The sequence below is a fragment of the Tasmannia lanceolata genome, unplaced genomic scaffold (assembly GCF_043159265.1).
Source record: "Tasmannia lanceolata isolate RefF3 unplaced genomic scaffold, GAP_Taslan_0.1 ptg000019l, whole genome shotgun sequence".
In the NCBI taxonomy this organism is placed as follows: Eukaryota; Viridiplantae; Streptophyta; class Magnoliopsida; order Canellales; family Winteraceae; genus Tasmannia; species Tasmannia lanceolata.
Window position 1 is genome coordinate 15,416,127 of NW_027518696.1, and position 137,518 is coordinate 15,553,644.

At 39.5% G+C, this 137,518-nt stretch overlaps 5 protein-coding genes and 1 long non-coding RNA gene across 10 annotated transcripts; 4 read left to right on the forward strand and 2 right to left on the reverse strand.

Annotated features, from left to right (window-relative positions):
* Window positions 1–8,562: 8,562 nt before the first annotated feature.
* Window positions 8,563–17,644, forward strand: BZIP49 (basic region/leucine zipper motif protein 49). 2 transcript variants are annotated; one of them, XR_013236795.1, is made up of 3 exons: window positions 8,563–10,788; window positions 16,638–17,164; window positions 17,288–17,644. XR_013236795.1 is itself a non-coding variant. In XM_077361991.1 (2 exons), exons 1-2 carry the CDS (start codon window positions 8,730–8,732, stop codon window positions 17,072–17,074), a joined length of 2,496 nt encoding a protein of 831 aa, XP_077218106.1. In that variant the 5' UTR covers window positions 8,563–8,729; the 3' UTR covers window positions 17,075–17,259. The 2 variants fall into 2 exon arrangements, 1 of the variants encoding a protein (XP_077218106.1); XM_077361991.1 differs by lacking the exon at window positions 17,288–17,644 and having other exon boundaries at window positions 16,638–17,259.
* An 805-nt stretch (window positions 17,645–18,449) lies between these two features.
* Window positions 18,450–54,147, reverse strand: LOC143852563 (protection of telomeres protein 1a-like). 3 transcript variants are annotated; one of them, XM_077361992.1, is made up of 10 exons: window positions 53,792–54,145; window positions 50,212–50,348; window positions 35,269–35,458; window positions 28,550–28,617; window positions 28,325–28,413; window positions 26,833–27,102; window positions 26,655–26,731; window positions 22,435–22,490; window positions 21,884–22,039; window positions 18,450–18,771 (listed from the first exon to the last, which is right to left on the reverse strand). In XM_077361992.1, the coding sequence occupies exons 1-10, from the start codon at window positions 53,913–53,915 to the stop codon at window positions 18,571–18,573; spliced, it is 1,368 nt and encodes a 455-aa protein (XP_077218107.1). In that variant the 5' UTR covers window positions 53,916–54,145; the 3' UTR covers window positions 18,450–18,570. The 3 variants fall into 3 exon arrangements, with proteins under 3 accessions (XP_077218107.1, XP_077218108.1, XP_077218110.1); XM_077361993.1 differs by having other exon boundaries at window positions 18,633–18,771; window positions 21,884–22,028; window positions 53,792–54,147; XM_077361995.1 differs by having other exon boundaries at window positions 18,633–18,771; window positions 26,655–26,702; window positions 53,792–54,146.
* Window positions 54,148–54,446: 299 nt separating this feature from the next.
* Window positions 54,447–65,591, forward strand: PPD6 (thylakoid lumenal protein (Mog1/PsbP/DUF1795-like photosystem II reaction center PsbP family protein)). The gene is made up of 3 exons (XM_077361996.1): window positions 54,447–54,817; window positions 62,023–62,339; window positions 62,619–65,591. Exons 1-3 carry the CDS (start codon window positions 54,481–54,483, stop codon window positions 62,787–62,789), a joined length of 825 nt encoding a protein of 274 aa, XP_077218111.1. The 5' UTR covers window positions 54,447–54,480; the 3' UTR covers window positions 62,790–65,591.
* Window positions 65,592–72,530: 6,939 nt separating this feature from the next.
* On the forward strand, window positions 72,531–74,896 carry LOC143852865 (Galactose oxidase/kelch repeat superfamily protein). Its single transcript, XM_077362496.1, has one exon. The coding sequence runs from the start codon at window positions 72,552–72,554 to the stop codon at window positions 73,788–73,790; it is 1,239 nt and encodes a 412-aa protein (XP_077218611.1). The 5' UTR covers window positions 72,531–72,551; the 3' UTR covers window positions 73,791–74,896.
* Window positions 74,897–92,421: 17,525 nt separating this feature from the next.
* SEC15A (exocyst complex component sec15A) lies at window positions 92,422–96,449 on the forward strand. The gene is made up of 2 exons (XM_077362902.1): window positions 92,422–92,685; window positions 93,815–96,449. The coding sequence occupies exon 2, from the start codon at window positions 93,828–93,830 to the stop codon at window positions 96,198–96,200; it is 2,373 nt and encodes a 790-aa protein (XP_077219017.1). The 5' UTR covers window positions 92,422–92,685; window positions 93,815–93,827; the 3' UTR covers window positions 96,201–96,449.
* Window positions 96,450–106,587: 10,138 nt separating this feature from the next.
* LOC143853515 (uncharacterized) lies at window positions 106,588–114,219 on the reverse strand. Of its 2 annotated transcripts, XR_013237153.1 has the most exons (5): window positions 114,088–114,219; window positions 113,206–113,259; window positions 109,394–109,554; window positions 107,766–107,809; window positions 106,588–107,533 (listed from the first exon to the last, which is right to left on the reverse strand). It is a non-coding gene; the product is annotated as an uncharacterized LOC143853515 (long non-coding RNA). The 2 variants fall into 2 exon arrangements; XR_013237154.1 differs by lacking the exons at window positions 113,206–113,259; window positions 114,088–114,219 and adding an exon at window positions 113,480–113,627.
* Window positions 114,220–137,518: the final 23,299 nt, after the last annotated feature.

Genomic DNA, 137,518 nt, shown 5'->3' on the forward strand with positions numbered 1-137,518 from the left:
CACGAGTGGCGATATAAAAAGAAAGAGATATGTCTCGATCCGGAGCCAAGGCTCGAAACCGAGACATACCTAAAATAAACTTAGAGTCGCCATCCATGGATATGCCATGGAACCCTAAAATCAAATCCTCTGTGCAATGGATAACCATAAATATATATGGGTTCGTGCCTGGTTACGAATGGAGAAGGTCTGAGAGCACCCCTAATTCATCCGAGTGCAAGCACTTGGTCTCTTATGCCATTTATTATTAACTCCAAAGAAGTTTGGGTAAAAATCATGTGAAATGGGAATAATCCTCAGGAATCGTCTACCTAAGCATACATTTCCCGAGGATAAAGATAATAAACACATATAAAATAAAATGAAAGATGTGTCACCTAAGCATAGCTAGGTTATGAGTGACAAGCCTAATGGGTGTCTAAGTTCTGATGTGCAAACACATGCAAGCTATAGCTAAAGGTATAGGATCAGTACAAAAAAATAAGAAAACATATCAAATCATACAATAACTACACAACAAATCCTAAGACTCTAAATGATTAGCCCGAGTCTTCGGATGGTCTGGTATTCATCCAAAGAAACCTACGTATCCCCGCCTCCGCAAGAATTAGAGCCACGTAGTTCTTCGCGCCTATTCTAAGCTAGAATGCCTAGGACACCTAGACCTCTATCCTAGACTCGATCTAAAAGACCGGACTAGTTATTAAAGTTTCGTGTACAATTATTTAAATTTCAGTGAATGGTGGATTTTAGGACACCCTATATGTCCTAACTAAATGCAGATTAGCCCTAAGCTAATGCAGGTGGTTCCTACAACCTATGTGTAACTAGGCTGTGCTTCCTAATCCTAAGGAAAACAAAGGGTGGACTAACGTATCCTACTCTAGTCATCACTCGGCGATGTGGATCGCCGACTGACCGAACGGAGGCGTTCCTATAACTCTAGGACAGACCCCTAACTCTAAAACAAGCACACAACAAACAAACAATCAAACAACCTATCAAAAGAAAAACCCTAACTCTAAAACTCTCTATCTAGGAGAAACTCTTAACTCTAGAGGAAGATCTTTTGAAAACAAGATTTTAAGGGTTTTTGAAGAAGGTTTAAAACATTATTTATAAAAAGTTTGGCTGGACTTGGGATATAAATCTCAAGCTGCACTACGTACCTCGTGGAAGAGGATCAAGCCAACGTAATTCGAAACAAACTCTTCTAATTACTACTTCTAAAACACTCAACACTTTAGATTTCTTTTGGGGTTTTCAAATGTTTTTTATGTTTTAAAATTATAATGTTTTTGAGTTTTAAATGTATTCAATATTTTTGGGTTTTAAAGCTTTTCAAATGTTTTTGGATTTCGAATTTCTGATATTTTTTAGATTTTTAATTTCTGATTTCACCCTTTTGGTCAAAGACCTAAGGGAAAAAAAGCAAAGTAACACCCCAGGGTCAAACCCTAGGGCTAAAAGGGGAAACCCCTAAACCAAATAAGCTAACTATCAAGAATGACGAAAATGATCTAAGACCCAAAAGGCAAAGCTCTAATGAGACTGGACAAGTCTCAAACAAATAAAAGCGACGACAACACTAAGGAGAAACTCCTAAAAACAATTAAAGGGATGAGGAAATGAGTCAAAAACTCCCTAATAAGAACAAACGAATCAAAGACTCTTTAATAAAACAACTAAAGAAAACAATGGAGTCAAAGACTCCATAATAACGACAAATGAGTCAAAGACTCCCTAATAAAACAACTAAAGAAAACAATGGAGTCAAAGACTCCCTAAAACGACAAATGAGTCAAAGACTCCCTAATAATACCAACTAAAAGATGAGTGAGTCAAAAACTCTCTAATAAAATCATCTGAAAGGAGAGTGCTAACGAGACTAAGTCTCCTAAGAAAGGCTCCTAGTACTTCCATCATTGTCCTGGCAATGATTAAAGACAAAGGCAACTAACAGACTAAATTGGTCTCCAACTAGCAAGGGTACAAGTTGGGATACAACTTGGAAAAGAACCCTATAAATGAGGCAAGGCATGCCTCCTATGGGTACACTATCTATCAAGATCAAGGTGATGTCCCCGAGGGTAGGCTCTAAATGGGGCTTATCTCCAAAGGAGCAAGGCCTAATGAGACATAGCATGTCTCCTAGTAGGGGTCTAATTTCTACCGGCGCCCAAAAGACTAGTAAAGTCTACTATACAAAGGAGGGGAGCTCTACTCAGACTGAGCAAGTCCCCTAAGGATGTGGTTTTTCTGTAGAGACATAAATTGTCTCTCTAAAGGGGAGGCTCCGACTATCGCCATCATTGCCTTTAAAGAGGAAGGGAACATAAAATCAGAGTGATATTTTCAAATCATAACACAAATCACGTGCTAAGCCAAGTATGAATCACAAACACATAGTATACAACTTATAAGAACAGCAGTTATACCATAATAGACAGCAAATATATGCTCTTTAGCTCAATTCAAATCGCAATTATAAAGCCTATAAAATATAGGGCAGTAGCTATACAGCAGTCACATATTTTTTAAATCAAACAAAAATCACAATTATACAACATAGGACTATTGGCCAGCAGTTATGCACTTGCAGATAGCAGATATATATCTTTTAACATCAACCAAGTCATTATTATAAAGCATAGAAACCATATTACAACAGTTATGCATTTCTGACTTTGCCAAAAATCACAACTACCAAGTTTATGACCAATAAGACATCAGCTGTGCCATCATGGACAGTAGGTATGGGTCTTATATATATATATTTTTATTTTATCCAACCAAAATCACAAATATCCAACTGCTAAGTATATAACCATATAAGACAGCAGTTATACAATTCTAAAAAATACAATTAATGATTTTAGAGCTCAAACCTGCCAAAATTATAATCATAGAGTATCACTATCTATATAGCAGTTGCTATAATTTGAACAAAAATTAGAACAATGAGGTGTATGAACAAATAGAACAGCAACTGTGTTACAACTTGTGGAGGATCGTAACTGTGAGATATATTAGCATATGGAATAACAACTGTGTAAAGATGGACAACATTTATGTCAAAACAGGTGTCAAAATCATGGGCTGGATTTATGCCAAAACAATGCCAAATTATAGACTGATTCATGGGTTGAATCTGCACAAAACAGGGGTTGAACTGTGCTTAAACATGGGCTGAAATGTGCTTAAACATGGGCTGAAATGTTCTTATGAATGTGCATAAAACAGGGGTTGAACTGTGCTTAAACATGGGCTGAAATGTGCTTAGGAATGTGCATAAAACAGAGGTTGAACTATGCTTAAACATGGGCTGAAATGTGCTTAAACTGGGGCGGAAAGGTGTTTAAACCTGGGCTGAAGTGTGCTTAAACTTGGGCTGAAATGTGTTTATACCTGGGCTGAAGTGTACCATACAACAATCTGAATTATATGTGCATGATCCTATAACAGCAATATCTGTAGCTATAACAAGAGAGTACTCAAGCCAATCGTAAAAAAAAATGAGCGGGATCAGCCAAGATAAGGAACATACAGAAATAAAATGTAATCCATCAATAATTCCTAAAAGGAAATCTTAAATCTAAGCTTGCATCATTCTTCCATCACAGTAACATGGACACAAATTAATAAACCAAGAGCTATATCTGAAATTTGAAATCAAAATCATAAGGTACCTTGGATCCGATCCAATCTCCTGTTACCTCTTCTAAATCACGCTTAGATCTGTGCCTTCTCCCTCAGCACTGAGATTTATAGACACGGATTTGATGAAATCTGCCGGATCTGAAATAATTCCACCAGATCTGCAACAACTCCACGGAGCTTGGCTGATATGGATCAAATTCCTTAATCTACCGCCTCTTAACCCCAAATAATCAGATTAGAAATTTCAATTTAACGAAACAAAGAGATCTAAGCCTACGAGACTCGGATTTCTGAGAAAAGATGGCATAGATTTAGGGTTTAGGATTTGGAAGTTGCAAATAACGGAATGCTAGGGTTTAAAAATCTGAAATGAAAAGGAATTGATTGAAAAACAATTTTGAGCTTAAATCTAAGGCATATGCTCAGATATGAAATTTTAAAAATCTAAGGCTAAGAATAACGGTAGATCTAGGGTTTCTAATAAGGAAAGATGAAGAGATGAAGAGATTAGAGATTGAAACTTTGAGATCTTAGGTTTTAAAAACCTTAGATCTGATGCTTAAGCACTAAGAGAAGAAGAAGACAAGGTCTGAATAGAGATCGAGCCTACCGGAGATGGTGAACCGGCCGGAATTTAGATGGAAGATGACCGGAGCTTGGCGGAGAAATCGATTGGAAAAGAAGGATCAAGGATTAGGGTTTCAAACCTGGTTATTTCTCCCTCAGATCTCTTTCTCCCTCTCAAATTTCCACAAGAAAATGAACAGTCTCCCCTTTCCTCTTGATTTTTTATATATATCAAAGTAACAGTGTTGATATCCGCACTCCCACTTGATGAGGCGGGCCCGCCAGATTTGTCTTATTCGGCTCGGGCGCGCCCATCGCAGGATAATTCACTCCCCTTTTTGGTCTGCATTGCGCTCACTCTCTTGGCTCGTTAACTGAGCAAACGCGCTCGGATCTAGACGAAATTTTACGGAGACCTACGGGAGACCTTAAGCTACCCTAGGGTTCAATTTGGGACCCCATCTCACCGATTTGACAAGGTTTCACACCAACGCTACGAATTTGGGTCCGGTCAAAATGGGGTGTCTACAGTAGGTGGCTGAGAAAGTGGAGGAGAAAAGAATAAGGGTTTGAGGTGGCTCGGATTCCGGTGGGGTTTTGGGGTGAAGAATTAGTCGGTGGTGGTGGTGGAGAGGGGAATGCTCGGAGGAGATAAACGGCTACGGTTGGGTCTCCGGTGGGTCAGCCGAGGAAGATGACCGGGTCCTCTCTCTCTCTCTCTCTCTCTCTTCTCTGCACGTTTCTTTCTCCGAAAAATGAAGAAAAACTCCCCTCCTCTGTGACGAGCTCCCTCTTAGGTTAAGTAGCTAGGTTTTTTTTTCTTTTAATAGTTGTTCTTAACCATTCATTTGGTATCTTTCCCCTCTTGAATGCTCCTAGCCCTTGATCATTGTGTCTGCCCTAATGCCATCTTAGAAATCCTAAGGATCTAGAGTGTTCTAATTCAATCCAGCCTTACACCTCACCCTTTTGATCTAATGGCCCATGTTTATTGCTTGGGAAGGAAGCAATATCAACTGTACCAAAATACCCCCAAGGCTGAGGTGTATTACCCTCTTGGCATTAAGCTCTACTTGCTTTTTCTTTTAATCAATGGGTATCCTTGCTTTGCTAATTCACCCCCCACTTCTAGGAAAGAAAATACATCTACCTCCTCTTTCTTCCTCGGACAGCCCACCTTATAGAAAAAGGTAACATATTTGTGACCCCATTCTTATCTGGACAACCCCCCCCTTTTAGCGGGATTATGACTACTCTTTTTGGCAAAAGGGGTGGGCTGTCCAAGGTAATAAGAGGGACAAATATATCATTTTCTATAGAGGTCGATGATATTAGCACGCCTCCTTGGTGTTTGGATTCACTCCTTGATCCCTTTTATCTGAAGAGATGATATTAGCACTACCTCATTTTGATACCTTTGCAAATCGTCGTGTCATCTGGTGTTTAAATGGCTGTCAATAGATTATTGCTTTTCGAAAATAAACTCCGACAAGCCGATCAAAGGATAAATGACAGTCGGGTGCAAATATCAAAATAGGGTTGTGCCGATATACGTTGGGGCCCGAGGGATCCAAACAAAGGGGTGCCAATATCAAAATTCTTGGATATTTTGTAAATTTCATAAGTTTCAGAGAATTGGGGCGATTAACGGTTGTTTTCAGGAGTTCTGGGGATCATCCAGGCTTCTAAAGGTTTCAACACTGATCTGCAAATGCATATTTTTCGGGTTCTTTTGCATTGAAGGCTCGGTTCTTTGAAAATTTCGGGGATATGTTTCAGGCACTTGAAACTTGACATTTGGGACTCGAAATTTGGTTTCGGGACTCATATTTTGGGATTTATTCAATTTTTGGGAAATTCGGGTCAGGTCAAAATGGGGTGTCTACACCCTGCAGTTTTGATCCGCTCCCCCTTGTAATGTGATTTGACGTCAAAAAGCGTTATAAGGGGTGGGAATATCATCGCCTTGATTTTTTTTTTCAAATTTCTCCTTGCCCCCACCTGGCTCAGCCACTGATTGGTCATTGGGAGGGGGGCTGTGGGCACTAAACGAGGTAGGCATGCATGTGGACACATTCACCATTAAAAGGATTTTGTATGTCTTTTTTTTTGGGGGGGGGGGGGGGGGGGCTTCACCCCTGGTTATCTTTCTATGTTTATCTTCCGAGTGTTCAATATAAAGACTAACTATGCTCACTGCGATTTCACAAAGATTACTAAAATTGTTGGGGTTCCACACGCTAAAGCAAAATAGTCCCATATCAGATAAGTGAAATGGATGGGGATGGGTTATAAGGGAATGTGTTATAAGGGTTATAAGGGAACTTAGGGGTGAGTTCTACTTGGTTAAATTCTTAAGAAATGGTATAGCTCAGGGTGAGGTAAACCCAGTTTGCCTCCGAGGGCAGAAATGTTCCTCGGGGAAGATATCGGTAACCTCGGTGTAGTTATCTCGTGGTTCCCACATTGCCGACATGTGAAGGGGCGAGATTGAGGAACTTGTTCCTGAGCTATAGCTAAAAAACGCATGTGGCCCCACATTTTTGGGGGATCCAAAGCATAATTTGGAAGGCCCTTCCACTGATAGGGTGTGTACTAAAAATTAGCCATTGCCGACGTGTGAGTGGGCGAGATTGTCCACGTTGCTTCCGCGTGGAAGGGGGAGATTGTTGGGGTTACACACAAAAGCAAATAGTCCCATATGAGTGAAATGAATGGGGATGTGTAATAAGGGAATGGACACCCCCTCTCTAACTGGTAGCTTCTAGGTAGGGCTGGCAACGGGGCGGGTCGGGGCCGGATGTTGGGGTCCCCTACTCCTTCCCCTCTGGGGGAATTTCCCCCCTCCCCTTCCCCTCCCCACTGCGGGGATGGTGGGGAATCCCCCTCCCCTCCCCACGGGGAGTATCTAATCCCCATCCCCTCCCCTTCCCAGCTCCGCATCCTTCGGGGACAATCACTTTACTTTCTCACTTTACTTTGTTAAATGTTAGGTTTAAAACTAAAGATTTGCTAGGGACAATCACTTCAGGCATGTTGCGGCTTGGCTGTTGCATGTGAGAGTAGCCACACAACCCACATAGGCTAAGATTTTGTCTTATTCATTTTATTAACATGGGGACAAAGGTGGTTGCTCTCAGATTCATTTAATTGATCAATAGTCCCTAGCAGATCCCTAATTCCCAATCCCACTTGCCAAAAAGTACTGTACGTGCCACACCATAGGAAGATCCAAACTGTCCATTTGATGGGCACACCATACTACCATAGGCATAGGATGATCCAAACCTTCCACTTGATGGGCACATTGTAGGATAATCCAAACTGTCCATTTGATGGGCCACAACGTAAATAGGTTGTGGCCCAAAAATCATTTCCATAGGATAATCCCAACCCTCTGATTTATAGAGGAATTGCATATTATGGTACCTTCTATAGATCGGAGGGTTGCAATCATCCTATGGAAATGATTTTTGGGCCGCAATCTATTTACGTTGTGGCCCTCAAATGGACGGTTTGGATGATCTATGGTGTGGCCTGTAAAGTACTTTTAAATTGTAGCATATCAAATGGACGGTTTGGATCATCCTATGGTGTAGCCCATACATTACTTTTTGAAAAATAATGGACTATACGAGCGCACAGCATATAAAATCTCATCACTCATCAGAGAGATGTTGCCTTTATTTGGGGGAGGGAAATTTTCAAATAATTTAATGTTGCCTTACAGTGATGGTTCGATGGAGAGATTTTAGGGATTTCTAAGGGTAATATACTAATATAATGAGGACAATGCCCAATGGATTATGAGTAAAAGAAAACATAAAAAGCTATTTCAGGGACAAAACTGTACTAATGGAAATTATGAAAATTTTGGGGGAATCTTGTAGATATGTTTTGATCCAAGGGGTTTCTAGTAGTTTTCCCAAAAAAATAAACACTTCAAAAATACAAGAAAAAATGGCATTAATGCGGGGCGGGGCGGGGCGGGGCGAACTCCATCCCCTTCTCCTCTCCTTCCCCGCACCGGGGAATTTTTTAAATCCCCTTCTCCTTCCTCTTCCCCACTCAAATCGGGGAATCCCCTCCCCAACCAGGGTGGGGCAGGGCGGATCCCTGCTTTTCCGGGCGAAATTGCCAGGCCTACTTCTAGGGGTGAGTTATACCCGTTTAAATTCCTAACAGAAATTTTATTATAAATTTATCATAAGTGGGCCGCACTGGCTTCTTTGCTGATGGGTTTGGTATAAAATATTAAAATCTTAACTCACACACAAGGGTGTTTTTGTCATTTAAATCATTTTTTTGATCCTTGGGTCCGTTTTTACAAAGTCTTCCCCAAAGAAAAGGAGAAAAAAAAACAGACTCGTAACCAACGAGAAGGTTCCCGATGCGCGTCAAAACCACAAAACGTGTCCACGGACACGAAAATTCTCCATTTGCTTGACTCCTTTTCTTCCTTATTAACAACTCTCTCTGCTTTTAGGCAGAGGAAGAACGCCATGGCGTTTCAAGACCCCATTTCTAACAACCCTAATCCTCTCGAAACCGATCTTTCAAACCCTAATTTTGCCGCAGCTTTCGAATCTCTCCCTCTCCCCTCTCTCGATTGCAATTTCCCTGATGATCTCTCCATTGATCTCACCTTCCCTGAAGGTTTTATGTCCGATCTAAACTTTGAGGATGACTTTGATTTCTCCTTAGAAGATCTTCTTTTACCCTATGAGAACGATCGTTTTCCCGATTCTTCTTCGCCGGATTCTGTATCCAAGGACGGATCTGGTGTCTCTTCTTTGTCTCATGTTTCATTCGATCGGAGCTCGGATCATGTCGTTGTTAATTCTCCGGTACTGGATTCTGGTAATTTTGATGTTGCTAGGGTTTTGAATTTGCCGAAATCTGGTAATTTTGACGGCCCTAGGGTTTCGAATTCACCTGAATCTGGTAATTTTGAAGTCGCTAGGATTTTGAATTTGCATGAATCTGGTAATTCTGACGTTGCTAGGGTTTTGAATTTGCCAGAATCTGGTAATTCTGACGTCGCTAGGGTTTTGAATTCGCCGGAATCTGGAAATTTTGATGTTACTAGGGCTTCGAATTCGTCAGTATCTGGTAATTTTGACGGCGCTAGGATTTTGAATTCACCCTCTCCAGAATCTGGTAATTCTGAGCATTGTTTTTCTGGATCGGTATCGTCTTCGTTGGATTCTAGCAACTCTGCTGATCAGAAGATAAAGTCGGAGGAAGAAACTAATAGATCGTTTTTGAAGAGGAAGAAAGAAAAGGAAGACGCGAACCCTAACCCTAACCCTAACCCTAGGAGTAGTAAGTTTTGTAGGTCAATTTCTCCGGATGATGTGAACTCGAACTCGCAGTATGTTTTCCAACCTGGAAATGAAGAAGACGAGAAGAAGAATTCGAGGCTAATGAGGAATAGGGAAAGCGCACAGCTTTCTAGACAGAGGAAGAAGCATTATGTGGAGGAGCTCGAAGACAAGATGAGATTAATGCATTCTACTATAACTGAATTGAATAGTAAGATTTCATTTATCATGGCTGAGAATGCGAGCTTACGCCAACAATTAGGCGGTGGAGGAGTAGGTGTTTGTCTGCCTACTGGAATGTATCCACCACCTCCCCCGATTCCTCCCATGCATTATCCGTGGATTCCTTGTTCTTCTTATGCGTTGAAACCCCAAGGATCTCAAGTTCCTTTACTTCCAATCCCTAGATTGAAACCAAAGCAACCCGTGTCATCGTCCAAGGCCAAGAAGACTGAGAGCAAGAAGGCTCGGGGGGAGACTAAGAAGGTTGCGAGTGTGAGTTTCATGGGATTGTTGTTTTTCTTGCTGATTTTTGGAGGATTAGTTCCACTTGTGAACATTATGTTTGGAGGAAGTAGAGACTCAGTTTCTGGTAGAGAGTCGCACGGTAGGGTTTTGACGGTTACTGGGCATTTGAATGGATCGGGTCAAAGTGATGAATTTGGCTTATATTCTGGGAAGATGGAGTTTGGTAAAGGTAAGTTTGAACATGCTGATTGTACAAGAGGTAGGGCTGAAGTAACTGAATCAGAAGTGAAACAAAAGGAACGGGGATCATGGCCTTTACATTGTTCCGATGAATATGGTTTTCGGAGGAATGATAGTGAGCCTCTCCTTGCTTCATTGTATGTACCAAGAAATGACAAGCTTGTGAAGATTGATGGCAACTTAATAATTCATTCTGTCCTTGCTAGCGAAAAAGCTGTTGCATTTTCAAGAGCGATGCCTACAGTGAAGAGTGACAAGGCTACTATGCCTACAGTGAAGAGTGACAAGGCTACTATGCTTCCGGATACAGTACCTGGAAAGACTGGTCTGGCAATTGCTGGTAATGTGGCCTCTGCATTGGCTGTTTCTAAAGCTGGAATAGATGTAGAGAGGCATTCTCACTTGTACAGAAACCCGGCTGAAAGCCTGAAAGCACTTGCTTCAAGTTCCGAAGATACATACAAGGATAGTCTGAAATCAGCTGCAACTGATGGACCACTACAACAGTGGTTCCGTGAAGGGCTTGCAGGTAAGGATGATAGCTTGTCACTGTTGTCCTCAACATTGCCTAAGTTATTCATACCATTATTAATTCTGGCATGCAATTGCTCAAAGGAGCTTCTATTTGCATGCAATTTCTCAAAAAATCTTTCATACGCATACACTGTTCCATTCTTTTTGTTGCATTGATCTCATTATGCTTATGATACTAGGAAACCCTCCTTCCACCATGATCAGAGGGACAATTGGTAGAATTTAAGGTTCGAAATTTTTGGCTCACTCAGTTTAGTCATTCTGAGTGTAATGGACAGAAAAACGATAATGTTGTTAAATAATAAGGAAAACAAATAAATAAATAATAGGGCTTGAGCCTGTATCTTAGTTCGAAGGTGCTTTGTGTCGTAACTACGAGGTTGTAGGATCAATCCCAGCTTAGGTTCCAAAAAACAAAAAAAGGGAAAAAGTAGATGCATCTAAGGACTAAGGCTAATCCCATAGAATAAGATGCATCTAAGGCTACTAGGCGAGGCCTTTGTCTTTTGTTTTTGTCATAAACTGATTTGTGATATATGAAAAAATGTAAATATAGCTGTATGAGGCTTTGTTTCTTCATGTCCTCATTTTTTTCCATTTTCTTTGTTTAGCAGTTACTTGTTTTCTTGATTCTTTATTGAATTGTCTTCATTTGTTTATACCTGTCATTACCATTCCAAATGCCCACCAATCCTAACTTTAGCTTAATTGTGCTGTCCTACTATTGTTTGCTTTTAGGCTTTTTAATTTAAAGGAAACCCGTGTCAAAACATTTTATGGCCACTTTCAAGGCTTTAAATTTTGGTTTCCATTTCTCTTTCGATCACCATAGAAACAGAAATGTTTGATTTTGATTGGAAATCTTGGAAAATCATGGAAACATATGCGATTAATAAAATTTTAAGATAAAACTTCAAGAAAGGCTACAATTAGCACAAATACGTACTTAGAAACCATTACATAAGCAAGACAACCATCAATAATGGCTTAACAATATCAAGCACTTAGTGACATGCGCAGTCAAACATGTCTGATAATTCAGTACATACCACACTTCACCCGTACTGATATAGTATACAACTATTGCACTTACAATTTTGGTTTCAATATGCGTTTCTGTTTCGATATCATTTCGTTGGGGATAGAAACAAAAACATTTTGGTCGTTTTGTGTTGGTTTTGGTGGAAGTTTAAAACCATGTCCATTTTGAACTTCGATAAGATGTTTTTGGCGTATGAGAAGAGGTTGCATGTTTTTTCTGGGATCGCGTCTGGAACAATTACTCAAAGCCTTGTATTACTGATGAGATATTTTGCTATGTGAACCCTGTTGGAGTACCTTGGTCACTTGTGTCATTTGGGGGAGAGTTTTGGGCATAATCCTAGTTTGAAGGTCAGCAATTATTTCTTGGGGCTGGTTAGGCAATGTTCTCTACACATTGCAAACAGATGGTGATTGGTGAGTATCCATGGGTTTTTCAACTCGAACCAAACAGAAGAGGTAGGTTGGTTTGGGCACTTGTTGACTCACCCCCACCAATGGTGAAATTCTTATGGGGCTTATCTACTTCCTCTGTAAAAAGAATGATTCATGGGGCCTTTTTTCCTCATGAACACTAATGGTGATCCCTTTTCCTCCTTATTCACAGGGCCAATGCTCATGGCTGAAAAGCACTATGTACCATGACAAAAATTATCAAATACATCTATATCCCCAACACATTTGTAGCCAGTGCTGACCTTGGTCTTTTGGAATAGCCAATTTAATTTGAGGGCCACATGCAGTTGATTTTTTTGTTGTAACTTGAAGTTGTAAAAGATGCTGCCATGTTATAAAGGATGAAACTCTTTGCAAACATTGGTTCTTTTTCACCATTTTCTGTTAAAGTGACCAGAAGAATTAGGAAGCTAGCATTAGTGATGTCGTGCAACCTCTTATTGAGATTAAGGAGGAAGTAGAACATGTGCAGCAATTAGAGCATCCTAAGATCATCAAAACCTATGGGATTTAAAACAGGAGCCACATTATTGGCAAAGAAAGGTGTAACATTTCCTGCGCACGACTTAAAAGACGGACTTGAGTTCAGTTGTAGATGACTAGATGGGGCCAATTCCAATATATTTTATTTTTAGTTGTTTTATTTTAGTGGGGGCTGTTATGTTTAAGTTGTGGGGACTATCATTCTTTATGTTTTACGTGTTAAGTTGTGGGGACCGTCAATGCTGCTATGTTTTAGGTTTAATATTTTATTTTAGTGGGGTCCACCAATTACTGTTTATGTGAGCAATAACGTGAATAGTAGGAGATAGTTAACACCTATTAGCACCACTAGGGGATTGATAGGAGGTAATATATATGTAATCCATTGGTTTTCTGAGAGTTAAAATTTATTGAACAAGAGAGAATGAAAGTTTTGCACAGGTTTTGCTGCATTTTTTTTCGTGTGACTTTTCGTAGGAGGAGATTACTCATCTGTGCAGTAGTTTTCTATAGGGTATTGATAGGTCAGTCCGATTGTTGTAATCAACTAGGTTTCAATCTATTTTCTGCAACACAATTATACTCTTTTGATTTGTTATCAATTAGAGGTGAGTTGTAATTTTTCATGCAGTAATTGATTTCTTTAGTGGTTTCAGAACTGTGTATATTGTTTAAAATTGAAACCAAGAGCTACGCATCGACTCTTGGGCCTTGTTTTCTTTCATTTGGTATCAGAGCTTAAGATGGCTCCCAGACGGCCCTCCAGTCCTGAATTTAGTGAAAGAGTTAAGAATCTTGACGATCTTCGAGAGATGATTCGACAAGAAGCAGAGATGCATGATCAAGATATAAAGGAGATGTGGGAGCAATTCGCTCAATTTAATGTTGCTCATTCTCAAACCTTACGTAATCAAGAGATGCATCATATTTTAGGTGCATCGGAAGTTGTCGAGATCAATACGTGTGGACTTGAAGAAGAGGTAAACCCTAGATATCAACACCCGCCCAACTAGTAGCCCCCTCAACAACAAATTCAGTCCATGAATCGTATTCCACAAGAGAACAATCAATGAGAGCAAGGGATCAAGATCAAAATTCTAGATTTTTGTGGCAGATTGGAGGCCGAAGAACCATTAAAAAAAAAAAGAAAAAAAATGGAAGCCGAAGAGTATCTTGATTGTGTAACCACGGTGGAGAAAGTTCTTGATTACAAGGAGCTTTAGGCACATAAAAGGGTGTTGTTAGTGGCTCTGAAGCTCAGAGGCCATGTCCGTATTTTCAAAATTCATGATTGAGCCACACTGTTCTTTGTGAATCAGGTGATTCATTAATATATCTAAATGAATACGGGGTGTAAAAGAGAGAGTATGAGAGAGAGATCAACAAATGATAAGGAGAGAATAGAAAATGAGAGGGAAAGATCGAAACAGAGAAAAGATGCGATGAGAGAGACACTTGTGAGAGTGAGAACAAAAGAGAGGGAAAGGGTATGAGGGCAGTAGTAGGGATAGAGAGAGGGAGAAATATGGGAGCAATAATAGGGAGAAGGAAGAAAGAGAGAAATATGGGGGCAGTAGTAGGGAGAAGTGAGGGATGGAGGAGGGAAGACTCACCTTCAGTCGTGAGTTTGGTAGAGGAGAAGAAGCGTCATGGAGGCGTGGATGGAGGTAGAGGGGAGACGTGTGGCTCCTTTCTCTGTTCTTTTTCTTCAATTCATCAAAACTAGGCCTTCTCCCCATTAATCCTCATATTTATATACTTGATGTAGGTCCTCTTTGCTAGCTTATCTCCAAGTGAAAGTACTCCTATGCCCCTAAACATCATAACAAAAAGGTAAGATAAGGGCATAAACGGAAAAGGCGTCTAAACAAACTAAATAAAAACATGTGTGGTGTGTGCAAGTGGGTCCTAGATGATGTGGACACATCTACATTCTAGGCAAATCAAAATAAATATAAATGAGTCCAATAATCCAAATAAAAGTAAAAGAAAATAAGATGACTAATTTGTTTCGGCCTTTGATCTGTGGGAGGGATGGGGAATAGTATGTAATAATAGTAAGGAGAATATTAATGTAACTTCACAGGTCTGGTGCTCTCCCCTTGTGGGGCTAGTAAAATTAAATTTCGATGGCTCCAGCTTGGGTAATCCTGGCCCTGCTGGGATCGGTGGCGTCCTGAGAGACTGTACAGGTGAGGTCATTAAGGCTTTCTCTGGTCCAATCGGAACAGCAGATTCGAGTGAAGCAGAGGTAAGAGCAGTTCACCAAGGCATTCTGAGTATGGAAAGGGATAGATTAGGCAGTTGCATTGTAGAGGGTGACTCGCTTAATGTTATAAGATGGCTTAGAGGCCCTTTGAGTCCTCCGTGGAGATTTCTTCATTTCTTTGATGAGATAAAAGATCTATCAGAAGGGCTTTCGGTATTATGCCAGCATGTGAGAAGATCGGCTAACGCTATGGCAGATAAGTTGGCAAAAGACGGAGTTTCGAAGCAGGTTTTAGAGCTTTTTGATTTTCTTCCGCCCTAATTGAATATTGCGGGGTTGTAACTGTCTTTTGTGGCTTGTATGTGTGTCTTTGTACTGTAAGGGGGACCTTCTCAGTCTTCTTTTAATGAATTCCGTTACCATTCAAAAAAAATAAAAATAAGATGACTAATGCAACTGATCCAGGTGCCGGATCACATCACATTACTTGAAGGAATACAAATTTTCTTAGAAAATCTGGATATAACTATATGAATAGCGAGATTCGATGAATGTCTTGTCTTGGGGAAATGGTAAAAGCAATGGCTGTGGATATTTGCCAATTTGATTTTATAGATTAGAGAGATTCTCACGAATTTCGATCACAGAATTAATCTCATTCCTCGATCAGCTAAACTGTATACCAGTGAGTAGTATCTAGAGACAGTTTAATTATTTCAAATATGTATCATATTCCTTAGGTGCTCTCTTATTTGTTTGTTTTCAGCTTCTGTGAATGTAGAGACTCCTAGTTGCTGATTTGTATTAGTGGTTTGGAGTTATAAAGTTTTATGATTTTTCAAAAGATAATCATCATATACATGTTTGACTGTGTTGCATCAGTACAGGTATGAGTGTTGGGATCCGACACGTATATTGAGTGTTAGATGCGGATAACTTCACGTATATTGAGTGTTAGATGCGGATAACTTCAGAAAGAAAGATTTGTGGATTCGCCAAAATAATTTAATTAATTCTCAAATCTTGTTTCTTTACATAATAATATGGTTAAATAAACATAATGTTTTATTTTGCATAAAAAACTTACTGTCAGGATAATTTTCAAAAAAAAAAAACTTAATGTCAGGATGGATACAACTCAAAACATGCTGTAATTGTATAGTTATGGTATTAGTATTAAGAGAAGCATATAAAAGGATCTAGAAAGTGTCGCAAAGAATCCCAGAGTATTGGAATCTGACATGTGTCCGACGTTGGTACTTTGCCCATTCAGAAGAATCCGTGTAACATGGTGTTTGGACTATTTTTGTGGTAGCTCTTTCCATCAACCTTATTTCTCCATGTCTACAGCCGTTGAGGTTGGTGAGCTTCGCTGGGGGTCGTTATTCTACTCTTGAATGGTTTCCTTTTCGAGTGCATTTTTGGCGTTAATGGTTTCCTTTTGAATGCATCTTTGGCACTGCAAAAACTAGTTCTTTCTCTTGGTCGAATGCAATGTCTTAGAAATGCCATTTAACTGCTCCAGAGATATGGTGATAAGAAAGGAGATAAAATATGAAAACTCAAAAATTCTCTGTTTTTCATCAGCAGTTGGATTGGGTATCTTGGAATCATAGCTATACCTTATAACACTGATTCATTTTTTGTCTGGGCAGGACCCATACTCAGCTCTGGCATGTGTACTGAAGTGTTCCAGTTTGAAGTTGCCAATCCGGGTTCCATTATTCCGGCAACCTCAGTGGCCAACAGTTCCGCAGAGCGCCCTCCCAATTCTACTCATGGCAACATGAAGAACAGAAGGATTCTCAACCATCCACCTATTCAACTTGCTGGACCTGTCCTCAATAGGTCACAAGAACATGCCGGAAAACCTTCAGGAGAGGGTAATTTCCAGGGGAATAAAACTGCATCGTCGATGGTTGTTTCTGTGCTAGTTGATCCTAGAGAGGCTGGTGTCGAAGTTGATGGGATGATTTCTTCTAAATCGCTCTCTCAGATTTTTGTTGTTGTGCTCCTAGACAGTGTCAAGTACGTTACGTATTCCTGCGTTCTTCCTTTCAAAGGTGCTGGTCCTCATCTTGTAACTGCTTAGAAGAGGAGAAGAGACTGGTTAGAGTGGAAGAATCTTTAACTACTTAGAAGATAAGGGAATAATTTGGCTAGACTAGAAAAATTGAAGAGGGTATGAATCTCTCTCTCTCTCTGTGTGTGTGTGTGTGTATATGTGTTTTTCTCTGTACTCACTCATTCTTAAATGGGTTTATTTTTCTCATTTAATACCTGAGCCCTGAGGTTTGGTCTACAGAAATCAAATCGAAGATGGGAGAGAAAAAAGTTAGTATAGGTGGCCACATGTACGTGGAGCCAGCCCGTTGAGTAGGGGTAGACCCAGACTGTTCGATGGCAGGTTAATGGACAGCATTTGGGCACAACAAGAAGATCTGAACTTGTCCATTGATCCATATTCTAAGGTCTGAAATTATTCCGGACCATGATCCAGATGTAGCCACAAAATCCGATGGAGATCCGAATAGTTCATTTATATCTATTCATGAGGGGTGAATTTGTAGCATTTAAAAACTTTCTCAAAAGAACAAAGTAGGACCTATGACACTCTGATCGACGGTCCAATTTTAAATGGATTGCGGCTGACTTAGTAGGATCTGAAAAGCACTTCGAAAAGGATCCAATCTACTGATGAGGGTTCGAATGGATGGTGACTAAAACATAGTTGGATCAATTGCTAATGACACTTCTTATTTTGCATTAGCTAATAAGCTATTAAAGACTCATTGCAGAGAGTGCAGACTGCAGACATCATCTCTCAATGTTGTTGATGCCATGTTTGGCTCAGTTGCAAGTTGAAGGCCTATTCAATATTTGGAATGTTTGCCCATTTTCCCCCACTCTTTAAGAAGAGAAAGAGGTGTTAGGCATCTAATCAATAGGCCAAAAGTCCCAGACTGGTTGAACATGTTAGCAGGCGCAAAAAATTACGAAATATCGCACGCATGTAAAATTAAATAAGTAGTACACGCACTAGGAGCACCCTTGTAGCTGGTTTTTTTTGCAAGAGAGGCCTTCAGCTTATCATTCCTCTAGATCAAATTACAAAATTTACAAAAGCTACTAATTAAAAACGCCTCACTGGGCCTTCAAGTCTTTCAATTGGAATGCATGAAGGCGGACTCTTCTTATTGCTTTAGATGGTCTCTTTGATTTGAAGGGGCTTGAATAAGTGAAGTAGGGAGCAAGAGATGGGGTGCCAATATCAATTTCTAAAGAGGTTTTGAATGGGATAGGCACTCTTTATTTAGAGCCTTCCAAAGGTCCCTAAATAAGAGAGCTGGAACTCGCATTTTGTCTTCTCTAGTCCCTTTTGCTTCTCGCTTCCACTTCCTGCACTTTCTTCCCACTTTGGAAACTATGATCAAAATTGAAAACCTCAATTGGACATTAAACCTAGATTTGAACAACTCAAGAGCCTAGAAAGCTTTGATTTTATGCGATCAAGAAGCCAAAGTACTCTAGGGGAAAGACCATAAGTCTATAACCTGAGGATAATTGCATTAAACTGTACAAGCATTTTCAACCAACTAGCTTGGTACCAAAGATCCGATAATGCCTGGTAGCCCAAACATCTTTTTTATCAAGATAATAAGATTTTATACAAAGTTGCACCCATGGTGGATTTCTGAAATCCTTGCCACCTCCCTCAGCAATTCCAAGCAGTTTGTTCATCTTGCTTGTCAGCACATCAGCAGGTGGGTAGCCTTCGAAAAACTCCACCTGCCATGGATTAAGACGAAGTAAGAAATAAATGGGATAATTAAAGGCACCAAATCCTAGGTTAATGACTAGGATGATCTTTCTTACATTTTCAAAAGGAAGTCAATAAGAAAGCACTCAGAGACTGATCTAGTCAAATTACAAGGGCAAGAAAGCTTTTAAGAGCCTTCCATAGACTGGAGGAAAGGAAACAGACCTCGCAGGTTGATGGTTCTTTGGTCCTATGAGGAGCCAGAACATTTTTTTTTGAATGATGGGAATTTTATTAAAAAATGGGCCAAGTCCTAAGTGGTCACAAAATATACAATCAAACTAGACTATACTGACATGGATACAAGGAATGAAAAGGCCGAACAAACACGTCCCACAGAACCTCCTCAGGAAGGCAAGTGATGTGTGCCATCAAAGAAACTCTGAAATAATTTCTTCAGCATAGTTCATACATTTACAGGTCCTAAAGCCCTATTATTCTATCCAGGAATGGAGATATGTGTAGGCAAATATTCTCTATTCAATAAGTGGCACAGTGATGAGTAAGTGCAATGCATAAAGGTGGCATAGCTACATAAGTTTATTAAAATGAACAAATGGCTGAAAAAGTTGGCTGATTGTTTTTTATTTTGCTGGTGCTTCAGAATGTAGGCCAAAGAAATTGATCTTAAACAGTATTCCATCTTGTTATCTGAGAATTAAAAAACATTGAAAAAGAATATTGGCCATTGAAAAAAAAATGCAAAGAAAAATTCGAGGGGAGGAGGATTGGCAGTGTTTTTTTTGCCGCTATCAAAACTTTGGATAGCGTATTAGATGTAGAAGATGTCCGCAATCTAGATTGAATCTCTCTCCTCCCCCCCCCCCCCCCCCCCCCCCTCTCTCTCTCTCTCTCTCCTCACTCATCTTGGGGTGGAGAAGGGAAACCCTTAGGGAGACCTAAGCAAGACGGAGATAGTAGACTTGGAGCATGGTTTTGCTCTCCTTGTCAATATCTAAACTTTAGATGGCGAGACAAATGTCGCTGGTGTCATACGATCATATCACACTTAAAATGGGTTCCTCGTGCTAGTTCATCTATACTAGAGCCTAAGGGTGGTGAAGATGATCTTTGGCCCGATTCGGGCAAAATTTATCGCCACAAAAATTCAGAGGTTCCACTTTTATCAATCTCGGGCAAGGAAGTGGATGTGTGAATAGGCTCCCTAAGATCCTGCTTGATAGGGAAAAAGAAAAACCTTAATGAGACTCTGCAGGAGCTTCGGAATTGGGCACAAGTGTAATGGGAAATCCCTTCGTTACATTGTCCTTCTTTGTTGGCAAAGAATGAAGTTCCTTTTATGTTTGAATCCGAATCACAAGCATCAAAGATCCTTGCTAAGGGATCTGCGGCTTTGGATAACCATATGCTTTCCCTCTCACCATGGAAAAAGGAATATATTCAAGGAGAGGAAGCTCTTTGGGTTCACTTTTTAGGCATTCCTCTGCATGCCTGGACAGTTTCAACGGTGGAGGCTTTAGGGAGCCTTTTTGGTAAGGTTGTAGAAACCAAGATGGAAGGCAACCACCAAAATTGTATGAGTTTCGTTTCAGCTAAGATTCTAGCCTCCCGGTGGTTTTTTCTAATACCTACGTTAAACTCAAAATTTTGGACCAGTCCTACACTATTGGGGTTGAGCTCTCGAAGGAAAATTCTGTTATCTCTGATTCGGCTCCTCCGCAGGCGGATCGGCTTCCGACAAGTTCAAGGCCTTTGTCTTGTGAGCCATTGGCCCCCCTTGGGAATTCAAATTCAAATTCAAATCTTCTCGTTAGGGGGCCTTTGATTGCGTCGTTAGTCAGCTTCGAAATAGGGGTGATGGGACCTGATGTGAGGAAATCTGATCATTTTGGACTTTTGGTGAGTCCCAAGAAATCTAACCCTACTCGTAGGCGAAAACCTGCTTCGTTGGCTCCTAGTGCTAGGAAGAGTCTCGACTGTCGTGCCCCTGGCGGTTCTTACAATGGTTTAAATTACCTACCCATGGGGTCAAGATATCATGAAAATTTCCTTATGCTTAACTTGGGGAATATTTTGGGGTCTAAACTGGGATTAAGAAAAAGAACAGCAGATTGTTGAGGCTCTTCAAATTTTATTCCAAGTCTACTAGGATAGGTCCTACCTATAGCTAAACTGTAGCTAGGGGATCCTGGGCCTGAAAAAGACAAAAGATTATAGCAATTAAAGCATTAGTGGATGCATTGATTAAATTTTCATTCTTGGTAGTTAGGAAGTTGTCTTGTCAGGTTCCTTGCGCTCTCTTCTAGGAGCGGAGGCTTCAAGGCCCTTAAGGTCTTGGGTTGATATTAAAAGGTCCCCATCCTCTTATTTTGAAGAGAATTCCCACGACAAAGGAGGAATGGCTCCCCCTGATGATCCAAGAGAACAATCTTGCCTGGGGCGTCAGCTTTTCTTTCCTCATGCGTTCTGGAAGTTTCCCAGGACTTTGGGGTCTGGATTAAGGGTTGGATGGAGACAAGAATAAGTTGAGAATAAGGCGGTGGGTATCCGATCGGTGGAAGAAAAGCCTAAGACCAACGAACCACTGGGAATCCTTAACATGATTCCTCGGGCTTTCTTTGCCAAAATCCCAGATCCAGCACAACATGGAAGAGACTCCTTCGGTTTTGACGACTTGCCTAGAGGCTCAAACAAAATGACTATCTAAATGGTGATGACAAGTCTGTTTTGATGAAAGGCTTGTTTGATGGGGCCCACTAATATGGCACTTTTTGTTGGATTTGATTCAATTGAGTCCATTGTGCAGTGTAAACGAAACGAAGGCGAGCGGTGAAGGCATCACTGGCTGTGGTACTAGATGAAGGATTCAACAGGGCATGGTGGCAGCGTATGGAAGTGTGGATCTCACTGTAGCGGAAGGCCCAAAAGATCATTTCTTTTGGTTTTTACTGGCCTAGGAGTATGCTCCTGGCCACCCTTAATTGATTCTATGTAATGCAAGTTGGGACCCCTGGTCCCCAATGTAATCTTCATAGTATCAATGAAATTGTCATTTTTCAAAAAAAAAAAAAAAAAAACATTGAAAAATAAAAAGAAGAAGCTGAGAGAAGTGTATCTTGCCCCATCTTCATCACACACGAAAGCATGGATTCTAGCAGTGGGGTCCTCCAGTGTCAATCTGATCCGATACATATGTGTCACGATAGATCGGAACATCTCTGCCCGGCAAGGATATACAGCTACCACGCGAACTACACACTTGAATCTGTGTGTTACCTGTGACATACACGTTTAGTTTGAAAGAGAGATGGGTGTAATTTATGCATTCATGAAACAAAGGTCAAAGATCATATGTCTGAAAATCTTGATTGGTTCAACACAAAGACAAGGTAGGAAGTTTTTGAAAATGGTTGCAAGACCTTCCTAGATGTTAATCCAGGTTTTCTAGCGGCAGGCTGAATTAGATGTTGATGTTTCTTTTATATATTGAGAGGTGCTAACAATACAGCTACATGCCGTTACCTTCTAATAAAATTTTCACTATCCATCAAAAAATGAGGCATTCGACCAAAGTCAAAACGTAACTAGTAAAAAAAGGAGCCACCTATTACGATTGGTGCTCTTAGTGAAATCAAAATCGAATATTGCTGTGCCTTACATAAACTAAGTACCTTCGAGTGGGTGAGGACATCCATTAATGTTGAGAACCGCAGTTCGCAACCTGTATCTGGAAAGGAAACCTAATATTTTAGAAATCAACTTCCCAATATTTTGAAATTTTATTGGAGAGTCACATAAAACACTTAGCTAAAAAAGTATCACAAAAAGGAAACATGAACAAGCCTACGAGCAGTCACAAATATCTCCAACTTTTTCAAAATGTCACAATTGTTTCATTAAATGAAAATAACTTCACTTGCATCAATATTTTAAAAAATATCATGAATTCATGATATTTTAGCTTTTTACCACAAAAATACAACATAATTTCATGAATTTTTCTTCTCTAATTTTTTATTATATTTATATATTTCAAGTTTTTCATTTCCACCCTGTCCCCCTATATAAACCTGAAAATAACAAAAAAACCTTCAGAGATATGCCCTTCCCAATCATGTGGTCCGTTGCTTCATAATCAATAATCCAAGGACTAAATGAGGTTAGACACACATAATTAATGGAAGGAAACCATCCAAAAAAAATAAATAAATTAGTGGAAGGCATACATGACTGAGCAAAGGCAGAAGATGATGTAGATCCTTCTAACTATTTCAATAGGTGGTGGAGTTAATCCAACTGTGATACAAACATGGTTTAAATTTCGGCCCAAATATTTCGATTTCGGCAGCTACTGAAACAAAATCTACTTGGAGTCATAACAATACCATATTTCGCCTGAAATTTTGAGATTTCATTAATGTTTCGGTCGAGATATACGAATCATGCTACTTTTCAGATTAAAAAACAAAATTTCTATTGAAAAGTCAACATTTCAACGGAAACTCCGACAAAAATCAACTCCACTAGCAGAAAAGAGCAGGCAAAAGTTCCTTATATTTTCATTCATTCACTAAACAAAACTAATATGCAGGAAAGGCTCAGAAAATGGAATTTCCACATGGCAAATAGATGTTATCTGCCTATCAAATGAAGAAACCATTACTCATATTTTCATTCATTGCAAAGTGGTATTTTTTTTTTTGTCTCAAGTGTTTGACTTGTTTGGTTTATATTGTGACACGCCTTGGCACCACAGTGCATAGATTGTCAGGTTTTGGGCCGCAACCCGCCCCTGTTTTAAAACGCGTCTACACATTGAGAGAAGGGTTCACATATATAGCCCAGGAACTTTCTCTCCCTTTCCTATGTGGGTTATTACAATCCACCCCCCCTAGGGCCCAACGTCCTCGCTGGCACACCCCCCTTTAGGGGCTAGTGTACTCGCTGGCACACTGTACCGGAGGAGGTACGGCTCTGATACCATTTTGTCATGCCTCGGCTCCACTGTGCAGATATTGTTCGGTTTTGGGTTGCAACCCGCCCCAGTTTTAAAATGCGTCTACACAAGGAGAGAAGGGTTCACATATAGCCCAGGAACTTTCTCTCCCTTTTCGATGTGGGATCTTACATATTGGGTGATCCGTGATTCAATTAAGGAGTTCTTCTTGAGTTGGCATGTCTCTGGGTTTGGTTCTTTGGGCCTATTTCTTTGGAACTTTTACCCTTTGCTGTTCAGTGGGGCATATGGAATGAATGAAATTCACGATTTTTGAAGGCAAAAGTTCAATTCCTTCTTGGTTGGCATGGAATATTAGATTCACCAAGGCAGCTTGGACATTGCAACATAAATCCTTCTTGGGATATTCAGCAGACATCATTATCAGAAATTGGAAAATGATCGCGAATAGTTCGATAGCCAAGGCAAAAGTGGTAGACAAATGGAAACCTCCCCTAAGGAAGGTCATCAAACTCAATGTTGATGGTTGCTCCCTTGGCAACCCTGGCATTGCTGGCATTGGTGGTGTTTTTAGGGACTCCATGGGTATTATCTCCTCTTTTAGGTTCGATTGGTTATACTGACTCCTCTGAAGCCGAGATCCGCGCTAATCTATCTACAAGGTAATATTCCTCTTTTTCTATGAGTGAGGTTGCCTACTTTGAAACTCCATGTCCTTATCATGTTGACTACGCAATTTACCTGGTTCTCTCTTCTTCGATGATTGAATTGACTATATGCCTATCTTCCAGCGAAAGCACTACTACCTAGAATCAGATCTTCACTATCTAAATGAACCCGGAACATACCATTGGGAAGTGATTCAGCAATTAAACCTTCATGAATCCATTTTGGTTCTTTCATTCCAGGTAGTACCAACTAATGGAGGGGCAGTGATATTAGACAACCTGCCTTTCGTCTCTTTTTCATAAATAGGAAATTACAGATCAAATTCGGATACCAGGAGGATCACCATATATAACACAAAGATTCTCCTCCAATTCCTTCTAGTCGAGCTTCTCAATCTGCCATTATACCTCAAGAAGTAGAAAGAATAACGATCCCCATTCCATCTAAAATCCTTCTTACAAATACTGAAATTCAAGTGACAATTGTATACAAATACATGGGGGCGTGCATATCCTCCAGAATCCCATTATGAGAGATGCCAAAGGAGGGGCTTCCAATGCAAGCTCGGCTCTCATTGGTCAAGGCAGGCTGACATCACAGGAGCACAGTGTAACAGGTGGATACCACTTCCACATTTTAAAGAAAGAGGATTGCTAACATGTGCATGAAATCCCTGTTAGAGCAGTGGCTGAGATCACAAGATGCTGATATTCTCCGATTTTTTAATGTTAATGAATATATTTATTTAAGTAAAAGAGAGGAGAATACAAAAAAATCATGAGAGATGATCATGGGGTCGCCTCAATGACATTACAACTGATCTTACAGCCAGAGCAGTGACTGAGATCACAAGACGCTGATATTCTCTGATTTTTGAATGTTAATAAATATATTTATTTAAGGAAAAGAGAGGAAAATACAAAAAAAAACAATGAGAGAGATGAGCATGGGGTGGCCTCATGACATTACAACTGATCTTACAGCCAGCTTTCCAGATTCTGTACGCTGAACCCGGTTTTCACATCATTTTAAATGCAAGAAGACTATTTTTCTGTCAAGATCAGGGGGTTTACTCTATTTTCTTGTCCCAAGATCTGGTTTTCTGTTTCGACCGCAGAAAATCGATGTATTGAAAGATCTACCAGTCGCTACATTTTAAGGAAAGATGATTGCCACATTAGACCCTTCCTAGTTTAGTGGTGTAGAAAAGGGACTTATTTTTTTATAAAACAAATACAGAAGGATCTGATCAAGTAATCTTCTAAAGCAAATGCTTCTTCTCCTTCATCAGTATCCTGTTGATGGTGTACAGGAGAGCACATAGTAAATCTAAAAATTTGGTAACCGGTTGCCACTGGTTATACTGCGCCCATGCAAGGAATACTTGTTGGCGACCAATAGAAATCGAGCATATAGGTATGCACCTTAGACAGAGCTTAGTCTTAGAATTTATTCCTAACCTAATTTTCCAGGCTGTCAGATATAGAAAAACTTTGGCCTAATACTCTGCGGCATGAAGACATTGATGTATCTCAAGCTGCTTGTAATTTTTCTATAAAGATGGGCATTTCTACATAGATAAAAGTTAAATTGTTCTCAATAGAATAGAAGCATATTAAAGAAGCCTCCATACTGCTCACAACCAAACTCCAGAAAAATTATCCCTCAAAGATCTGTACAATCATTGGGTGAGTTCGATATGTGTATCGAGTATAAGCCAGGACGCACGAAGAAAAACTTTGGCCTAATACTCTGAGGAATGAAGACATTGATGTATCTCTAGCTGTTTGTAATTTTTCTATTAATATGGGCATTTCTACATAGATAAAAGTTAAATTGTTCTCAATAGAATAGAAGCATATTAAAGAAGCCTCCATACTACTCACAACCAAGCTCCAGAGAAACTATCCCCCAAAGATCTGTATAATCATTGGGTGAGTTCGATATGTGTATCAAGTATAAGCCAGGACGCACGAATCTAGTGGTTGATGCGTTAAGTTGGAAAGCAGAGCTTGTGACTTCATTATACAAAGAAGACAATATGTATGCAGCTCAAATCATAAAAGCACTTGTACCGAAATCTAGAAAAGAAAAATATGTTTCATATTTAAAGTGCCAATTGCTCACAACCAAATTTCATTACATTAAGAACATAATATGCATGCATCTCAAATCATAAAAGAAATTGTACCGAAATCTAGAAAAGAAAAATACGTTTTATATTTGAAGGGCGAACAACTCTCCAACTTAGCTAGAACATAATACCTGTTATGCGAGAAGGCCAAGGAAAACTCCACAAAGGCATGCGATCCACTTGAGATGATAGACGTTCCATGTAAAATCTAGTGGTTAAATTACAATATAGGATCACTTTGCATTGAGAGAGAGAGAGAGATGTTAAAAGAAACTACCATCTTCCTATGCAAAAAAGTAGAATAATTACCTTTCAAGACTTATCACAGCTTTGTCCTCGTTAGACAGAAAGCGAAGTTGACTTGAAGGCGAAAATATACCTCGCCACAGTCCAGATCGGACCTCACAAGTAATGTTACGGAGTTTGACCCATTGACCACTACCTTGTACTTTTGGGCCAAGCTCTTTGTCAATGATTACTCTCAAGACAGTTCCCACACGAGGAAATGTACATAAAACATCTCTTGGCAGAGGTAATGGTTCTAATAGCAAAGGAATTGGATTCTCCACTTCATCTGGCCTGCGTCAGAAATAGTGCCAACAATTTCATTACTTTGTCACACTAACATCAAGTTTATAATGCCAAATAAATAGGTAAAAACTAAAAAGCCAAACAGCCCAAACTTATACAATCAAACCTAAGCTTACAAAACCGTGAAACTATGGAATCATTATCATAAAAAACTGAGAAACATTAATATCATTATCCTTCTCCAAGGACCATTGTACATCATGGGACGTGGGTGTGGTGATCAAGACCATCCATCTTGTTAATAGCCAACATACTGACGCACCCTTACATTCCTGAATCCAATGAACATGAAAAAAATACTTGGGCAATTGACGACTCTACCTAAAGATCAACCCTTACAAGTTCAATATCAAAGGAATGTCAATAATTAATGTTTTCAAATGATAGTAACATTTGTCACTTCCAGATTGTAACACAAGTATGACCAGCCATGAAGTTTCATCATCAATCCTGTCGAAGTAATGCCGGTACACAATTAAGATGTATATTAATGCACTGAATTAAATGACAATAAAATGATGCTATTCATGCAACACACCTTGAGAAATTACATTGTACCCTCAAAGGTGGTCAACCCAAGATAATGCAACAACTCTCAAACAGGAAATCAAATATCATTAGCCAACATTAAGGGCATATTGAGGAAAATAGGATAAACAAGGAGTTCTGTATGTTGTATATTAATTAAGTTATGATTCATACTATGCCCACTTCTAGAAGGCTTTTTATGTAGCACACTAATACTTAATAAACCTTAAGGAATAACAGCATTTTTATCACCCAAATAATAATTCTACTTCTTATTTCACTCATGGAGAAAATAATGAGAAAGGGGGGAGCTGGGAATGGGTTGGGAGGTTTTGTGTGTTTTCTTAGCTGAGAGGAAAATAGAGCTTTGTAACCCTAAATCAAAATACTGAATCTCTTTTCTCATGGACGTAGGCACACTGCCGAAACACATAAATCTTGTGTTCTTGCTTTAAGTGATTGTGCTTCATGCATCTCTTCTTGACATTTGCAGCACATTGTGGTTTAATCCTATTTTGAGAGAATTGAGAACTCTCAATTTTCTACAATAAGTACACATCATTTTTTTAATTTACACAATATCACAAAAACACTTTGAGTATAACTTAAACTATATTCTATTTCATTTCTATAAAAGCTATACAAGAGTCACGTATAACAAAGTAGAACATCAAATACTTACTTCATTGGTAAACTTATAGGAGGAGTATCAGTTCCATCCCAAACAAAAAGCATCCACCTATCTTCAGGAAATTCCCATACACAAATAATCTAGTTACCAAAACCAAAATTATCAAATTAGTTCCTTTGTTCCTTTGAATAGAAAAGCATTTAAATTCCTTCTCAAGAGATCCTACATAGGGATATCAATTCTCAAGTGCAGAAGTCAGCAGCATATGTGAATTACCTTGCATATTAAATCAAGAGGCTGGCCAACTTTGATTTCCCTCAACAAGACAAAGAGTTGATTTGCACCTAAACAAGTATACCAACAATTTGATATGCATTACAAAGCATCCGCATAGGATAAAAAGTAGCCCGTGTGAAATCCATTATCTCAAACATGTGTTGCAGAAATGACTGCCAACAAGCTTATGCACAGATGTAGGCCAAGTTATCCTAGAAAATGATGCATGCTGTTTGTGTGACATAGTTGGATAGAATCCAATGTGTAAAAACTAAAAAGCAAAAAACTGAAGTTATGCATATTACAAAACCCATGTTAATGTCTTTTGAAGTGATTTCCTATGCTTGTTGGGTCATACATGAACATTGTTTACCGAATCATCTTAGCACATGAAACAGTTAATTTGATTGCAAATGACAGGGACAGAAGTACCTAACAAAGTTTTTTTAAGAGGATCTGGCAATATCATGGAGAAAATGAATACCAATCCCAAACGGTGGGACCTCTACTCACTCCCACTACATAATAGTATATTACCACTCCATGAAGTCCACCTTCAAGTGCACCAATGATATACCATTCGTAACTTTGTAGGTTGGCAGCAGTACTACTTAAACAAAGGTCGCTTCAGCCTAATGTGATTGTCACTTGTCAAAAAATGTGAGCATAAATCTGTGAAAACAATAGGACTCGTACCAATTCACGAGGCATTCCGTATCATTCAAGGTCCTATCATGCATTCACCAGAATCACCACTACCAATATTTATATGAGAGCCCCATAGGTATCACGTCATCTAGAGCAAGCAGGGGCAACCTCCTTCCTCGGTCACAAATCTTGATTTTTTATAATATAAAAAGAAAAAAAAAGGATGACCCCGAAATCCACTCCCATGTCCTATTTCTTCACCCAAGTGCTGGAAAACTTGGACAGGGTGAGCCTCCAAGTGAAGCCACCAAATATCCTAGTAATCCCATCAACCAAAAAAAATAGAAAGACGAGCACAATAGAGAAACAAGGGATCTAGACAATCATATTCACTCTATACGCTTTATATTTTACAAGATCATCTGCAATACAAAAAGCTGTTAAGGAATAGGGATAATACTTGAATCCAGTTTGGGAATAACATTTCGGATTTGCAAATTTGATCAGCAAATTTCCAAGGGCTCTTCTTCCATGAACAAAAGATATAACATTAGCAAATTCTCCTTCAAGGCAGATATGACTATCCAGAAAGTACGAGTTGAGTTTTACACCCTCCAATAGTGCTTTCATCAGCTCTTCAGTTGAGTCGGCATTGCCGAAAGGGTCTGGATATGAGATGATCGCATCTCCAATCCATTTCTTACAACCCTCCACTTCCAACAATAACTAGATTACCTCTCGAACTTCTGCCAAAATTCAGCTTCAGCGCATTGGTTGGAGTGGGGGTGCGCAGGTGGGGGAGGGAGGAAGAGAGGGGTGATCCATTTCACTGATTTTTTTTTTTTCCGAATAACCAGCTCTGTTCCACACCACATTATAACAATTTCTGAGGGTTTCAGATACAGTAAAGGACCCAGCTAGAGTCATATACTTTAGCCCAAAGGATTATGGTACCTTAATATTAGAAATCAGGGAACCCACACACGTAATTTTCACATAAAAATCCTAGAGTTTTGCTCTTTCAATAAACCCCACATTATAGCATACACAGCCAAATCACATAGAATTTTTCCATGTCTTCCGAGCTTCATCAATCTCCAGCAGTTTAAAAGATTACCCATATTCTCATCGACTATCCTAACATTGTCCCACTTCAATCAAAAGTATCAGTGAAAGAGTGTTGTACAGCTTCGATTTGTGAAGGGGAGGTCAATGCAGTAGCAGCAAGGGCCTTGACGAGATGGGTTGAAGGGGGTGTCATAAAGAAGCTGCTTGAAGTGCTCAAGGGTGGTGGTGATCCTGTGGAAATACCGTTGATGAAGGGGTAGTGGTTGACAACATTGTGAATGATGCCAACATTGGTGACGACTGACGAAGAGATGGAGGGAGAGGAAGTTGGCATAGCGAGAAGGGTGGAAAGAACGGAGTTACAGGTAAGAGAGTGGGCTATAACCTGGAGAGAGAAGAAGATGAGGCATATACATGAGGGCGTGGTTTTAAATTTCCACTGGAACCGACACGAAACGATCGAAATGTTTCTGTTTCCATCCCCTCTGAAACGCATAGCAAAACCGAAATACACATCGAAACCAACACTATAAGTGTATGAGTAGTATACTATACTAGAAGTTAAATCATTATGGCTAGTTTTTTTTTTGTTGTTGCTTGTGTAATGGTTTTTAAGGGTGTATTCAGGCATATTGCAGCACTTCCTGAAGTTTCGTATTAAATGGCCATAATTTGCATATGTTTTCACACGCTTTCGCGGTTTCACAAGATTTCTAACGAAATTTCCATAAGAAACCAATATGTTTCTATTTCTGTCACAACCAAAACAAATACATAAACAGAAAGTTGCATGTTTCCGCAAACGAAAACATTTCAGTTTCAGTTTCGGTTTTATTGTCAATTTCAGTTTTGGTTTTAGTGTCGCTCGTCATCGAAACGAAAACATTTCGGTTTCGGGATGAAATTTCGATCGATATCTTGTAAATTTACGTAAACATTTTGTACGAAATCACGACCAAAATGCAGATAAGATTCTTCACCACAGTTTTTTCTTTTTTCTTTTTGTTTTTTTTCAGAAATATCTAACTAAAATCATGTTGTTCTTCTCTTGTCTGTGAGCGGTGTTGATTTTTATCAGGTTTCTAAAAAAATGAAACTTTGATTTTTTTTTCTTTTTATCTAAAAGTTGCATGTTTCCGCATATTTTGGCCGATAGATTAACGAAATCTTGAAATTTTGGGTGAATCTGGTATTTTTCTGAATCCAAGTGGATTTTGTTTCGGTAGCAGCTGAAATCGAAATATTTTGTCTGCAACAAAATGTTTTCGCTAAAATTTAAAACCATGGGATGGGATGATGGGGGTTTTGAGGGCACTTGAGATGGTAACCAGTGCCATGGGAAAGGGAGAGGCGAAGAAATTGGACAGGGATGAAATTCAAGATTTTTTTTTGAAGTACAAAAACAAAACAGAAAATCAAAACAAACAACTACTGAATCAAGTTGTACCTGTTTTAAGATCTACAGGGTGCCCTTGGCATCAAGGATTTATAAGGACACCGTTGATGGCTGAGAGAACCTGTGAATTAACAAGGTTAAAGGCTCCCATGGAAGAACTGAGATTCAAGATTCCTCAACCTATGAAGATGTACTGCGAGACGCTACTTATATTGGCAGGAATATCGTAGTTTCATGAAATTACTAAACACATTGAAGTTGATTGCCATTTTGTTTATGAAAAGGTTGTCCGTTAATTGATATTTACACCATACGTAAAGTCCACAAATCAATTCGCAAATATCTTTATGAAAGCACTTACAAACAGTTTGGAAGGATTTGTTCCAAGATGGGCATGATAGTTATGCACCAACTTAAGGGGGAGCGCAGAAGACAAGTTAAACAGAGTCCACTACGCCAATGAAATGTATTTTGATGGTATTTCATATTAATGAGTGTTAGTTTTATGATAATTTGATAGTCATTAGGAATTTAGGATGACCCTAGGGGCACACTTTGTACCCTTTTTTGTTTTTAAATGAAAACATTCTAGTGAAAACTTTACTTTTTTTTGGTTGGTAAGCTGGGATCGAACCTGCAACCTCGAGGGGCTAGGGAATAACCCTCACGAATATCTTCTCTTCCTCTTCCCCCCCATTTCGTCTCTCCTTCTTCGCTCTAAAAGTGGAACAAGAAGTAGAAGGAAGGGTAAAGAAGAAGGTTATTTCTCGTGCCCACAAAATGGTGTTTATATAATAATCTCTTAACAATAACACTCATTAACATGAAAAACTAGCACAACATTCCGTAGGTGTAGTCAGATCTATTTAACTTCAATAAATATGCTGTCAAAATGTGTGTGTGTATAAATACTCTATTTAACTTTTTCAACAAATATGTTGTCAAAAAACTATACACACACATATACATACATATGTGTGTATATAAATATATATGTTGCCAAAAGTGTAAGATTATATGAATTTTCTTTTTTGGAAGGTAAGATTACATTAATTGGTCAATAAATAAGTTAAATTTTGTGTTTCACACAAACAAGATGCGGGAGAAGAATGCATGGGAAAGAAAATAAAGAAAATTTTGAAGGCAGCTAAGCATTTCAATTGTGAGACAATGCAACGTTAATCACCAGTAACACAATTGGTGAGAGGTGAACATCTTGCTGAAGTACAAACAAGTGAGAAGATACAAATTTTTTCCAATAAGATGCAAGAGAATTGCATGTGAATGAGTCCAACACAAGCAATTAAAGTGCATTAAAAAAGAACACTTGGGGTTGCCTGTGGACAGGGATTCTATTGAATGGTATCATGGGTTCAAACAAAATACTCCAAAGTACGGAAAACAAAAACAAAATTGTAGTAAAAGATTTTGTTCACAACATGGTAGCAGCATTGAAAGCTACTCAACTCAAATCAAATCAACAAAGCCTTTGTCCCAAACTAGTTGGGGTTGGCAAATGAATCCTTTAGAAAATTTTCATGAAGAAGGTGAAAGGATCTACCCCGCTCAAATGATTAAGTCTAATCCTGACACTAGTTGGGCTCGTCTACATGGATCATTTTCTTCCATTCTCTGCTATCCAAGGTCATGTTCTCTGTTATGTTCCTCGCCCTCAAGTCTTTCCTCACTGTTTCTACCCAAGTTGTTTTCGCTCTGCCCCTACCTCTTTTTACGCCATCAACTTAGCACGGGTCACTTCTTCTCACTGGAGCATCCAAAGGCCTACGTTGGATATGCCCAAACCATCTTAAGCAGTACTCTCTCATCTTCTCCTCAATTGGTGCCACCCCCACCTTTTACGGATGTCTTCATTTTAATTCGATCTAAACTTGTGTGGCCGCACATCCATCTAAGCATTCGCATCTCCGCTACACTCATCTTATGCACATGCTGCTTCTTGGTGGCCCAACATTCTGAGCTGTACAACATGGCTAGCCTCACAACTGTCTTATAAAACTTTCCCTTCAACTTGGTAGGTATTTTACGGTCGCACAGAACTCCTGAAGCATGCTTCCCCTTCAACCAACCTGCTCTTATTCTGTGGTTAACATCCTCTTCAATCTCTCCTTCCTTATGTAGGATTAAACAAGATAGCGAAAGATATCCCTCTTAGGTACCTCATGTCCAGTCATATTTACTACCTAAAAATGAAAGATAGCGAACCACAATCATACAAAGATTTCCTTAAAACATATGAATCTATCCAAACAATGCTAGGTATGTCAAAATACATGTAAAGACCCGGCCCCACATGGGCGTAGAAAGTTAATAACCTTAATTAAATCTGGACCGTAGATCTCTAGACCAAAAATCACAACAGTGTATTTTAGTTTTTTTTAGTATAACCAATTTTTGGGGCATCAAATCTTGTCCGTTCGACATGATTTTGGTTCCGGTAGATGGGTATTTCGAATACCTATCCAACGGACCCAAGATTTAGCGATTCGGACGTGATTTGAGCAAGTTATGACCTTTTTTCTATTAGGGTTAGGCATAGTTACGAGTTTTGTCTTATTAGGCAACTTTTGAGTTTTTATTTTTATTTAAAACTTTAGTTTAGTTGTTAAATTTGATAAGTACACCCTCAGGGAGTTTTAATAAAGATGAACTCTTGCTAATTGTGGAAGACTTAGATTAGGAAACTAACTTTTAACATTAAATGTAATTGGGAAACCTACTTTAAGCACAAAACTCGTTAGCTATTAAAAATCCAAAACATAGGCTTTTGCAACCTTACTTGTGCACACCAAGAGAGAGAGAGAGAGAGGAAAAAAGAAGAAGAGAAGAAAATGAAAACAAAAGAAGACTTAGTGTTTTTCATTGTTTTGGGTTTTCGTCTTCGAGTTCCTTTCCGATTGGTGCATAGAGTTTCACGTCTCATTCTACACTCAAACGACAAGTGATGACTGACTTTTATAAAATTAGTTATGATTATGATTTCTATGATTATATTTCTGTTTCCTATGATTGTTCGCATTCTTTTTACACCAATGTCATTGAATTAACTGATTATCCCTGTAGAATTTCCTGTGGTAGGACTTTATATTTTTAGGCCATAATCTATATACACGGTGTTCTTTATCCTTAGCAATAAATCTTATAATTCTTATTGCTTTTACTTATCACATGTGAATGCCATGAGAAACATTTTTACAATGCAGATTTTCATTCTTGTCACTTTTGTTATCCAAGCCAGTCACATGAGCTTGCTGTTTGACTTAGATTATTTTCCAGACTTTATAGGTGAGGAAAGTAAATGAGCATTTGTCGATGAACAGGTTTAGGTGGCACTTAGGATGGGAGAGAGCACTCATAGGATTTCTTTTGGAGTTGAGATAAACCATGTAATAGACATTCTGTTAATGTAATAGAATTTTTTTGTTGTTGTTTCCCTTTTGGTGTAGCGATTCGGATTTTGGGATTTAAAAAAAAAAAAATCATGTCTAAAAAATTTGCCCCAAATCCGGGTCGTTACAGTACATCCACAAATTTGTGGTAAAATTAAATAGAATAGCAACTATAGTCCAATACTTGCGGGATAATAAACCTGTATCAAATTGATGATCAACCAAGCATGTTCTTAGTTGCGTTATCAACTTCTTGTCATGGACTGTAGAATGAAAATTTGAGGAAATCTGATATGGTTCGCCCATTCCACTAGATTCCAGTTCAAATAGAGCAAAAGAAGAGAACCGCTTCTCGAAAGCAGCATAAACATTCCCTTCGATGGATTTCATCTGCACAAGTCATACCTAAAGTTTATAGTGTACTAAAAAATGGAATTTTAAGTAAAATATTAAGAAATTCCAAATGGCTAGATTTTAGTAAAAACTACAATGGGATTTCAATAATACAAAGAATACAAGTGGTCCCACCCTATTTCTGGCCGTCGGAGTAGAACATTTATCTACTCCGACGGAGTAGAAACATTTCTCTCTCTCTCTCTCTCTCTATATATATATATATATATATATATATATATAGAGAGAGAGAGAGAGAGAGAGAGAGAATTAAAATTATTGTTGTGCCTTACTGGTAGACATATCTCTAAGCTGTTATTATAAAGTTTAAAAACACTAAGTGAGGAACCAAATTTACTAATACAACTAAACATGATAACAAGTAATAAAAGGAAAAGTATTACACTAATGCTACAAGAAACAATACTGAGTTCAACTTATGAAGGAACTCATCAAGAGGTAGTCAAATGATGAAGGCAACATATATGCCAATGATGAAATTGTGAGAAGAAACTTTAGGAAAATATATCTATTAGTAAGATTTACAAAAGAACATTAGAATCCTTTAGCAACATATACAAAAGTTACTTAAAACAGGTAAAATACACTTCCCAATGTAATGAACAGATCCTAGCATTGAAAAAGGTTTTAAATTTCTGTTTCACTTTTGGTTGGCACAGAAATTGAAACATTTTGGTTTTGGTTGGAAATTTCGGTGAAAATATTGTAAAATCACGGAAACATATGCAAATGATGAAATTGTGAGAAGAAACTTTAGGAAACGCTAGAAAAATACAAATACATACTTAAAAACCAATCACATAAACATTTTAGTTTTGGTTGGAAATTTCGGTGAAAATATTGTAAAATCACGGAAACATATGCAAATGATGAAATTGTAAGATGAAACTTCAGGAAGCGCTAGAAAATACAAATACATACTTAAAAACCAATCACATAAGCAAGAAATTCATCCACAATGGCATAATCACATCGAACACCTAGTGACATGCATTGTCGCACATGTTTGGAGCAGTAAAGTCAATAAAGAAGTATAGTGTAATGAAGTATAAGAAAGTACAATGACTAGTCATCCCTCCAAGGATCCCAACTCAATGTCAATACCACACAAAATTACGAGGTGGTATTGATCACATGCCGATGTGACATCTCATGCATAATATACAATTACTTTGTTGTCCAGTCCAATGATACTGCCTACTAAATATCATTCTCTGCATTAATGAAATGAAATGAAATGAAATGCAAAGGAACATGGCTTACAAAAAAAATATTTTCCCATTTTGTGCTTAGTCAGAGACTCATCATTTGACATTTGTATTATGATTAAGTTTTGAAATTTGAAATTCCTGTGACTCTTCACATTGAAATGAAGGTGGGCCCACCTTCGATTCAACTAGGATGAGCCCACATAGCATGTTGAGAAAGATAAAAAAATCTTAAATGTTTTTCTACCTTTACAATTGATATTGGCACCATTATTTGCATCTTTTACATCTGAACGTCAACTTATCTATAAATGCAACCATTGTTGTTAAAATCATACGATTCAAATCGAATCGAGGATTGAACAATTCAAATCAGAAGGAAGAACCGGGTTTTGTAAAAAATCGTATGATTCGACTTTGAATTGTATGATTTTTACGATTCTTTTTTGTTCGCTTATTTTTCTGTGGTGAGCCCTTTACGATTAGAAATAAATCGTATATAAACCACTCGCCCCAACTTATGACCTAAAAACAAGTAAAGAAAACCCTAACTCAATTCTTCGCATCCTTCCTTCTTCTTTCTTTCTTTCTTCTCCTCCTCATCCTTCCTACTTCTACCAATACCAGCTGCAAGTTTTTTTCCATGTTTCAACGAGTTAGGTCTTGTTGTTATGTATTTTGATAACTGAATGGACTCACCATCGGTTCCCAAAATCCGGAACAAACAGGGACATTTGCTGGTTGTTTTAACATATCATTTCTTGATTCTTATGAATTTTGAGAGCTGATTGTGATTTCATTATGGAAATCATTTCAATGATTTAGGCCCTATTTCTTTTGGATTTTGAGAACTATAATCACCATACAATTCAAATACTTAATATGGGGCATATGGGCTTTAATGCAAAACTAACAAGGCCTTAATATGGAATCCATTAAATGATTTAGCCCCTGTTTGTTTTTCCCCTGATTCAATTATTTAGGTTCTATCTATTTTGGATTTTGAGGACTGTTTGTGATTTCAAGACGGAAATCATTTCAATATGCTTTGTTTACTGCTGACACTTCTTTATATGATGATTATTATACAATTGAGTATGTTAAAGTATAAAGGATAAATAACGCCTTTCTCCAACAGCTCAAGCTTTTGGAGAAGTTGGTAGTTAACATGGTATCAGAGCCAATGGGTTGATCCTTCAAGAAGGAAAGAAGAAGAGTATCTCCCTCCATGCCATCATCCCTTTCTCTCGTATCTCTCTCGTTTTCCTCTCTTTATCTCTGTATAGTTTCTCCCTCAATTCTTCTCCTCGCTCGTGTCCTTGCCTCCTCCTCCTCCTCCCACTGCCCCTCTTCCCTTTTCCCCTAACCCCTCCATTCCCTGCTAAAGTAACCCACTACAGTAACGCTACAGTAAATCGCTACAGTACCTGCTACAATACCCAAATAGAAAAAAAAAAAACCCATTTCTATACCCTAGAAATCTCACTCTTTCTCTTTCATTTCGTCAAACCCATTTCCTTTTTAACCCATTTTCCCTCTATCGTATATCTCAAAACAAAACAAAAATCATTTTGGGTTCTCCTCCACTCCAAAGCTCTCTTTATTTTCTCTTCTCTATAGCTTTCTTGGCTTATGGCATTTGTCTTTCCCATCTCATCTTCAAGGTACACCCCAAGTGTTTGATGAAATGTCTCAAAGGGATTTTGTGCCTTGGAAGTGTTCTTTTTGTTTCAAGTTGAAGGCCTTTGGCCTCAACTTGAGGGGGAGTGTTGTCTTGTTGTCGTCTTCTTATCATCTCTTTCTTTCTATTACCTTCTATGTCTTTTATGTAGATCTTCAAGGCGCGCACCAAGTATTTGATAAAATGTCTAAGAGAGGTGTGGTGCCTTGTTTGTCATCTTTCCTTTGTCTTCTTCTCTACGGCGCACACCAAGTGTTTGATCAAATGTCCGAAAGCGGTGTAGTGCCTTATTTGTCTTTTTTTCGTTGCAAGTTGAAAGTATTTGACCTTCAACTTGAGGGGGAGTGTTTTCATTTAGTTCTTTGTGTCTTTTCTTAGGAGTGTTGTCCACTTTGTTGTCTTTTCTTGAGGGGGAGTGTTGTTAGTGTTGTCTTTATCTTCTTGAGGGAGTGTTGTTTTGTTTTCATGTCTTGTTTTTCATGTCTCTTCGTGTTGTTCGGTTTTTTGCCTTATCCCTTCATGTTATCTTCTTCCTCATTTTCCGGGCGATGGCTTCCTTATCCATCGTTGGTCGGCTCTCTTACAGGCGACTGTCTTTTTCTGTCGACCTCTCCTTTCCGGGCGATGGTTTCCCCATCGTTGGTATGCTCTTTTCAGGCGACGATGTTCATGCCGTCGACCTTGTCTCCAGGCGATGATGTCCCCATCGTTGGTTGGTTATCTTCCTCTTCTTATCTTCAGGCGACGATGTTCATGCCGTCGACGTTGTCACCAGACGATGGTTTCTCCATCGCTGGTTGGTTATCCTCTTCCTATCTTCTTATCTTTTCAGGTGACGATGTTCATGCCGTCGACCTAGTCTCCAGATGATGGTTTCCCCATCGTTGGTTGGTTATCCTCTTTCTCTCTATCCCTTCTCTCCAGGCAACAGTTTCTCCGTCGACCTTGTCTTTGATGGTTTCCCCATCAGTTGCTATCATCTTCACTTAGCGTTGTGTTGCTTCGCCAATGTTCGTTGTGCGCACCTTTGGTGTGCCTCTTTTGCTTGCTGAATTGTAGTTGTTCTTGCCATGGCGCCTCCATTGTCCTCGATATGCGGATATGTTCGTCGTGCTCTCATTCAGGGAGAGGCCCTATTTGATCGCTTCCGTTGTTGTGCTACTTCAGGGGAGCTACTCTTTTGATGGGCATTGATCTCGATGCTGTTCATGGTGGCCTTTGTTTTTTTGTTTATGTTTTTCATTATGTATGTACCACACCAGCTTGAGGATGAGTGTTATACCAAGTTGGATGTGCATGAGCTTCTTGTACTTTTTTTTAGTTGTTGACGTCAGACGGTCATAAGAAACAAAATGAGCTATGGGATGTGCAATATAATGAGATCTAGTGCGAGATGCAATAGGAGAGTCAGAAACAATGACAGAGGAGGGTGAAGAAGATACCTCAGTAGGCAAGGTAGGGACCTTTACAGATGAAGGCGATGGATCTTGTGAAGGAGCTGGAGGTCCGTCTTTCTGCACGTGTCGCCGATATTGTTTGATAACAGGTGGTGGAGCCACTGGAACTGATGGAGAGGGCAATGGATCTGTGATCATAACAGGCTGTAAGGGTACCTGAACCGAGTCAGAAAGCGAAGACAGGAATAGTGGGACCTCATTCTCCAAGGGACTTGTGAGAGGAGGAGAGGAAGGACCAAAGAAAGCTTCAGATTCAAAAAATGTTACATCAACTGAGACATCGACGTAGTCGATGACTATAACAACGGTAGGCTTTCTGAGTTCTAGAATAACCCAGAAAGACACACTGTTCCGACCGAGGGTCGAGTTTGTCCCGACCAGGACTAAGAAGATGGACGAAGCAGACACCCAAATACTCGAGGGGTGAGAGGGAATGGATCCTGCTGAGGGTATAACACCTGAAAGGGAGAAGAGCCACAAAGGACAGAAAAGGGAAGACGATTCGCAAGAAAACAGGATGTCAACACGGCCTCCCCCCAAAAAGATTTTGGGACTCGCATTTGAAACATGATTGTGCGAGTAACTTCAAGTATCTTAATTTCCTTTCAGCGATACCGTTTTATTGGGATGTGTAGGCACATGATGACTGGTGAAGAATTCCATGACCTGAAAGGTAATCCTGAAACCCATGTTTGGAAGAGAAAATTCGCGAGCATTATTAGTGCGAAGACAATTAATATTGCAATTAAACTGATTCTTTATTTCAACATGAAAATTCTGAAAAGCAGTGAAGACCTGAGAGCGGTCTTTTAACAAATATACCCATGTCATACGCAAGTAGTCATCAATAAAAACAACGAAATACCTAAATCCATTATTTGACGCAACCCTAGAGGGCCCCCATACATCAGAATTTATTTATGCTTTCTCCTAGCATTTATTTATGTATACGAAAAGGAGCGAAAAAAATGATGCTCTCTCTCACAAAAACCAAGTTGATCAACCTTTGGCAGACGAAGATGCTCTTAAGTCGGTCGAATTGGGCGAGGGGGAAGGAGCGAAAAAAATGATGCTTTCTCCTGGCATTTATTTATGTATACGAAAAGGAGCGAAAAAATGATGATCTCTCCTACAAAAACCAAGTTGATCAACCTTTGGCAGACGAAGATGCTCTTCTGGAGACGGGGTCAGATTGTTTCACCGACTCTTCTAACCATTTGATGCGGGTGTTGTACTTAGTGAGTTTCAGTTCCATCCGCTCTATCCAGCTGGGAGTGTTGTACTCAGTGAGTTTCAGTTCCATCCGCTCTATCCAGCTGGGAGGGGGAAGGAGAGGTGTAAAAGTCGGTCGAATCGGGCGAGGGGGAAGGAGAGGAAGAGGGGGAAGAGTCGGTGGAATATGTGGAGGGGGAAGGAGAGGGAGGGGGGGAAAAGTCGGTGGAATATGTGGAGGGAAAGAGGGAAAAGTCGGCGGAATCTCAGTTGGGCGAGGAAGGAGAGGTGTAAAAGTCGGTTTCTGAAACTCACTGAGTACAACACTCCCAGCTGGATAGAGCGGATGGAACTGAAACTCACTGAGTACAACACCCGCATCAAATGGTTAGAAGAGTCCGTGAAACAATCTGACCCCGTCTCCAAAAGAGCATCTTCGTCTGCCAAAGGTTGATCAACTTGGTTTTTGTAGGAGAGAGCATCATTTTTTTTCGCTCCTTCCTCCTCGCCCGATTCGACCTACTTAAGAGCATCTTCGTCTGCCAAAGGTTGATCAACTTGGTTTTTGTAAGAGAGAGCATCATTTTTTTCGCTCCTTTTCGTATACATAAATAAAGGACTATCGACTCGACTCTTGACTCAGGAAGGAAAGGACACCCGGTGGTGCTTCCCGAGTTCACACGACTCGCACTGGAACGGAGAGACTGAAGAAGGAACAAATGACGTCTGCCGAAGGCGCTGAAGAGACGGATGACCAAGATGGCAGTGCCACTGATAGGCGTCAATCGAGGTATGCAAGGCTGTAGGAGAACGGCTGCAGTCAAGGCAGTAAAGTCCATCCACCTTCCGACCCGATCCAATCGTCTTCCCAGTCGAAAGATCCTGAAACAAACAATACGAGGGATAAAATGAGATGGAGCACTGAAGATTTTTCGTTAATTGACTGACAGAAAGTAAACTAAATGGAAATTTGGGGACACATAGTACAGATGATAAGGAAATATTAGGCGAGGGACATATTGTACCAATACCAGTGATGGGAGAAGTGGATCTATCAGCAAGGGTAATGGTCTGAGAGCCAGAAGAAAAAGTGCGAAAAGAGGATAACTGAGATGAGTTACCAGTCATGTGATTGGAGGCTCCCGAGTCTAATCCAGGACCCGGAGCTAGAGAGTAAGGCCGTGGGTGAACTACCTGGCTGGGCAAACCCAGCAGTGGGCTGTGAAGCACTATGTCTAAACCGCTGTAGCTCCTCATAATCCGCCCTGGTGAAGGTAAAGAACTCATCAACCGAAGTAGAACCAGGCGTAGGGGTCAAGCTGTCAGATGGGCCAGGAGCAGTGAGATGAGTTGATCGAGGTGGGCGAAGCTCAGGATGAAGCGTGTAGCATGTCTTGATCTGGTGGCCATCCCGATGGCAATGAATACAATAAGGACGTCCACAGCCACCACCAAAGCGGCCACCTCCACGAGCGCGGGGAAAGGAGCCACCTCCTCTGGGTGGCCTGAAGCCACCAAGACCATCAGAAGATATGTGAACGGAACTATCAGAAGGAAGACTGGATGGTGTCTCATCAAGGCACTGCTGCGCACGGAAATAGGCCTCCCGTAATGATGGAATGGTGCCAGAGCCAAGAATCTGATGGCGAAGGTGAGTAAACTCGAGGGACATGTCACTACGTCGCAGACGCATCCACTCAGAGTAAGTGGAACAGATACGCTTGAGGTTCTCAACCCTAGAGTAGGTGACAGCTGTGTGATCCCAGATCTCCTTTGCAGTAGGAAGGAGAATCATCGTGGATGAAATGGCAGGGGTCATGCTCTGCCAGAGTAGACTACGAATCAAGGCATCTTCCATCTCCTATCGAGAATTGAAAGGGTTCTTGAGAGATGGGGGATCATCCCGAAGAAAGCTAACGTTGCCTCGACCTAGAAGGTATGTCTCAACGGCAACTTTCCATGGTAAGTAGTTGGTTCCATCAAACTTTGCAATATTCAACTGTGGATAAGATCCATCCACAGATGCATAGCTAGGAGAAGTTGAGGAAGACGGAGCCGAAGGAGGCGTGGTGGCACGAATGTCAGTAGTCATGCCGAGAGAAGGATCCACAATGACAGGAGGATCCATAAGAACGAGAAGAAGAATAGAACCCTGTAACGACCCGATTTCCGTCGTGTCGCTACGAGCAAAAGAAAGTAAAAATCATGGAAATATTTTTTTTTTTTATACAAGCATCAACGACGATCCCGATAGAATCTTATTACAACTTAAAAATGATACATGACGTAAGACGTCAAAATGCAAGGACTCCAGGAACGAACTCTCTGATCACACAGTCCCTTATCCCATGGTTCCTTCATTTGCAAATGCTCCGCCATCTAATGCCTCAACCCCTGTGGTGGAGGAATCAACGTCAAAGCAGGGTCATCCAAAGACCGAGCAAAGTAAAAGAGACAATAATAACAGTGCATACAATAAAATCCACATTTCAATAATGTCTAGAATAAAGATTACAATGCCCATGGCAATATAAATCAAAGGAGTGACAATAATTTCAATGTATGCTATGTATGCATGTATGCAACAATTTTATAAAATGAGACAGCACATTCCCCAGGTACATCCGGCTTTTCCCCCATTTATTTTTCTGTCAGTTCTTTTCTGACTTTTTCATTTTCTTTTATTTTTTTCTGCCGGTGTCCTTGCCGCACGGCTAACCACTACCCCTGTCTGAAGGTAGTGACGTTATGGACTTGGATTACGGTCTCGCATTTGCCGAGCCGGGGATACTATCCCTCGGGGATACTTTCCCTTTTTGGTTGGTTTGCCAACGAAAGGCAGTACACGCTTCTCGCGTTGGCCTTTGGACCTTAGGTCCCAGGATGATTCCACCACACCCTTAAGTTCCCCTTCACTTTCCCCCATGTATGCAACATGTATGCAATTACTTACCTTTGCCTTTCTTCCTGCATTCATTTCAATTCATTTGATTCCAGCATTCATTTCAATTCATTTGATTCCAGGCAAGCGAGTATAAATTCACTAAGCAGGTATTTATCAGGCAATTTATAAGCAGAGCTACATTGCATAGACAATTATATTGAACACCATTACAAGACAAGGTCTAGCTGTCACCTGCCTTTTCTTATAGTCGCAGTAGGACGAGATGGCTCCTGTAGGCAAATAAGTGAAATAGGTCAACTTATTTTAGTCTAGGTCCTTTTAATATCACACAGACAACACTTGTCCTTTCTGTGTCCATTTATGTCCTAAAATAAGGTTCCCTGTGTTCACTATTCATGTGGGCCCCACATGCTACTATTCATGTGGGCCCCATCATGTCACTATTTATGTGGGCCCCGCATGTCACTATTTATGTGGGCCCCATCATGTCACTATTTATGTGGGCCCCGCATGTCACTATTTATGTGGGCCCCATCATGTCACTATTTATGTGGGCCCCATCATGTCACTATTCATTTCACCATAAGTTGATAAAGTTTACTTTACGGTTACTATGCTAGTATTTCACCGTTAAGTATATAGGTGGTAGAACCAACCATTACTTTATCCATATAGGTGGTAAAACCAACCATTACTTCAAATAAAATATAGGTAGGTGGTAGAACCAACCATGAAAGAGATCATTAAATAATTTAGGTGGTAGAACCAACCATTGAAAGAGATCATTAAATAATTTAGGTGGTAGAACCAACCATGAAAGAGAGACTATTATAAAAGACTTACTTGGTAGTGGATTTTCTTTTTCCTTCTTCTCTCTCTCTCTTCCTCTTTCTCTTTCTTCTCTTCTCTTCCTCTCTCTCTCTCTCTTCTCTTCTCTTCTCCTTTTCTTCTCCTCCTCCTCCTCTATTTATAGACATTTTTTTGCATAGTACTTTTTGCATAGTAAAGACTATTTACTATTTTAAATTATTATTTCTGTCGGTCAATAGTATTTTTGCATAGTACTTTTGCATAGTAAAAACTATTTACTATTTTAAATTATTATTTTCGTCGGTTAACAGTATTTTGCATAGTTAATAATATTTTTTTATTATTAATTTTGTCGGTCAATAGTATTTTTGCATTTTTTTATTATTATTTTCGTCGGTGCGATGATATTTTCGTTTCCACTAGGGATGGGTCCCGCTGGTGGTAGGGCCCGCTGGTCGTGGGGCCCGCTTGTGTGGGACCTACTTGTGTGAGACCTACTTGTGTGGGGCCCGCTGATGTGGGGCCCGCTGATGTGGGACCCGCTTATGAATAGTACTCGGTGGGTCCTACTGTGAATAATACTTTTAAATAGTGTATCTCAATAGTGAACTTGCATAGTATTTCTGCATAGTAATCTTGCATAGTGACTATTGTGAATAGTAATTGTGAATAGTGACTATTGGAAATTTTTAACATATATATATATTTATTCCGTTTTTGTTGACATCTGGGGTGGTGGCTTAGTGGTAGGAAGCCGTTCAATCTTAGCTTAGACTTGGGTTCGAATCGTGTACGCCCCATTATGCCAGATGTCCTCATGCCCGATTAACTTGGGGAAAATGAGTAATGGCCGATGATTACCCACCTATGAGGCCATTTTTATATTTATATATATATATATTTTACCGGTTCTTACATTCTACCCCCCTTAAAAAAAAATTTCGTCCCCGAAATTCCTACGCCCATAACCTAGATATCTTGATAATCAGAATCTCGACACATGATAATTTAAGATCATCTCCTTTACTTTGTAAATCTTAATTTTGATTAGAAATCAACGTCTTGTGAAATCCATCATAATCTGCACTGCCTCTTAAATACTACTAATCTTCTATTCTAGGCAGACATTTTACTCCTATGAATTCCCTTGTTTCCCATAATCCATAATTTATAAATAAGTTTTCTGACCTTCTGTTGCCCCATCCTGTACCTCGTTGTCATCGTTGATTAGGCCCCATCCTGTACCTCGTTGATTAGGGCGAAGAAACGCTTTTCAGTTCCTGGCTGTGCGTTCTTATCTTGGGTCAGAGGGCGGTACTGATTTCTTCTTCCCTGGTTCTGCTGATTGTTTGCACCGGTTGATATTGTGGCGGAGGTGGGCGGTTTTGGATGAAGGCTGGTGCCTTAGGGCAATCCCTTCTTCTCCAGCATTGCCCAACGTGAATCCTTCCACAGTGGGGGCACAAGTTCTTTGATGGTGGACCAAAATTTTTTTTTTTTTTTTTTTTTTTTTTTTTTTTCCAGTTTACCCTTGAAATGTGACACATCATATGTCACCTATTAGCTATCTAACCCTACTTAACGACACAACCCACAAGCACCAGGGTTTCCGTAAACCCGGGCTCTGATACCACAACTGTAACGACCCGATTTCCGTCGTGTCGCTACGAGCAAAAGAAAGTAAAAATCATGGAAATATTTTTTTTTTTTATACAAGCATCAACGACGATCCCGATAGAATCTTATTACAACTTAAAAATGATACATGACGTAAGACGTCAAAATGCAAGGACTCCAGGAACGAACTCTCTGATCACACAGTCCCTTATCCCATGGTTCCTTCATTTGCAAATGCTCCGCCATCTAATGCCTCAACCCCTGTGGTGGAGGAATCAACGTCAAAGCAGGGTCATCCAAAGACCGAGCAAAGTAAAAGAGACAATAATAACAGTGCATACAATAAAATCCACATTTCAATAATGTCTAGAATAAAGATTACAATGCCCATGGCAATATAAATCAAAGGAGTGACAATAATTTCAATGTATGCTATGTATGCATGTATGCAACAATTTTATAAAATGAGACAGCACATTCCCCAGGTACATCCGGCTTTTCCCCCATTTATTTTTCTGTCAGTTCTTTTCTGACTTTTTCATTTTCTTTTATTTTTTTCTGCCGGTGTCCTTGCCGCACGGCTAACCACTACCCCTGTCTGAAGGTAGTGACGTTATGGACTTGGATTACGGTCTCGCATTTGCCGAGCCGGGGATACTATCCCTCGGGGATACTTTCCCTTTTTGGTTGGTTTGCCAACGAAAGGCAGTACACGCTTCTCGCGTTGGCCTTTGGACCTTAGGTCCCAGGATGATTCCACCACACCCTTAAGTTCCCCTTCACTTTCCCCCATGTATGCAACATGTATGCAATTACTTACCTTTGCCTTTCTTCCTGCATTCATTTCAATTCATTTGATTCCAGCATTCATTTCAATTCATTTGATTCCAGGCAAGCGAGTATAAATTCACTAAGCAGGTATTTATCAGGCAATTTATAAGCAGAGCTACATTGCATAGACAATTATATTGAACACCATTACAAGACAAGGTCTAGCTGTCACCTGCCTTTTCTTATAGTCGCAGTAGGACGAGATGGCTCCTGTAGGCAAATAAGTGAAATAGGTCAACTTATTTTAGTCTAGGTCCTTTTAATATCACACAGACAACACTTGTCCTTTCTGTGTCCATTTATGTCCTAAAATAAGGTTCCCTGTGTTCACTATTCATGTGGGCCCCACATGCTACTATTCATGTGGGCCCCATCATGTCACTATTTATGTGGGCCCCGCATGTCACTATTTATGTGGGCCCCATCATGTCACTATTTATGTGGGCCCCGCATGTCACTATTTATGTGGGCCCCATCATGTCACTATTTATGTGGGCCCCATCATGTCACTATTCATTTCACCATAAGTTGATAAAGTTTACTTTACGGTTACTATGCTAGTATTTCACCGTTAAGTATATAGGTGGTAGAACCAACCATTACTTTATCCATATAGGTGGTAAAACCAACCATTACTTCAAATAAAATATAGGTAGGTGGTAGAACCAACCATGAAAGAGATCATTAAATAATTTAGGTGGTAGAACCAACCATTGAAAGAGATCATTAAATAATTTAGGTGGTAGAACCAACCATGAAAGAGAGACTATTATAAAAGACTTACTTGGTAGTGGATTTTCTTTTTCCTTCTTCTCTCTCTCTCTTCCTCTTTCTCTTTCTTCTCTTCTCTTCCTCTCTCTCTCTCTCTTCTCTTCTCTTCTCCTTCTCTTCTCCTCCTCCTCCTCTATTTATAGACATTTTTTTGCATAGTACTTTTTGCATAGTAAAGACTATTTACTATTTTAAATTATTATTTCTGTCGGTCAATAGTATTTTTGCATAGTACTTTTGCATAGTAAAAACTATTTACTATTTTAAATTATTATTTTCGTCGGTTAACAGTATTTTGCATAGTTAATAATATTTTTTTATTATTAATTTTGTCGGTCAATAGTATTTTTGCATTTTTTTATTATTATTTTCGTCGGTGCGATGATATTTTCGTTTCCACTAGGGATGGGTCCCGCTGGTGGTAGGACCCGCTGGTCGTGGGGCCCGCTTGTGTGGGACCTACTTGTGTGAGACCTACTTGTGTGGGGCCCGCTGATGTGGGGCCCGCTGATGTGGGACCCGCTTATGAATAGTACTCGGTGGGTCCTACTGTGAATAATACTTTTAAATAGTGTATCTCAATAGTGAACTTGCATAGTATTTCTGCATAGTAATCTTGCATAGTGACTATTGTGAATAGTAATTGTGAATAGTGACTATTGGAAATTTTTAACATATATATATATTTATTCCGTTTTTGTTGACATCTGGGGTGGTGGCTTAGTGGTAGGAAGCCGTTCAATCTTAGCTTAGACTTGGGTTCGAATCGTGTACGCCCCATTATGCCAGATGTCCTCATGCCCGATTAACTTGGGGAAAATGAGTAATGGCCGATGATTACCCACCTATGAGGCCATTTTTATATTTATATATATATATATTTTACCGGTTCTTACAAACCCACAGGCAACGGCAATATGAAGAAACAAGAGGAAAGGAACCAACTACTCAAGAGAAGAACGAATGGTGCGGCCTCATGAGAGAAGGACACAGGATAGTAGAGGCCATGAAGATGAAGTGAGACCGCGAAGAGATAAGAGGTGAGACTAATTTAACACATCAAGAGAAAATAAAAAAATAATAGGGTTTTATACTTTTATGTATTTGTAATGAAAAATATTGATTGGGTGGGTATGGTTGTCGGGAAAGCGAGGGGTGGAGGGAATAAGGGCTGGACGGAGGGGGGAAAGGGGCTAGAGGGGCTGATTTGAAGAGGGAAAGGGTTGGGGGAGGTACTGTAGCGGGTTACTGTAGCAGGGAATGGAGGAGAGGAGGAGGCATGGGGTTGAAGGAAGGAGGGTTAGGGTTTTAGAATTAGGGAAAGGTGAGGGTGAGAGATTAGGGAAAAAGGTGAGGGTGAGAGATTAGGGTTAGGGTTAGAGTCGTGGGGGTGAAGAAGATGGAGGCTAAAGGTAATCCCTAGGGATCAGAAACCCTAGGGCTCTGATACCATGTTAAGAGAAAGATTAGAGAAGAAAAAGTGAGTTAGAGAAGAAACTCCCCCTCACTAATGTATTTAATTAAAGAGAGATAAGTACAATTACAACTATGCCCTCAGGCTTATTACCTATATCCAACAAGAATGAACCTTACAAGTTACAATTCTAGATACATACAACAATGCATGAGATTATGTATTTTGTCTTTATTTATTTATTTTTGAGTGATATGTGTTTGATCTTGTTAAACCATTATGGATTATTGTTAAACCATTATGGATGCTTGTCTTGCTTATGTTATGGTTTCTATGAGAGCATTTATGCTTATTCTAGCATTTTCTGAAGTTCTATCTTAAATTTTGATCAGTTGCATACTTTTCACAAAGTTCAATGATTTTACAAGATTTCCACATACATTGACATGTTTCCATTTTCGTGGAGACCACATGCATACCGAAACCGTCATTTAAAATCTTGTGTTTAAGCTAATTGCATTAAGAATTGCATAAACATGTCATGTACTTATCAAACAAAACAGACTTTATGTTTTCCAAGTACAAAAATGAAAAAAAATCAACTACATGGAAGAGAATTTGAAAACGAACTCATTGTTTAAATGTCCTTTTTATGCAATATTAGACCGAAGACTGCAATTAAGAGTAAACTAATCCACAGTGAAATCTAAGGATAAGTAAGCTCCAGCATGTGAATGGTGTTTCTAAAAAAAATAATGCATACAAACACAAATGGAAAATATGTTTCTGGTAGATTTGAGAAGGCACTGTGATCAGTAAATACCACGACACGGTGGAGATAAATTACATCTCCAGTTGACTTTACATGGGGCAGCTTCTGCATATTCTCGGCAAAAATATTTACAGAGAGTCCAGGAGCATGATATGATGTATCCATTATCTTCATCGAGCAGAAATAATCTGCAAAGGAGGGCTAATCAATCAAAACTATATGGCGATTTTCAAATAACACATATAGGCTAACATAATATTATATATAGGTCTGAAATGACTTGCCAAAAACATATAGCAGATGTAATATACCAATGTTGTCAATTTAGTAGCCAAATAATATTTTGGTAAAGTGATCAAAAGGTCCATAATGCAAAACATGGGATCAACAAGTAATATGATAAGATGTTTTATAGCATGGATTTTTTGTCATGTATTCAATGTTTTATAACGCGGGCCGACATTCAATGATGCTATCATCTAGTTTTGATTTTTGAAACCACTGTTAAGGTGACTAGACACAGAGAACCTTGAGTCTTGGTTCTTCTGACCTGGCCTAGTCAGTACAACCAACCATGACCATGGCATTTGAGAAATCCCAAGGGCTTGATGGGAAATGAAACCCAGGTAGAAACTAGGAACAAACATTTTTTTTTGCCGGGTAGAAATGATTGACCTTGTAAGTGTTTCCAGGAGAACCCCTGAGTTTCACAACATTGAAACCCTAATATGATCACACAGCAGATAAATCTAGGGGTCCCACCAAAACAGTAGCACCAGAAACAATAGCATCATAGGTGGCTTTTAATGCAAAATCTATATCACCAGATGTGGGCCCTGAAGCAAATATGGAATCCTATATTAGATCTCAAAAATTAAAAATGGACCTGCAATAGCAAAGTCACGGGATAAAAAAAGGATAGAAGAGCCAATAACTGAATATTGCACCAGGACTCAAGAATCTTACATTCATTAGAATGCGTATTCATAATTGGCCCATTTTTACCACAAATGTCTCCTTTAAGTGGTTTATAATTGTGAAACATTCCTGCCCGTGGTTATAAAACCACTAAAAGAGGGTGTGCCTGCCAAGCGAAGGGAGTGTATTCATCATCTACGAAAAGTTAAAAGCATCCAACTCAACTCAACTCAACAAAGTCTTTGTCCCAAACTAGTTGGCGTGCTAAAATGAATCCTTTAGAAAAATTTCATGAAGAAAGTGAAAGGAATCTACCCGGCTCTAATCCCGGCTCTAGCTGGGTTCTTCTATGTGGATCGTTTTCTTCCATTCTATCCTATCCAAGGTCATGTTCTCTATTATGTTCCTAGCTATCAAGTCTTTCCTCACTGTTTCCACCCAAGATTCTGTAAAATGAAATTTCAATAAAATAAAGAGTCTTTATGTCTCGTTACCGAGGGCCTCGTTTCAAAAAAATACGCCGTCTAGGGGTTGTTTTCTCTGCCCCTACCTCTTTTTACTCTATCAATTTGGTACAAGTCGTCTCTTCTCACCGGAGCATCCAAAGGCCTATGTTGGATATGTCCGAACCATCTTAAGCGGTGCTCTCTCATCTTCTCCTCAATTGGTGCCGCCTCCACCTTTTTACGAATGTCTTCATTTTTAATTCTATCTAACCTTGTGTGGCCGCACATCCATCTAAGCATTCGCATCTCCGCTACACTCATCTTATGCACATGCTGCTTCTTGGTGGCCCAACGTTCTGAGCCGTACAGCATGGTTGGTCTCACAACTGTCTTATAAAACTCCCTTCAACTTGGTAGGGATTTTACGGTCGCACAGAACTCCTGAGGCAAGCTTCCGCTTCAACCAACCTGCTCTTATTCTATGGTTAACATCCTCTTCAATCTCTCCTTCCTTTTGTAGAATTGAACCAAGATAGCGAAAGATATCCCTCTTAGGTACCTCCTGTCCAGTCATATTTACTACAATCTCGTCCTGCCTCCTTACATTACTAAAAGTTAAAAAATCCAAAGCTTAAAAACATAAAAAATACATAGTGTGATGAAATGTCAATAAAAATGCAATCTCTTTAATATATATTTATATGTATGTATGTAAGTGAAATTATATGGTGCCCACGCGTCAAGTCCTGACTCCCATGAAGGCCGTACGATAAAAGTACCGCCCTTGATATCTGATCCAACAGCAGCCTCTTATATATCAAGGGCGGTCTCGCCTTCACGGGACCTGACAGCTTGATGCTCAGGCACCATATAAAAACCCTCTCTCTCTCTCTCTCTCTCTCTCTCTCTATATATATATATATATATATATATATATATATATATATATATATATATATATATTTATATATATATATATATATATATATTTATATGCTTATTTAATTTAGAAAAAAAAACTATTATCTACCCTACACTTATTTCACTATTTCATTTATTGAATATTACATTATATAGTTTTAAAATATGAAGAAAGAGTATTTCTACTCTTAGTGTATTGTTGATATGGTTTCTAAGCAATTGATCAAGGGGAGTGATAAATCGACTCCCAAATACCTTAAATTGACTCCCCGTGTGTCTTTCTCTCTCCACTTTCTCTCTCTAACCCAGAGGAGAGAGAAAGACACATGGGGAATCGATTTAAGATATTTGGGAGTCGATTTATCACTGCCCTTGATCAAATGCATCATTATCTTCCTTCCAAACTTTCAGCTTTATCATTTAGCATATGAAAATCATCAAAACACTGCAGCCCCAAGTTTTCGATGACCAGAAACATCAGTGATAAGTACTTCTTTCATTAGAAGCGAATGGTAATGATGATGATGATCCAATCTACCCTATTAAGTGATGATAAATTTATTGAAAAGAAACACAAAGTGAAATCATGTGTTGCTTCTTTCTGGGCTTTCTCTCTTACATACAGCTCTCACACACTAGAACATATGTTATAGACATTAAAATGTAACTTTAGGCCCTGTTTGGATTGCAAGAAAAACATTTCTGATTGAATATTTTTTCTCTGGAAATTTTTTTCTTCCCGCAATTTAGAGGGAAATAATATGATTATGGTAAATTTAGAGGAATATCATCATAAATTGAATGTCCCTATAAATAAAAATTGAACAAGGTTGGTTCAAGTCATTTTTTTCAAGTGTAAAAAAGTAGGCAATTTCACAAATTCTTTTCCTTTCCAAACTTTTCCACAAAATTCCAGCCATCCAAACACGGCCTCAAGAAACAACTACAGCAGTAGTACGAACCAAGGTTTTAAATTTCGGTTTCGGTACTGATTTCGGACCCCACCGAAATTTTGTAACATTTTTTTTTTAAACTGACATTTTCTCCGAAATTATCGAAATTCCGAATTTCTTATTTTGTGAAATTTGGAATTTCGGCAAATTTCGGTTTCGGTCCCCACCTATATCCGAAATTTCGGATTTCGGCCGAAATTTAAAACCATGATACGAACAACAACAAAAATTAAACTTATATCATAGAAATTAAAACAGAAAACAGAGATCAGAATATGTCCACAAGCAAACAAGTAGACCTAAAGAGAAAACAAAAAGCAATGTTAAGGAAACATAACATTGTGGTAAAAGATGGAGGAAATTGAGAGAAAGCAAGGAGGTAAAAGGGATTACCAGTTCCCTTGCTCTTCCTTGGAACCCCAAACTCAGTGATTACACCTGCAAGATTCACCTTCTGACCTATGCAACAGATTGCATCTCTCAGTTCTAGATACACATATTCACTACGTCTCCCCATTTCCTAGATCAAGAAACCCTAGCTTTTCTCTTCACGAATTCGTAAGGAAAACCCTAATTTTTCTAAAGAAGAAAACGAATCACAGAGGCATTCAAATGCTTAGAGAGGGAAGAGAAAATGAAACAAAACGGGTCTCCCTAGTTCAAAAAGAGGAAGAAAATCCCTTTACGCTAAATTCGCACCCCCTGTAGGATGATTCGCTCCCCTGTACACATCTAAAAGCCTTAAAAATTTGCCAGAATTCACGTTAACAGGGGCGAATCATCCTTTATGGGGATGCGAATTTATCACTACCCATTATGTTTTGCTAACTAATTACATAAGGTCAATGATAAATTCGCATCCACTTTAGGATGATTCGCACCCCTATGACTTGAAAAAAAGCATTAAAGTCAACCACGTCATTTCACGTTAAGAAATGGGAATTATCCTAAAGGGGGTGCGAATTTATCAGCACCCATTACATAACCGGGGTAATTTCGTAAAATATCCACCTCAAATAAATGGCTAGCACGGATAAGGGCGGGAGTGAAGTCCTCACCTTTCAAACACCCCCTCTCTCTCCATGGCGACTGTTTTTGCAAACCCAAGTTCTCCCATTTTCGCCCCCTCAACCTCTTCAAGATCTCCATCCTTTCTCTCATCATCTCCTTTAAACCCTAGCACCCTCAATGTAAAAAATCCTCTCAAATTCCCCACCTCATTACACCAAAGCCGCGAACAAATCGTTCAAAGAAGAGAATTCCTCAAAGGGATCGCTTTGATTTCGATTCTCTGGCAAAAACCTTGTCTTTCAATAGCTAGAGAAGTAGAAGTAGGTTCATATCTCCCTCCATCTCCCTCTGATCCTTCATTTGTCGTCTTCAAGGCCACTCCTAAAGATACCCCAGCTCTTCGCGCAGGTTAGATATTTCCTCTTTCTCAATTTTCTAGGGTTTCAAAGCTTATTTGATAAGTTCTATGTTTTTGTAGTGAAAAAAAAAATCTTGTACTGATACGTGATTTTTTCTTGATGTAGTTTTCGTCTTTTTTTTTTTTTTTTTTTAACCCGGAAAGATAACGACCCCGGGGCAGATCGGCAAATTTATATATAAAAAGTTGGGACCATACAAGAGGAGGGAAAACCTCCTAGCCATCAATACAGGAAGCCGTAGCCCTAGAAAGAGAGTAAGGAGCATGGGAAGCCTCTAACTCGACAAAATAGCAAGCTAAAGCCATAGGAAAAAGACAACAATCAATGCTTATAAGGGAGAGTGCCCTTAGTTGATCTTGCTTCTGATGTTGGGAAGGCCAAGCGCATCACATCTTGCTGCCCTTCTTGCCAGGCGAGGCATGGAGGCCTAGGAGGATAGAACAAATTGGATCTTGATGAGCAGCCGAAGTTTGCAAGGGCATCTGCAACTGAGTTTCCCTCTCTGAATTGGTGATTGCAAGTGGGAGACAAAATGCAAAGAAGTGGTTGAATCTCCTTCCAGAGATATTGGATTGCCCAAGGGATTTGCCCTTTCCCGTCGATGAGATCGATCAGAACTTTGCTATCTGATTCCACGATCATCTTGCTCATATTAAAGGCCTTGCAACAGCGGAGCCCGTCCAAGAGTGCACGAGTTTCTGCAACCATGTTAGTGCCTTTCTCGTAGTAAAGGGAGAAAGCTAAGATAACCGTTGATTTTTCATTTCGAATAACTCCTCCTCCACCTGCTTCTCCAGGGTTCCCCTTCGAAGCTCCATCTATGTTGAGCTTAAGAGTTCCTTTAGGGGGTCTCTTCCATAGAATCCAGCAATCCTTTTGAATCCTTTGACGGCAAGGAGTAATGCCAAGCTGGGACAGAGAAAAAACCTCTAACAAGTTTGGTTCCTTGAGAGGAGAATGGCTACAATCCAGGTTTCTGATACCCTATAAAATAGTGCTGATGATTCTATTGGTGGAATTAGATTTTCCTTCCATTCGTCTGCTACACCGCTCTTTCCAAATTTCCCAAGCTATGATGGGCGCTGTGAGGCTGAATAGATGGGCTGCTTGAGTTTTTCTTTTAGTTCCTGCTTTCCACCAACATATAATTCTAGTCTTGATAGACTGAAATTGGATCAGATTGAAGTTCCAAAGGTTGGCAAACTCTGACGAAATAGATCAAGCTAACTCTCCTTCTATGAATAGGTGGTTCATGGTTTCCTCTTTATGGATCGAGCAACAAACACATTTGGATGGCGCCTGAATGTGCTTGATTTTTATTCTTTCATCTGTGGCAATGGCATCCTGGAAAACTTTCCAGAGGAAACAATTGATTTTTGGAGGAATAGATCCCCAGGTTGGTGCGGCCCAGTTCACATTACTATTTCTAGTCCTGTTGACGATCCATGCTGAATTGGTACTAAAGGTGCCTGATGGGGTGGGACACCAAATCAAAATATCTGGAGATTCATTCAATTGGAGCCTGGTGTTGAACAACACCTCAATCCAGACTGTCGAGAGGTGTGGTTCAATGATCTCCATGTTCCAGCCCCCTGATGGAAGAAGCATGTCTTTGATAGTAGCAGTGATGTTTATGTCTTCTCTATTTTCAGCCAAGAAGAATAATGTGGTGCTACCCATCCAGAGATCAGTCCAAAAAGAGATGGATCCATTTCCAACAATCCATCTCGAATTTTGAATCCAAGTAGCTCGAACAGATAAGATTTCTTTCCACATTTTTGAACAACCACGAGTTGGTTGAATTAAATTCAAGTGATGTTTTCTGCAGTATATCGATCTGATAAGGGAGCTCCATAACGAGTTGTTAGAGTGAAGGTGGTGAAGAGACTTTAATTTGAATGCTGAGTTTAGTTCCGAAAGGGATTTAGTAGCCAGGCCGCCCTCAATTTTGGGCTTGGATATACGACTCCATGATACCCAGTGCATTTTGGCTCCTTGATCACTGCTGCCCCACCAAAAACTTGACAACAAGTTCTCTATTCTCTTTAGGACCTCTTTGGGAGGACACATTGCTGATAATGTGTGAATAGGAGTGCTGGACAGAACATGATTGATGAGAACTAATCTCCCAGCTTGGGAAAGTAGTTTACCTTTCCAGCCCTCTATCTTTCTTCTTATTTTCTGAATTAAATCATCGAAGAAGCTGGATTTCACACGCCCTACATAGAGAGGTACTCCCAAGTAAGTGATTGGTGGAATTTTATTAGTGAATCCAGTTGTGCTTGCGACAATTTTTCTTCTAGATGGGGAGGTCTTCTCAGAAACAGCAAAGCAACTCTTTGATTTGTTAACTAGTTGGCCTGATGCTTGCTCGTATCTACCGAGGAAGGACATGACTTGCTTGAGGCTATTTTTACTCCCATTTGAGAAGATTATGGTGTCGTCCGCAAACAAGCAGTGGGTGATCGGGATGCTGCCTCTGCTCCTTTGAAAATATGTTGCTCGGCCTTCTCTAAAAACAGAGGAGAGCCCTCTGCTTAGAACTTCCTCTGCTAGAATAAATAGGCAGGGTGACAGGGGGTTTCCTTGTCTCAATCCTCGCGAAGATCTAAAGAATCCATTGGGCTCACCATTCAGGATGACTGAGAACCAGCAACTTTGGGTAGCCTCCTCGATAAGCTTTCTCCATTGGTTAGAGAATCCAAATCTTTTTAACACATCTTGCATGAATTTCCAGTTGAGTCTGTCAAATGCTTTGGCCATATCTATTTTTAGCATCACATTGCTGCCTCTTACTTTTTTCTTCAACCCTGTCATCATTTCTTGAGCGATTGCTATGTTGTCCGAAATGAACCTGCCTTTGACAAAAGCTCCTTGTTCTAGGGAGATTAGATTTGGCAATACTTTTGCAAGGCTTGATACAGTAACTTTGGAGAAAATCTTATAACAAAAGTTACAAAGGCTGATGGGTCTGAAGTCTGAAAAATCTTTTGGGTTTTCCCACTTTGGGATCAATGAAATGAATGTAGATGAGTAGTGTTTAGATAATTTACCTCCCGCCAGGAAAGCTTTGGAAGCAGCCACTAGATCAGATTTGATAGTGTCCCAGCTAGTGGAATAAAAGAGCCCACTGAACCCATCGGGTCCTGGAGAGCTTTCCTGAGGCATGCTGAAAGTGGCGACTTTGATTTCCTCCTCTGAGGGAGGGGCCAGTAACATTTGGTTGTCCTCGGTAGAGACCAACATGGGGATGTGATTAAGCAGTTCTTGATTCTGCCTTGAACCTTCTTCTGATAGGGCCTTTTCAAAGTGTTTTCTTGCTAGCTCTTTGATTCTGCATTTGTCTGTAATCCATTCTCCCGAGTGTCTGATTTTGGTGATCCCTACTCCCCTTCTTTGGTGTTGCATAGAAGCATGAAAAAATTTGGTATTTTGATCACCCTCTTTGAGCCATTTCTCCTTTGATTTTGGTCTCAAGAAGATTTCCTCATGGAGAATAGCTTCATTCAAGTTTGATCTAGCCCTGCTTAGAGCCTCAATATTTTCTTGGTTTGGATTGCCTTGGTGAGCAACTTCTGCTTTCAGGACCTCATCCTCCTGCCTTTTGATGTTTTGAAATACATTGCCAAATATCTCCTTGTTCCAGGTTTTGAGGACTCTTTTGGTATTTTTCAGTTTTACGGAGAGTGCCTCCAGTGGGTTTCCATCCACTTGGATAGACCAAGCCTCGGCTACAATTGCCTGGAATTGGGGGTGCCTAGTCCACATGGCTTGGAATTTAAATGGTCTGATGATTGGTGAAGATGGAGCATGGATGCTTATTAGGAGAGGACAATGGTCAGAGCATGTACGAGATAAGTGGGTAACTGAGGTAGCTTGAAAGTCATTCAGCCATTGGGAGTTGAGGAGCGCTCTATCAAGCCTAGTCCAAACACAACTTCCATTTCTTTGATTGTTACACCTGGTGAATCTCGATCCTGTGAAGCCTGCATCAAGCAGACCCGCATCATCAATGGCTCCTTGAAATTCCCTGCAGGAAACAGGGTTTGGAGGCCTCCCACCCAATTTTTCTCTAGCATTAAGAAGGGTATTAAAGTCCCCCCCCCCCCCCCCCCCCTCACCAACCAGGCCGTGTGAAATACCTTGCTGCAATCACTAAGATAGGACCAGAGCTCTCTCCTCTCTACCATAGAGCAGCTGGCGTAGACGAGAGAGAGAAAGGCCACACTTCCAGATTGGAGGTGAGTTAGCTCAACTGACATGGCTTGAGACATGGTAGATACCAGTCTCATACTAAGAGATTTGTTCCAAAGAAGCCAAATCTTAGAATAACCAGTGAGGTTAGTCAAAGTATGCTCAAATTTCAGCATTTTGGCAAGGTTTTGAATTTCCTGATCATTTACTAATAGTTCCATCAAAGCTATATAGCTAAGGTTGTACATCTTTGATATCACTTTCAGTCTCCTCCGAGTGAGGCTATTTCTACCCCCCCTGATATTCCATATAATGCCGCTAATCATGGAGAATACCTTCCTGAGGGCCTTCCTGATCGGGTTGAGGTACTTGTTTTTTTTTTTTCTGATGTTTTTTTTTTTCTGCACTCTTGGAGTCTCTTGAAAATTTTGAACCGCTAGGACAATGTCTGATGAGGGTTCTAGGGGAACATGGTCTTGCAAAGGATCTTCAGTTGGAAGAGCTGCAAGTGAAGGGTCTGATGAGGGATTAGGTAGAGCTGTGCCATAAGATGGATTTTCAGGAGGTAGAGTAGCCAAGCTACCGGTTGGACAACTGAACAATAGAGATTCTGTTGGAGTGAGGCTTTGCATAGGTTCTTCTGTGGGTTGCAAAGTGCTGTCTTTATCTAAAAGGATAGCAATTCGGATGTTGTCCTCTCTTACTTTTTCAGAAAGCTCTTGTATTCGAACATCAAAAAAATCTTTTCCTGCTATTAGTTATGAATACGAAGTATTTTTTGATGGGATTGAACCTACTGAAGCTGGGCCAGGGTTGAGGAGGCTTTTTGACGATTTAACGGTAGATTGAATGCATATTTTGTTTAATGTTATGAGGAATTCGTAGTACATTTCAATTGTAGGGTTTTCGAATGTGCATTTTCTTGCAGTTTATTTTATGGGTTCAGGAAAATAATTTAATTTTGGCCCGAGATTTCGATGGGTTATTTAGACATTTATGTCTATTTGAGGGGAATCCTTTCCTGGGTATTTCCTGGGAGGGCCTTTCTCCAAACCCAAGCTGAAGATTTGAGTATATAACCAGCTTTAAGAGAGGACTGAGCTTTGGTAGAAACTTGGAAAGGCAAATTGTTGAGTGGCACAGTTGACTGTCCAAAATTTTATTGGTGCAAGGGTTCTAAATTTTCGTTTTATGCATGTTTGATTTGATATCAATTAGACCAATGTGGAGCAAAACCAAAAGTTGCAGAGCATTTGACTTTGTGAAGACTGGAGATTGGAGGTTTTTAATTCAGTTTTCTCATTGAAGCTCGGTTGTCCGGTTCTTAATGAAGAAGACAGCCTCAGGAAAATCTAGTCAGAAACTAAATACCTAACTCATTCTTCCATTTTACTATTTTGAGAGAGAGCCCTGAGGCATGGAGATTCTTCTGTGTGGTAGGCGAAACAGTTTTTGAATCTGATTTATGTCTGTCCTAAAGAGGGAGACCAAACAAAAAGGAAAACGTAAAAGGTCTCAGTCTTTTTGCTAGTTTGATCCTTGGATCAAGCGATCTAGATTGTGTCAGGCTTGATTGGTTGTCTGCTGGTTCAAACTCAGCTCGACCCTAGCTCGGTGCCTTGGTTTTATCCTGTTACTTATCCTTTCGCTTAGTCCGACTCTACTCTTCCTACAGCTCTCTTCTTTTCCTCCTATGATACAAGCATTGTACTTGTAACACATAGCCCCTTATAGGCAGGGTCTTACATAGACAACCAACCACTTGGGGTGTGGACCCACCAGTTGTGGAAACAACAATTTGTGTGCAACCAAGGGAGATCGCTATCAACCACATGTGCTGAACAACAACACTCCTGGACTAGGTTTTTCTGGCCCAGGTTTGTTGAACCTCAAGCTCTGGGTTTGGTTGTTGGCTATGAGATTACTGAACCCACAACACATGGAGGAAAAGCTATGATTTAGCCAGCACTTCGAATTTTCAGAAGACACTCGTGTTGACACGTATCGACACTTGCAAACGTACTGCTAGAACTGTCAGACATGATGTGGGTGTGTCAATACGTTATTGTTCCTTATTAGGTGAAATACGATTTATTATCAAATATTGTGTTTACCTCATCTTTTATCATGTAAGTCTTATTTTATTATTAACTATTCTTTTATCTAATATTTGTTGTTATCCCCCATTCCCTGAACCTAAAACACTAAAGTGACTAAACAAACACTCTTCCAATATTATATTCATGGTATCCTATTGGTCTCTCTTTCATGATGCATATCCGAGACTGAAGATAACTAGATTATATTTGCGAATGCACTATTATTTGATTATCTAATGTTTCTTTGAGACATATAGTTGCTTAATCCTAAGATTTATAGGTTAAATGAATATAACATTTATTTTGTTGTAAATTATGATAAATAATCAATAATTTTATATGTAAGTATGCGCACTGGCGTGTCCCCGTTTGTGAATTTTTAGGAGTTGCCGCGTTAGATACCTCGTATATGTGTCGACACTTGACACATGAATCCATGGTCACATATCATAGAGGAAAAGAAATAAGGTGACTCAATTACTGTTAGTGAGTGATGTAGGCCATGGGAAGAAAAGAAAGAAGGAAAGAAGAGAAGAAGAAGAATAAGGGAAGAAAGGGAAAGCCGGGGAAGAAAAAAAGAAGGAAAACGGAAGAAGAGGAAGAAGGAAAACGAAATTAGTGGGGAGAAAAACCGGTAATTCAATCTTATTCCAAATCTATCTGTCTATAATACATGAGGCCCTTGTATATATAGGCAAAAAAATAACACGAAAAATAAAATCCCTAAAACTAAATAACATGGAAATAAAGAAAATAGCATAAAAATAAAATCATCTATTGGACAAATATGCCACTTATTGGGCCCCACGTGCCTACTACATCCACATTTTCTATATTTGTCAATTGAAGGGAATCCAATCCTCTTAACAGCCTAATGAACTCAAAGCTCCATGTCTTGCAGGAAATGTGCAGCCTTACCAGTTCATCCTGCCACCCACATGGAAACAGACACGTATTGCCAACATCCTCTCTGGGAACTACTGCCAACCCAAGTGTGCTGAGCCATGGATAGAGGTGAAGTTTGAAGATGAAAAGCAAGGCAAAGTTCAGGTGGTGGCTTCGCCATTGATACGTCTTACTAACAAACCCAATGCTAGCATTGAAGATATTGGAAGCCCAGAAAAGCTGATTGCTTCCCTAGGCCCCTTCGTCACTGGAAACACATATGATTCTGATGAGCTCCTTGAAACTTCAGTTGAAAAGCTCGGTGGACAAACGGTAGCATTCGATCCATCCTCTTGTTTGTTTTTCAAATATTGCTTTCAACTTTTTTTTATTAGTAGTGCAAACATTTTTTAGGAGGTTTTCTTATTTTGAGAAATATGACATTTTATTAGTAATTTGTATCAAGCAATTCATGGAGCATGCAAATATTTGGGTAGAACAGTAATTTCCTCTGATTTTCTGTTGTAAAAATTTTGGGCAAATCAGTTATTGCTCCTTTTGGGGGAAAATCTATTGGATTGTGATAATTATAATTTGTATTGGTGCATGCAGTATTACACATACATGCTCGAGACTCCTTTGGCCTTGACAGGTTCTCACAATCTTGCAAAGGCGACTGCCAAGGGAAACACAGTCGTTTTATTTGTAGCAAGTGCCAATGATAAACAGTGGCAGACATCTCAAAAAACTCTCAAAGCCATTCTTGATTCCTTCCAGGTATAGTTATCAATATGAAAATGTTAATTCATTGATTCATCTCTTATCCATATAGAGACACCAAAGAAGGCTATGCAATATCTTGTACTTTAAGCTGCATTGTTGCAATAATCAAATGTGAAGCAATTGTATTGAGAGAATTCAGTCTGAGTAGCTCAGGAGTACAGTCACAACCATGAATTATAACAAGGTTCGCAAACAAACCAATTACAGGTTGACTTTTGAAAAAAGAAGTAGCTTCCAAATGACCCTCAATCTATCAGAGCTTTAAGAGTTTTGAGAGGAAGAGGCTCTCATTCAAATAAGTAAAACAACATCATATCAGTTGGGATTCTTGGGTCTTTGTACTGCTTATTACTTGTATATTCTGATAATATATTCCCTGCCTAAAATATGCACCATTGTTCGACTTAGCATTAAACTTACAGCATAAAAGAACCTAATGGACAAATAGTTACTCCATGGCTTGAAAACCTTCTATATGATTGAACAATCTACTATAGGAAAAGCAGGGCCAAATCTATCCTCCGCTCTTATTGAATGAGTTAGATCTACAACCTCAAGAGAACCATAAATCGTCCATATGTGGAGCAAAACATTGACTTAACATCCAATCATCCAATCCAAATAATCAGTAACAGGGGAGATAGAAAACTATTAACACTCTACTTTGTTCAGCTCAGATAAATTTCTTTTGTTATAGAGAGCAACGGCACCAACAAATGAACCTACCTCAACAACTTGAAACCCTATTTGCAAATAAGAAAAGGATGGAAATACCAATCTAATAGTTTTCATGTCGAGCATCGCCCTGGTTCAGAGGAAAAGGGAATGATGAATCAAGGGAACTCAATAAATTTGAGTACTGTTATCTTACTTGCCAAGTAGACCAAAAAAATCAAATGTCCTAGTGCCTTCTTCAAATGGCATTTTGAAAATCTAAAGGTGAAAAGCTCAATAGTGTCAGCAGACATATACACCATCTTACTTTATGGGATTGGAGCCATTGCAAAGAGCAAGGTGGAGAAGAAATTGAAAGCTGTGACTCACTGCACCTCTTGCAGATTTGACAATGGAGAACATTTTTCCATCCTCATCACTAAAGCAACTACTGGCATCATTACCCAGAACATTCAAGGCCTCAAGATGGGCTAAAATTCAAACATTAAGGGCATGTTATGCTATACTGAAAAAAAATCATATAAAAAAAAGCTATAGCATGGGTCTTTTTTTAAGCTTTTTGATGAAATATGTTTACCTGAATAAACATGTGCAGAAAAAGTCTGTTGGACTAGAAATCTGATCCAAACATAACAATCAAAGGCAATATAAAAGCAACCACAAAGATCACAAGAGAAACAATCCACAAATGGAACACACGAATTTATGTGGTTCGGCACAATGGCCTACATTCACGGGCAAGATCACTGTTCTTCCACTAATAGAGAAAAGATAACAAAATTACAACGGGATTAACACAATCCCATAAGCCCGTAATTCCCTTTGCTCCTCACACTTTTCCTATGATTTGTGGACACGGACACTAGTGTCAACACAGACACGGAATGTCCGACACGGAAAAATACCAAAATTTAGAAACGGGGACACTACTAAAACAGAAAGTATATATAATCATGATATGTAGACACGGATTTGTGTGTCGAGTTTCAACACGGATACAAAGTGTAACATAACAACTCCTAAAAATCTAAAACATATACATGCATAGAACATTAATGGTTATTATAATAATTTGCAACAATATAAATTGGGGTATTCATTTAAGAAACTACTAAATCTTAGGATTAGTCAACTGTCATCTAAAACAAACTTGAGACAATGCATTCATCAATTTAATCTTTTATCTTTAGTCTCCAATATGCAGCAAGAAAGGGAGACCAATAGGATACAATGAATATAATATTGGAATAAGAGTTTGTTTAGGGTTTTAGGTTTAGGAGAGGGGATATAACAACAAATATTAGTTAAAAAAGAGTTAAAAGAAGAGTTTATAATAAAATAAGAGTTGCTGATAAAAGGGTAACGACAATATTCAACAATAAAATAAAATGTCTCTTGACACAGTACAAGATGTGTTGACACGCAAATATTAAGTCAGCACTACATTTAGAAGTGTCCAAAGGAGTGTCGACATGTGTAACGACACGACACGCATGTCAGCAATAAATTCGAAGTGTCAACCAAATCATAGCACTTTTCTCTCTCAAACCCTTTTCTTTTAGAAGAAGGCGAACCCCATTTCTATTACAAAAGAAAACTACAAGACAAAATCAAGAACTCACTCACCTCCTTTCTTCTCTATGCAAGAAGAAAAACCAAGAACCATGTGCGCATCTTCTTCGCCAAGGTTTCCCAAGAGATGAAAGTCTTTTTTTATAATCTCTTTTTGTACCTCTATTTTTTTTAAGACCTAAGAATAATTGTGCCTCTCACTTTTTTTAACTTATTTCCACACACAACTTAAACCGTTTCACAACTGTTTCCAACCTAAGTCCAGAAGAAGCAACTAGAAGAAGCCATAGCACAAAATACCATTTTTTTGAATGGCAGAGATGATGAAATTTGGTTTTGTGAGAAGACTAAACATGAAGCTGCAAGAAACATGCATTTGAGCAACTATGATGCATCCACTGGATTGTCTACATTGGCCTTCATATCTCCTTAGGGTAATTTGTTTTTTGTTTTCAATATAGTGGCTCGCTTGTAGTTTTCTCCTTTCTTGTATCTTTAGTGGTCTTTTCCATTGGCAGGGATAGTTTGGTTATTTCGTGGTTTAATTGTCGTTTTTAATCATTTTAGTTTAGCTATGGGTATACTTGTCTTTTGCATTGTATGGGCAGCCTATAAAAGGCATTTCCCTCTCATTTTGTAAAAAAAACTTTTGAATGAATTAATTGAGAATACATTTTTACCCTATTCCTCTCCTTCTTCCTTCCATCTTTCTCCTTTCTTCCCCTCCTTCCTCTCTACTCTTCTCCTTCTCTCTCTCTATTCTTCCTCCTCTCTTCTTCTCTTTTCCTGCTTCTCTTATTCTTCTTCTCCTCCTCTTTTCTCCTCGATCTTCTATTTCTCCTCCCTTTGGGTCACATCAGACTAAGAGGCCTAAGCCTCTTCGAATAGCACCAAAAATGGTCCTTATTTGCAGATTAGCTTATTTTAAGTTAATCATTTTCGCAAATGGGATACTAAATACCACTTTGGAAGCCATAATCTATGATAATTATATGACTATTATCAGCATAATTTGCATGTAAGATTATATGCAAAATCTTACATGCAAATAATTTGTAAGGGTAAACAAAGAAGCCCTTCCTTAGTTTCTGCAAAAAAAAAAAAGGGAGGTCTGGTGCAGTGAATTACAGCATTGGTGTAGCTAATTGTGGTATGATTTAGTCATTCCGGAAGATTTCAACAAGCAGAAGGATCTATGAGCAAAGGGCAACAGGAAGTAGACAGTAGTTACCTACAAGAGACTTGCAGAACACTTAGAAGAATTGTCTTTGACACTCATCAGTATCAGTCTATCAGATATCAGAGATTGAAAGATAGTATTTACATTTAATAACCGTTTAGGGAGGATTACTTCCATTACTAACCCAATAAAATACAACCGATACTGCAGCTCACTCAGGCAAGAGTTAATACTTAATACTTCCATTTTAGGCTATTAAACCTTAATCAATGGAGTAACCATCCATTGAGTAGGAAGTAGAAGGAAAAGGTAATGGGAGTAGCAAGTTCAATGAGCTCTTATCACATCTACTCTCAATAAAAACCAACAAAAGTAAAAGATACGTTTTTCTTGAAAGAATGATAAAAAAACATTCCATGGAAAGAGAAATTCTGTGGTCCCGCAACAATGAAATTTTCCTAGAAAACAGGGAGAGTTTTGGATTCAAATTTTTTTTTTTTTTATGGAAAATTAGTTAGCCAAATGCTGGAAAAATCACATTCTAAGGAAAAGAATTTTCAACAATTTTTTTCTCTAAAGAGGACCCCATGACTCCCACTGGGAATTCGTAGGGTCCCTTAGGAATTGTACCTAAAATTGCGAATATTTATTCGCCTTTCTATTTAATAACTCGTAATTAAATGTTAAATAAATGTTTGCTACTTAGACAATTTAAAAAAGACTTTCCAAGTACTTAAATATTAATTAATGGATGAAAATGGGAGAATCTATAATCCTTATCCGTCTAGTCACATCATTTTTCACCCGTGAACCGGTGCATGCTCCGTCACGATTATTTTGAGAAGACATCCACAATAATTGCCTTTGGACAATTTATTTGTGAAAATGTGTGTATATCCATGTCCGGACCGTCTTCTTTCTAAAGAGGCTCAGAGCTATTTCATGTCCAAGGTCCAATATTGAAATCATTTCAGAGGGTTTTCCTCACTTTGTCCATGTCAACAAACAATTTGAAAAACCTTTACTTTTTTTTACAATACACTATTTTGGAAACATAAAGACTCAATCGTATGGATATGTAAAATTCAAAATTTCCAATCCTAGCAGGAAAATAAAGCTCCATTAATTAGAGTAAAACACCCGAGAACTAGAAAGAAATATCCAACCACATCTCCATGCTGTAACAAGCCTGTTAATATATCATATCCATTGTATTTGCACGACTGGCGATTCAACCACTGTTGAGTTTTTTTCTTTAATCTAAGAATAAAAGTCATTTAGAATAAAAATCACTTAGATATTCAAATTTTATATATTTTTATACGAAAAGTCAATTATATTTTTAATGTTGAAGTGAAGTGTTTCTTCAATGTTCCTCTTCAATTCGTTGAGTTTTTTTCTTTAATCTAAGAATAAAAGTCATTTAGAATAAAAATCACTTAGATATTCAAATTTTATATATTTTTATACGAAAAGTCAATTATATTTTTAATGTTGAAGAGAAGTGTTTCTTCAATGTTCCTCTTCAATTCCTCGATATACAGACACATACAGCATTCTTCAAGTTTTTCCTTCCTCCCAATTTATTCTTCCTCTCTGTGGTCTAGGCAAACATATATAAGCGTGTTTGCTAAGCTAGTGGGCTGTTTGAGTGAACATCCTTGGAGTAGAGTTGTTGTATCCTAAAGGCATACGCTAGAGAACCCATATGCACAGTCGATTCATCAAATGTGGGGAACAGATTTTGATATGTGCCTCAACTCAACTGATAAGTCATTCTTTCTCTTTACATTTTGATTCATTATGTTTTGTTCAATTACATGTAGATTATTACTTTATTTCTGTTGATTATTATTATAATCTAAAATTACCATGCATTTTTAAGTAACAACCCCGGCTAAGCTTCCCTCTCTAGAGATCAGCCGATCCAGCCATCCACCCAGCACTGATGGACCCCATATGTTAACTTACCAACTTCTCCAAAAGCTTACGATGTTGGAGAATTATCTTTTATACTTTAACACTCCCCTGCACGTGTGGCCCGCTTGGCAAACACATGGCACATGCGGTCCCACTTTGGGCCGACCATCGCATGTGGATTTTTGAATCCAGGCATTTGCTCTGATACCATGTGAAACAACCAGTTACTCCAAAAGCTTAAGCTTTTAGAGAAGTTGGTAAGTTAACATGGTATCAGAGCCAAAGGTCTCGAGGTCAAACCTCCCGGATAGCAAAAATCCACATGCAACGGTAAAACCCAAAAGAGGGGCCACATGTGCCACGTGTAGGCCAACCCAAAGAAAGAGGGGCCACACATGAGGGGGAGTGTTAAAGTATAAAAGATTAATAACACCTTTCTCCAACAGCTTAAGCTTTCGGAGTAACTGGTAGTTTCACATGGTATCAAAGCTCTGATACCATATTAAGCTTTTGGAGAAGTTGGTGAGTTAACATGGTATCAGAGCAAATGCCTGGGTTCAAACCTCTTTGATTGCAAAATTCTCATGCAATAGCCAAACTTAAAAGATGGGCCACATGTGCCACGTGTAGGCCATTCCTAAAAAGAGAGGCCACACGTGAGGGGGAGGGTTAAAGTATAAAAGATTAAATAACACCTTCTCCAACGGCTTAAGCTTTTGGAGTAACTGGTTGTTTCATATGGTATCAGAACCTCCTTGATAGCAAAAATCCACATGCAATGACAAACCCCAAAAGAGGGGGCCACATGTGCCACGTGTAGGCCAACCCAAAGAAAGAGGGACCACATGTGAGGGGGGGGGGGGGCAGTGTTAAAGTATAAAAGAATAATAACCCCTTTCTCCAACAGCTAATTAAGCTTTTGGAGTAGCTGGTAGTTTAACACCATATTCGCCGTAAATACAACTTTTCTTTCACAAGCAACCTAATTTGATATTCTGATAATCAGTGGTCAAATTTCAATGGATCTGATATATTCTAACCCAATCAGACGATAATTTCGATGAGGACAAAGAATAATTTAACTACAAGGTAAGTTTTGGAATTCAGATCCTCCTGTTTTTCTTTTCATGTGAAACCCCAAGGCAGTGAATGAATAAACTGGTTTTTTATGTTCCATACAGCTATTGAGATAACAGTGCCAAGCACCAGACAGAGGAATTTATCTGCTTTCCTTTTCGTTAAGAAAATCATTACACTTTCTACTTTCAAAAGCTTAGTGTGTTCTCATCATTTTAACCACTAAAGTGAAAAAACAAAGTCATAATTTTTCCTTAGAACTAGAATTCACTCTTTCCACTAGTGCGGAAAAGGGGTCCCACCAGATGGATAGATTAGAGAAAATATTTTGAAAACTTATTACACCCATTTGGGTAAGAAAAAAGCTTATGTTTATCAGGGAGGAAAAAAATTATTGGAAAATTTTCTCAATGTGAAATGAACTTTCCAGCATTTGCTTAACTCAGTTTCCTTGGAAGATGTTTTCTCAGATTATAAGTTTTACCTGTTTAAAGAAAAATTACAAGCCTACTAGACCTTGAATTATCGAGATCATCTCAAATTAACGGACAAGATCAACTAGAGGCTTTTGCTTATTGAAAATAAATGATGGGTTGTTTTATTTCAATTGTCTATTTGTTAATCGATTGATCAGGATTAATCCATTAGTGAGATTTTTCGGCCCTCTCATTTTGGATTTTAAGCCCAAAACCGATTATTGATCTCAAAATTGCATTTAGTTTTCAATCCAATAATCAAATTTGCACTCAAAATCAATTCTCAAAATCCAAGAAAACAACATCACCTTCAAGTCCAGCTCTAGTAGATATTGGGGCGAACTACAAAACCTTAGTGGTCTCGAGGACTAAATGAGTGAGTTTAGATATGGAGGAATCATATCATAGTATTTTGTAGTGTTGTATAGAAGTCACATGGGAACAATGAGTGCCACTTGGGTTTTTGTTTTCACATGCAAGGAGACTTTGTTTTTACATGTTCACGTGTTTGTGTTTTTCAAAAGCGTTTAATAAAGAGGAGTGCAACTATAAAAACAAAGAGGGATCTACTTCTATCTTCATATTATAAACTAACACCTCTAACCATATGTCATAGTCAAAAGGCTCATCATTTTAGCGTGAGAACCCTACCTAGTACCTACCAAAGAAAAAGAGAACCCTTGAATTCTAAGGCATTGAAAAATAATAAAGGCCAGGAGGTAGAATTTGTATACAAACTAGAAACAATTATAGACAATCTAAGGCTATGATTGGATTTCCAAAATTAGGAATTGGAATTGGCACCTTATTCCTATTCTTATTCTGCCATGGTGTCATTCCCTTGCCTGATTTAGTTTTTTTTTTTTTTCCAACCAATGCTGGAATTGGATTCCCAACACCTGATTTCACCTCAGGCATAAGGAACTTTTTATTGGATTTTTGAATTAATTTTTTATTTTATTTATTTTTCATTTCTTTTTTTAAAGGAATCTGGATAATATGTCGATGAGCATATCTTTTTTCTTTTTTGGTAGGTAAGCTGGGATCGATTCAGATATCCTTTTTTTTTTGGTTGGTAAGCTGGTATCAAACCTGCGACCTGAAGGTTAAGATATCTTAAGATATTTGACTCTGACTAAGGGTGTCAATTTTGGCTCGGGCTCGGAAGCTCGCTCGAGCTCGGCTCGAATCCTTAACGAGCCGAGCCGAGCCCGAGTTAGGCCAGGCTCGGCTCGTTAAGGCTCGTTAAGAATTTAATATATTTAAATATATATATTATATATATATTAATATATACACTAAAAGGGTTGTCTAGGGAGTGAAAGGGGGAGGCAAAATATGTCACTTCTTTTTTGGAACCCCATTTGTTACTTGGACCACCCCCCTACTGTAAAAAGAGTAGTAAAAAAATACTAGATAGGGCTGTCCAGGGAAAATGAGGGGTGTAAAATTAATATAATTCAAGCTCGATAAGGCTGCCTTGCTGAGCCTGACCGAGCCGAGCCTGGCCAAGCTCGGCTCGGCTCGGCTCGTTTACACCCCTAACTCTGACCATTATTGAGAATTGAAAGTCAGTCCGAAACCGATTATTTATTGGACTCACAACCGCCTAATTTTGAGTCCAATAATTGGTTTGGGAATCACAATCAGTTCTCAAAATCTAGAGGAGAGAACAACAAACACGGCCTAAGATATCTGATTCTCACAATCCAAATGCAGCCTTTTAAGGAGTATACTAGGTAAAAACCTAATCGAGGGCCAAATGCTATTAAGAACAACATTTTGCTCGAATGTGATCCTATGCACTTGATCATCTGTTCTAATTTAGTGTTATTACCAGAAAAAATTAATTGATTTCGTAGTCATGGAATGTTGGAATGTTGGATTCGAATAGGACCAAGACCAAGTGGGTCCCTCCCCTAACAATGCTTTAGAAGATCAACGGTCTTGATTTCATACACATGCCCAATGCTGGACCCAAACTTTCCCTTTTATCATTCAATAATTGATCCCAAAAGTGACCTTCTGCCTCTCTGTCTTCTTTTCTACGGTAAGTGAGTTTCAAGGAATCTTTCAAGTTTCAATGCATTGTTTTTTATGGGCATTGATAGTAGAGAAACACAGGAACCGGAGTAGTACTCCTGCATTCCAATAGATTCCCACGCTTTGTTTGGTTGCTTGTTTTGGAGGGATTGTAGGAGTTTCAAATGCACGAGATCTCCCAGAGATCTCCCCAAAGCATGTTTGGTTGCCATTTACTCCTTTGACCACTAGACAACTTCTAGACATCATTATTGGTTTTTATCATAGATGGCGCCTACGTGGTGAAGATGTTCCCTCCATAATCTTCTCCCCTTTTTCACCAAAATGGAGAAATTTGTTAGGAGAATTAGGAGAAATTATTGTCTTATTCTTTTTCTCTCTTACTTTTCTCTCTCTTCCACCTATATTTTGATAATGACACCCAACATCTTCCGCTAATTTCCTCGCCCAACCCAACACTACTCGCAAATCTCCCTCCTATTATTCTCCCAGCCATCTCTACAAGCAACCAAATAGAGCATAAATCCCCAACGATCAATGCTAATAATCCTAGCCGTCAATATCTCATCCGTTAGGACCACTGTCCCCCCAGATTTTTAGTTTTTTACCACATAACTAAAAATTCCTACAAATCAAAAGTGATGGTAAATTCGCACCTCTTTTAACGTGATTTGTCGTCAAAAAGCGTTAAACTCGGCCGCAATTCACGTTATACGGGGCGCGAATTATCCTACAATGGGTGCGAATTTATGATCTCCCAAAATCAAATCTTCTAAACTATATAAATTCCGATTATCTCTCTCTTTTTATATCTGCGCCATGAACGAGAACTGTAACTCTCGAGGTCTCACATGGCTTGTAAAATCCTGCTTCCCAAACCCTCAGCCGGAAATCCGCCGGAAAGCCACCGGAAAACCACCTTTCTCATCAGAAAACCCCCCAAACCCAACCATTTCCTCACTCCCCGACGATCTCCTCATCGAATGTCTCTCTAGGGTTTCCTCCTCTTCTCTCTCCTCCCTCTCTCTCGTCTGCCGCCGGTGGTCTCAAATCCTCTGCGACTCCTCCTTCTACAACTCCCGCCGGAGCCTCGGCCGTCTCCGGCAAACCGTCTACGCCCTCGCCGTCTCCGATTTCGGCCTATTCTCCGCCACACACCGTATCGGATCCGAAACATCCTGGAAAACCTCTCCATTCCCCGGCACCGATACTCTACAGCCGGAAATCATCGACGGATCTTTCTCCTGCGCTCGTCTAACCACGATCGGACCGTCGATCTACATCCTCTGCCGATACTCCACTTTCCGTTACGACACGTGGACGAAAACCGCCTCTCCTCGATCTCCGATGCTCCATCCTCGTAAAAAATTCGCCGTCGCGACAGTCGCCGGAAAAATCTACGCCGCCGGCGGGAATTCGGCCGTTGAGGAGTACGATCCGGCGAGGGACACGTGGCGAGTGGTGGCGGAATCGCCGAGGAAACGGCACGGGTGTATCGGGGCGGGGATTGATGGGATCTTTTATGTGATCGGAGGGCTGAGGATTTGTAGTAATCGTACGGTGGAGGTTGGGACGCGTGGAGGGAGGATAGAGGCACACGTGTATGCGAGTTCGATGGATCTGTATGACGTGGAGGGAGGCACGTGGTTGAGGAGTAGGCACGTGCCGGGAGGGGGATGTGTGGTGGCGGCATGTGCGAGTGGGGGTTTTGTTTATGTGTTGGCGAGTCATGCAGTGGAGATGTCTTTTTGGAGGTATGATGGAAGGAGGGGTAGTTTAGGGTTTGGAGAGTGGTGTAGGCTAAAGAGTCCTCCTGTACCGGCGCAGGTTAGACTGGACGGCGCAGTTAGGTTTTGTTGTGTTGGGTTTGGAGAGAGGGTTGTTTTGGTTCAGGTTGTGGGGTCCATTGATGATCTTTTGAGAAGGAGTGGGAGGAGTTGTAGAGGGTTTAAGGAAGGGTTGGTTTTGGTTTATGATGGTTGTGGTGGGGACTGGACTCGTGGGCCCGATCTGCCGGAGATTTTCCGTCGTGCCACGTGTGTTTCTGTTGAGTGCTAGCGCACGTTAGATTTCTACTACAGGTATTTTATAAGATGCGCGGTGTGCTATGTAATTGAGATCGAATTATTAGTTAGTTTATTACGGTGGCGAATTGCTTGCGTTTTCGACTTTTCGTGTGTTCTGGCGCACGTTAGACGGAAATTATGGGATTGTGATAAAATGAGCCGTGATGTGTGGTACTTGATGCGATTATTATTGTTGTCCTCGGGTACATTTCGACTGGATTGGAATTTTTAATGACAAAAATAGTCCTATCTGATTCATAAAATGGTATCCCTTGTCGTTTGCTGGGCGCAAGTTAGTTAAAAAAAGCATGGTAAGCTAATTTACGCCTCATGGTGAGACGAAGCGCTGTAACACGTACGACGCACGTGAGTTCAGAGGCGTCCGCGTAATTTACAAAATACGAGTTCGTATCTTCTAAATTGCGCGGCTTTGGGATTTCGAGTGTGGTCGAGGGAGGGAAAATGGTGCATTGCTCACAGGGCGCACATTAGAGTTTCTTGTTCGTTAGAGTGAGTTGTTGAGGCGGAGAATCTCCAGAGAAGTGGACAGTAGTGTGGGCCAGTGACAATGACAAGAAGAAGCGCCACGTCGCTCTCACCATCTTACAAGAAAGAAAGGCTGAAATTTCGGATTAGCCAGGAAGCTAATTGATTTCCAAACAATGTCTTGCGGAACAACTTTGAAAATCTGTCTTTTAGTTTATCTCCATCTTCTGGCTGTCGTGGGGTCTAGCCCCCATGATGTGGCCTCACATCCCACACACTCGAATCCTATTATAATAGGAAAGTAAGTTTCCTATTTGATAAAGGAAAGTCGAGTCATGGGTGTATATGTGATGAGTGAAAATCGTCCGAAGACAAGAAAAGAAAAAAAAAAATCTATAGGGGTAGAGAGAGGGAAGAGAAATAAGGAGAAAGAAAGAACGAGTTTCTTGTGTTTAGCGAGTGCGTTTTTATAGATAGAAAGTGCGATTTGGCTTTCTCAAATAGGGTTTATCTTTCTAATTCCTTGTATTTTCTCAAATTTTGGGTGAAAACTTAGAGAGAAATGTAGTATTACCTATTTTGATCAGTGAATATTTTGTAAATCTTTTGTGTTCTCTTGTGTGATTGCTCTCTTGATTGTTTGATTATTTAATCCACATATAAAAATGTGGTATCAAAGCTAGGTTTACTCCATTTGTCACCACGCCCCAAGGGATTTTTTCTATCCTTGAGGGCATACAAGAGTTACCACGACCAAATAGTAACATTTTGGGAACGTCTAGTGCCAAAGTCACCGAATGGGGAAGTCACCAATCCCTAAAATGGACTATGTAATATACTTTATCGGCCGGGTGAGGGGTGGGCATTTTACCTGAGGTTTCCAACCTTGAGGGCATACAGGAGTTACCATGCCCCTGCTTTGATACCACTTGTTGAGAAAATTTGACGGTCAAATCTGATCCGATTGTGCACAAATTAACGGAAAAGTAAAAAGATAAAATAAACCACAAGGTGAATACTGAGATTTTATGTGGTTCGGCACAAAGACATACATCGACGGGTGAGAACACGATCTTCTACCATTAGAAAAAATAATATACAAGGATTGCAATGGATTAAACCTAAAGCGATGAACCCGCAACCCTTTCCTTGTCCTCTCAACCCTCTCAACCAAGACCGTACACGCAAGAGCATCCTAAGAAGAAAATCTAAGAATAAAATCCACGAGAAGAACCCAAGAATAAACTCTCTCTTTCTCGTTTTCACTCCTCACGAGGTTGTGTAGCCGCACCTCTCTCTTGTTCCAAAAGCCTAAACGAGCCATCTTTCCTATTTAGTTTCCCACTAGGAGTAGGAAAAAAGGGAAATGAGGCAACTTTCCCAACACTTGCTAGTCTTCTTTGTTACTGTTCTTCTTCATATTCTTTCACACTGTTTTTTTAGGTTCACTCTGTTTATGTTTTTCTTCTTGCTCTATTGTGAATATTTGCCTCTTACTTTATTTAGTCATTCTCTTAATTCAATATGCAATTTAATTTGATATGAAAAATATACTTTAATATTCTTCTAAAAATAACTCTCCTCTCCCACGTTAACCTAGTGGGGTATAATACTAGATGTAGAGTATAATGTTTTTAATTATGTACTTTAGAATATGTTGTGTATTAGACAGGTACATTTGGAAATCACAACTTGCACAAGAGCCAAAGTCAAAAGCTTGGAGATAAACTAAAGAAGGTGCCCCCTCATGCAACCCAGAGTAAAAGAATTCTTCAAGTGGAGGAAATCACATGACCTATTCAAAGCTAAGTGTTCATTGAAGACAAACCAAGCTAAAAAGACCTTGAAGCTAATGCAATCTGAAGATCAATAGTTTTTTACATTTACTAGATTGTATTGGAGATCAATTCAAATGGTTTTGCGATCTGAAAGTGTTTTTAAACCAATTTTCAAAACCACCCATTCACCCTTTCAAGGAGTCCAAAATATCTTCAAAATATGCTGAACATGATTTCTTTGTGGCTATAAATACCACATTAAATGGTCATTTAAGAACTTCTAACACACTTGAAAAATAAATTTTGAGCTTCAAATTTCAAATATACAAGTGTTCTTCAATACTCTTCAAAAGCTTCGAAATTTCAGATCCTTGAAGAGATATCCATAGGACTTAATTGTATTTTTATCTTGGAGGATTTTTGAGCTTTACAAGTTGTATCAAGGCTTCAAGAGCCTAAGAAAGTTTCTTCTTGTTCTTCATCAAGCTATTGTAAGAGGGTTTTCGATTCGGCCCGCTAAGAAAGGTGAATCAACCATTGTAAGAGGGTTTTTTGACCCGGCCCGCTAAGAAAGGTGGATCTAATAGTGGAAGTCCCCATGGAACCTAACTTGGGAAGAGTGGACGTAGGTCTTGGTATTGAAACTAAGGTTCAGACCACTTAAAAAACTCTTGTGTTCTTTGGCTCTTTCTCCTTCCCTCCTTCACACTTGCTTGGTAACATTTATCACTTTGCTTATTTTGATTTTAATTTTCAAAAAGGGTGAATTGTAGTTTAATTTCTAGGTAATCACACTTAACAAGTTTTAAATTTCTAATTAGACTCAATTCACCTCCATCTCCCCTCTTGGGTTGCCTATTGGGATTTCAATTTTAATTTGGATTATCTTACTCCACTTCTTATAGTGTTAAATCTAGCAAATCAAGTAGATCAAATTCCTCATTGCTTACAATGTTGATTTGAATACTTTAGATCAACTAATTTTTGCTAAAAGATGTTATTCTTTGATCAAATATTTGGATTTTGATCTTCGCTATATGGTTTTGATTAAACCAAGGATTTGATCAAGACTTTTCCTGCTGTTTCTATCGACAATCTTAGCATTTGATCAGCGTCCTACATGTATGTTTGTCAATATAAGATTGCTTAAAAATGAGATTTCTTTTGGAAAAATAAAGACGAAACCCAGTGTGGTGACACATGAGCCAGAAGACAAGGAAGTGAGCTCCATTAATCCCGACGAAATGTAAAAGACACTGGAAATAACCAAATCTTTGGTCAATTTCACTTTTGTCTTTATTTTCCAAAATGAAATCTCGTTTTGAGAGTGTTTTCCTTTGTAAGGTTTTATGTGACCTCCCCAACTTTTCTCATTATCTAGAGTATTAATATAGATAAAGAACTTACCTTTTAGGGATTAATTTATTTAAAACTATAAGGTTTTGAATAACCTCATGGGCCGTCCAATTTTGCGCCCATTATAATAGTCTTGATATTATTTTTTGTATTTGTGGTAAAGAAATATCACAATAATAGTAAAAAATATCACAACAAAGAAAATACTTTAAGGCTCCTTATATTGGCACTACATTGTTTTAATAATTGCACTCACTCATCTCGCCTTTTATTATTTAACCAGCCGTCAAAGCTTATTACCGTTCCCCAAAAGTTCTCACAAGCTAATTAAAATAGAAAAGACAAGCCGAGTTTGTGCAATTATTAAAAAAAAGGTAGTGCCAGTATCAGGAGCCTGTTTTAATCTACATCCTATAGAAATAGGACAAAAGAGCAACCAGTTTTGTGGTAAAAAGTAGGGAAGGAGAGACTGAGCTTGAGAAGTTCTACAAAGTGTATCAATTTTTCAAAGAGAAAGACGTAAACCCCCCATCAGAAATGGTGCGACACGGGCTCACATCACGTGTACACTATTTTGATGAGAAGTGATATATTCACCCCCTTTTCTTCCCGGGCCACGCCATTCAGGTGCTGTCCTCACCATTATTGAATATCCTAACTCCTTGGCCTAGGATGCCAAGATGTCTACAAGGCAAAGCATATATTCTTTATATGCCTCAAACTTCATTAACTATTGGATTTGGACCCATTAATCTTCATTTGATTTGGGATTTGTACTCAATGGATCGCCCAATAATAACCCATAGATATCAATCACCAAGCAAGCATGCCACTATACATTAAATTAACACCAATTTGTTAATCAAGACGACTCTATATTACCACATAATCTCAAAAATGAAATCAATAATTCCCATTAACCACCATTTCTTTCTATGTAAAATGGGCCTAAAAACAAATCTTACATCTATTTTTAATTTACTTAAAAATGGATGGGCATAAAAGTTATTTTACACCCATTTTACGATGAAAGAAAGAGAGCGTAAGGGCATGTTGGCTACCACAAAATTTTTTTCATGATAAAGCCAGGAAACAAAGAACTCTACTGAAAATAGGATCACTTTTTTCTGTTTTTTAGCCACTTCCCAGGCTCATTCCTATCGTGCCCTCTCAAATCTATCTCCTCCCACTGCCCTACCCCTCTCCCACCACTTGGAAAAGCCAATTTATCATGAAAAAAAAATTCCTGGCTGCCAGACATGGCCTAAGTGTGGACAAATTCTATTGAGTCTGTATATCAGTTGGAAGATTCCTCGTGTCAAGCCAGCCTGTAAATTTATCAAGGAGAAGAGAACCCCAAAATCATTTTAAACTAAATAAAAAAAATAAAATGAGTAAGGCTAGTAGATTCTAATTTAGACAAGTTTGGAAAAATAAACTCAACCATTGCACACAATGCATTTTCATATTGCCATGCATTCAATATGTAGTATTTCATATTACACAAAAAAATAATTTAAACTGTGTTTGTCAGCTTACACTTACTACCCATTCTTATGTCTAAATATTATTAATAGCATTAAAATGTTATAAGTCTTATATTTGTTTTCTTTTCTATGTCATTGGTTATTCTTGAAAAATTATTTCAATATAAATGAGATACTGGAGGAAACCACACATAAGGTTGGTGAAATTGTGTCAATTTATTATGTATTTCAAATTTTATAAATACTTTTTTATTTAACGCCTCATATTATTTTAGCATTTAAAAGAATTTATTTAATTCTTTAGGTAAATTCTAAACTTGCAGATTTCCAGATTGAAGACACAAAATGTCAGAATTTATGAAGGAAGCTCTCAGTTTTCCAAGACCACATGAAATACATTGAAATTTAGATCAGCACCCTATATTCTTAAATTAGATTAGGAGAAACTGTAGTTATTATGTTACAAGACCTCCACGGTTTCTTATTTAGATATGTTTGATCTAAAAGGGAAGATACTATACTTTAGTTGATCCAAGTTTTAATGGAATGTCAGTCTCCGATTATGGCAGGGATTTGCTATAAATGGTCCTTCTTACACATTCATTCACTCGTAGACACTTTTACTTTGAAATTTCAACAAGCTTTAGGAATCTAATGAGTTATCAGCAACAAGCTTTAGGAATCTAATGAGTTATATCAGCAAGCATTTCACAATCGAAAGAGGTAGATCACGACTGAACTAAAAGTCGATTTCCACCTCCCTTGCTAACCCCACTGTTCGAATAGGATTTGTAGCCTTTAACAATATGTATCAAAACACTACTTACAATATTCAAATTCCTCTGAAACTGAAGGAAAGTTCTTCAACAAAAATCAACATTCAACAGGCAAGTTAATCCACGAACAGTATTGATGAGGAGGATCCTGTGCTTTCTTGATGCTTTTTGATATTTCTTAACAGAAATTTAAAAATGCTAGGCTCGATTACAGTTGATTGGTCGTCTGAAAATTGCAAGGATTACGATGAAAGATCTAGGGAAGAAGAAGGGTTTGTCGAGAGAGAGGGAGTTACGGTGCTTCCAGAAGGGTTTGTCGAGAACGATGGAGGTAGGATTCTTCCAAATTTAGGGTTTGTCGAGAGAGATATGGTTTCACCAGAGATATGGAGATAGTTTTATCGGGCCAATATTGTAGCTAAAACCCACCGCCAATGATACCGGTTAATCTTCCACTGGTAAATACACGAAAAAATCCAAAATCTTGCACAAACAAGATGGAGTAAATATATACCAACAAACCACAACCAGTAAAGGGAAGCAAAACAAACGACCATAAGAAGACAAGAGTATACATGGTTCACTGCAATGGGCTACTCCATGGACAAGGCAACAATCAATCCACTATTTAGAACCAAAATAGTACAATGTGTAGACACCCCATTTTGACCGGACCTTAATTCCCGAAAGCGAATAAAATCCTGAAAACTGAACGCCAAGAAATTTAACCCAAGTTGCACCTCAATCCTTATTTTTATTCCAAAAATCAAAGAAAAGGGGTGTGAAATATCCCATACAGGAGTGTCAATATCAACCCTATATGTAGCATAGATTAGAGCAAAATGTTGTATTCATTGTTACCCCAAGGCAGCCCTTGTTGGATAAAGAGTGATCATGATTTCACAGAGAGGGAGTGAATCAGGGATTAAGGTGGCTGTTCATAACAAAAGAAAAGAAAAGGCAATTTCATTTTACCCTTGTTGTTTAATGCACCACCCCTGGTAGTGTAAAAAGAGTGGTCATGAGCACTAGACAGGGGCTGTCCATGAGAAGATAAGGGGCAGATTTTATCAATTTTATTGTTAAAACCATCGAATTAGGACTTGAGGGATTCCATTTTTTCGTAAAAAACAGGGGGGGGGGGGGCATCTCAGATCCTAGCCACCAGCCACCACCATCTTCACCTATAAATAGAAGATCGAGCAACTCATTTGGCGGAGGGTTTTCTATTTTTTTAGACAGAGCTGAGAGAGAGATGACGAGATTTTCCAAACTCTAACCCATTTTTGTTCTTCTTCTCCAGCAAGCCATACCGGAGTTTGGCCAAATCTCCAGCCATCTCATCTGAAATCCGGTCAGTTTCTCTATTCTTCTATCTCTACACTCTTTTCCTCACAAAACTCTGTTGATTTTTTTTTTTTTTTGAAACCCTAACCTCTTCCATTTTTTCCGATCTTCTCCGGTTAGGCTCCGGTGAGCTCTGTCAAGCCAATTTTCTATGTTCTCTCTCTTATTTCTCAATCAAAGCATAGATTTCCCCTTTGTTACATTTAAAGAAACCCTAAATTCTTCCTTACAAACCCTAAGTCAAGCTCCAAACCTTCGATCCAAAAACTTAAACCCTAACTGGTTTTCCCCATTTATTACCTCAGATCCAATAAAAAAACCTTAGATCTGTTATTTTTATGAAAACTTAAACCCTCTCCCATCTCCACTACTAGATCCGATTCATTCTCCACAAGATCTTCTCATTTTTTCTTCTTGTCATCTTAGAGCATCAAAAGAAGAAGACTCTTTGAAACTGATGAAATCAGAGGCTTTAGTTCTCCGATAATTCAGTGGAGCTGAGTATCGTCCTTTCAAAATTCCGATGGACTTCATGATATTTGGACAAATCTTTATTCTCTGATAGCTTATCTCAGCTCCTTTGGCAGCAATTAGTCATTTTGAGAGGTAATTAGGAGATCATACCACAATCCGGAGAAGGTTTCTTCCTCGTACTCATTTACTTTCTGTTATTATGATTTATTTTTATGATTCATTATCTGTTGTTGGGAATGTGTTTTTGTCTTTGTGGTTATTTCTCTGTGTGAGCTCTTCATATGAATTCTAAGCATATGATGTTGATACTTGAATGAAATGCAATTTTTTTTAGTTATGTCTCATGGTTGAATTAAACAGGAGGTGAAGTTCTGTCCCCAATCCTAATTCTGTGTTGATTTTGATACTTGAGTTTGTAGAAAATTGGTTCGTTGAGTGATTGATCATACTAAAATCAAATGGATAATGATAAGATGGTGTGAACATGAAATTTTGATCTAAGGTACTGTCAATAATTCTTCATTGGTTTGAGACTCCATGTTTGGATATTTGAAAGACTGAATCATTTTTTTTTCTTTAAACTATTTCAATCTAACTGTGAATCTTGGTTCACTACATCCGTATCTGGGATAAGATTAGGTTGAAGTTGTGCCTTTAGCTCCATAACATACTTGGACTCTATTCTTTTATTTGTATATGAAGAGGAGATAAAGAGGGAGTTCTCATTTTACTTTTAGCCTTGATACATGTTCAGATAACATTTAGTTTCTTTCTTTCCATTTATTCTAAAAACCTCTTAAGTTATCAAACAAATGGGAATGAACACAGAGGTAGATGTGAGCATTAGTAAAATGAGATTTTTATTGCTTGGGTAGGTGGTGTTGATATATTTTTATCCATGCTATATGTGGATCCAATCTATCTAGGGGTTTTATATTCTTAGTTGTCTTTCTTATCAAGATCTTATTTTCATCTAGGACTTTCAACTATTGGCAGGTCATATGACATCTGGATTTTGGGTTTTCCAGGTTTCAAACCATGCTAGCCCTTTCATTTTCACAAATGGTTTTACACGCCTGCATCTTAACCTCTTATTAGTATCCCTTTATAGTTTTCTCATTTCCACATGATGGTTTCACTGTATACATTCATTGGGATCATGTGAAATGTCCGTTCTTCGCCCCTTCTTAACATTTGATGTTATGTCTCAAAAAGAGCAGTCAAGTGAGCTCATTGGTGATCCCTGTACGAAGAATTATTTGTTGTCTTGTTTATTAATTACCATGAACAGAGTAGTGTTATCTTTTTGTCCTCATATTATATATAAGCCCAGCTGCCTTTTCTTCCTTTTCTTCTTTGATGGCCTTGTGGAAGCTCCTCGTTTAATAATTTTAGATAGTTTTCCAGTTATTAACTGATAACATGGTTTGTAAAAGTATTAAAGTATGCTTGTACTGGCACCATTTTTTTTTAGGGAATACATATAAAGTAGTGTAGTATTTTGATCTTTTGTTAAGACCTTATTTGGTTTGATCTTTTGTGAGTATATTTAAATAAATGTTAATTATTTAGATAGTAATTTGGTTATACATATGAGCATTGTTTTGTATTCTCGCAACATAGACAGATTAGAGATTTATAGAGAGGTTTTCTAATTATGTTCACTTTAATTACAACTCATTAAGACAATTAAAGAAAGAGAGTAGGCTGAAGTTATTATTACAAGATATCATTGATTTTGAATTGAGAGGAAGGAAGCTTTATTGTTGGCTGATATAATTAGAGGTTATATTAGATCAAGCATGCTTTTGTGGTATAATTGCCAATAACCCTTTTGGTCTGTACTCTTATTGATTTTTCTTTTAGAGTTCATAATTTCCTGCTTTCTTTCGGAAATATTCTTGGCCTATTCTTTAAGATCGTTTGCTATAGTTTTGATTTTAGCCTAGAATTATTTTATAATGGCTAGGGCGATGAAGGCGCTAGCCCAAGCCCATCATTAGGGGACTTGCTCAGTCCAAGTAGCACTCCCCTCTTTTACTTAAGAGACTTGCCCAACCTTTTAGATGTGTACCCTTGAATATTAGAAGCCCATTCATTGCAAGGGCAATGAAAGAGTCATCTAGAGCCCACCTTTTAAAGAGACAAGCTATGTCTAGTGCAGAAAAGTCGAACCCTTTTAGGAGACAGGCTATGTCTCATGTAGGAAAATTCAAACCCTTTGGAGACAGGCTTTGTCTAATTAGCCCTAGTTATCCTCTTCTTCTAGGAGACATGCCTTGTCTCATTAGCACCCCTCTTAGGGTCACCAGTTTGAGAATCCGTCCATTAGCATAGGAGTCAATCCTTAGTTAGAAAGTCAGTGTTTCAGGAGTCAGTCCTATCATCATAAGGGCTAGGATTCTATCCAATCAAATCATGTGATTTTATCCAATCCTTGCAAGGCATAAGATGTTGCCCAACCCTTGCAGAGTCGTGATTCTGTCTAACCCCTCGCAAAGTATAGGATTCTGTCTAACCTTTGTGGGATTTTTAGAAGTCTGTCCTACCCTTATGATGATAGGATTCTGTCCTCTTGAGTCAAAACATCAAAAAAATATGAAAAAACCAAAAATTTCAAAAGCCTTGAGTCATTAGGAGTAGTGAGGAGACTCTGTTCCGAACTACGTTGGCTTGATCCTCTTCCATGAGGTACGTAGTGCAGCTTGGGATCCACATCCTAAGTCCAGCCAAACCTTTAAAAATAAACATTTCAAACTTTCTAAAAATATAAAAATTCTTCAAAACCTTTTCAAAAGATCTTCCCCTAGAGTTAGGAGTCTGTCCTGATTGTGCTGATATGCTGTGTTTGTGTCTTGTCGTGTTAGTGTCCCTAGAGCTAGGAGGCTCGAGCCGTGGTCGGTTAGACACTTAGTCGAGCCGATGGCTAGACTAGGAAACACTTAGTTAGCCCATGGTTTTTCTTAGGACACACAACCTAGTTACACATATGATATATGAACCACCTGCATTAGTTTAAGGCTAACCAACTTGCATTAGTTAGGGTATATAGGGAGTCCTAAAAATTACAATTCACTTGAACTTAAGCAATCGCACAAGAAGCTTTAAAAACTAGTCAGGTCTAGTTGATCGAGTCTAGGATAGCGGTCTTAGATGCTTAGGCATCGTAGTTTAGAATAGGTCGCCGAACTATGTCGACTCTGATTCTTCCCGAGACCGGGATACGTAGAGCAGTTGGGATGGATGGCCATCTTGGTCCGAGTCAGGTATCACATTAGAGTCTAGGGTTTGTCGTGTCGAGTTGTGTGTGGAGTCAAGTTGTGATGTATGTTTTGTTGTGTTTTCTTACTTTCATGTATAGACCTTATATCTTTAGCTGTAGCATGCATGTGTTTGCCCATCAGAACTTAGACACCAATTAGGCACGGCACTCATAACCTAGCTATTCTTAGGTGACATTCCTTTCATTTCTTTTGTGTGTGCTTATTATTCATCTTCGAGAGATGCATGATTAGATAGACGTCTTCTCGGAGATATATGTTCCCATTTCACATGACTTTTTCTCAAAACTCTTCAAAATCAATAAATAAATGGCATAAAAGACCAGGTGCTTGCACTTGGGCGGACGAGGTGCTCTTCGGACCTTCCAAATTTGTAACTAGGCACGAAACTTCTTTTATATCTCTGGTTATCCATTGCAACAGAGCATAGTATGGGATCTAGGGCCTACTTCCTTGGATGGCGACTCTTTTTGTTTAAGGTACGTCTCGAATTCGGGGTAGTCCCCGAATCGAGAGGTATCTCACTTTACATCGCCACTCATGCTGTGAGAGGCATTCTTTTTTAGAGTTCCTTGGTAGAGCTCTCATTCACGTGGATGATCTAGAGACTCTCGGGGGCTCGTCCCCCGCCTCTCTCGGATCGGGGTCCACACAATGTTACCTCAACCGGTAAAAGTCACCGAATAACCCTTCTCTCCAGCCTTCTATGTAGCCACAAAATAACCTCCAAGTCTCTACACCGAGTACAAGGAAAATAATAACACTCATTCGAGAAGTAGTTGGAAAACCCTCCAACACAATGCTTGTGCTATAATAGAGAAAATCCAATGGAGAAGAAGAATGGAAGAAGAAGAATACAACTTGATTAAACAAGAAGATGATGAAAAACCCATTTTGCTTCACCACAAAAAAGCCTTTCAAGAGTCCAAGAGAAAGCCTCTCCTTTTGCCCTAAACTTTCTCTTCAACCTTGAATAGAAGAAGAACCTCGCTTTTGCTTCACCATAAAAGCCCTCCTAGAGCCCAAGAGAAGACCGCTCTTTTCTTGCCCTAGCTTTCTCCTCTTCTTCACCTCCAAGAAGAACCTTGCTTTTGCTTCCCAAAAAAAGCACTCCAAGATCCATAAGAGTAAACCCTCCTTTTCCCCTATCCTTTCTTCTCAACCCTGAGTTGAAAACCTAGCCTTTACTTCACCACAAAAGCCTTCCTAGAGCCCCAAGAGAAAATCCCTCTTGTCTTGCCCTAGCTTTCTCCTCTCTTCCCTTCATTTTCCTCTTCTTCTTCGAAAACCATCTCTTTCATATATGAACCCTCACATCCCACTTAAAAGGGCCAACTAGAACCCACTCCAAGAATGAAATAAAACTGGTGATTTTGTATCACCAACTCAACATATAGCTACAGAGGTTTGTTGAATAGAAGCATAACCACCAAGATTTTACGTGGTTCGGCCAAGCCTACTCTACGGGCGAGCAACACGATCTTCCACAATGAGAAAAAAATATACAAGGATTACAATGGATTAAACCCAAAACCCACAAACCCGCAACCCTTTCCTTGCTTCTCAAACCAAGACCGTACCCAGGAGTAATCTGAGACAAAACCCCAAGAGAATAGCAATAAGCTGATTTCTCAGGTTCTGTTCTTTACACGTGTCACACAATTGGATAAAATGAAACCATGTTATTCCAATTACGTGTCTCTATTCATTTGATGAACAACATTGAAATGGCTTCCTTAAGGATTTTGTTGGTAATTTTTCCTCCAAAATCAAAATATGGCGTACCTGATTTCTGTTAAAAACAGAAGATAGATGAGTTCGATAAACCTTTAGATGCGGCGAGATGAAGCACGGACTATGTCGTTCTCTTTAAGGTGAATTTATGCCTCTGTGAAACTTATTCTGATGCAGCAGATTACTAGCCACAATCACCCCCAGGATACAACATCCCGATGCACCGTCGATCTCTAAGAACTGTACGATCTAAGAGATTTGAACCACACGAACACTCCGATTGCCGAGCAAAAATATATATAAAATAGAAGAAGAAAGAAGAAGATGAAAGAACATTACAGAGAACATAAAGAGAACAGAAGAAATCTCTGTTAGATTTTTCTGTATATAAAAATACAGATATCTTTCTCTTTTTATAACCCAAATATGTCCGTTCAATATGCCCTTTAATATAGTAAAGGCACCCTATAAGAAAAGAGATGTTTAAATGACGTTACAGAAGCGAAATGTCGCTTCCCAAAAGTCACAATGGTCAGGAACGGTGCAGTTATTTATAAAATAAAGGCGCCATTATTTATCCAGTAACGGTGGCGTACCTGTAAGCCGACTTACCCAGTAAGGCGTTATCCTTCAAGAATTGCAAAGGTAAGGGTAAGGTTTGACGGGCAATAACAAAAGGCGAAAAATAAAGTCTAGGCGAAGGGAAAAAACTTCGGGTTAGCCAAAAGCCCACCGGGTCCACTTGGTGGCTCATGCAAGTAGGCCCCTTTCTTCTCTTCTCATTCACAAAGCAATAGAAGTGGAAATCTATATAAGCCCTTGAACCTTTCCTCCACTTTCCATTACATGACTATTTGTTTTTGTGAAGGAAGTGGGTAAACTCATTTTCTAAACCAGTGTGGTTGCTTTTTGTAAACAAATCAAACTATGTAAAATACCAACAAAAGCCACTTTTGTATTAAAATACCAACAGATTTTCACGATCAGAGAATACACATGAAACTCATATTTTGGTTGGACATCTACTGCTTACATAATGTCAATTATTTCCACTATAGTTGATGCTCCACTTTCTAATAGAAGTTAGCATAGTCTTTTTTAAGAAAGAACAAAATTTCACTCTTCCACTTTGGCCAATATGAGTTCACCAGAAGTCTGGACAGAAACCATGAATTTTCTGTTTGCTATTAGGGTGATGATAAATTCGGGGAGATGATAATTCCGTACCCCCTGTAGGATAATTCACACCTCTTATAACGTGAATTGTGGCAGACTTTAGCGCTTTTTGACGTCAAATCACGTTATAAGAGGTGTGAATTATCCTACATGGGGTACAGATTTATCATAGCCCTGCTATTATCTTCGACTTAGAATGATAAGGTATTTGGAAATAGTGGGTTATTATGAGGCCATCTTTCCTAGCATACTTGCATTTTGGTGTTCGTTGACTCACATCTGCCAGTGGACTCGGCATTCTATCAGTGTTATACTTGACCACTACCTGTGATTCCTCATTCAATTACCCTAACATCTTTCACTACAAACTCAGAACTTAGATTCTGCACACATCCCCTGCATCAAGTAGGAACATAATTTGTAATAAGTTGAGGCAGAACATGACAATATATTTCTAACTCTTCTTTGGTCCACCTTTCATTGTGGTTGTGCATGGGTTGCACCCTATCATAGACGAAATTGTTATAAATAGGATGGACCCTACCTTGGCAATATATTTCTCACTCTAAAGAACACCACTACCTTTTATTTTCTTTTATTTTCTCAATTCAGAGGAAATCGTAGCATTATAGCCTACCTGGGGGGAATATCTGTTGAATCCCCAAATTTTAGGGATGTCAATAACCAACGCTTACGTTGGCTAGTTAGTTTTAGCCATCTTTCGTATTTATCTTTTAGTTTTTTTTTTTTTTTTATTCTTAATTTTGATTGGTTGTAGAGTCCTAGTTGTGTTGAAACTTGAGATCATTGTAGATGTTTATATTTTCTTCTTATCTCTTAATGAAAAAGTAGAGAAGATTTCAAAAAAATTTCGTGCTATTGTACGAGGGACTGGTTTCCCAAACGAACCAAATTTTCTTCTTCCTCGCTTTATCTTGCAGGTACCTATCAATTGGTATCAAAGTTGGTTGATCTTGGCATAACAAAAAGGAGTCAACTCAAGAACAATCAGCCATGGAAGAGAGAGTAGAGAAGTTAGAAGAGACCGTTAACAATCTGGTAGAGATGGTTTCCAAGTTTATGGAAAGTCAAAACCGGAAATATGTTGAGGATGAGGTTTCTCGTGGCAAGGCTACCTCTTCCAACGTGGAATTAGGAGGAAACGACGCGTCAAGGTCTGGAACAACAGGTGGATCTATCCAAACGAGGTTTACCAGACTCGAGTTTCCTTGCTTTGATGGTCTAGAAGATCCTACGGGATGGGTATATCGCGCAGAACAAATTTTCCGCTTCCATCAAATTGCATAAGACATGAAGGAACCTCTTTCATCGTTTCATCTGGAGAGTGAAGCGCTACAATGGTTCCAATGGTACGAGAAGGTTCACAAAAATATGGAGTGGATGACTTGAAGATAGCTTTATGTGTTCGATTTGGGCCTACTGAGTTTGAAGATTTCGACTCAGCCCTTAGTAAGTTGCGATAGACAAGTACGGTTAGAGAATATCAGAAGGAGTTCGAAAAATTGTCCAATATGGTAGAAGGATGGACTGAGAAGGCCCTAATTGGGACTTTTGTGGGAGGTCTCAAGGATGACTTGGCAGGAGAAGTTCAAGTCTTCCGTCGAAGACATTGAATGATGCTATTGGGTTGGCGCGGATGATGGAAGAGAAAATTCAGCATGGCCAGACATTTCAAAAGGATACAATGATTGAGCATGAGTACCCAACATCAGATCCGAAGGGTCTTCGAAGGCTTACAATGGGCGAGATGAAGGAGAGATGTTCTAAAGGGTTGTGCTACAACTATGATGAGGGATTTGTTCCTGGTCACAAATGCAAGTTTCCTCAATTTCAGTTAATTCAAGTTCTTGACAGTGATAAGGAAGAAGAAGACGAAGAAAATTAACAGCCTTGAAGACAAGGCAATTTTCAAGGCGAAGGGAATGTTGAATCCCCAAATTTTAGGGATGTCAATAACCAACGCTTAAGTTGGCTAGTTAGTTTTAGCTATCTTTTGTATTTATCTTTTAGTTTTCTTTTATTATTCTTAATTTTGATTGGTTGTAGAGTCCTAATTGTGTTGAAACGTGAGATCATTATAGGCGTTTATATTTTCTTCTTATCTCTTAATGAAAAGGTAGAGTAGATTCAACCAAATTTTGTGCTATTGTACGAGTGACTGGTTTTCCAAACGAACCGAATTTTCTTCTTTCTCGCTCTATCTTGCAGGTACCTATAATATCATTACAAATGGAAGGTCATTAAAAAACCCTAATGCAAAGCCATTAAAGGACTTATGTATAAATCATTAATTCTCTACTCTATAAGTCATATTTAGTAGTAGAAAAAACCGTAATACAAAACCATAAAAACCCCTCACAGAGCCCTAAATAAATTGATAAAGATTATTGCATATCTGATACTATTTAGCTAGAATACCCTCAAAAGGACATGATCGAGAATGGATAGAGAAAATAACAAACTTAACTCGGATCAAAGGTCTCTAAATGATCCCTGCAGATCTGGCCCTTCTGAAGGATCGATATCTTGTAGTTCTACGTTTTGTGATGTAGTTTTTGTCCTCCCTCACCAATTTGTAATTACCATCTCCAAGGGGATGTGACTGTCCCTACTTTGGGTAAATGACGGGGAAGGGGAAAGCTAATTACAACATAAGGGATGGGTAATTCCCAATTAGGCGTGCAATTTGGGTCGGGCTCAACCCGAACCCAAATGGTTCACCCCAATTTTTGCTCAAGGGTTGGGTTGGGTTGGGTTAGAGTCGGGAAAAGCCAACCCGATTTAATTTCAGGTTGAGTTAGGGTTAAGGCCTTGGTAACCAACCCGACATGAACCGGTTCTCCGTCTCCGTCCTCTAATTTTATTTTGATTTTCGTTGGGTTATGTTTTATTCTTGTATTTTTCTGTTTGGCAGTGGGTGAACCCGAACCCAACTCGACAACCGGACCCGATTTTGGGTTATATGGGTTGGGTTAGGGTTGAGAGATTTACAGACGGATTGGGTTAGGGTTGACCATCCTCATCCCGAGGCTCGGGTTAGGGAATGCTATCTCGGGTTGGGCTATGGTTGGCCTCAACCCGAATCTAACCCGACCCCAGTTCACCCTTATTTCCAATGACTTATGCGCAGTCGAAAACCAACCTCTCCTACATATGCGTAAACAAAAGTTGTACCTCCAACCCCCCCAGTTGGCAACACACACAGAGGAAAGCACCCTAAGAAACACAATACAATCATGCATACATTATTTCAATGTGGAGTGATATATTCGCCCTCTTTTCTTCCCCAGGCTACACCCTTTACACTAGAAGGGGTGGCACAAGGGAGAAAAAACAGGGTGAATATTTCATTTCCCTAAATTTGTAAATCTTGTTGGCATAAAAAAAAGAGGGAAAACTACTAAAAATTCCCTAGATTAAAACATATCTACCAGAATCCCCTCAAATTTTTCATAATTACCAGTGATACAATTTTAAGCCTAAAATAGTTTTTTATTTTTTCTTTTACCCATTATACCCTTCATTATATTACCCTTAGAAATCCCTAAAATCTCTCCATTACTAGAGCAAAATTAAATCCTTTGAAAATCTCTCTCTCTCTCTTATAAAGGCAAGATGGTGACATGGTGTAAGCTCGAACAGACTATTATTATTCAAAAAAAAAAAAAAAAACAGTACGTACCACTACAGTTGGATGATCCAAAGCGTCCATTTGATGGGCACACCATAGTATGATCTAACCATCCATTTGATGGGCACGCCGTTGTATGATCCAAACCATCCATTTGATGAGCCCAACTTAAATAGATTGTGGCCTAAAAATCACTTCCATAGGATGATCCCAACTTTCATATCTATAGCAGTTTCCATAATATGCAGTTCCTCAATAGATCATAGGGTTGGGATTATTTTATGGAAATGATTTTGGGCCACATCCTATTTACATCGTTCCATTGGTTTGATTTTTTCTTAGGAAATTTTCCTTGTGCGATTTAAACTAAAATGATATAATTATGTTTAATTTAGATGGATATTATCATAAATTAAAGGTCCCTCCGAAGTAAAATTCGAAGGGATTTGCTAGCGTCCATCGTAGAAGGGATTTCGCAAATGGCCTGTTGCATGTGAGAGCAGCCACATCAGCTCACTTTTCAGCAGATTTTGTCTTCATTCATCAGGTGGCTGCTCTCACATGCAACAGACCATCCGCAAAATGTCTTCTCCGATGATGGACGCTAGCAAATCCCAATCCATCTTGTTTGAAGATCCAAATCATTCACTTATTTGGGTGCTTAACCCCGGACACCATATAAAATACATCTCGAGATGTAAAAAATCTCATCAATCTGATGACTCTCTAGCCGTCGGATCAATGGGTTCAAAATGGAAAAATTCAGCCAGCATAAGTCCATCAATCGGACGGCTTACACACATAATTCATCAACGGTTGAAAATTGGCAAGGGGTATTCATGATTTTAGCAATATAAAATAAATAATACGGCGACATTAACAACATAGGAAAAAGAGTGAAGGGAAAGAGAGGAATGTTTTGGGAAGCGATATATTCGCATTCTTTTTTTCTTGGGACAGCCCCTTCTAGTGTATTTTCACTACTCTTTTACTCTAGATGGGGCTGTGCAAAGTAAAAAAGGGGGGGTGGATATATCATTTCCCAATGTATTTTGCCGCATGATTTTAGGCATCAAATGGCTGAAGCAGTCTAATTCAGCTGCCTCCAAAGCCGGACATCCTCGTTTATGCCGTTCAAAACAAAATAAAATATTTCAACATACACCCCCCAAAATTTCACTTTTCACCCCCTTTTCAAAAAGGAAAAGCACTGGATTCGGAAGAAATAGTCGTGAACAAGAGAGACCCATTTCTTTTTATGAGTTTTCCTTTTTGGGTTTCTCAGTACTCTAGCTAAGAAGAACAAAATCAAGCAAAACCCTTTGAGTTTTTGCTTTTTGGTATGTGTTTTGTTTCTTATTATTATTATTATTATTATTTCTATTCTTAGTTTATGTTGGGTGATTGAACTTTTGAGAAGAACAACCTTTTTTTATGGGATTGATTGTTGGGTTTTGGTGAAAATAGACTCTTTTGTTCACTTGTTAACTTTTTGGGCGTTTTCTGTTTTGATTAATGAATAGTCTTGATTGAGAATGATGGGTTGTGCTAAATGGGACGGATTTTGCTTATTTGTTTATTTATTTTCTTCGTTTTGAGTGGTTTGAAGGGTATGTTTGTTAGAGGGAAGCCATTTGAATATGAACATATATTAAAGTTTATTTTTTCCTTTTTTTTTATTGTGTTGGGTGAGATCTCTACCAAGAGATATTTTACTCCTATTTCTTATATCTTTTTTTAAAAAAATTTCTTTTTGTCATTTTTGTTTTGAGGACAAACCCATCCAAATATTGGCAAAAATCTTCCCAAAACCTTTTTTTGCATATTATAAAAGATTATGATTAAAGATGTTTGTGAGTTTATCTTCTTCTTCTTCTGTCTCTCTCTCTCTCTCTGGCTTTTATTTTTCTGTCTGTTGATCAATTGATAGAATTATAGTAGAAACCCATTTTTAGGTATAGACATTATCTTAGAAAAATAGTTTTTCTTATTATTGTCTTTTCTGTGATGGGTCTTGTTTTAGAAAATCCATTTGAATTTAAAGAGTCATCAATGAACTTTTTTATTTTCTTAACAAAATTGCTTTTGGGGTGAGGGGCATTGTTGAATGAAATGGAATTATTTATTTCCAATTTACTTTTATATTGTTTGTTGGAAACCCATTTGAACTTACAGTGTCATCAATAAACTTTTTATTTTCTTAACAAAATTGCTTTTTGGGTGGGGCCATTGTTGAAATGAAATAAAATTATTTATTTCCAATTTGCTTTTATATATGTTTGTTGGAAACCCGTTTGAACTTAAAGATTCATGAATGAACCTTTTTTTGAATGGTCTAGTCATATCAATGAACTTTTTTATTTTTTTAACAAAATTGCTTTTGTGGTGAGGGAATTGTTGAATGAAATGAAATTATTTATTTCCAAATTAGTGTTATATATGTTTGTTTTTTTACCATATTGTGGACAGCTTGAACAGAACCATGCACGCAAAATCGAAGAGGAGAACCGTTACCGAGAATGGAGAAGGGGGAGATGATTCAGTCCTTGCTACTTCAATTGGGAATGGGGAGGATTTGGGTCCTCTTGTGAGGCATGCATTTGAAGTTGGAAAACCCGAAATACTATTACACCAGCTCAAGAATGTCGTGAAAAAGAAAGAGGTTGAGATTGAGGATTTGTGTAAACAACACTATGAAGACTTCATTGTTGCCGTTGATGAGCTCCGTGGTGTCTTGGTTGATGCCGATGAACTAAAAAATGCGCTTTCAAGTGAGAATTTCAGGCTCCAAGAAGTTGGGAGTTCTCTTTTGTTGAAGCTCGAGGAGCTTCTCGAGTCATATTCAATCAAGAAAAATGTCACAGAGGCTATACAGATGGCTAAAGTCTGCGTGCAAGTTGCGAACCTATGTGTGAAGTGTAACCAGCACATCTCGGACGGTCAATTTTTCCCCGCATTGAAGACTTTGGACCTGATAGAGAAAGATTATTTGCAGAATGTTCCCGTTAAGGCTCTCCGAGTGGTGATTGAGAAGCAAGTACCGGCGATCAAGTTGCACATTGAAAAGAAAGTATGTAGTGAATTCAATGATTGGCTCGTTCATATAAGGAGTAGTGCGAGGGAAATTGGGCAGTTAGCCATTGGACAAGCTGCGTCTGCTCGTCAGAGAGATCTAGAAATGCGCGCTCATCAGCGGGAAGCTGAGGAACAGAGTCGTTTGGGGTTAGGTGATTGTGCATACACTTTGGATATTGAGGAGATTGACGAAGACTCCGTTTTAAAATTTGATCTCACACCTGTGTATCGGGCACATCATATCCACACCTGCCTTGGTATCGAAGACAAATTCCGAAGTTACTACTACAAAAATCGGTTGATGCAGCTGAATTTGGACTTGGAAATATCCTCGATGCAACCCTTTTTAGAATCCCATCAGAATTTTTTTGCTCAGATTGCCGGGTACTTCATAGTCGAGGATCGTGTATTGCGGACCGCAGGAGGGTTATTGTCTGCTACTCAGGTGGAAACAATATGGGATACGGCTGTAGCCAAAATGACTTCTGTGTTGGAGGAGAACTTTTTTCGTATGGATAGTGCAAGTCATCTTCTTTTGATCAAGGACTATGTTACTCTTTTAGGTGCGACTCTTAGGAGGCATGGGTACCAAGTGTCACCTTTACTTGAGGTTCTTGATAGTAGTAGAGATAAATACCACGAGCTCCTTTTGGATGAATGCCGAAAGCAAATGAATGATGTTCTTGCAAATGATACATATGAACAAATGGTGATGAGGAAGGAGTATGAGTACAATATGAATGTTTTATCATTCCATCTCCAAACTTCGGACATAATGCCGGCTTTCCCATACAGAGCGCCCTTCTCCTCGAGTGTTCCGGATTTTTGCCGCATAGTACGGTCGTTCATTGAGGATTCTGTAAGTTATTTGTCTTACGGAGGTCATATGAATTTTTATGATGTTGTAAAGAAGTATTTGGACAAGCTCTTGATTGATGTGTTGAATGAGGCTCTACTAAAAGCAATCCATAGTAGCACGACAGGTGTGTCCCAAGCAATACAAATTGCAGCCAACATAGCTGTTCTCGAGCGCGCTTGTGATCTGTTTCTTCGACAGGCAGCTCAATTGTGTGGCATCCCTGTACGCTTGGTGGAAAGGCCTCGTGCTGGTTTAACTGCTAGGGCAGTCCTAAAGACTTCACAGGATGCTGCCTATCATGGACTGTTGAGCCTAGTGAATTCCAAGGTGGATGAGATTATGGCACTAACGGATAATATCAATTGGACGGCTGATGAAGCCCCGCAGAATGAAAATGAGTATGTAAATGAGGTCATAATTTTTCTCGACACTCTTATGTCCCCGGCAGCTCAGCAAATATTACCTTTGGATGCTTTGTATAAAGTAGGAAGTGGTGCACTTGAGCACATATCCAATACTACGGTGACAGCTTTTCTTAGTGAAAACGTGAAAAGGTTCACAGCCAGTGCTGTCATGGGCATTGACAATGACCTAAAATTGTTAGAATCTTTTGCAGAAGAGAGGTTTCATAGCACTGGCTTGAGTGAGTTGCATAAGGAAGGGAGTTTGAAAGATTGCTTGATAGAAGCGCGACAATTGCTCAATCTTTTATTAAGCAATCAGCCTGAGAACTTTATGAATCCTGTGATAAGGCAGAAACACTACAGTGTTCTGGACCATAAGAAGGTGGGACTTATTTGTGATAAATTTAAGGATTCACCAGATAGGTTGTTTGGAAGTCTCTCTGGTCGGAACACTAAGCAAAATGCTCGTAAGAAGTCAATGGACGTGTTAAAGAGGAGACTGAGGGATTTCAATTGAAACTGAAGCATGTTGCTTTGTATTCCATCCATGTATCTCCTTTCCTGTATTTTGGTGTTTCTACTATTTAGCTGCTAATATATTCTTTTCTTTTTCTTCCTACATTTGCATGTCCCTTAGCATTTTATTTTACCAGTTTAAGTTAAGGCCAAATGCAGTCATATCAATTGGCGAGTGGTCTGAATGGTGACTCTGTTTGTAGTGTTGGGGCTCAATATTTTGAAATGGAGAGTCTGTTTATTGTAGATATTTGATTATGTCTATTTGCGGAACAACAATTTCTCTCTACAGTTCTTGCCCATACTGTATCTTGATTGCGGTTGCATTGTTGCCCATACTGTATCTTGATTGCGGTTGCATTGTTGTTTATCACTTTTTATTTCTTTCTGATTCATAAGGGTCTCAATTTATAAAAAAAATTGTTTCCCAAAGTCCATATTTCATTTGATTAAGGGGCAGACAGGGGCTTGAACTAATCTTCATTTCGAACTGCATGGAAATGATAAACATGATTTTTCTTCTTCATTTTGATAGAATTGTCCATGACGCTTTCAGATTTGACAATGCTTACTTGAAGGATTTAGTTATCAAAATGTAGGCCTTCAACATTTGTACGAGTGATACTGCAAATGTTGAAAGTGGCTTTTGCTGGTTGGGTGTTCAATTAATACAAGGCTATATGGTGGGTTTGTTGGAATGATTTTTCTTTCATTTTTTCCTGTCATCTCTTGGTGCTATATGGTGGGTTTATTGGAATGATTTTTCTTGTCAGATTACTTGATGTCTATGTAACTCGAGTATGGACATATGTGTTGGTTTCAGATACGGCACCTTCTGACAGAAGAAAAGTCTGTAAAATTTTATGATGATATTGAAGGATATATTAATATATACATATTATTTCATAAAAGCATAGACTATGGACTCATATATGGAAAGATATGTTATTATACGAATATTAGTTTGTAAAATCATAAAATATGGACAAATATACCCAATACAGTATAAAAAATATTCAGATAATATCTGAAAATTGGACAGATCGATAAACTCTGATTTCTTTCTAATAACGGCGTTAATAGGAGTCCACGCATGTCCAACACATCATGATTCATGACTATCCTTGTACACAGTTTGATCTCTACAATTCCTTAGTATGGCCTTAGACATGCTTATTGATTTTCTGTTCCATTCATTTACGTATTGGCTTAGTAGAACCTAGAAGCATTCATTGCTTTGCAAAGATCTAATTTAAGCTTGTGCATATGAACGGAAAGCATCTAATTTATGCTTGTACATATGAAAGAAAAGCCTCAGAAACCTAAAGTGAGACGATATATGATATCCCCTTAACTAGAGTGAGATGATTTATGATATTGCCTTAAACTTTGTTGAAACCTTTGCTAATTTAGGAGATTGTTAAAACTTTTTTTTTTAATGGCAGGAGATTGTTAAACTTAGAATGACTTTAGGTCCATTGACCATTGATAAGTGGGAGTTCTATCTTCCAAAGCTCTAGTGTTGGGTTTTTTTTTTTAATATAAAAAAAAGTGATCTTCAAAAGGTCTAGTTCTGGCTATGCCATTGCCTCATTCCTTACCACCACCTAAGCAGTTATCATCTGTCTTACTTTTATCCTAACTTTTAGTCAGATCCATCTCGTCATCCTTTTTTGGCTTCATTTTTTGATATTTTAGATTCCATTCAAAAAAAAAATTCTATTGATATTTTAGACCTAATTGATAAACTAGTTCTCGGAGGTCTCGATCCTTACACGCCCTCTAAGCCGATGAGACCGTTTTTTGGATTAATATGTTTCACCTGTCTCTACTTGAATCTTTTGTCCTATTTTTGGTTTCTTGTTGATTTTCTTTCCGGCGGAAAATCTGACTAATGGGTATAGTTTCTTGTTTTCGCCGTTCTTTTCCATCATGGACTTCCTTTCTTTCTTTTCCTTTGAGTGATTCACTCATTTATTTTGAACTGCCTATCCTATTCTATGATCAAGCTCTTACAGGGGACTCGGCTAAAGGTATGCAACCAAAATTGTTTCCGGTTCAGAAACTAACTGCATGATCTATAATCTATGTTTTTAATTGAAAGTGGGAAAACCAATTTAGTAATTTGGATTGCATTTCATTTGGACTGCATGGTCATTACACTGATCACACCACTATATCATTTGGCGTGTAGTTTGGATTGCATTGGTTCCTCATTCTAGATTATGTTCGTTTGCTCATGGCCATCATTATTTCCTCTTCTATAATCAGATTAACTGTATATTAAATTTTGATATCACAATTAGATTGTTGGATTCGAGAAATTCTGTTTCATTGTCATCGAAAGAATGATGTCACTGTCAGTGAGAAAAGTAGTTTGTAGTATTTTTGTCTTTTTCCATTAATCTGGCCATATATTATTATTAGCTTCTTTCTCTTAATAGGGGTGCACCTCTACCCACTTATGCCTGAAGTTTCTTTGTTTAAAGTAGACTGGATCAGTAAACCTTGAACTCTACTTCTGATTTTGTAATGTTTTGCCAGAACCGGTAATAGACTAAAATGAAACAAATGCAAAAATTTGAAAAGAATATTTTGTTTTATTTTTTTCTCTTCTGATTCTGGCCATACAAAATGTTGGTATTAGAGATGGCCAAACTGCCAAAGCACCAACCGTTTATGTGGAACTCGGTTAGATCCTTAAAAATTCCCCTTTTTGGTAAGCTGTGATTGAACCTCCAACCTCAAAGTTGAAGAACAAAGCCTTAACCAGCTGAGCTATAACCTAACCCCCCACATCATCTGACCCTTCAAAACTTCTTTCCCTTGGCATTGAAAGCTTTTTCCAAAAGCATTCTTTTAAAACTTTTATTCTTTGACCTACAAACCAACATAAGGATCATGTTGGAAGTGTCATCGCTGAAATCAAAGCCAGTAAAGTGGAAAGTCAAAAACCACCGGAGGGGTTTATACTAGCATTCTCGAAAGTTCATGGCAACTTGGCAAGACAGCCCGCATATCTCCGACTGGCAATCAATAAATGCCAAGGGCATACACACACCCCCCACACACCCACACCCCACACCGCACACAACCAACTTCACAATGGAGACAAGAGGGAAAAACTTCTGAGAGCACTCATTCTTTTCTTTATTTTGTTGTATATTCTTGCGAATACGTGCCAGATTTATATGAGTTATAGTAACCTTCATGGATACTTTAGTTTCCATGTGACTGTGTGAGACCGCCACTACTAATAGATATATAACTCTTATGAATTATGACTACTAACAATGCTACTCTCATGGCTACTGATGGCCTTTTAACTCCTTGTTTATATTGATCCCTAATATCTCTATGTTTCACAAACCATTTACAGAGCTCCCATTGTTTCATAGTTACAGTCCTTCCACCTTTGTATAACTATAAAATTGGTATTGCATAATAGTTACATTGCATCACTTATGCCTATCAAAATTACGTGATAAATTTCTTTTCCATTACTTGTTACTTTGCTGTCGCAGCTTTTATGGCATTGCTTATTATCAATAGCTATTTGTAAAAACAATCAATTATGACACTAGTAAAGTGTTGTGAAGGGGAGATGTTAGTAGAAACTGTGTTAGAAGTAACTATTTTATGTTATAAGGGCATTTTTGTTGGGTGTTGAAGTGAAGAATAGAATTGAGAAACAGAAGGGAATGTTGCTGAAGAGATTAAGTTAAACAGGGCCCACTTCATATTCCTAGTTCCTTAGCCTTTAATCTGTTATTTTATGTTTATTTGATTGGGCTCATCATTGGATGGCCCTAATGGCATACGTGTAATACTTTGAAGCTGGATATTATAAATTGAATTCATGGATTGGAAGCCATGGCAGACCCAAAATGGAAGAAAGCTGTGGAAAATGAGATGTAAGCCTTAGAGAAGAGTTATTCAGGCTTGGCCATAATACCTAAAAGAAACTGCCTGTCAGTTATAGATGGTTCTACACTATTAAATACAAGTCCAATGGGGAAGATGAAAGGTATAAAGCTCGCTTGCTTGCTAAAGGATATACTAATATGCATGATGTGGATTACATAGAAATATTTGCTCTAGTAGAACCCTTGAATTTTGGTCATTTTAGGGATTTCCCCATACCGATGCAGGTTAGGTAGGATCTCCACATGATAGGAGATCTGCTTCAAGATATTTCACATTTTTGGGTGGAAATCTAGCCAGTTTGCTTAGTAAGAAACAAGTGTTATAGCTCGCTCCAGTGCAGAAGTATAGGGCAGTGGCAGCGATCAATTGTGAACTTATATGGTTAAAGAAATTACACTTTGATTTGGGATTAAGGATAAAATGATTTATGTCTATGTTTTGTGATAATCAAGTTGCCATCCACATAGCCTCCAACCATGTATTTCATGAGAACAAAACATATTGATGTGGATTGTCACTTTGTGAGAGGGAAGGTGGAGTCTAGGGAGATCTCTACTCCCTACATTTGTTCAAGAGACCAATTGGCTGACACTTCACTAAAGCTCTTGTCGGGCTTCAACAGATCTTTCATCAAGTTGGGAATGCTTGACACTTGGGTCCTGTTGTTTTGGATTTTGAGAACCGATTTTTCAGTCCCAAACTGCTTATTGGACTCAAAATTAAACGCAATTTTGAGTCCAATAATCAGTTTTGGACTCAAAATCGATTCTCAAAACCCAAAATGAACAGGGCCTTAGTCACCAGCTTGAGGGGCGACTGTTGGAGTACATACACCATAGTCAGCTTCACTGCATATATTTTAGTGCTGTATATCTACGCGTTTCTCCATATTCTCACTTTAAGTCCCTAATTAAGGGCATTCTTGTAATTCCTGAAGTTTCACGTCATTTATTCTCTCCATTCTCGTCTTTCTTCTTACATATTCTCTTATTTCACGTGCATTAATTTGAGGGGTAGTGTGTATATACTCACTTGTATGGTGTATATAAGTCCTGAGGTTTCATATTGTATATGTTGTGTATGCACATGTATGACTGTATGTAAGTTATTTAGATTAGATTAATTTTATTCCAATCAGTTTGTGTACACCCCAAGGTCAAATTATGTAGTTTTCGTTATATTGAATATATAAAAGAGAGGAAACATGTCCTGAACTCCTACTTCCTCGAACAGTTAGTACGGTTGGTTTCTTCCTCTTTCCTCTTTCGTCTTTCCTCCTCTTCTCTTCTAAACTTCAAGTAATATTGACAACTGTGTATGTACAATCCTATGACTTGTATAACACCTTATACAAACTGTGTATGCCCAAACTGTGCAAGATGCTTTCCCACTTTCCACACATGGGACATCACATTTCTTATTGTTACTCATAGGATAAACAGAACTATTGTTAAGCAAGTTCGCACATATGTAACTAAATGTTACAAGTATCCTCACTTGAAGATAAACTATGAAACAAGGAAAAAGCAAAATAATGTTGGAAGGATGACCTGTGCAAAAGGTTTCACAAGATTGGTTTCACAAGATTGAACCTTTTTTGTTCAATAAAGGTTTAAGGAGTTACAGAGAATGAGGGAATGGGGTTTCATTCCTGGGACTTCCTCGTCTACGAACTTGGCACCTTTTCGGATTGCTTGAAGATGAGTGTATGATGCGACAAAGGGACCCAGGAATTCAGAAAAATGGCCTTTGGAATCCCCCTCTCATAGGTAATCTGTCTTTCTTTGGTTCAGAACTAAAGATTTTCAAATGAATCATTCCTTTTTGGTACTCATTCTAATAGCAGCAATGACAGAAGAGGAAAGAAGGTACATGCCACCTGATTCATGACCGCTACCACTCTTCTTCTCAACATTCAGGCCCAGGAGGACACAATGACAAGGAAAAAGTTTAAGGAGCAATTAATGGGTTTGTTAGATTTCCCAAAACCATTAGTTATTGGAAAATCAAGAATAAATAGAACAAACAAAAGGGGTAGAGATTGTTATATTTAAACAGTTCCTTCTCCTTTAATGGTGGAACAAGAACCATCTGCTAGGCCCATAGGACCTCCCCTGACAGTGAGGTTTGGTAGAAAAAATGCCAAGTTTTACCAATGATATCGTGAGTCACTCTTGTGTTGATATTCCAAGATGTACCAGCACTGTTACATGGATTCTTCTAAATGCGTGAAGAATCCGTGTTGGACACTTCTTGGATTCCAATACTATAAGATTCCCGGAGACACTTCTAGATCTCTTTTAGATTTATCTATTTTTTTTCTGAATACTACTACAGCAACTTTACAATTACCATATGTTTTGAGTTTTACCGATCCTAATTAAGTTTCTTAAATGGAAATAAAATACTTTATCTACTTAACCTATTAAAATATTCAATATATTACTTGTTATAACCATATTATTATGTAAACATAAATAATATTTGAGAATTGATTTAAACATATTGGCAAATCCACGAATCGTTCTTTTTGAGGTTTGCTGAATCCAACACTCGATACCCGTGTTGGATTCCAACACTCGTATCCATACTTATGCAGCATACTGTACCAGGGACAGAAGTGTGGAAGGTCGAGGGCGTAACACCTGACTGACTGGTATATGCCTTAAGTGCAGTGACATTGAACTACAATCAGTACATATCAGCTGAAGTCGTTGAATGAGCCCCCAAGCTCCTCTAGCTTCTTGTCACAGGGACATGTCGAAATATATAAAGACGTACTGGCTCCTGATCTTCCATATCAGAAGATTGATCACTATTACCAACATTTTCCTGTGTCTCCATAAAGCATTCAACTAAAATTTTCAATTTTGTTCTGCTCAATCTCTTGAATTTTTCCTTGTCTATAATTGCAGTTCATGTGCTGTGAATTTATTTGTTTGAATCTATATTCTTGCAATTCGAACTAGTTGGTGGTTTCCTCTTGTACAAATCACATCATGCTATAAATACATTATCAGACAATGAAATGCTTATGTGAGAAGCAAAAACAAGGACTTAAAACTTGGTTTCTCCATTTTATATCATTGAGTCATCGAAACAAGTACATATCCTCTGATACCAACTGATACAATATAATGCGAGTTTGGCGATATGCACATGGTTTCTTCTAATAATCTATCCGATGCATCCAGAGTACAGAAATCTCTCAGATAAATAAAGACCTATAAAGTGAAGAACCTTGTTTCCTTGGTTTGACAATTTGTAGCTGTTAATCAAATTTGGGCAATAAATTATTCCACCTGTTGTGGTTATGTGTCTTGTTTTATAGGGAATAAGGACTTTCTATTATAGTTTTCTATCGGGAATAGGAAACCAAAGGGAGAAATTTATGGGGGTTTGGGAAATTTGTGGGTTGCCTCTTGTGTATCCTCATATGACTGGGAGAGAGGGAGAGCTAGAGTTAGCTCTTTAAGAAAGAAAATTCACAGGACCATGTGTGTGGCATGAGAGAGAGAGAGAGAGAGTGTTCTCTCCTTGATTTTATTCTCTTCTGGTGAGAAGTATATATAGTTTTTCCCCCATCTCTTGGGTTGCTCTTGTACGATCTTGGTTGAGAAGAAAGTGAAAGAGTTGTGGTCTGTGGGTTTTGGGTTAATCTGTTGTGATCCTTGTATTTTTTTAATTTGCCGCAGTGAAAATCCTGATCTCACCTATGGATGTACACATCTTGGCTGAAATGCTGAATCACATAAAATGTCGGTGTGTGCATCTTATGGTTTGTTTATTTCTACTATTCCATTTCTTTGCCTGCAATCGGATCGGATTTTGTCTCTCGGATTTCTCAATGCCACCAATTTCATAATCCAAGCTCCAAATTATTGCACCATTGGCAATCCAGGTACAGGTATTGGCATTGCATTACTGGTTTTCTTGTATGCTGAAAATTTAGTACCGATAATCGATTCTAAATTTGCCGAATCGTAATGGGTTGTTCCAATGTTGAGAATACCTAGTAGTTATGAAGAACTCGAGAAGCAAAGTTTCAAAGAAAACCCAAGCATGGAAACTGAACCTTCATGAAGAGATATAATGTCCTGAAGAAAACATTTCCCATCTCGGTTTTTTTTTTTTTCTGAAAAGAGTACTTAAGAAAGTCGGTGACCATTAGCAGTGCATGTAACGACACGGCTAGAACATGTTATCACACATAAGGTGATTCCCAATCCTAGAAAAGTGAAAAGTAAGAAGCAACTCAGTGTTTAATTTGTAATCAAGCAATTGGAAAATAAGGCCGCTACACCGAAATGAAATCTCTAGATTCCTATGACATCGAAAGCTGCACGTTTCCACTTCCTAAGAAATGCAATAGCTACTCTATTAATTTTTGTTTAATTTTTGCTTCCCTCATATTCAACATTCAGTAAATAACTAAATATACCCCTTGCTCTCAAATAAGACACTGAAAATAAATCATACAGTCAAAATTTTGCGGTAATTATGCCACACAATTAATGAAAACACCACTAAAATGTTCTTCTTTAACTCCATCTTGGGAGGTGCAGGATCTTGATAGAAACTGGGCATGGATCACTATCACGAATGTAGATCGTGGGAAAACACCACGAATGTAGTAGTTGGGCGATTGGAGCAGGTCATTATGGTATGATCCAATGGTGGTTTGTCACTGCCCATATTCCCACCGATTGGACAATCTCTACCGTCTGGTCAATGCTATTTTTCTTATCGAATGTGCCAAGCTCTTCTTTTTTTAACTATTCATTTGCAGCCTAATTGTAGTAACTTCTCCATTTTTTTTTGTTTTTAATGCTAATTTCAAACTCCACCATTAAAAAAATGTTAATTTTAAACTCTAGGAAGCCGTGGAGGTTTATGATGGCGTAAGTGAAGGAAAATAAACTATTGCACTTGGGCAAGATCGCATGGCCTTTTGTAGATAGCTGGAAGATGTCATTTCAGTGAGGTTTGAATCCTCATCTTACTCAATTTCTCATGTGCTAGGAAAAGGGCACGTGCGTTGCACGTGAGACTGAGGAATTTTACAACATACAAGTGCAGGAAGATGTTTATTTTACAACATAGACACCGGGTTAGCCGGCCAACAAAAACGAGATGGCCAGTCGCCTTGTGAAGATTCAAGAACTACATTGGATCAATCTTCTTCTCAATTCCAATTGCAAGCTCTACGACTACTGCTTCTTTCCATTCAGGACTTATTGGATCAAACTTTACGGAGTTGGCTTTTAAAACTCCAAAGAGAGACAGCAATGACCAATGGATGTGCAATGACTGCAGCATCTGCTCCAAATGTTTTCACATCTTCAGCTCAACTGTGACTTTTACCCGTGTCATCCAACAATCTTTATCACCTTGAAAGGTCATAATCTAGATTAGAGAACTAATAAACAGCATACAAAACATGACTAAAGTAAATACATCTTTTGGGAGTCCGTAAATAGGACGAACCATATTTACCTCGTTGAATCTAAATAGCTCAACTAAAATAAATGCATCTTTTGAAGTAAAACGATGAAATCGAATAAGATAAACAAAACCAGAAAGCGTATTTTGAGAAGAGGTTTTTTGTGGATTCTCTATGTAGGCCTAGTTTCTGGTTTTCCATGACTTTCAACATGTAACTTTTCTTTGGATTTCACATGGGACGGAAAAATTAATTAGATTGGAGAAATTGTTTAGGGTATAACAATTAAGACGGTGTTTTGTTTCGTTCTTCAACATAGCTTTATATTTCGTCTGGCTTGGTTGGTTGGAATTTGGATGATGCTATGATCTTTTCTAGGTTGTTTTTTAAGTTGGGATGTTTTCCATGAAAAATGATGTTGCAGTTACCCAAGTTTGTTAGAAAGAGATTTCTGACTTAATGGTCAGAATTAGATGTCCTCCATTCAAATTCTTTCGGGATGATTAGTATTTGATTGACAATTTAATTACGGGCAGTGATAAATCGACTCCCAAATATCTTAAACCGACCCCTCATGGGTCTCTTTCTCTCTCTTCTCTCTCTCTAACCCAGAGACGAGAGAAAGACACATGGGGAGTCGATTTAAGATATATGGGGGTCGATTTATCACTCCCCTATAATTAATTGAATGATAAATACTAAATTGTGTTGTTACACTAACCGTCTAACCATAAAAAAATACACAAGACCACAAAATTTAAAACCCATTTTTTTTAAAAAGGAATTATATAAATACTAAATAGGAAACCAATCAACTTGAGTTTTTTTCAAGAACTTCAATTACTCGGAATATTTTGCAACTAAAGAGATGAGAAGCAAGGAAATTACAAGCAGAGCTTTGCCATTAATAGAATTCATAAACAGTTAAGGAACAATGGATCAGAAAGCTTAAGTACCAAAAATTATCAATGTGTGTAACACTCCCACTACCCTCATGGTGCATTGCTTGCCGGAAGATCATAAAGCCTACAAGCTCACTGGTAGAGAAAGAAGCAATTCTCTTCGGAACAGCTGCCCCAAGACCTGTGTGACTTGTGTCAGACGCTGAATTGGAAATTCAAGGATTTGATTGGGATCCAAATGTCAACGCAAAAAGGGCTGTAAATGTGAGAAGTCCAAATCAAAATCTCCTCGGCATCCAAACGGGCCCTAAGCTAATTTCCCTGTAAACTTGGTCTCTGTCAAATGCTTGGCAAATGAATGGAGCGATTCTTGTTGATGTGCATGGGAGTTTTCATCGATTTTAATGTTCGATGAAGCTAACTGGTCTCTTCTGTTTTTGCTTATGAACAAGTCAGGCGATTGAATAACAACAGTCTTATTGGACACTACCCCGATTCTCTGTCCAGCATCAAAGGTCTCACTCTTGTGTATGTCTCTATTTCTTTATCTCTTCTTTAATTCTAGTTCTGTCATTGAACCTGTGAATTTATTTGTTTTGTCCGATGGTCAATAAGCTTCTGAAGTTTCTAAGCCTAAATTACTTGCAAAGATCTCTCTTTCAATAATCTGAGTGGATCCTTGCCGAAAATATCTGCTAGAACTTTCAAGTAAGCAAATCCTTTCTTTTTATTTTATTTTTACCATATGTGTGGTACTATTTTTAACTGCTACTTGGTTATTGAAAATTTTTCCCCCTTTCCCTTTTTTCTAGCATTCTTGGAAATCCTTTAATTTGTGGGCCAAGTTCAGAAACCAACTGTTCTGCAGTATCCTTAGAGTTGCTTTCGTTCCCACCAGATGCTGGTGTTCTTTCACATATGAAATGTTCGCATTATCTCAGAGTTTATGTTTTCCATCTATAATCAATATTCCGAACCAGCTGAATATTCTCCTAGAAGGGCTCAAATTATTCATACTTCCCTTTTGATGCCAAATGGATTTCATCTGTCTTCTCCATAGACCTGTCAAAGCAACCAAGAAATTACAATATGGAACACAACCTTTCACTATCTATATCCCATTCCTTTCACGTATGAACTTCCAAGATGTATTGATGATGCCAAACAGCATGAAAACTGTGTTTTCATGTAGAATTGTCAAAGTAAGCAAGAGAGATTAAAATGTAATATGCAATTGAATATGAATATGAAAAAAAAAATGAAATTTAACATATGTGTAAAGCTGAATATTTACCTTTTCCCATGACCTTCAAAACTTTCTTTTTCACCCCTCTTTTCCTGGGAAACAACAAAGATTACAATATGTAATTCCAAAACAATTAGATTATATCATAATTTATAAATGTAAGTTGTAGCATGAGCTCAGAATATAGCATTTCACATAAAAATAGCTCATTAATTCTCACAATATGACATTTCACGTAAGAATAGCTCATTAATTCCAATATGGGAATGCTAAATTAACGCAGTGCTTCAAAAAGATTCTAAATAATGGGGATGACAAATTGTTGAAAATCAAATTAATTTTCTCTGGGCTTTTGGGAGGATAAAACAAACAAGGGGGTGGAAATACTGGAAAAGTGGTGGAGATATCATTTCACAAAGGATTATATCATCTCTATGGATAATTATTAGCATGCCCCCAAAACCCATAAATGCAGTGAGGTAATAAAAATCAGAGACAGCAGAAACTACACCTCAGAAACTTCATTAAGCATGCTTTCTAGGTGCTCTTATGCAAGGATGTGAAGATACAAAAAAGGAAATAAACGCCAAAAGTTTCCCGTGAAAATCTTGATAAGAAATGCTTTCTGCTTGCTCATATGCAAACGAATCCGGCGAGCTCTTCAAACATTTAGAAATTACAAAGGTTGTGCTCAAAAACCTTTATTAAACATTTATTCCATGTGCTCGTATACAATGGACTGCAATGAGCTATGAAAAATAGAGAACCCACAGAAATTGCAACAAAGGATCTTCATTAAAGATGCTTTTCAAGTGCTCCTTTCATCCCAATAAAACTAAGTTGAATTAAAAAGAGAAGCTCAACATTTAAAACGAAGTTTTGTCATGATAAATGGCCTTTCCATTTCAAAAATAAAATAAATGGCCTTTCCAAACCACACCAATGAGAGCAATCCCATCAATCAATGAAACCAAAAAAGGATAAAAGAATGAAGTTACTCTAAAGTTATTGGAGCAAATAACCTGTTGTAAGTTATTAAAAAACAGGGAAGAAACATAAATCATACTCCCAAACTTCAATTAAAGATGATTTCCACGTGCTTTATGCAAAGGACTACAATAACCTATTTAACGACATTTAAACAACTTAAACTCCAGCTTGGGTTTTCACCTGAAGATTTTGATAGTTCTAACAACTTAAACCTGAAAATGACTTGTAATTCTATGTTGTGCATTCCAAGTCAATTACTTCATAAAAGCCATATGAAAGATAAAATATCTTATTTCTGTTTCCTCATCTTTGAGGGTTGCTAACATTTAGACCGAACTTATAACCTTTTATTAGAGTAGTGTAGATTTTTCTCAAGTCACTGATCTGATTCTGATTTCTCCCAATAAGGAAAAGTATAAAACTAAGGATTGCATGAATGGAAATTCTCATAGCAGTAGTTTTGGCACAAATGAAGATGTAGGAGTGAAAGCATCAATTGGAATTAAAATACACGAAAAACTTGAGCAATTCATAGGAGAAAATATGAGAATCCCTTAAACTAATGTATGTATTAAAAGTAATGTGGGTTGCGCAAAATCCAGTTTTCCAACCAGATACAATAGCAAATGATGTGCTGAGTGGACTAAAGCAACGGATTGCTAATCCGCTGTACGAGCTATTCATACCGAGGGTTAGCTAGAATGGATCTTTCATATGCATTTATGATACTGAAGTGATCTATGGTACTGTTCTTGAACAAATCTTAACAATGAGGGTTTGGGCCTGTAGCTCAATGGTTGAGGCTTTGTATCTCAACCTTGAGGTAGCAGGTTCGATCCCAGCTTACCTATAAAAAAAAAAACATAACAATGAGCACTCAAATATGGCAAGTGGTAAGGAATTCAAGCTAAGTAAAAGATTTAAAAAAATCTTCCTAACAGAAGGAATATAGTGAGAAGAAAAGTTATAGAGAAATGGGTACTTCATTTACAGCAAATAAACAATACATATGGCATTACATCCATGGTAATAAAAGGGCAAAACAATAATGAAGGTGCTGAAATTATTCAAACTAAAGGTGTAAAATGTTCTATCCTTTTCATACCTAGTGTTCTAGGCTAGGTTTGAAAAGGGGAAAGATAATCAACTACAATGGAACATGGTAATTGAAAAAATCAAACATGTACATGACTAAATTCACTTCTAATTCCATATGCTTCTTCCTTTGTTGTATAAAGTGGCCCAGGCAAATAGAGTCTGATGAGGTCAAATTTTCTACCACTGACATCAATAGAGTTTGAGAGAAGAGAAAAAAGCCTCAACAGATTGCTCATACTAAGGATCTTATTCATCATCCGTAATGGCATTTTAACATATGTATTTTTGCATCATTTTTAAAGGAGTTCAGATGGGAAAAGATGGGAAAAGACCCTGAAGTGGATCGTTGGGTATAAATTTATAATTATATGAGAAAGAGGCTGCAGCCAGAAACTTTTTTCATATTAGCTTCCAAAATGTATACAACAATATCTGTATCTGCTGGCTGTGTGTGGTCTTCCATCCAACTCAAGAGGTTAATAATTTAAATCTTGGCTGAGTTCAATTTTATGTTTTCTGCTCTTTTAGTATTTCTTCTGTCAAATTGCAAGGCATTGGAAGCAGGCGTAAAGCTACGAAAGTAACCATAACTCATGAAGCACCCAACAATTCCTACTATCCACCATCGAAGCGGATTGGACAAATTAATTCCACATAACAACTGACCAATATTTTTTCCAAGTGAATCAATCAGTCAAACACAAAATTTAAACAGCACCGATAACTGAAGAAATACTTTCTCAAAAAAATTAATAACTGAAGAAATAGTATGATCTACACAACGTCTCTATGACTATGCTTTAGAGTAAAATAAATGGATTAAAAGAACTCGATAGCATTAATGAAGACTATTGAGATAAAAAAGAAAATATAGAAATCCTCAAAGAGATACACAAATAAACAAAATATAGAGTTCTCTAATCCTGCCGCGGTGTAAATCTAGACACAGCATTGTGCAGTTTATTTATGAACCATTTATAGGTTTCCACTTAAAGGTTAGTAAATACAAGTAAAAATTAAAAATGGCATGGATTATGAACAATACAACAAAGGAACCAGCAAATTAGGAAGCAAATGAGAAACTTGACCAAGAATAGTCGGCATGCTTAGATAATCATAAGTAAAGAAGGCCCACATAGCCCAAAAAACCCGGATAACCAGTTATCACCAAAATTTGGACAGAAAATACCACAGAGAACAGTACATCATAAAGAGAAACTCACAATGACCAATAAGCATGAAGAAACTTGCAGTAAATGACTATATGAATGAGCAACTTGAGAAAGAACAATCATTGAGCATGGCTAATTATAAATAAACAAAGATCCAAGTACCAAAAACCTTTAGGTAATCAATCATGAACAAAATATCGACACAGAAAGACTCCATACGGCAAGAAATGGTGAATAAACAGCAAGGAATACGCAGACTACACCCTAAACCAGATGAAAACTATCGATTTAAATAGAAAACCATCATTGGAAGAAAACCAGTATCCGCAAAAAACTATTTAGCATTTGATCAAAGAACTGATTGGATATCTACTTTCCAGACGAAACCCACTATTCCAAACAAACAACAAATGCTAATAATGCCAGACATGTCATTGCCCAATCCCCATCAATTCTGAAAAGCTATCTCTGGGATAGCTTTGCAGATCATAAACAATGCATTCATACTCTCCTTATCTCGTAGATGGCATCACTGCAACTACAAACATTACAACATTGGGCACAGACCCAAATACTCGGTCAGTCCTGTGTCTGGATTGTTGATCATCTGTTACCAATTGAATTTAATGAGGCAAGCCCACTATGGTACAATGTGTCTCACTTTCAATCATAGTTAGCAAAACGTGATTCGGCCAAAAAAAAAAAAACGGGACAACAAAAATTAGAGTTTAATACAGTATCGGTTCAAAAAAACATAGTAAAAAAATGGAAACACAAGAAAATGAGTTTAAAATTTTGTCATTTACAAAATATAGTGGGGGTAAAATTGGAAGGTTCGCCGAAAAAACGTGTAAAACGTTTGCCTCAAAAAACAGAGTTTTTTCATTGTAAAAGTTTTAAATGGAGTATTAAACGGCACACTGATAAAATGCCGTTTTCCGTTTTGCTAACTATGCTTTCAATTGATTTGAACCGTCGGTCTGGTAGTCCTTGTGTTGGTTAAAGAAGCGCATGACCATTTGTTGTCTGTGTCTGAAGTTTCTTTTTGTAAATAAAATCAATAAAAAGGGGTCATAAGGTGGGCCAATCTAACAAGGGGCATCACAACATGTACTTTGATGGGTCTTGATTCTCAACTTACTCAATAGAAAGAGCGGACTGCTCCAAGTTAGTTAATATTTTCCATTACCTATATCTTTTTCACCTGGTTGATCTTTTGATCAGGGTCAGTGATCTTGCAAAAGAAGATTAGAAAATAACAAACTATAATTAATGAACAATATCATAACATTACAGGTACAACATGAATATCGTTACAGGTATTAAAGAACAATTTATTAATTAGTAGAATGAACATTAAGTGGAAAGAAAACATATTTGGAAAATCCCATTAAAAAAAACATACATGGAAAAAAGAAAATTATGTAATTTTATTTATGCTGGAAAACAGTAAATGGAACATTATATGGTTATGAAAAGTATTACTAAAATTCAATCAAAGTGAAAGTGAGGGAAGTTAATGTAAAGAATTAGCATGGATGCAATTAAGCACAAAATTCCACACATGTGCTCTGTCTCTCTCAATTAAAAGGTGCAAAACCAGGTAAGAATAATTCACTGTATCTCAATGTTTGGAAAGCAATTGTTATTTATCAAAGCAAATAACCTAGATGAAATCATGCCTCCTTTTTAACATTAAAAAGTAAAGATGCCCTATTTTTTTCTGAATAGCATTACAGAAATGCATTCGGAACCCATATTTTTTTTAATAGCATTAAAGTAAAGATGCCCTAATTGAGAAGAGAATTTCACAGTCCTTATTTGCACTAAAATTGCTTTCTTCCATTACCACTTTATACAACTTTTCTTCTAGTATCGATTTTACTGCTATTCTTCACAATGGTAAAGGGAGTAATTGGTTTTCCCCAATTATAAATGAAATATTCTATTGCCTAGGATTTATTAGCAACATCTCTAATGTCTCAGGATATCATCATCAAAGTATATTAATTCTTAGAAAATTTGTAAGGAACCAATTAAAAAGGAAAATACAAGGTGAGTTAGAGCAATTATCAAAACAAGGTAGTGCCAATAGCAATTGCCTAATAAATTTGCAAACTAATGATTGACATAGAAAGCTATAAAAGAAATGAGAAAAATTGGAATGAACAAGGAATCACAATGTAAGAATCCATAACACCTGTTAAAAGGTTGTGTAGAACACAAACCTGACTGCATGCTATGCCTAATACTGCCATTGCGGAATAGTAGATATGGCTCAACTGATGTAGAAAGAAAGCTGGAGTAAGAAACCCAATAGACTACATAGTCTGTGGACCCAAATGTTCAAGAAAAAGGTAAAATAAGCAGTTTAAACAGACAACTTCAATGATAACATTGCAACATAAAAATCATTGGCAGTATTCAAGATGCTAGTTAAAAACATAATAGTACAAACAGATCACCAGCATACCATAGAAACTATATACATAGGAATCTTACACTGGGTGTTGTGCCTGCTTTGTAATATCACAATTCCATATTGTGAATAAGCTTATTAGCTACATTTTGTTTTTTTAGTTTCCACTTCCCACGCCCCATATAAACAGAAATTGGTTGCCCTTTTAGAATATTATTCCATCAACTCAGTAGTGTTACTTATGATCAAGACATGTTGTAGACTTTTCCGTGGGAAAACCTTTGATGTAAATGACAAGGGGTATCACTACCATCGATCAATAGCATTTCCAGAATTAATTCTCATGCCATTGCAATCAAAAGGGGCCAGTGGGAAGAGAAGAAAACCCAACATTTCCATCATAAAGTTTTTGTTGCAATGGAAATTGGCCATATGGGAAGAGGAAAATAACCCAATTTATTGCAATCGAAACAGGGCCGATGGGAAGAGGGAAAAATCAGTTTAAAAAAACAGTGAAAAAAACCCAATTTCTACGAGAAATGTTTTTCCTGTAATCGAAAAGGGACATGTGGGAAGAGAAGAAAACCCAGGCTTAGAAAAAATTAATCATATTGGTAATATGAACAAACCCTAGGCTGAAGAGAACAAGAGGAGAGAAAGAAAGAGGGAAAAAGAAGAAGAAAAAGAGTACATGGCATAAAGCTTCGGTGTGAGCGAGAAGCCATTGTCTCGAGCAAGATTTAGACGAAACAGAAAATAAGAAGTAGAGTCTTGGATGATAAGAACAGATTTGCAGAGACAGATGGTGGCGTTACGAAGAAACATGTAGTAGTGTCTTTAGGGAGAAAAGAGCAGATTGAGGCAAGCAGCGATGTCGTGTTTCAGAGGAGAAGAGGTGCGGTGATAGAAGGAGATTGGCGAGGCAGATGGTGACGACGATGAGGAAAACATGCATGTTGGATTCCTTCCTTGTTTTGCAACATATGTACATATACGGGGAACAACTGGTGAGAATTTTGGACTGATATGGAGGGGCAAAGCAAGAGGCAGAAATGACAAGAATGCCTTAGTAAAATCTGACTTATTTGGAAAGTTTTCTGAAACAAAGTGTAGGACGTAGATGGAATTTCCATAAAAGATGGTTGACGAACTTTCGCTGGTTTAGGCTTTTAGAATAGTAAGGATAAGGATTGTGTGTTCTGTGAAAGAATTGATTTGAAGACAGGCAGATGGGTTTTCTCCTTCCAAATTGAATATTTTTAATATTATTTCATTCAAGGCATGTGGATTTTCAACTCAGGTTCACTTTATTTTATTGTGCTAGAATGTCGGACAAGTTTCTGTGACAATTTCAAATTGGGATATGTACACTCTTTTGGGGGTTTATGTTACGTGTCAAAGAGTCTTGTATTTGTTGATAACTATTGATGAGATTTTTCCTATTAGTTAGGATGTTAGTAGTGTGAATCAAGAGTAATAAGTTAGAGTCTATCATGTTGGGAGTTATCAAGAGCAATGAGTTAGGACTTATCAAGAGTCCATTAAGTTAGGAATTTCCTATCCTTTCTCCTACTGTTATGCAAGTGTACGTGAGATATAAATGTGGCTCTAAATGTATAAAGAGAGAAGGAATTATCAGTAAGCAGAAATTTATCCCAAAAATTGTGTTTTATGCACGAAGGAGGATTGGTCCTTCCCTCGAAGTGGATCAAAAGGCTGATCTTCCCTCTAAGGAGATCAAATCCATTGCGAACCGTTCGGATTCGTAACAGTTTAGTTACGTGCCAGACAACAAATAGAAGTTTCCATTTTTTTCATCTTTGTGCTCATACAGTTATAATTTTAGGACTTTTAATCTAAAAGGTTGTCACTGATGTTATGTGGGTTTTGGTTTGGAGGATTGTGTTTGAAATCCTTTCTTTCTTCTCTTTGTTTAAAAGAATGTTGTGAAAATTAATGCCGCAGAGAGTTGAATCATCTATGAACATGAAGAAATGAGCAATTTTCCGGATTTTGTCGTGATCACCAAAAATAGCTGACAGTTCTCCCACTTCCCTGGAAATGGAAGACCCTCTACCTGTAATTGAATCAATGTAGCTGGGTTTTGAAGATAAAAGAGATGTTGTAGTCAACATTTCGTTCCTTTTGGATTCATTCAATTTTATTTTTTCTTTTTTCTTTTTTGGTGGTGACGAAATTGTGGGAATTGAGATCTTTCTAGAATAACCTACTGTATGGATCATTTATCAGCAAAACAACATTTTTATTGGATTATCGTCACATTTGTCCTAAATAGTATGTATTTTAAATTTTGGATAAGAGGAATTACTTAATTCAAAATTTCTAGCCCTCCCGAGACCCTGCAACGGCAATGGCGGGAGCCTCGTGCACTAGGCCACCATTTTAGGAATTACTTAATTCAAAATTTCTACTTTTTGATAAAGAAAGGAAATCTTCTAATGATTCTGTAGCCGCATTTCATGGAAATCTTCTAATGCTTCAGTAGTTGTATTTTGTTGCTAACCTTGCTAGCTTGAGTTGCAGTTGGGAAGGTCTACTCGCAAAGCATGACAGTTGCTTGGGTGGATTAGAGTGACATTGAAGATTCATCTTATTCATCACTTAAGAACAGTAGACAATGTTCACCACTTGAACTTTCTATTTCTCTCTATTGATATATTGGCTTTCATTTGTTGGCTTAGAAGTTGTGACTTTGCTCGGTTTTCATTTTGCTTACGTTTACAAAACTCAATTTGTCACTCTTCCCTCCTCCTTTTGTTTTTTTGACGAATTCATTTTTCTCTCTTTTTTATGAAACTGAATTTGTTATGGGAAATGTTATCAGCACTACTCTATTTTGATGAGGGCACTCCTCACTTTATTAAAAGTACGGTATGGCCCGCACCATAAAATGATCCAAACCGTCCATTAGATGGGCCACAGCCTAAATAGGTTGTGCCCCAAAAAATAATTTTTAGGTTGATCCTAACCCTCCGATCTATAGAGGGTTAGGATCAACCCTCTAACATTCAGATCGGAGGGTTAAGATCAACCTATGGAAATGATTTTTGGGGCACAACCTATTTAGGCTGTGGCCCATCTAATGGACGGTTTGGATCATATTATGGTGCATGCCATACCGTACTTTTAATAAAGTGAGGAGTGCCCTCATCAAAATACAGTAGTGCTGATAACATTCGCCTTTGTTATTCTTTCCTTATCTCCATTTTTAAATTTATCATTTCTACGAGCTATTACACTTTTTTCACAATTTTGGAGGCAAAACCTGCATCTCCAAACTGAATCCTTTTAACAAATGCTTATTTTTTTCCTTTAAAACAATTTTAAGCCATACTTTCTTTTCTCTCCCTGCATCGCACCAATTGAACAAAGTATTACTTGTTTATATCTAGTCTCCTAGACAAAACATCTCCAACTGCGCCCTCTTTGGCAAGGGAGTGGGCCATGACATTTACTTCTCTAAGAACATTAAGAAAGCTAAAATTCTATTCAAAACTAAATTCCCTAAAGTACCAATTAATGCCCATCATTCTTCCTTAACATCCATCCTATAGTATTTGATGATCCTCTTCGATCAAAAGAGACCCACCTAGCCTTTCATAAAAATTTGAGGAATCACATTACTAACTTTAGAGAGGAAGTACTTTATATGTTAATAAGAATGAGCACATTGACTTAATGCAAGAGGAAACCCATATCAATGAAGAATTGGTTAAGGAAAGGAAACATCTCAAGATGGAATATGAAAATATTTTGAGGGAGGAGATAAAGTTGGAGAAAAATCAAGGCAATTTGGCTTAAAGGAAGGAGATCATAATACCGCGCTTTCTTTCTCCTCATTGTATGGAAAGTGCGAGGAGAACATTAAAAAAACCATGATATGTAAAGTTGGTTAGAAAGGGAATGAGGAAGATGAAGTGAGGAGCACATTAAAAAGGACCTAATTAGTGGAATGTTTCAAGGAATTTCATGGAAGGGGAAGAATTGGAAATCCACGTTCATCACTCTAATACTGTTAACCTACCAACTTCTCCAAAAGCTTAAGCTGTTGGAGAAAGGCGTTATTTATCTTTTATACTTCAACACTCTCCCGCACGTGTGGCCCACTTGACAAATACGTGGAACATGCGGACCCACTTTGGGCCGACCATCGCATGTGGATTTTTGCTATGTTGGAGAAAGGCGTTATTTATCTTTTATACTTTAAGAAATACCAAAAAAGACTAATACCAAAAAAGGAGCAACCGAAATATTAGACATTAAGCCTATAATAAGTTTTCGTACATAGTGTAGGTAAAGTGTTAGCCAAAGTGTTTGCAAGAAGATTAAAGAATGCTATGGGAGTTGTGATATCCCAATTTGAAGCATTTGTAAAATGGAGACAAATAGTAGATGGTAATGAATGCCTTGATTTTAGAAAGCAGCACAAACCAGGTTTTTGCTTGCAAGATTGACATGTATAAGGCATAACCATAACAATTCCGATTTTATAGATTCTGTAAAAAAAACAAAAAGAGATTTGGAGGAATGGAGAAAATTTGTAAACACATGCATCTCATCGGCTCACTTTTTGATGTTACTGCACTGTTCACCATTGGGTTTTTTTGGGTGTTCTAGAGGCATTCACCAAGGAGATCCACTATCGTTCTACCTTTTCATCATGGTAGTGGAGGCTGTCAATTTTTTAATAAAAAGAGTTGAAGAAGGAAATCTAATGGGACAATTTGTGACTTGTGGAGGAGCAACTCCAATATCACATGTACAATTTTCAAATAATATCCTCACATTTCTTAATAATAATTAGGAACCGATAATCTAAGAATAGTTTTTAGATGGTTTGAATTGGTATCGGGATTGAAAATCAATTTGGCCGCCAATTTGTGGGTGGTTCAAGCTCAATTTCAATGGCAGTGCAAAAGGCAAACTAGGCCCAGCTGGGATTGGAGGGCTCTTTGCGTGATGCTGAGGGCAATATAATTTTCTCATATTCCGGCTTGGCAGGTACATGCGAATCGACTAAAGCAGAAGCAAGAGCTCTTTTATATGGGCTTAAATGGTATACAAACCATCATCTCGGTCCGTTAATAGTGGAGGGTGATTCTTCCAACATCATCATGGGCGAGTGGAGAAGCCCTGGGCCTAGGAAACTATCTAACATCATTTCAGAAATTCGGGACTGCTGCTAGGTCATTCGACTGAATTTTGTTTTTCGCATACTTACATGTCAGCAAATGAAAAGGCCGATGAACTTGCAAAAGCATGGGTGGATACCCGATGTATGGAAAATTTTTGTTCCAATGTTATAAGGCGCTTAGGCCGAGGGCTTGGTGTCTTTTTGTATCTTCTCGAGTCTTATAGACGTATATTATATTGTGCTGGGGACGTCTTGTCCCCTGCATCCTCTTGTATGGTTGTTCTAATTAATAAAGTCACCTTATTCCCCACCCCACAGAAAAAAAAAATTCAATATGGAGGAAAAGTTTGGTAGATGGTATTGGTACGGAGGATGAAGAAGTATAGAAAACCTTACGGATTTGATGGGCCGCAAAAAAGGAAATTTCTCCATATTACATCTAGGACTGCAACTAGAAGTAGGAATACCGGCACCATCTTGTTGGGACCTGACCACGAGAAAATGGAAAGTTACTCTTGAAAAAAGAGTATGATTTGGGTGTAGAATCACTCTCATCAAGACAGCTTTGGCGAACCTACCAATATACTTTATGTCACTATTCAAGATCCCATCAAAGATAGCAGCTAGAATGCCGAAGCTTCAATGTGACCTCTTATAGGAAGGTAAGGAAAAAGAGCAAGCAAGTCAAAGAAACAAGGAGGTCTTGTGACAGGCAAACCAAAGGAAGAAACAAGGCATTTGTGGGAAAGTGGCTTTAGATATTTAGTGAGGAAAAAGAAGTCTTATGGCACAAAGTTTTAGGGGCAAAATATGGGAAGGCATGGGGGCATTGGGAGTGTAAGAACCCACCAATAGGAAGAGTTTCGGGTGCATAACAGTCAATTTGTATATCACACACTTTGTATGATTCTAGATTTAAATTTGGTATGAAAGAGGAGACTGAACTTGATTTTGGGAAGATTTATGGGTGGGTAGGTCATCTTTTTTTCCATGCATTTTTGTACCTATTTCTTTTTGTTATTCTTAGAAGGGGTGAGGGTTTGTGAATGCAACGAGTCATCTTTGGCTCCAACTAGGATAGTATCTTTCAGACTTTCACATGGACAAAAGCGGGGAGAAAAATCAACTTGTGTGAGAACTCAAAAGAAAAAAGATTCAAGTAGCAAGTAAAGTAGGTGTGTGTTGTGTTTGAAGATGGAGGAAACACTTGACACTGTAATGATTCATTCTCCCTTCTCAAGAATATTATGATGTATACCCTTGTATGAAGCATTGGCATAGGTATTCCTAAACTCGATCAAGAAAATTATTCTTGATTGAGGAGGTGGCCAGGGGGCCTCCCTCATATAAGATGATTTGGCATATTTGGGAGGAAAGAAACAATCAAATGTTCAATGAGCCCCACTACCACATTGAAAGGATAATTATGCACATGAAAATCGATTTCATTCCAATGGACAAAAAAAGGTGAAAGCAATATCCCATAAATTTAAGTCAAAGTCAGATAAGGCAAAAGCCAATTAGGGCTATATTCTAGAGACTTATTTTCTTACTATTGTATGTGATTTCGCAAAAAATAAAGCCCCCAAATTAAAATATGAGGAATGATAGATACAAGGGAGCTCTTGCATAAAGAGCTGCAAAAGGGCTCGTGATTGGATCCACATCATCAAATGTAACTGATTTTTCTTTTTCAACCAATTTTAAAATGTACCTGAAAATGATGTGGATCCAATGAATAGCTCTTTTGCCGCTCTTTATGCAAGGAGTCCCTTGTATCTATCATTGCCCAAATATGGGTATTTACACAAAATTAAGGGGAGTGATAAATCGACTCCCAAATATGATAAATCGACTCCCCCATGTGTCTTTCTCTCTCCTCTGGGTTAGAGAGAGAAGGAGGAGAGAGATAGACACATGGGGGAGTCGATTTATCATTTTGGTGGGTCGATTTATCACTGCCCAAAACTAACTATCAAGTAATCAATAGTCACCATTTATGATGCCCATGACTTTGACTTGATGCGATACAATGAGATATGTGAGAAATAATAAAAGCTTATTTTCTAATGAGACCCTGTAAACCTCTTTTATGGAAAGTGAAAAGGCAAAAATACCCTCTTAATAAAAGTAATTGACTTTTAAATTAATATAAAACAAATTTAAGAAGGTATTTGCTAGGAAATTTTTCAGAGAGCCATATTGTGACTCACTTTTGTAGGAGAGAACGGCCACGTAAACTCACTTTTTAGCAGATTTTGTCTTATTCATTTAATTCAACAGCCACGTAGATGTTGGAAAAGTAATTTCAAACAGTGAATTGCTGTGTGGGGCCCACCCAAGTCCACACCAAAATTGATTTTATCTTTAGATATTTTAGAATTTTGGAAGTTTGAGTGGGAATTGAGTTTTAGCAGCTAAAGGAGTTTTATTTAGTCTTATTATCCTAAAGAGTCTAAGAGTTAGGTGGAGTTCTATTAGAAGTATTGAAGTAGGACACGTATAGTTTGATGGTTATTGATCGTACAAAGCAATAGTTCTACATAAAGGGCTTCTTGTAGTTATTTATTTTAATGATAGGGAATAGAGTTATGAAACAATAGTTTTATGAGAAAAGTTTCCACCGTATCAGAAAAGCCAAGGCGAATTCAAGAAACCAACGTAAGAGTTCGATAAGTTCGCAACATGACTGGTAACACCAATTCTTCAAGTTTTCAGCAAAGTGTTCCTTTATTTAAAGGTGAAAATTTTCAATTTTGGCCTATGAAGATGAAGACGTTATTTATGTCTTATGAATTATGAGAATTTGTGGAGAATGGGTATGAAAATTTTGCAGAACTGGAAAGATTGACCATGACACAAAAGAACGAATTAAAGGAGAGGAAAAAGAAAGATGCAAGGGCTCTTTTCCTCATTCAACAAGCCATGGATGAACCAATATTTCCAAGGATTATTGCTGCAACTACATCAAAGGAAGCATGTGTTTTGAGAATTTGATTATGAAAAATTCTGAATCAATTCAAGTTTTTTTCTCTAGAGTGAGTTCTATTGTAAATCAAATAAGAACTTATGGAGAAAAAATAGATGATCAAAAAATTGTTGAAAAAGTGTTAAGGAGTCTTCCAAATAAATTTGATCATGTAGTTGCTGCCATAGAAGAGTCTAAGGATTTAACTAAATATTCTATGAATGAATTAATGGGTTCTTTGCAAGCACATGAACAGAGATTGAATAGGAATGCAAAAAATCCACTAGAGCAAGCGTTTCAATCAAAAGTGAATTTGAAGAAAAGATCAGATGATTCAAATAAAGGTTTCCGAGGAGGAAGAGGCTGTGGACGTGGTGGATTCAACGGCAGAGGAAGAGGTAGAGGCAAATTCATTGGTTATCAAAGAAATCAAAGTGAAGGTAACCATGAATCTACTTCATTATTTTGTTCTTTTTGCAAGAAATCAAACCATGCTGATAAGGATTGTTGGTATAAGGACAGTGTAAATCAAAATAAAAATTTACCACAATATTTTCATTGTAAAAAGTATGGTCATATTGAAAAAAAATATCATCAAAAGGCTAGGTAACAAGCAAACTATCATGAAGAGAAAAGTGATGACAAAGTTGAACAAGAAGATAACGTATTTTTATCATGTCTTTCTGCCAATGTTGAATTGAATGATGAAATATGGTATTTAGATAGTGTTTGTAGTAACCACATGACCGGGAACAAAGATTATTTTCTCGAAATAGATGAAACTGTCAAACCACAAGTAAGGATGGGTGATAATAATCATGTTAATGCCCATGGAATTGGTCACATCGTAGTTTCTACACTGGTTGGCAAGAAAAAAAATTCAAAATGTTATGTATGTTCCTGGGTTAGCTCAAAATTTGATAAGTTTTGGGCCAATTGATAAAAATGGGTACCGTGCTATCTTTGATGAAAGAGAATGTAAACTTTATGATAAGAAAAGTATGAAACTAGTTTTCTCTATTAAGATGACAGAAAACAAGATATTTCCACTAGTGTTTCCAAAAGTAGTATTCAATGCTTCTAGTGCATGCAATGATGACTCTATGTTATGGCATAGGAGATATTGATATTTAAATTTTGGTGGATTGTCTTTATTGCAAAAATTGAATATGACTACTGGTTTTCCTTCTTTAAAATATGGTGGAAAAGTGTGTGAAGCTTGCGTTTTGGGAAAACATCACCGTGAGTAATTTTCAAGTGGTAAGTCTTGGAGGGCATATAAGCCTTTGATGCTTATACATGCCGATATTTATGGCCCTATGCAAACTTTATCCTTGAGCGAAAATAAATATTTTATTCTATTTGTTGATGATTACACAAGGATGATATGGGTTTATTTTCTGAAACAAAAAGATGAGGCTTTCAATATCTTCAAATAGTTCAAGGCACGTGTGAAAATGAAAGTGGTTATTCTATTATTACTCTTCGTACTGACCGTGGTGGTGAATTTATTTCGAAAGAATTTCAGGATTTCTGCAATGAAAGTGGAATCAAAAGACAGTTGACAGCGAGCTATACCCCACAATAAAATGGAGTCGCAGAGCGAAAAAATAGAACCTTTGTTGAGGCGGCAAGGAGCATGCTAAAAACAAAGGGTTGCCTAATGATTATTGGGCTGAAGCAGTGGCCACAACCGTATATCCATGCAATCACACTCCTACAAAAGCAGTTCAAGAAAAAACTCCATATGAGGCTTGGAGTGGAAGAAAGCCCAATGTGAGTCATTTGAAATTTTTTGGTTCTATAGCCCATGCTTTTGTTCCATCTGAAAAAAGACAAAAGTTAGATGATAAAAGTAGAAAGTGTATCTTTGTTGGATATAGTGTGGAGACAAAAGGGTACCGACTTTATGATCCTATTTCGAAAAAATTGTTCATAAGTTGTGATGTTATTTTTAATGAAAACTATGCTTAGAATTGGAAAAACGGTGTAGAAGCCCTCATATGTATTCTAAATGAAAACACATCAAGTGAGACATCTTCTCTTGAGATTTGTTTACCAAATCCTAATGAGTCACCAAGTTCATCTGGTGATCCCACTCCCGTGAGAATGAGAAGTCTTGCTGATATTTATGATTCATGTGAGTATGCTTGTTTTGCAATGGAGCCTTCTAGTTTTGTTGATGCAAAGAGAAAGAAAGAATGGTGTGATGCAATGAAAGAAGAGATTGGTGCAATTACTAAGAACAACACTTGGACATTGATGGATTTGCCTCGAAATAAAGAAGCAATTATGCTTAAGTGGATCTACAAGTCTAAGTGCAATGCCGATAGTTCTCTCCAAAGACACAAAGCTCGGTTAGTTACAAAGGGTTATGCCCAAAAGCCAGCTCAAAAGAATTGGCAAGTTTTTCAGCTTGATGTGAAATAAGCCTTTCTAAATGGAAAACTTGAGGAAGAAGTGTATGTGGAACAACCTCAAGGCTTTGAAATCAAAGGCATGGAGAATAAAGTGTACAAATTGAAGAAGGCACTCTATAGGCTTAAATAAGCACCACAAGCATGATATAGTAAAATTGACAGGTATTTTCTTGAAAGCTCATTTCAAAAGAGTGCTGGTGAACCAACTTTTTATGTTAAAATTCATGGTGATTATATCCTAGTTGTTTGCTTGTACGTGGATAATATGATATACACTAGGAGTTCTCTTGATATGATTAAAGAATTTAAAGAGAGCATGTTGAAATTTTTTGAAATGTCAGACTTAGGTCTATTACACTATTTTTTTGGAATTGAACTAATTCAAGGATCTAATGAGATTTTCATATGTCAAGAAAAGTATACTTTAGATTTATTGAAAAAATTTGGAATGGCAAATTGTGCACCTGCAAAAAAACCTATGAATACTAATGAGAAACTTACTTTGCAAGATGGAATTGAAAAACTGATGAATAGAATTTTAGAAGTATTGTTGGTGGTTTGATTTATCTAACTCATACAAGGCCAGATATTATGTTTGCAGTTAGCATTATTTCTAGGTTTATGCACGGTCCAAGCAAGCATCATTTTGGGGCAGCAAAGAGAATTATGCGATACATCCAAGGCACAATCAATTTTGGTATTGTGTACTAAAAAATCATTAACTACAAATTGATTTGTTTTTCTGATAGTGATTGGGCAGGTTTCATTGATGATTGGAAAAGCACAACTGGCTATTGTTTTAGTCTTGGATCGGGTGTCATAGCTTGGGCATCCAAGAAGCAACTTACTACGGCTCTCTTAAGCACGGAAGCCGAGTATATTACTGCTACAACTACAGCTTGTCAACCAATTTGGCTACGAAGGATTTTGCGTGATTTGAAGGAGAAACAAAACGGGCCTACGTGGATATTTTGTGACAACAAATCCACAATTGCCTTGACAAAGAATCCAGTTCATCAAGACGAAGCACATTGATATTCGTCATCATTTCATTCGAGAAGTCACAGCCAAAGAAGAAGTGGAACTAAGCATTGTAACAGTGAAGATCAAGTGGCGGATATTTTCACAAAAGCTTTGCTAGAAGAAAACTGCTAGAAATTTTGCCATATGATGGGAGTACAATCATTCACCTAGTTTGAATTAAGGGGGCGTGTTGGAAAAGTAATTTCAAACGGTAAATTGCTGTGTGGGGCCCACCCAAGTCCACACTAAAATTGATTTTATCATTAGATATTCTAGAATTTTGGAAGTTTGAGTCGAAATACAAATTGATTTCATACTAATGGGTTGCCAACTTGAGCACAAAATTGGGCCTAAATACAAAAAAAAAGAGAGAGTGACTAAGCAAACAATCACAATTAAAACTGAAGCCTAACGATCAACATCAGCTCTCACATGGGCAACAAACATCCTCGTGTACGATCAAGATGATGGATGGGCTTCGATATATTAAAAACCTCTCAATTTCTTTAACAAAAATTGACCAACCTTTAAAAAATTTGCAACCAATATATGAACATTTTGTTTGTGACAAATTAAGATCAACTTGAACTTCAAGGTTGTTTAGTGTGTATTCGTTTTCGAATGCAAAGGAGATTTTCAAGAGTCTTTCTCAATCCAAACCAATATGAAATGATCAATCCTCCACCCGACTAGCAATGGACTAGCTTGAAAATATCATCATATCCTTAATTTTTATCATTTAATAACCAGTACAAAATGATATTTATCGCTTATATCAATCATGCATGGTTGTCACCTTCAAAATTTGTGAAATTTGCGAAGGGCAAAGTGGCTATGATTATATTGTAAAAATTATTTAAAACCTTCTCAAATTCCTAGGCTTGTTTTGGATTTGAGTCCACAACTGAGAGATAGAGAGAGAGAGAGAGAGAATCTCTCTTTGCTAAAACAATCTAAAACATGAAGAAAAGGTGTAGGAAGACTTCCCAACCCATTACCTTTTGTGAAGGCCGGTAAGTAAAAGTAATGAATGCGCACAACAAACTCTGTGCAGAAGAATCAAAGGCTATTTTCGTCATTCCAAAGGGAGTCTATTTTCACTTCTCTTTTGGTCCTCACTTCTCTTTTGGCTTAGAACGGTAATGTTATTGAATACGTCTATTTAGGATTATAATCTTTTCTCACTTCTCTTTTGGCTTAGAACGGTAACGTTACTGAATACGTTTGTTTTGGCTTAGAATCTTTTCACTTCTCTTTTGGTCCTCACTTCTCTTTTGGCTTATAACGGTAACATTATTGGCTTAGAACGGCGATGTTATTGAATATTTTATTATTTCTCACGGAGATTCTAGAGTACGTCGCCGGAATATCAAGTACGCGAAACACCAATCGTCCAAAGATATCAAGTACGCTGCTGAAATATAGAGTACGCCGCTGGAATATTAAGGGGTACGCCGGCGTAAGTAGGGTGTAAGCGGAATTAGGGTGTACGCCGACAGAATTCAGGGGTACACCGGCGGAAATAATGGGTACGCCGCCGGATTTTCTGGGTTCAAACATGTGTTCCAAACGTATCAAGTACGCTGCTGGATCTTCTGGGTTCAAACATGTGTTCCAAACATATCGAGTACGCGGCCGGATTCTAGAGTACATCGCCAGAATATGAAGGGTTACGCCGGCGGAAATAGGGTGTAAGCAGAAATAATAGGTACGCTGGCGGAAATAATGGGTACGCCGGAGTAATCTCGTACAGAGAGGTGATATTATTAGAAGACGCCACCATTCCATATAAAGGCGCCAACGTTCCACAAAGTTTTTCGACACGTGTCATGCATCCACCTGTCTCTAGTTATTTCCAACGGCCAAGATAAAAACGAACCCAAGGTTCTGTCGGTTCAAATACACATTCAGAGGAACCAAAAGAAGCCTAGTGAAGCGCTCCAATTTAATGAGCAGTAATGAAAAATGAGATTTATGTTGATGTCAGAAGGTTATCAGGGTCTTTTTACCACCCGATTCTGAAGAATCACCAGTCTTTAATGCTAGTTTTAAAAGGTACCCGAAATCCATAATTCCTCAAAACTTGTGCCCACATTCCGTACTTTTCTCCCCTATAAATAGGGCTGCAAATGAACCGAGCCGGCTCGCGAACATGTTTGGGTTCAGCTCGTGATGGCATCTGAATCCGGGTCTGCGATCGTGCGGTCGGTAGAGGGCCTCCGCGGGGTCTGCAATCACAAACAAAGGGGGTCAGGGGGTCCGGGGTGGGTCCCGGACGACCGCTTCGACACCCAAGTCAGATCCTTCGACCAATCAATATAAAGAACAGCGAGAGGGGGGAAGGGGTTCCGATCAGGGTTACCAGGGGCAACGCGCGGAATTTTTCCTAGGTGCGTGAGTGAGTGGGTCGGAGGGGACTAGCAGGGAGAGTAGGATTGAGTTCCTAGCCTCCTCTGTTGTTGCCTCGCCTCTTTTTCCGGTGTGGCGGAGTGGAGAACGGGTGAAAATCCTTTTCTTCAGAGGAAGGTCCTTTTTACAGAGAAAAAGTCCATCCCTTTCTTCTTCCTTTCCCTCCCTTTTAAAGGGAGGTGTGCGGCCCTTTTCATCATTATGGAGAGAAAACCTTCCTTTGCAGGATTGGGCCGTTCCCCTGGCTTGCTAGCGCGCATGGCTTTGGCGGCTTTTTCCTTCCATAATTGATGATGAGGCCTGGGCGGTGAGAGGGCGACACGTGTCATGATCGTGTGGTCTTTGCTGTTTTCCAACTCCTTTCTTCATGATGGTTGGGCTCTATTCGTGCATGGATGACATGTGGCGATATCTGGGAGCGTAGCGGTACTTGCGCCCTATCATAACTCCCCCTTACTCCTTTGGTCCATTGAATGGGCCAAGGGAGTAAAGTTTTGTTTGAGCGAAGTCATGATGAGGATATTTACGAGGGCTCCGGGGTACGAGGAGGCGTGCCGTTTTATCCGGCGGCCGTCCCCGGGAAGCGGCAGCGTCGTTGGGGGGGTTGCGTTGTTTCGAGGCACCAGGATCCCTTTCTCGAGCTTTTAAAGGGGAAGTACCCTGGCGTTTTGTTGTGGCTCTTCGTCGCTTTTCTTCTTTTCTTTTGCAGTAGGGGTTCTTTTCGTGCCTTCTTCAACAATATGTCTGGTTCTCCTTCGCGAGTTAGGGGCAAGGCCCGCCTCTTCCAGGAATCGTCGAGTGACCCCGACTTGTCCTCCGATCCGGGGGAGGATCTTGAGGCTCGTCGGAAGAAGGTTAGGGGGAAACCGTGCCCTTCCTCGGGCTTCCTTCCTTTTTGCCTTTCCTACTTGCCCAGGGAGGACAAATCGTCTCGGTCCCGTGTTGCCAGGGAGTGGTCTTTTTTCTCCCGGGCCCATCACTAGGGAATGGAACTGCGTGGCCGTGTTTTGAAGATGGGCAAGGAGATTGAGGACCTGAAGCGGGAGAACGAGGCTTTACAGAAAAAGGTTCGCTATCTCAATGAGCAGCTTTTTGAGTATGAGGTGGACCCCTTGCTGGAGAGTTCTTGGGAGGAGGAGGAGAACCCTTCGGGAGAGGAGTCTTTCTTCGATTGATCCCTGGCTCTTCTTGTGTTTTTTGCGTGCCTTTTCCCCTTCCTTGTTGGGGATTTTTTTGGGACCTGCGTGCCCTGTGCTTTGTTCCTTGTTTCCCTTTCTTTTTGTAGGCTTGTGGGCCAGGAGGGTGTGAATGGATGATCTTTATGAATTGGTGCCGTATCTTTTTGTGTTACTTTTTGTATTTTGATGGAGATTATCTTTGTTCGTAAGGAATCGCGACGTTCTGACTGAACTTATGCGGGATTCCGAGCCTTTTCATTTGCTTATTGTGCTCGCGTGCCGTGGCCTTGCATCTGGGCTCCGGGCCTCATCCTTTTCTTTTTTTTGTGGGCCTGCGCTTCGGGCCCTGAACCTGCGTGGGGTCGGGATAGCGATACGTGTCGATTTCGTATGGTCTTGTCGTTTCCCCTCGCCTTTCTTTACGGAGTTTAAGCTTTATATAGGCGTGGGGGGCGACACGTGGCGTGTTCTGGGAATAGCGCCACCTTTATATCTCATCATGATATTACCTTTAGTTCATTGATTGGTCCTGGGGAGTGGGCTTGCTTGCCTGGCCAGAGAACATCGTGTCGAAGGCATTTATGGGGGCTTTGGGGTTTGAGAGGACGTGTTGTCTCGTCCTGCGGTTCCTTCCCAAGGAATTGTGTTGCCATCATGCGGCGCCGCTCGGTCATTCAATAGGAAACGAACACGCGGATGGCAACCACTTCGTTTTCATGCCCCAGGGTTTCCCATAGGGTTTTATAAGGGGTGAGCTTTCATGCAGGTTGCCTTTTGTCTTCCCCCCTTTTTTTTTGCTTTCTTCCGGCCTTTCTTCAGGTTTGCCAGAGATGTCGTCGTCTTTCCAGGGTCTCTCCATCAGTGGTGGGGGAGAGTTGCTACCGAGGGGAGTCCTCCCAGCAGTCCCGAGGGTAACCCCGATGGGTTGGGGCCCCCGCAAACGATTCCTGAGAGGAACCCGCCTCCAGGGTTTTCCCCGCGTTCTCCCCTTCCTCCGTTTTATGAACGGGAGTCCCATGAAGCTTTTGTCCATCGTCACCGATTGTTTTTCTCCCATGTCTATCGTAGGGAGATGGCGGTTTGCAGTCGTATGATTGACATGGATCGGGAGATTGCGGCCTTGCGGGCGGAGAATGATTTGTTGAGGAATCGGGTGCGCTGGTTAAATGACCAGGCCCGATTCGCTGAGAATGGCCGCTGGGGGAGCTCTTCGTAGAGGGAGCAGAGTGATAAGGAGCTCTCCGATGCGGGGGACTCTTTTGGCGGCCAATCGCTCTGAGCAGGAGGTGGCGGGATGAGTAGGGTTCTGGAGGGAGCCTCTTTTTTCTGCGTCTCTTTTTTTGTTAGGGGCCTTGGGGGTCCAGGCCTGCGTGCCTTCTGTCTTTACTCCCCCCTCTTTTGTAGGCCCGTGGGCCAGAAGGAAGTAGTTTATGAATGACTCTTTTTTTCTTTTTCTCTGCTTCTTACAACTTATATCTTATGTTTGCCTTCTTCTTGTGCACTTGCTTTACCCGTGCATGTTTGCTTTCCCGTGCGGCTCGAGCTCATCGAACGCAGTTTTTTCCATCTTGTGGATATGTACGCCGGACCCTTGTGACGGGTTCCGAGCCCTTTGCCATCGAACATGGTTTTTTTTTCTCTTGTGGATATGTACGCCGGGCCCTTGTGACGGGTTCCGAGCCTTTCGCTGTTGAGCGCGGTGAGGGTTTAAGGATGGCTTGCTGGGGAAGCCATGTAGAGGTAGGGGTGTCTTTTTCGCGTGGGACTTTTGGCGGTTCCCTCGGGTTTCCCAATCGGTGCCACGTGTGCGTGTCCCATCGATTTAGAAAAGGAGGGAAACCAAACAACGCGTGTTGAAACCCTAGCACTTTTTAAAGCCTTTTGGGGATTTCATTCTTTGCTTTATTTCTTCGTCTTCCTCGGATTAAACGGGTTTCCCTCCGCAGTGATTTTTCTGCGCGTTGCTCGTTCAACAACCTTCTTCCGGTGAGTTCTGTGTCTTTTTTTTTTCTTTTTTTCACTCCGCCGCTTGATAGTTTACGATGTCCGTCGCGACTGTACCTCAGAGCCCTTCTTCTGAGTCGGTAGAAGTAGTGGAGAGGGCTCCGTCGAGAAAAAGGAGGCGGTTGTCTGTAGAGGGTGGGGGTGGCGTCTCTGAAGATGTACAGCAGCCCACGGAGTTGAGAGATAGCTCCGGGGCCTCTGGGTCATCGGTGGGGGCCGCTCCTTCGGAATCTCTGGCTCGAGTTTCTTCTGCTCGCAAGGCGGAGACTGGGGATATTCGTTCTAGTGCTGTCATTTGTCCTGGTCGGGTGGCATGTTTCAGGAATACTTTGGGAGAAGGGGCGGCGGAGAAAATTAGGAGGGAGTTCCACATTCCCGATGATTATGGGATTAGGGTTCCTTCCTTTGTAGAGGGGGTGTGTGGAGGTACCACTGAGGAAGAGGTAGCTTTCTACATGGAGGCGTTTCGGGCGGGGGTTAGGTTCCCGCTCTTGGGCATTATAGTAGAGGCCCTTGAGTTTTACCGGGTGGCCCCCTCCCAACTGGCGCCCAATAGTTGGCGCACTCTCTTGGCCTTTGTGGCCAAGGCGGGTCTTCATAAGGTTCAGCCTACCCTTCCGCTGCTCGGGGCCTGTGTTGCCCTTAGCCCATTGGTGAAGGGGGAGGACAGCTGGCTATATCTGACCCAACGTCCTCAGGTGAAAATGGCAGCGAACTTGCTCTCCTCCATCAAAAGGTGGAAGGAGGAGTATGTGTTCATCACCCCTCCGTCGGACGCTGGCTGGGGCTTTCCTTGCTCTTGGAGGCGCTCCGTTGAGTGGCAAAGGAAGTCCCTCCCCGATGAGTCTGACTATAGCAGGTTTGACTTGGGGAAGCTCGCCTCCGGGGAGGCTATCGACGTTTCCGAGTTTAAATGGGAGAGGAGCCTGAAGAGGCTTGGCTTGCTGGGGGCTGTGGAGAGGAGGGTCTGTTGTACGGGCGAGGGAATGGGGGAGAGTTCCGCCAGTCATCGTGGTGAGCCCCTCCCCTCTTTCTCTCTCTCTGTTTCTCCTCTTTTTTTTTGTTGCTTCCCTTTGTTCTGAGCATTTGTTGTTCTCCTGTTTTTGGCAGGAGGTATGTCTTCTTCCGGCGATGCTGGAAAGGGGAAGGGAGTTGCGGTGGTGACGAAAGGTCTGATGAGTCACAAGAAGATCCCTTCTGATTTTATGGCCGCGGTCAGGCTGGGCCGGCCGCAAGCGAGACTCGCGGCATCCATGCCTTCTAGCCCCTCTGTTCGAGCAGTCAGAGAAAAGGGGGCGGCTGGGCTTTTTGCTTCGGAGTCGGAGCCATCCGCCAAGAGGGCTGCCTCTTTTGGCGCTCGATAGGGGGACGTTGTTTGTGTGGCGCGTCCTCCTGTCTTTGCGGAGGACGTGCCAAGTCGGATGGAGGGGGCGGTTATGACCAAACTTCTTCTGGAACGAGTGGTGCTTCCTCCGCAGAGCTTCCAGGCGCGAGGAGAGCTGTTTAAGCCTGACTGGAAGATCGGTGTCGAGGATAGCGTTCTTGCGAATCTCCGGGTTGGGGTGGAGTTGGGGGTGACGACCACCCTTCCTAGCGACGAGGCTGAGTTGGAGGGCTATGATCGTAGGGCCCTTGGGGCTCAGTATTTTCAATCAACATCTTGCGGAAGTACCGGATGGCCGGTTTTCTGTTTGTACGTTTTCCTCTTTGGCATTTTGAGAACGTACATTGGTAATTTTCTGATAGGTTGCTTTTGCAGTCCCAGAGCTATGCCAGGAGGATGGTGCAGTGCCTGCTCGAGGACGAGGCTGAGATAAGCGCCTTTGCGGAGCGAAACCGGCAGCTAAGCGAGGACTTGGACAGAGCCCGGGCGGAGAGAGCGACCTTTGATGATACTGTCGCTCAACTTCGGGAGGACCTCCGGAAAACCATGGAGGGGAGAAGTTGTGCGGTGGACAATTGGCGGTGGCCCGGCGAACGCATACCCGGGAGCTGGCGGAGGCGCGGGAGGAGTGACATGGCTCAGAGGAGTTCCTTAGGGCTGCAGCCGCGTTTAGCGTGGATGTTGAGATTGATGCTTTTGCTGAATGCCGGCGACGTGTGCACGAGGTTGATCCTTCCTTTCCCCTTGACAAACTGATGCACGAGGCTGAGGTCGATCCTTCGCCGGTACCAGTAGAGGCGCCGGAGCTAGTCAAGGAGGAGGTGGCTGTCCTGGCGGATCCTGTAGTTACTGAGACCTCTGAGGGGGCTCAGTGATGCCGGGATGTCTTTTTGGATCTTATATTTTTCTTTTTCTTGTGGGTCTGTAATAACTTTTGAATTCTCCTTCTTCTCTTCTTCTTTTCTGCTTTCTTCTTTTTTTTTATATACGACGTGCTCCGGGTTATCCGAGCCTTTTGGTATTGAATTTCAATCTGACCGTCGAGAATATTTCTAGTGCACCCCGTGGGGTGTCTTTTTGCGGAAGGACTATCTTCCCCTCGAGTGATCAGTTCGGGGTTAATGGGTCCCGCCTGCCCTTTAAGGGGAGGTCTTTTCTTCATGGGGAGCGTTTTAGGGTATTCTTGGGGGGATCGGCCCCGATGCTACCTCTGTCTTCTTTCGGGTCCCTCGTTTATTATGGGCCGGAAAGTGGAGATACGTATAGCTTTAAGTAGAAATGCTATTCCATTGATTCGTTTAAGGAGAAAATACATCTTTGCTTCTAGTAGACACAAAAAAAAACAAAACAAACATTCGTCATGCCTTTAAGAAAAACACGGAACTTACCCTGTCTTTTCACTGGTAAAATTCTCAGAGGTTGTCCATGCTCCAACTTCGAGAGACTGGGATCCCGTCGAGGCGTTCTAGTTGGTAGGCCCCGGGGCGGAGTGCTCGAACGACCCTGTACGGTCCTTCCCATTTAGGTGCGAGTTTACCGGTGTTGCGGGGGTCGGATACCTCCGTACGCCGTAGTACCAGGTCTCCGGGTTTTACCGAGCACTTTTTTACTCTGGCGTTGTAGTACCGTGCCACCTTTTGCTAGTAGGTGGCGGTCCGGAGGAGGGCTTGCTCTCTTTTTTCAAGCACGAGATCGAGGGTGTTCCGGAGGAGCTCGAAATTTCCCTGCTCGTCATAATTCGCGGTGCGGAAGCTGGGGAGGCCAATTTCTAGCGGAGTGACCGCTTCAGCCCCAAAGGTTAAGCTAAAAGGGGATTCTCCAGTTGCGGTCCGCGGCGTCGTTCGATAAGCCCAGAGGACACTAGGTAGCGCTTCTACCCAGTTTTTTCCGGCTTCTCCCAATCGCTTCTTGAGGCTCTGAAGCAAGATCCTGTTAGCTACCTCTACCTACCCGTTGGCCTGCGGGTGCACAACGGAGGCAAAACGGAGCTCGATGCTTAAGTTATCGCAGAATCTGCCGAATTCAGTGCTTGCGAACTGGGGACCGTTGTCCGTTACGAGTGTCTTTGGAATGCCGAAGCGGCATACGACGTCGTGATAGAAGAACTTCTCCGTTGCTTTCGAATTGGGTTTTGCCACAGCTTTGACCTCGACCCATTTGGTGAAGTAGTCGATGGCGACGTATAACATTGTATGCCCCCCGGGGGCTTTCGGGAAGGGTCCGAGTAGATCCATGTCCCACATGGCGAAAGGCAGGGGTCCTGCTATCGCGGTGTATGGTGTGGCCGGTTGGCGGGAGGTGGTCGCGTACCTTTGGCATGGGCTGCATTTTTTGACGACCTCCTTGGCATCCCTGAGGATTGTGGGCCAGAAGTAGCCGTGCCACACAATTTTCTGAGCCAGAGTCCTGCCGCCTCCGTGGTCTCCGCATATCCCTTCATGTACTTCTCGTAGCGCGTAGTCTGATTCGGAGGGCACCAGGCATCGGAGGTACGGCCATGTGTATGATCGTTTGTAGAGCCTGAGCCCGTGGACCACGTAGTGGGCGGCTCTTGCTGTTAGGCGTCGAGCTTCCAGCTTATCCGCGGGCAGTATACCGTCTTTTAGGTATCGCATGATGGGGTCCATCCAGTTTGGTCCGGGTGGGATCTCCAAAACTTGCACCTCGTCGATGCTGGGGTGGGGCAGTATTTCTGTGAGCACGGTGCCGAAGTCATGGGTCTCTTCGGCGGCCATTTTTAATAATGCATCCGCTCGATTGTTCATGTCTCGCGGTACCTGGAGGATCTCTACCTCTCCCATCCCCTGCAGCTTTTCTTTTACCTTCTGGAGGTATCTCTTCATCCTGGCGCCTTTGGCTTCGTATATTCCGTTTACTTAGTTGACGACGAGCTGGCAGTCGCTATGGACTTTTAACTTTCCCGCGCCGAGTTCCGCGGCTAGACTTAGTCCTGCTAGTAAGGCTTCGTATTCGGCCTCGTTGTTGGAGGCTTTGAAGTCTAACCTGAGGGCGTATTCCAGTGTAAATCCTTCTGGGCCGTGGAGGACCATTCCCGCTCCGTGCCCTTTTTTGCCTGCTGAACCGTCAACGTGCAAGGTCCAAAGGACCTCGTCGCTTTGTTCTATCGAGTCCGGCGCCACGCCTTTGCGGGCCGTCTGTTCGGTGGGGCCCTCGCCATTTTCCATTGTTGCTGGTTCCGCGGCCAGGGCGGTGGATGCCACTATAAACTCAGCGAGGGCCTGAGATTTAATAGCCGGCCTCGGGCGAACTTGTATGTCGAACTCTCTCAACTCGACGGCCCAACTTATCATCCTACCCGAGGTTTCTGGTTTCTGGAGAATCTTCCTCAGGGGTTGGTCGGTCAGAAGCACAATGGGGTGGGCCTGGAAGTAGGGAACTGATTCGGACTTGTCTCTCCGGCTGATCTTGAGCTATGGGGATGGAGTCTAGCTCCTCGGCAGGCTCTCCTCTGATTGTGCGGGCCCGCTGCCGGGGATCTTCGCTATCGATCGCGAAGTTTTCGGCCAGGGCATTGGTTCCTCTCAGGCTTGCTGCGTAGCACTGGCGTGCTATCATTTGATGTCCCCGGACCTCCCCTACTCCGGTCGGAGTGGGGAATTTCATCTTGAGGTGGGGGGGTGGAGACTACTGCTCCTAAATCTCTTAGAGCAGGGCGCCTAATGATGGCGCTGTAAGTGAACGGTATATCCACAACCAGGAAGGTGGTCAGGATGGTTTTTTGGAGGGGGTATGTCCCAAAAGTCACGGGTAAGTCGATCTTGCCGTCGACCCGTACGGACGCACCGGAGAACCCATAGATGGAATACTCCGCGGATCCCAACCTTTCCCTGCCTAGTTTCATTTATTCGAAAGTGTCGAGGTGCAGCACGTTGACGGAGCTTCCTGTGTCGACTAGGATTTTTCCTATGTCGAAGTTAGCGATGACTAACCTGATGACCAGTGCGTCGTCATGCGGGACTTGTAGCCCGTCAAGGTCATTGTTGGAGAAAGTGATGATCTGGTCCTCACGGGGCGGATCTGTTCGGGCCTTTTTGGAAGGCATATCCATGGAGAATACACGTTCAGCATATGCCAGCCGACCGACGGTTGTCGGCCCTCCCGCTGCCGGCCCACCCGTGATGATATTGATTTTTCCGATAATGGTGGGTGGCTGTTCGCGGGCCTGTGGTTGCTTGGGGGGCTCTTCTTTCCGGGGGCGCTGGTGGCTGTGCGTGTCGTGTCTGCTGCGGGATCGGCGTCTGCTTCGGGAGCGATGCCTGCTGGGGGATCGGTGTCGGCTTGTGGATCGGCGACGGTTGTTGGACCGGCGTCTATTGGGTGACCGATGGCTACCTCTGGGCTCGTCGGGCGGGTGCTGGACCTCGCGCGAGCTTTCGTCAGGGCTCCTGAGATACTGATTTAGGTGCCCTTCTTCGGCCAGCTTTTCCAGCTGTAGGCGGAGGTGGAAGCAATGGTCAGTTTCGTGGCCGTGGTCCCCGTGGAATTCGCAGAATTTTCTGGCGAACCTCTTCTTTAGGTCTGTGGCCATCTTCCTGGGGGGGGTTAGGAGACCATGATCCCTGATAGCTAGTAGAACGTGGGAGAGGGGGAACTTCAGTGGGGCGGTTCCCAGTCGTTCGAAGACGGGGACGGGGTTTCGGCCCGCCTGCCTCTTGTCGACGCTTGGCCGCATCGCCCTTCGGCCGTCATTTTTCCTCTCATCGGGGCCGGGCTGATTCTGTTCTCGAGCGCAGGCTTCTTCTGTTCGGATGAACTTATCGGCCTTGGATTCAAGTTCCTGCAGGTCCCGTGGTGGCTTGAGGGTGAGATGCAGCTTGAGATTCGGATCGGTGGTGGCGTGCTTCAGCGTTGCGACCGCTATTTGGACGTCCATGTTAGAAAGCTGGGCCAGTTCGGCGTTAAATTTTAACTTGAAGTCTCTTAGGGCCTCATTTCTTCCCTGCCGGAGGGCTAAGAGGGCGTCCACCGGATCATGGCGGAGGCGGTTGTTGGCGAACCTTGCGCTGAACCTCCTCTCGAATTCGTGGAAGGATGCGATGGAGTTGGGCTCCAATCTCATGTACCAGTCATTAGCGGTTTTTCTTAGTAGGGACGCAAAGGCTCTGCACATGAATTTGTCCGACACGCCTCGGAGCATCATTACCCTTTTAAAGGTTTGCAGGAATTCACGGGGGTCCGTGCTTCCATCGTATAGACCGAAGCGGGAGAGGTCTGTGCCTGCTTCTGCTGGGGTTTTTAAGACCTCCGAGGTGAATGGGGATGTCGTCTCCTTCTCCCACTCATCGAAGATGCCGTGGGCGTAGGGTTTTTTCATTTCTAGCTTTACCTCTCGGATTTACCTTTGTAGGTCGGCTATCGGATCCAAGCCGGGCGGTTGTGCTGAGGTTGCTACTTCTTCCGCCCGAGCCAGGGGCGGTTCCTGGAGACGGGCTGCCTGGACAGGGGGGCGCGGCTTAGCGTGGCCTGCTTCCCGCTGTCTCGCTGGTGTCCCCTGGTTGCGGGGGGCAAAGGGCTGTTCGTTGATGGGGACGGCGTCCGGCGAGTCGGTGCTCGCTTTCGT

Bases quoted from the DNA above. Each gene is read 5' to 3' on its own strand.
- BZIP49 (XM_077361991.1), top strand. From the start codon at position 8,730: ATGGCGTTTCAAGACCCCATTTCTAACAACCCTAATCCTCTCGAAACC. The intron at 10,789-16,637 runs GTAAGGATGATA...TTGTCTGGGCAG, and splicing joins GTTCCGTGAAGGGCTTGCAG to GACCCATACTCAGCTCTGGC.
- LOC143852563 (XM_077361992.1), bottom strand. From the start codon at position 53,915: ATGGGGAGACGTAGTGAATATGTGTATCTAGAACTGAGAGATGCAATC. The intron at 35,459-50,211 runs GTATTTACTGAT...TGACTTGTGCAG, and splicing joins TTTATCTCCACCGTGTCGTG to ATGAAATCCATCGAAGGGAA. The intron at 26,732-26,832 runs GTAATTATTCTA...TTTAACCACTAG, and splicing joins GCTGTGATAAGTCTTGAAAG to ATTTTACATGGAACGTCTAT.
- PPD6 (XM_077361996.1), top strand. From the start codon at position 54,481: ATGGCGACTGTTTTTGCAAACCCAAGTTCTCCCATTTTCGCCCCCTCA. The intron at 54,818-62,022 runs GTTAGATATTTC...CATGTCTTGCAG, and splicing joins TACCCCAGCTCTTCGCGCAG to GAAATGTGCAGCCTTACCAG. The intron at 62,340-62,618 runs GTAGCATTCGAT...TGGTGCATGCAG, and splicing joins AAAAGCTCGGTGGACAAACG to TATTACACATACATGCTCGA.
- LOC143852865 (XM_077362496.1), top strand. From the start codon at position 72,552: ATGAACGAGAACTGTAACTCTCGAGGTCTCACATGGCTTGTAAAATCC.
- SEC15A (XM_077362902.1), top strand. From the start codon at position 93,828: ATGCACGCAAAATCGAAGAGGAGAACCGTTACCGAGAATGGAGAAGGG.